At 44.3% G+C, this 144,179-nt stretch overlaps 1 protein-coding gene across 1 annotated transcript; it reads right to left on the bottom strand.

Annotated features, from left to right (window-relative positions):
• Positions 1–26,204: 26,204 nt before the first annotated feature.
• LOC134909154 (G-protein coupled receptor 35-like) lies at positions 26,205–107,597 on the bottom strand. Its single transcript, XM_063915661.1, has 4 exons — positions 107,362–107,597; positions 31,768–31,908; positions 31,610–31,671; positions 26,205–28,223 (listed from the first exon to the last, which is right to left on the bottom strand). Exons 2-4 carry the CDS (start codon positions 31,776–31,778, stop codon positions 27,274–27,276), a joined length of 1,023 nt encoding a protein of 340 aa, XP_063771731.1. The 5' UTR covers positions 31,779–31,908; positions 107,362–107,597; the 3' UTR covers positions 26,205–27,273.
• Positions 107,598–144,179: the final 36,582 nt, after the last annotated feature.

The raw sequence follows: 144,179 nt of genomic DNA on the forward strand, positions 1-144,179 counted from the left end.
CAGCGGGGACCGGCAGCAGGCAGCCGACGCTACAGCGAGCGCAGTGCAAAGACCACAGTGCACGGTTGGGCCGTAGGGTAAAACGAGTGTCCCTCAATGTACGGCACACATCACAAGCGGCAGCGGGCCGGCATAGATGAGAGCGGCAGGAGCGGCAGAGGACCTTCGGGAACAGTATCACAGACAGCGGCTGAATAAATTCAAATAGACAATACACCGGCAGGTGATGACGTCAACGCGTTTCGTCCCGTTAATGCTTGGGACTTCCTCAAGACTTGTCTATTTGAATTTATTCAGCCGCTGTCTGTGATACTGTTCCCGAAGGTCCTCTGCCACTCCTGCTGCTCTCATCTATGCCGGGCCGCTGCCGCTTGTGATGTGTGCCGTACATTGAGGACACTCATACTTACGGCCCAACCGCGCACTGTGGTCTTTGGACTGCGCTCGCTGTAGCGTCGGCTGCCTGCTGCGGTCCCCGCTGCCTCCATTTGTGTGTTTTCAAAACGCTGCCCACCAGCTGGAATCCTTTGAGGTACCCTCCCGGTTAACCAGATCTCTGCACTGGTGCTATAGTGCTACAGTGGAGGACACTTCCAGAAGGGGGTAACTATTAATCCCGCTTGATCGGGTAAAACATTTAAGGAGGACTAACCCTGCACTGGGACGCCAGTGACAGGGAAAATTGGAGACATTTACTCACATTTGCGATTCAATAATAAGAATTAAGTATGTGGCACTAGCGACACCCACAAACAGCCTCTTCCTGTCAACCTTCTTGCGATCGCTGGTGTGATCACTTTCTTTGGCAATCCCTTCGCTGTCCTGCACTCTCCATCGCTGGGGGGACCTTGCGCAGTTCATACCCGATTGCTGCTGAGCAAAAACGCACAGCAGCGATTGGGTCTGAATGACCCCCAAAGTCTGCAGGAATGCTAATACTGGTTATTAAATAAGCCCACTCTGTAAACACAAATTATGTAAATACATTAACATTGGTCTCTCTCCTGTAATTCGCTTTTTCTATGACCAGGCATTGTACAAGTGAGCAGTTTATGACTATTTTAGCTACAAGTGTGTGGATAGGGGTGGGATAGCTATCAATCCCTATCCTGTGCTCCCCGCCATCATACACGGCGCACACTCCTTGCATTGTGGTGTGTTTTCCTGCTCAATGCAGAGAAGGAGGAGACGAGAGAGTGGGAGTAGTGTCTGTGGGAATCCCTGGCTGCCCCTGAGCTAGAAGATTCCAACGCAGGTCGGAACAGATGTTCCGCCGACGGCTAAGGACAGAGGGCTGTGCCCTCCATACTATGGAGCTCTAGGCTTGGGAGGGGGCAGGCCAATACCATAGGGAGAGAAGAAAATGTTGCTATCAATGGCTCTACATTGTATTATTAATATACAGTATGTCACATTCACCTTACTGTTATTACTTAGATCACAGAATAAAGTTATTTTAGTGTCTCACTGTATAAAATCACCACTGAACTGCATTTTCTGGCCAAGAAAAATTATTATCATTATTACCAGTTATTTATATAGCACACACATATTCCGCTGCGCATTACAGAGAACATTTGGCCTTTCACATCAGTTCTGGCCCCAGTGGAGCTTACAATCTATGTTCGCTACCTCATGTACTGTACACACGCACACTTACACACTAAGGTTCATTTATGTCGGGAAACAACCTTTGGGAGGAAACCCACACAAGGGGAGAATATACAAACTCCACACAGACCCATAGTGGGAATCAAACCCACAACCTCAGTGCTGTGAATAAATGTAGTCAACTACAATTGTATGACACATAAATGACCTTTAATAGGAGAGAACTCCGCCCCTCTATAATACACTTTCAGATTATTGACACGAGATCCACTCTATGACATGAGAACCAGTGCCGTAACTAGACATTTTAGCGTTGTGTGCAAGAGACAGCATCGGTGCCCCCCACACCAAATACAAAACAGGGATGATGCGCGTTGTAGGCGTGCGCCAAAAATATAGGGGAAAAGCTTCATGGGGAAGGGGCGTGGCCACATAGCTCCCTTTTACACAGTACGGCAGGTAGAGTCCCCTTTTACACATTAGGCAGGTAGAGTCCCCCTTTTTACACAGTACGGCACGTAGAGTCCCCTTTCTCTAACGTCCTAGTGGATGCTGGGGACTCCGTCAGGACCATGGGGAACAGCGGCTCCGCAGGAGACAGGGCACAAAAAGTAAGCTTTTAGGATCACATGGTGTGTACTGGCTCCTCCCCCTATGACCCTCCTCCAAGCCCCAGTTAGGTTTTTGTGCCCGTCCGAGCAGGGTGCAATCTAGGTGGCTCTCATAAAGAGCTGCTTAGAAAAAGTTTTTTAGGTTTCTTATTTTCAGTGAGTCCTGCTGGCAACAGGCTCACTGCTACGAGGGACTTAGGGGAGAGAAGTGAACTCACCTGCGTGCAGGATGGATTTGCTTCTTAGGCTACTGGACACCATTAGCTCCAGAGGGATCGAACACAGGCCCAGCCATGGAGTTCGGTCCCGGAGCCGTGCCGCCGACCCCCCTTGCAGATGCCGAAGTTGAAGAGGTCCAGAGGTCCGGAAACAGGCGGCAGAAGACTTTCAGTCTTCATAAGGTAGCGCACAGCACTGCAGCTGTGCGCCATTGTTGTCGGCACACTTCACACCAGCGGTCACTGAGGGTGCAGGGCGCTGGGGGGGGCGCCTTGGGCAGCAATGTATAATACCTTTTTCTATGGCTAAAATACATCACATATAGCCCTTGAGGCTATATGGATGTATTTAACCCCTGCCATATATCGCAAACTCCGGGAGAAGAGCCCGCCGTTTTAGGGGGCGGGGCCTATTCTCCTCAGCACACAGCGCCATTTTCCTGCTCAGCTCCGCTGTGAGGAAGGCTCCCAGGACTCTCCCCTGCACTGCACTACAGAAACAGGGTAAAACAGAGAAGGGGGGCATATTTTGGCGATATTTTTATATATTAAGCGCATATAACAGAAACAACACCTTTTAGGGTTGTTTATATACATTTTTATAGCGCTTTGGTGTGTGCTGGCAAACTCTCCCTCTGTCTCCCCAAAGGGCTAGTGGGGTCCTGTCTTCGATAAGAGCATTCCCTGTGTGTCTGCTGTGTGTCGGTACGTGTGTGTCGACATGTATGAGGACGATGTTGGTGTGGAGGCGGAGCAATTGCCGGTAATGGTGATGTCACCCCCTAGGGAGTCGACACCGGAATGGATGGCTTTAATTATGGAATTACGTGATAATGTTAGCACGCTGCAAAAGTCAGTTGACGACATGAGACGGCCGGGAAACCAGTTAGTACCTGTCTAGGCGTCTCAGGCACCGTCAGGGGCTGTAAAACGTCCCTTACCTCAGTCAGTCGACACAGGTACCGACACAGATGAATCTAGTGTCGACGGTGAAGAAATAAACGTATTTTCCAATAGGGCCACACGTTATATGATCACGGCAATGAAGGAGGCTTTGCATATCTCTGATACTGCAGGTACCTCAAAGGGGGGTATTATGTGGGGTGTGAAAAAACTACCTGTAGCTTTTCCAGAATCAGAGGAATTGAATGACGTGTGTGATGAAGCGTGGGTTAACCCCGATAGAAAACTGCTAATTTCAAAGAAGTTATTGGCATTATACCCTTTCCCACCAGAGGTTAGGGCGCGCTGGGAAACACCCCCTAGGGTGGATAAGGCGCTCACACGCTTATCAAAACAAGTGGCGTTACCGTCTCCTGATACGGCCGCCCTCAAGGAACCAGGTGACAGAAAACTGGAGAATATCCTTAAAAGTATATACACACATACTGGTGTTATACTGCGACCAGCCATCGCCTCAGCCTGGATGTGCAGTGCTGGGGTCGTCTGGTTGGATTCCCTGACTGAAAATATTGATACCCTGGATAGGGACAGTATTTTATTGACTATAGAGCAATTAAAGGATGCTTTTCTTTATATGCGAGATGCTCAGAGGGATATTTGCACTCTGGCATCGAGAGTAAGTGCGATGTCCATATCTGCCAGAAGAAGTTTATGGACGCGACAGTGGTCAGGTGATGCGGATTCCAAACGGCATATGGAAGTATTGCAGTATAAAGGAGAGGAATTATTTGGGGTCGGTCTATCGGATCTGGTGGCCACGGCAACAGCCGGAAAATCCACTTTTTTACCTCAGGTCACCTCCCAACAGAAAAAGACACCGTCTTTTCAGCCGCAGTCCTTTCGTTCCTATAAGAACAAGCGGGCAAAAGGACACTCATATTTGCCCAGAGGCAAAGGAAAGGGTAAGAGGTTGCAGCAAGCAACTACTTCCCACGAACAGAAGCCCTCCCCGGCTTCTACAAAGCCCTCAGCATGACGCTGGGGCTGTGCAAGCGGACTCAGGGGCGGTGGGGGGTCGACTAAAGATTTTCAGCACACAGTGGGCGCGCTCACAGGTGGACCCTTGGATCCTGCAGGTAGTATCTCAGGGTTACAAGTTGGAATTCGAAAAGTCTCCCCCTCGCCGGTTCCTAAAGTGTGCTTTACCAACGTCTCCCTCAGAAAGGGCGACGGTATTGGAAGCCATTCACAAGCTGTATTCTCAGCAGGTGATAGTCAAGGTACCCCTCCTACAACAGGGAAAGGGGTATTATTCCACACTATTTGTGGTACCGAAGCCGGACGGTTCGGTAAGACCTATTCTAAATCTGAAATCCTTGAACCTGTACATACAGAAATTCAAGTTCAAGATGGAGTCACTCAGAGCAGTGATAGCGAATCTGGAAGAAGGGGACTTCATGGTGTCCCTGGACATAAAAGATGCTTATCTGCATGTCCCAATTTACCCTTCACACCAAGGGTATCTCAGGTTCGTGATACAAAACTGTCATTATCAGTTTCAAACGCTGCCGTTTGGTTTGTCCACGGCACCTCGGGTCTTTACCAAGGTAATGGCCGAAATGATGGTTCTTCTACGAAGAAAAGGCGTATTAATTATCCCTTACTTGGACGATCTCCTGATAAGGGCAAGGTCCAGAGAACAGCTGGAAGTCGGAGTAGCACTAACCCAAGTAGTGCTTCAACAACACGGGTGGATTCTGAATCTTCCAAAATCTCAATTGACCCCGACGACACGTCTGCTGTTCCTGGGAATGATGCTGGACACTGTTCAGAAAAAGGTGTTTCTCCCGGAGGAGAAAGCAAGGGAGTTATCCGAACTTGTCAGGAACCTCCTAAAACCAGGAAATGTGTCAGTACATCAATGCACAAGAGTCCTGGGAAAGATGGTGGCTTCTTACGAAGCAATTCCATTCGGCAGATTCCACGCACGAATATTTCAGTGGGATCTGCTGGACAAATGGTCCGGATCGCATCTGCACATGCATCAGCGGATAACACTGTCACCAAGAACAAGGGTATCTCTTCTGTGGTGGTTGCAGAGTGCCCATCTGTTAGAGGGCCGCAGATTCGGCATACAGGACTGGGTCCTGGTGACTACGGATGCCAGCCTACGAGGCTGGGGAGCAGTCACACAGGGAAGAAACTTCCAGGGCGTGTGGTCAAACCTGGAGACGTCTCTTCACATAAATATACTGGAGCTAAGAGCGATCTACAATGCTCTAAGCCTGGCAAAACCGCTGCTTCAGGGTCAGCCGGTGTTGATCCAGTCGGACAACATCACGGCAGTCGCCCACGTAAACAGACAGGGCGGCACGAGAAGCAGAAGAGCAATGACAGAAGCTGCAAGGATTCTTCGCTGGGCGGAAAATCATGTCATAGCACTGTCAGCAGTGTTCATTCCGGGAGTGGACAACTGGGAAGCAGACTTCCTCAGCAGACACGACCTCCACCCGGGAGAGTGGGGACTTCATCCAGAAGTCTTCCACATGATTGTGAACCGTTGGGAAAAACCAAAGGTGGACATGATGGCGTCCCGCCTCAACAAGAAACTGGACAGATATTGCGCCAGGTCAAGAGACCCTCAGGCAATAGCTGTGGACGCTCTGGTAACACCGTGGGTGTACCAGTCCGTGTATGTGTTTCCTCCTCTGCCTCTCATACCAAAGGTACTGAGAATTATACGGCTACGGGGAGTAAGAACAATACTCGTGGCTCCGGATTGGCCGAGAAGGACTTGGTACCCGGAACTTCAAGAGATGCTCACGGAAGAGCCGTGGCCTCTACCGTTAAGAAGGGATCTGCTTCAGCAGGGACCTTGTATGTTCCAAGACTTACCGCGACTGCGTTTGACGGCATGGCGGTTGAACGCCGGATTCTAAAAGAAAAGGGCATTCCAGAGGAAGTTATTCCTACCTTGATTAAAGCCAGGAAGGAAGTGACCGCACAACATTATCACCGCATTTGGAGAAAATATGTTGCGTGGTGTGAGGCCAAGAAGGCCCCAACGGAGGAATTTCAATTGGGTCGATTCCTACATTTCCTGCAGGCAGGATTGTCTATGGGCCTCAAATTGGGGTCTATTAAGGTTCAAATTTCGGCCTTATCGATTTTCTTCCAGAAAGAATTGGCTTCAGTGCCTGAAGTACAAACCTTTGTCAAAGGTGTACTACATATACAGCCCCCGATTGTGCCTCCAGTGGCACCGTGGGATCTCAACGTTGTTTTGGATTTTCTCAAATCCCATTGGTTTGAGCCGCTCAAATCGGTAGATTTGAAGTATCTTACATGGAAAGTAACCATGCTACTGGCCCTGGCTTCAGCCAGGAGAGTATCAGAGTTGGCGGCTTTATCGTACAAAAGCCCATATCTGATTTTCCATTCGGACAGGGCAGAACTGCGGACGCGTCCTCAGTTTCTGCCTAAGGTGGTTTCGGCTTTTCACTTGAACCAGCCTATTGTGGTGCCTGCAGCTACTAGCGACTTGGAGGACTCCAAGTTGCTGGACGTTGTCAGAGCATTGAAAATATATATTTCAAGGACGGCTGGAGTCAGAAAATCTGACTCGCTGTTTATCCTGTATGCACCCAACAAGATGGGTGCTCCTGCGTCTAAGCAGACGATTGCTCGTTGGATCTGTAGCACAATCCAACTTGCACATTCTGTGGCAGGCCTGCCACAGCCTAAATCTGTAAATGCCCACTCCACAAGGAAGGTGGGCTCATCTTGGGCGGCTGCCCGAGGGGTCTCGGCATTACAACTTTGCCGAGCAGCTACGTGGTCAGGGGAGAACACGTTTGTAAAATTTTACAAATTTGATACTCTGGCTAAGGAGGACCTGGAGTTCTCTCATTCGGTGCTGCAGAGTCATCCGCACTCTCCCGCCCGTTTGGGAGCTTTGGTATAATCCCCATGGTCCTGACGGAGTCCCCAGCATCCACTAGGACGTTAGAGAAAATAAGAATTTACTTACCGATAATTCTATTTCTCATAGTCCGTAGTGGATGCTGGGCGCCCATCCCAAGTGCGGATTGTCTGCAATACTTGTACATAGTTATTGTTACAAAAATCGGGTTATTATTGTTGTGAGCCATCTTTTCAGAGGCTTCTTCGTTGTTATCATACTGTTAACTGGGTTCAAATCACAAGTTGTACGGTGTGATTGGTGTGGCTGGTATGAGTCTTACCCGGGATTCAAGATCCTTCCTTATTGTGTACGCTCGTCCGGGCACAGTACCTAACTGAGGCTTGGAGGAGGGTCATAGGGGGAGGAGCCAGTACACACCATGTGATCCTAAAAGCTTACTTTTTGTGCCCTGTCTCCTGCGGAGCCGCTGTTCCCCATGGTCCTGACGGAGTCCCCAGCATCCACTACGGACTATGAGAAATAGAATTATCGGTAAGTAAATTCTTATTTTTACACATTAGGCAGGTAGAGACCCCCTTTTACACAGTACGGCAGGTAGAGTCCCCTTTTATACATTAGGCAGGTATAGTCCCCCCTTTTACACATTACAGCAGAAGAGTCCGCCTTTTTTACACATAAGGCAGCAGAGGTCCCCTATGTTATATATTACAGCAACAGAGCCCCGTTTTTTCTATACATTAGGCAGGGAGAGTGTGTGTGTCACATTAGGCAGGGGGAGTGTGTGTACGTGTCACATTAGGAAGGGAGAGTGTGTGTCACATTAGGCAGGGAGAGTGAGTGTGTTTTGTCACCTGTGGGGGCAATCCAGCATCCAGACCTGCCAGGCGCAAACACTGTTCTACAGACACTCCCACTCGTTCTCCATTCCTGATGCGGCGGTGGGTCTAACAGGCGAAATCAGCAGAGGCGGGTCATATACGGCAGCAGGCGGTTTCAGTAGTGCTCCCTCTCCTTTGCAGCGGTGGCGAGTCTCACTGGCGGAATTACCGCACGGGGGACTGTGCTGTGTACCACCAAATGATGCCTGTGCCACCGCTCCCCATCCCTTACCGAGGTAGCAGCGGGACACAGGCACCGGAGGACAGCGTGACTTTCACTACGCCCTCACTCACTAAATGCTCATACGTTGGGGTGTGCTGCCTGATGGTGCGCCTTCAGGGCAGTTGCGCTGTGGGCAAGGCACCATCGGCACACACCTAGTTACAGCCCTGATGAGAACAATACCAGGCACACCCTACATTAACCAACAACAATCACCATAAAACTTGTGGAGGAAACTCAGGGGAGTGATTCAGAGCTGACATGGGGGAGCGCCCAGCACATGGCTAGTCCGTCCCGCATGTCAGGCCCTACCTACCCCCCCTCACCCTCCGCCAAATAACTCCCTACCTGCACAACCTAGATGAGCTGGCAGGCGGCTACCTGCCACGTTCCAGGTGGCAGTTGGCTGCGTGTGACATCAAGCAGCTGCCACAGCCCACTCCCACAACGGACCGGACATGCCTGCATTGTCCATACCGGGCCCCACCAACGGCGTTCTAACACTGTTGGAATGCCCCCTCCTGCCCCGCCTCAGCCTGTCAATCAGGCAAAGGCAATCGTACCAGTGAGATGCATCTCACTGGGACTTACTGGCTGCGTGGCGCACTCCTCAAAAGCCTTCGGAGTGCGGCAATCGCCCCTGAATCATCCCCACAGTCCATGAGGCTTACACATGATGTAAGCCCCACAGACTGCCCCCCCCCCTCCCGATAATATTGTTCAGCTACCTGCACCCCCATTTATATTTAAGTTGAGCATCCTGTCCCCCTTTATATATTAACTTGTGCCTTCCCCCGTATATATTAATTTAACTTGTACCTGCCCCCCTTATGTATTTATTTACTTTGTGCCCCCCTCCCCTATATATTAATTTAACTTGTATCTACCCCCCTTATATATTAATTTACATTATGCCTGCCCCCCCCCCCCCCCCCCCCCTATATATTTATTTAACTTATGCTGCTATCGCATGTTAAATAATATATCATGTGCTGCGCCACCAGACAGGGTAAAAGCAAAGGTGAATTAAGCTTACTGTTCACAGCCAGCGCCACATCAGATGAGGAGGTGGAGCTACCGATCGGGTGGGGGCGGAGCCACGGACGGGTCCGGGGGGCGTGGCCTCGGGCAGATTCAGGCACTGGCTGTTTTGTGGTCGGAACTCTGATCTGTGCCCAGCTGGTATGGTGTGGAGGTAACTAAGTAGTCGGGAGGTGAGGGAGCAGAGCTGCTGGTGATGACAGGAATATTTTTTCCTGTCATCACTGGCTGCGTTGCATTGGAGCCTGTGGGCCTATGTTCAATGGGGGGGCTTGGAGCTGCAGCTCCATCCGCCCCATTGTTAATCCGGACCAGCTGGAGGGTAAGGTCCATTGTGACTCTTTGCACAATAGCAATTTATGTATTGGAATACCATTTCTTGAAGATGGCCCCATTTACCTTTATATACTCTGAATTTGCGTATATGTATTATTGTACGGATGTATTTTATTTTTACGTTGAATCACATTGTAATTGATAATTGTTTATTTATTAATTAATTATTAGTACCACTATTTTCTTTTTATTAATAACTATATAATTTAGAACTTGGAATAGGCATTTTATTTATTTATTATACTAGCAGACGATGAATTTATAATTTTGCTAGTACCATTTATTGGTATGAAATTGATTATATATTGAAATCATGTTGGAAAATCACATGATTTATATGTTTATATTTATATTCATCTTCAGGGAGTTTACCAGTAACATCAGACTACTCCATAACAAGGAGTATGGTTTATTTATTGGGTGAGAGTTTTTTGTACCCGCTGGTATTCTTATTAACGAATATGAATTGTGTAATTGACATCAAATTAATTAATCTACCAGGTTCCTTATGTGTTTGAACTGGTCAGGTTCTATACCTATATGAATTCCTGCCATACTCGAGTATCTGAATGTCAGGTTCAAGTTGTTGACTCACGAGGTATGTGTTGTACCACTTGGACATTTTTAATCATTCCTTAAAAAGAGTGTAACACTACCTAGATAATGTTGTATATAACACATTTAAATTTTATGAAATTAAGTATTTCCTAATTAGGCCTGGTTCACGCCACATCATTAAGTTCCAGTGAAGTATTGGATCTTTGTTCAAACGTCCATGAACGATTGTTTTATTTTTGCGCTGACAATATTTACCAAGTAGATGAGGTATGTTCCTTGTTGATATCATGATTTTTGAAATATGTGCATTTTCTTTTTCCACTTCTCCATTTTTTGTTCTTCTTCCGCCTTACACTGTTATGCCATGTCCTGTTCTATTAGAGCTAAAGATATTTAGATGCTGTACAATGTCTTAATATATTGTTCTACAATTGTAGATTTACCCCTGATGAAGTCTTGGAACAAGACGAAACGCGTTGGGTTATCTATTTCTTGATGTTGCCTCCGAATCTACAATTTGGAGAAGGAGGAGATTGTAGTGATATATCTACATCTTTCCTCATCACTACAAGTGTACTGTTTGAATTGTTGGACAAATTTAAACATATCAATTCTGTATAATCATGGACACTGGTTCTGAGTTTATGCTTTTATAACTACATTTTTATGAAGGAACATGTTACTATATGTTTATGATCAAATTCATCTGTGAAACTCTGTAAGGGTTTGTTTTAAAGTTGGGTGTTGATACAACCCCATTGGCGCCACTACTTCTATTGTTACACATTTCCGCATACTTAGTTCCTGATAACAGGGAACTTACAAGTTACAGGCAGCCTATTCTTAATTTGTGTATATTCAAGTAGAAATAGCGCTGTGGGAGAGTAATTGTGTGAGATATATCTATATATATATATATATATATATATATATACACACACACACACACACACACACACACACACACACACACACACACACACACACCATATAATTAGAGATGAGCAGGTACGGATCCCTGAGATCCGAATCCTAACAAACCTCCCTACCCGAGTCCGGATCCGAGTCTGACTCGGGTTTTCCCGCCTGACTCGGAAACCAGAACGTGGAAAAACGTCATCATCTCGCTGTCGGATTCTCGCAGGATTTGGATTCCAAATAAGGAGCCGCGCGTCCCCGCCATTTTCACTTCGGCATTGGAGAGTGTTGAGAGAGAACGTGTCTCCATTCTCTCAGTGTATGTGTCTTGTGCTGCATCTGTCCAGTCACAGTGGTTGTGTCCTCTTGCTGCCATATGTCCAGTGCTGCTATATAGGGTGCTGTGTTCTGCTGCATCAGTTTAGTGGTGGTGTATTGTGCTGCATCAGTCCAGTCACAGTGGTATCCTCTGCTGCCATATGTCCAGTGCTGCTGTATAGGGTGCTGTGTTGTGCTGCATCAGTTCAGTGGTGGTGTATTGTGCTGCATCAGACCAGTGGTAGTGTCCTGTGCATCAGCCATCAGTCATTCCAGTGACCAGTCACAGTGGTATCCTTTGCTGCCATATGCCCAGTGCTGCTGTATAATAATAACAAGTCCCTTAGAGTGTTGCTGTGTTGTCCTGCATCAGACCAGTGGTAGTGTCCTGTGCATCAGCAATCAGTCATTCCAGTGACCAGTCACAGTGGTATCCTCTGCTGCCATATGTCCAGTGCTGCTGTATAGGGTGCTGTGTTTTTGCTGCATCATTTCAGTGGTGGTGTATTGTCCTGCATCAGTCCAGTGGTGGTGTCCCTGTGCTGCCGTATATGTCCAGTGGTTCTGTCGTATATGTCCAGTGATCCTGCCGTATAATTCCAGTAATCCTGCCGTATAATTCCAGTAATCCTGCCGTATAACTCCAGTGGTACTGTCGTATAATTCCAGTAATCCTGTTGTATAATTCCAGTAATACTGCTGTATAATTCCAGTAATCCTGCCGTATAACTCCAGTAATCCTGCCGTATAATTCCAGTGGTACTGGCGTATAATTCCAGTAATCCTGCCTTATAATTATAGTGGCACTGACGTATAATTCCAGTAATCCTGCCGTATAATTACAGTGGTACTGGTGTATAATTCCAGTAATCCTGCAGTATAATTCCAGTGATCATGTCGTATAATTCCATATAAATCCATATAATTCCGTATAAATCCAGTCCAGTGGTGCTGCCATATAAATTCAGTGGTGCTGTCCTGTGCTGTATATTATTTGCTACAAATAAAGGGGTTATTAATATTTAATCCAAATAATTTTTACAGGGTTTGCCCTGTGAGGTGTAGGGGTACGCTCGCCTGTGCTGCATATTATTATAATAGCTCCAAATAAAAGGGTTATTATTATCCAAATTAATTTTACAGGCTTTGCCGTGTGTGTGTGTGGTTTAGGGGTATGCTCTCCTGTGCCACCAATATTGTGCGTGTATTACATCTGGGCAAATCCCAGCACGTCCCATGTTGTTTGTGCTGCACACATGTGATGCTTAGCTTAGTCATACAGCTACCTAATTACACCTCTTTTTCTTCTTTGCATGATGTGCTGTTTGGGGCCTAGTTTTTGAATAGTGCCATCCTGTCTGCAACTGTAGTGCCACACCTAGATGGGCCAGGTGTTTGTGCCGCACACTTGTGTCGCTTACCTTAGTTATACAGCTACCTCATTGCACCTCTTTTTTATCTTTGCATGATGTGCTGTTTGTGGCCTTTTTTTTATATCTACCCTCCTGTCTGACACTGCAGAGAAACTCCTAAATGGGCCAATTGTTTGTGTCGCTTAGCTAAGTCATACAGCTACCTCATTTCACCTCTTTTACACCTCTGCATGATGTGCTGTTTGGGGCCTTTTTTATATCTGCCCTCCTGTCTGACACTGCAGTGCCACTCCTAGATGGGCCAATTGTTTGTCACTTAGCTTAGTCATACAGCTACCTCATTGCACCTCTTTTTCATCTTTGCATGATGTGCTGTTTGGGGCCTAGTTTTTTTAAGTGCCATCCTGTCAACAACTGCAGTGCCACTCCTAGAGGGGCCAGGTGTTTGTGCCGCACACATGTGTTGCTTATCTTAGTCATCGAGCTACCTCATTGCACCTCTTTTTCTTCTTTGCATGATGTGCTGTTTGGGGCCTATTTTTTCAATCTGCCATCCTGTCTGCCACTGCAGTGCTACTCCTAGATGGGCCAGGTATTTGTGCCGCACACTTGTGTCTCTTAGCTTAGTCATACAGCCACTTCGGTGCAACTTTTAGGCCTAAAAACAATAGTGTGAGGTGTTCAGAATAGACTGGAAATGAGAGGAAATGAATGTTATTGAGGTTAATAATACCGTAGGAGTAAAATTACCCCCAAATTCTGTGATTTTATCTGTTTTTATGGGTTTTTTTAAAAATCATCCAGATCCAAAACCAAAACCCGAAATGGTGGTTTTGGCAAAACCAAGCCAAAACCAAAGCACAAAAGTGGAATTAGAACCAAAACCAAAACACAAAACACGAAAAGTGCCAGACGCACATCTCTACATATAATATACTGTATTTGATTTATTATTTTGTGCCTAAGGGAGATTTCACATTGTTCTACAATACTATGTAGTATGCCAACAACTTTTGAAGCTTTCAACCAATTACTTAGAAAGCAATCAATATAGGAATTTTTAATTTTTTATTTATTTTTTTACAATGTTATTTAACGTAACATTACCTCCATTAGAAGGTCTATGCCTTCTTATTTTTCTCAATCAGTTATTTTTATTTTGGTGAAAAAACACAACTTGGCTTACACATTGTTAAGAGAAAAAATAGCATCTCAGCTTCTACTGCCATTGCTGAGGATCTCATGTACAAATCACTCTTCATGCTTTGGTTTCAGCAGGTAAATTAATAGCAGTGAGATTTTGTGCGCTATGCTGGCCCCGCCCCGAACATGCAACATCATTATGTCACACCATGGGGGAGGAGCCACTGACACCAGGAAGTAGAGCTCCAGGTGGCTGTACTGGCTGCAGTGTATGTACCCAGAGCTTCCAAAGGATGCTCTGGGCAGCAGTGCTACAGGCATTTCCAGGATCTGATGGGCAACAACCTGGGCAATGGCACCACATGCTCAACTTTTTATTGCACCATCCCAAATATCCATATAAAATAATGGAAACAATTAAAATCGGATGACTAGACCTAGAAGCTGCGTTTGTGGAGTGTAAATGACCATGCACCACTATGTACAGCAATGAGCTCTGTCATGGATAATTTCTATTAAATGTGAGTTGCGTCCTGCCAGCTATTCTCATGAATAATAATAAAAATGTCAGGACGCAGTACCTATGGGACACCCCTATCAATAAATAATCATTATCATATCCGTTTTCAGGTGATTTGCTCTAAAAAGCTCAATAATAGGTTAAATGATGTGCAACATGTAAGTAGTGGTGTTGTGTTCATGGAAGAGGGGTTTTGGATTTGTAGATATGATCTAATAAGTCTTTATTTTAACTTTTTACTAGAGATAAGCGGGTTCGGTTCGCTGAGAACCGAACCCCCCCGAACGCCACGTGGTTTACACAGGTCCAAGGCAGACTCGGTTCTTCCCGCCTGACTCGGAAAACCCGAACGAGGCAAAACGTCATCATCCCGCTGTCGGATTCTCGTGAGATTCGGATTCCAAATAAAGAGCCGCGCGTCGCCGGCATTTTCACTCGTGCATTGTAGAGAGAGCAGAGAGGACGTGGCTATGTTCTCTCAGTGGCAAATCTCAATATCAGTGCTCAGTATCAGTGCTTACTTATTGCTGCTCAGTAATATTAGTAGTGTGTCTCTCTTGTGCTGCATCTTGCTGCTCAGTGTCAGTTCTCAGTATTATCCTCACCAGTGCTCAGTATGACTGCTCATTGTCTTGTGCTGCATTGTGGTGCTCAGTAATACTACAGTACATTACTAATATATACTAGTCCAGTGTCTTGTGCTGCATCTTGCTGCTCAGTGTCAGTTCTCAGAATTATCATCATCAGTGCTCAGTATCACTGCTCATTGTATTGTGCTGCATTGTGGTGCTCAGTAATACTACAGTACATTACTAATATACTAGTCCAGTGTTTTGTGCTGCATCTTGCTGCTCAGTGTCAGTTCTCAGTATTATCACCATCAGTGCTCAATATCACTGCTCATTGTCTTGTGGTGCTCAGTAATACTACAGTACATTACTAATATACTAGTCCAGTGTCTTGTGCTGCATCTTGCTGCTCAGTGTCAGTTCTCAGAATTATCTTCATCAGTGCTCAGTATCACTGCTCATTGTCTTGTGCTGCATTGTGGTGCTCAGTAATACTACAGTACATTACCAATATACTAGAGATGAGCGCCTGAAATTTTTCGGGTTTTGTGTTTTGGTTTTGGGTTCGGTTCCGCGGCCGTGTTTTGGGTTCGAACGCGTTTTGGCAAAACCTCACCGAATTATTTTTGTCGGATTCGGGTGTGTTTTGGATTCGGGTGTTTTTTTCCAAAAACACTAAAAAACAGCTTAAATCATAGAATTTGGGGGTCATTTTGATCCCAAAGTATTATTAACCTCAAAAACCATAATTTACACTCATTTTCAGTCTATTCTGAATACCTCACACCTCACAATATTATTTTTAGTCCTAAAATTTGCACCGAGGTCGCTGTGTGAGTAAGATAAGCGACCCTAGTGGCCGACACAAACACCGGGCCCATCTAGGAGTGGCACTGCAGTGTCACGCAGGATGTCCCTTCCAAAAAACCCTCCCCAAACAGCACATGACGCAAAGAAAAAAAGAGGCGCAATGAGGTAGCTGTGTGAGTAAGATTAGCGACCCTAGTGGCCGACACAAACACCGGGCCCATCTAGGAGTGGCACTGCAGTGTCACGCAGGATGGCCCTTCCAAAAAACCCTCCCCAAACAGCACATGACGCAAAGAAAAAAAGAGGCGCAATGAGGTAGCTGACTGTGTGAGTAAGATTAGCGACCCTAGTGGCCGACACAAACACCGGGCCCATCTAGGAGTGGCACTGCAGTGTCACGCAGGATGTCCCTTCCAAAAAACCCTCCCCAATCAGCACATGATGCAAAGAAAAAGAAAAGAAAAAAGAGGTGCAAGATGGAATTGTCCTTGGGCCCTCCCACCCACCCTTATGTTGTATAAACAAAACAGGACATGCACACTTTAACCAACCCATCATTTCAGTGACAGGGTCTGCCACACGACTGTGACTGATATGACGGGTTGGTTTGGACCCCCCCCAAAAAAGAAGCAATTAATCTCTCCTTGCACAAACTGGCTCTACAGAGGCAAGATGTCCACCTCATCTTCACCCTCCGATATATCACCGTGTACATCCCCCTCCTCACAGATTATCAATTCGTCCCCACTGGAATCCACCATCTCAGCTCCCTGTGTACTTTGTGGAGGCAATTGCTGCTGGTCAATGTCTCCGCGGAGGAATTGATTATAATTCATTTTAATGAACATCATCTTCTCCACATTTTCTGGATGTAACCTCGTACGCCGATTGCTGACAAGGTGAGCGGCGGCACTAAACACTCTTTCGGAGTACACACTTGTGGGAGGGCAATTTAGGTAGAATAAAGCCAGTTTGTGCAAGGGCCTCCAAATTGCCTCTTTTTCCTGCCAGTATAAGTACGGACTGTGTGACGTGCCTACTTGGATGCGGTCACTCATATAATCCTCCACCATTCTATCAATGTTGAGAGAATCATATGCAGTGACAGTAGACGACATGTCCGTAATCGTTGTCAGGTCCTTCAGTCCGGACCAGATGTCAGCATCAGCAGTCGCTCCAGACTGCCCTGCATCACCGCCAGCGGGTGGGCTCGGAATTCTGAGCCTTTTCCTCGCACCCCCAGTTGCGGGAGAATGTGAAGGAGGAGATGTTGACAGGTCGCGTTCCGCTTGACTTGACAATTTTGTCACCAGCAGGTCTTTCAACCCCAGCAGACCTGTGTCTGCCGGAAAGAGAGATCCAAGGTAGGCTTTAAATCTAGGATCGAGCACGGTGGCCAAAATGTAGTGCTCTGATTTCAACAGATTGACCACCCGTGAATCCTTGTTAAGCGAATTAAGGACTGCATCCACAAGTCCCACATGCCTAGCGGAATCGCTCCGTGTTAGCTCCTCCTTCAATGCCTCCAGCTTCTTCTGCAAAAGCCTGATGAGGGGAATGACCTGACTCAGGCTGGCAGTGTCTGAACTGACTTCACGTGTGGCAAGTTCAAAGGGCATCAGAACCTTGCACAACGTTGAAATCATTCTCCACTGCACTTGAGACAGGTGCATTCCACCTACTATATCGTGCTCAATTGTATAGGCTTGAATGGCCTTTTGCTGCTCCTCCAACCTCTGAAGCATATAGAGGGTTGAATTCCACCTCGTTACCACTTCTTGCTTCAGATGATGGCAGGGCAGGTTCAGTAGTTTTTGGTGGTGCTCCAGTTTTCTGTACGTGGTGCCTGTACGCCGAAAGTGTCCCGCAATTCTTCTGGCCACCGACAGCATCTCTTGCACGCCCCTGTCGTTTTTAAAAAAATTCTGCACCACCAAATTCAAGGTATGTGCAAAACATGGGACGTGCTGGAATTGGCCCAGATTTAATGCACACACAATATTGCTGGCGTTGTCCGATGCCACAAATCCACAGGAGAGTCCAATTGGGGTAAGCCATTCCGCGATGATCTTCCTCAGTTGCCGTAAGAGGTTTTCAGCTGTGTGCGTATTCTGGAAAGCGGTGATACAAAGCGTAGCCTGCCTAGGAAAGAGTTGGCGTTTGCGAGATGCTGCTACTGGTGCCGCCGCTGCTGTTCTTGCGGCGGGAGGCAATACATCTACCCAGTGGGCTGTCACAGTCATGTAGTCCTGAGTCTGCCCTGCTCCACTTGTCCACATGTCCGTGGTTAAGTGGACATTGGGTACAACTGCATTTTTTAGGACACTGGTGACTCTTTTTCTGAGGTCTGTGTACATTTTCCTAGAGAAATGGAACCTAGATGGTATTTGGTACCGGGGACACAGTACCTCAATCAAGTCTCTAGTTGGCTCTGAATTAACGATGGATACCGGAACCACGTTTCTCACCGCCCAGGCTGCCAAGGCCTCAGTTATCCGCTTTGCAGCAGGATGACTGCTGTGATATTTCATCTTCCTCGCAAAGGACTGTTGGACAGTCAATTGCTTACTGGAAGTAGTACAAGTGGTCTTCCGACTTCCCCTCTGGGATGACGATCGACTCCCAGCAGCAACAACAGCAGCGCCAGCAGCAGTAGGCGTTATACTCAAGGATGCATCGGAGGAATCCCAGGCAGGAGAGGACTCGTCAGACTTGCCAGTGACATGGCCTGCAGGACTATTGGCTTTCCTGGGTAAGGAGGAAATTGACACTGAGGGAGTTGGTGGTGTGGTTTGCAGGAGCTTGGTTACAAGAGGAAGGGATTTAGTGGTCAGTGGACTGCTTCCGCTGTCACCCAAAGTTTTTGAACTTGTCACTGACTTATGATGAATGCGCTGCAGGTGACGTATAAGGGAGGATGTTCCGAGGTGGTTAACGTCCTTACCCCTACTTATTACAGCTTGACAAAGGCAACACACGGCTTGCACCTGTTGTCCGCATTTCTGTTGAAATAATTCCACACCGAAGAGCTGATTTTTTTTGTATTTTGACCAGGCATGTCAATGGCCATATTCATCCCACGGACAACAGGTGTCTCCCCGGGTGCCTGACTTAAACAAACCACCTCACCAACAGAATCCTCCTTGTCAATTTCCTCCCCAGCGCCAGCAACACCCATATCCTCATCCTGGTGTACTTCAACAGTGACATCTTCAATTTGACTATCAGGAACTGGACTGCGGGTGCTCCTTCCAGCACTTGCAGGGGGCGTGCAAATGGTGGAAGGTGCAAGCTCTTCCCGTCCAGTGTTGGGAAGGTCAGGCATCGCAACCGACACAATTGGACTCTCCTTGGGGATTTGTGATTTCGAAGAACGCACAGTTCTTTGCTGTGCTTTTGCCAGCTTAAGTCTTTTCTTTTTTCTAGCGAGAGGATGAGTGCTTCCATCCTCATGTGAAGCTGAACCACTAGCCATGAACATAGGCCAGGGCCTCAGCCGTTCCTTGCCACTCCGTGTCGTAAATGGCATATTGGCAAGTTTACGCTTCTCCTCAGACGCTTTTAATTTGGATTTTTGGGTCATTTTTTTACTGATCTTTTGTGTTTTGGATTTTACATGCTCTGTACTATGACATTGGGCATCAGCCTTGGCAGACGACGTTGATGGCATTTCATCGTGTCGGCCATGACTAGTGGCAGCAGCTTCAGCACGAGGTGGAAGTGGATCTTGATCTTTCCCTATTTTTTTAACCTCCACATTTTTGTTCTCCAGATTTTAATGCGCACAACTAAAAGGCACCATAGGTATACAATGTAGATGGATGGATAGTTTACTTTATGTATGACGACGAGTGACTGAAGACACAGAGGTAGGTACAGCAGTGGCCTACCGTACTGCTATATACAGTATAATGGACCTGGTGGACACTGTCAGCAGACTGCGTTTATAGTATAAAGAAAAAAAGACACCACAGGTATACAATGTAGATGGATGGATAGTATACTTTATGTATGACGACGAGTGACTGAAGACACAGAGGTAGGTACAGCAGTGGCCTACCGTACTGCTATATACAGTATAATGGACCTGGTGGACACTGTCAGCAGACTGCGTTTATAGTATAAAGAAAAAGAGACACCACAGGTATACAATGTAGATGGATAGATAGTATACTTTATGTATGACGACGAGTGACTGAAGACACAGAGGTAGGTACAGCAGTGGCCTACCGTACTGCTATATACAGTATAATGGACCTGGTGGACATTGTCAGCAGACTGCGTTTATAGTATAAAGAAAAAAAGACACCACAGGAGTGTTTTTCAGGCAGACAAACGTATACTGGTGGTCACTGTCAGCAAAACTGTGCACTGTACTCCTGCTATAGCTGCTCCCCAGTCTCCCCCACAATTAAGCAGTGTGAGCACTCAGCACAGTCAGATATATCATGCAGCACACTGAGGCTGAGCACAGATATGGTATGGAGCGTTTTTTTCAGGCTGAGAACGGATTAAAAAAAACTAGCAAAACTCTGCACTGTACTCCTCCTAACAGCTGCTCCCCAATCCTCCCCACAATAAGCTAAGCAGTAGCAATCAGATCAACAAACTATAACTATATAAACGGAGAGGACGCCAGCCACGTCCTCTCCCTATCAATCTCAATGCACGTGTGAAAATGGCGGCGACGCGCGGCTGCTTATATAGAATCCGAATCTCGCAAGAATCCGACAGCGGGATGATGACGTTTGGGCGCGCTCGGGTTAGCCGAGCCATACGGGAGAATCCGAATATGGCTCGGACCCGTGTAAAAAGGGTAAAGTCGGGGGGTTCGGTTTCTCGGAAACCGAACCCGCTCATCACTAATATATATATATAGATAGATATATAGATAGATATATCTATATATAGATCGATCTATCTATCTATCTATCTATCTATCTATCTATCTATCTATCTATCTAATACACATACACAGACCCACACGCACACATATTTTATATATGCTGATGCTTATTGAAATAAGACCACTGAGTGCCTTAATTGGATTTGATTCTTACCCCAGCGTCCAGGTCCAATGCAGTATGACCGCTAATTTAGAGAAAACAATGGAGGGGACGGCACTCAGAGGATTTTTAGAAAAGTAGTATAAATTGTTACATCAATGTTTCGGTGCATAGTGCACCGTCTTCAGGATGTATAGTACATATGCATAAATCTGTGTCACTGATTTATGCATATGTACTATACATGTGTGTGTGTGTGTGTATATGTATATATATATATATTATGTCTATGTAGCAATGTATATACAGTATAACTGTGCCTCAGCCTACCCTACACATACTGAATTGGTTATTTCTATCAGGCGCAGTAGCTAGGCAGGACTGATACCTCATCTCATTCACGATGATCAGTTCCACTGTTGCCGCCTTCACAGAGCTGCCGTGACTGCTGGTGCGGTGGGCCAAGTGCGTGGAGTGGAACATGATACAGATGTCCGGGATGATTTATTGATAAAAAAAATTCTTAGAACGTGGTTATGGTAAGGATTTGTTAGAAGCCTGTAAAAGTAAAGTTCTATCTCTTAATAGAATTTCTTTATTAAATAACACTGATACACCGGTCAGTACGGATAGCAATAAACGGAAAAAGTTTGGGTGGGTTAATAAATTCAACCTTGCTTCCCCAACTATTAACAAAACAATTAAAAAGTTATGGCCCATTATACAAAGTGATGCCAAATTAAAACTTGATAATTATGATGTAAGATCTTGTTACTCCCGTGGACGTAACTTAAAAGATATTTTGGTAAAAACTGATGTCACTTCTTTAAGTAGCACTAACCGCACTTTGTTTGGCAGGGCCCATATGGGTTGTTTTAAATGTACATGCACCACTTGCCAGTTTTTGTTATCTGGCGACACGTTTCAACATCCCCATACAGGTAAAACTTATAAAATCCTCCATCATTTTACTTGCAATTCATCTTTCATTATTTATCAGATTATTTGTCCCTGCGGTTTGAGTTATATCGGGAAAACCGAGAGTAAATTTAAAGAGAGGATGGGTAACCATCGGAGTGCCATTCGAGCAGCTATTAGTTCTGGCTCAAGCGACCAGCCGGTCGCTCGGCATTTTGCAGAGTGTCATCACACTCTGTCAAGTTTAAGATATCGGATGATCGACACCATTGTGCCAAATGCCCGGGGCGGAGATCGTTCTCTGCGCCTATTGAAGTGTGAGGCACGATGGATTTATAGATTAAATGTCATTGCTCCTAATGGTTTAAACGAAAATATTTCTTTCGCAAGTTTACGTTGAAACAGATCTTGCAGCTAGGTTATATTATGAGGCTTTGTATATGATGTTGGTTTTATATGTAGTTAGGATCTCCTTACAGCCTGTACTTTATGTATATGTCAGCATTGATTTTATTCTATTACTGTGATAGTGATTAACTTGGTATCCTCTGTATATGCCAGTATTGTTTATTCCACTATAGTGACAACGATGTACTTTGTATGTTTAGCTTGTTTCCCGTTTCCATGGTAATGGTGTACGTAGTAGAATGCGCCTTACGGGTGACGTCAATGGATGTGTGGCGACGGGGCGGGTGTGCAGTCCCAGCCCGGGAACCGCTATCTTCTTGTTTGGTGAGCACTATAAAGGTATGTGTTGCACTTATTATTGTAATCCTGACGACAATATTCTCTTATATTGAAACGTTGATTGAATTACAGTCTCCGCCTGTTATTTTTTTTGCTGCTTACCGTGGCCTGAGTGCCGCACCTGTGTTTGCTATACATTCTCTGATTGTGAGGGCACCGGCTCAAGTTGTCTATGCTGCGGGGAGTGCCGGACTCTGGAACTTCTTTAGATAGATATATAGATAGATAGATCTATCTATCTATCTATCTATCTATCTATCTATCTATCTATCTATCTATCTATCTATCTATATAATACACATACACAGACCCACACGCACACATATTTTATATATGCTGATGCTTATTGAAATAAGACCACTGAGTGCCTTAATTGGATTTGATTCTTACCCCAGCGTCCAGGTCCAATGCAGTATGACCGCTAATTTAGAGAAAACAATAGAGGGGACGGCACTCAGAGGATTTTTAGAAAAGTAGTATAAATTGTTACATCAATGTTTCGGTGCATAGTGCACCGTCTTCAGGATGTATAGTACATATGCATAAATCTGTGTCACTGATTTATGCATATGTACTATACATGTGTGTGTGTGTGTGTGTGTGTGTGTGTGTATATGTATATATATATTATGTCTATGTAGCAATGTATATACAGTATAACTGTGCCTCAGCCTACCCTACACATACTGAATTGGTTATTTCTATCAGGCGCAGTAGCTAGGCAGGACTGATACCGCATCTCATTCACGAGGATCAGTTCCCCTGTTGCCGCCTTCACAGAGCTGCCGTGACTGCTGGTGCGGTGGGCCAAGTGCGTGGAGTGGAACATGATACAGATGTCCGGGATGCTTCTCGGCGCGGAGGTTACGTCATTGTTCGGCGCAGGGAGGGCTATGGAAGCCTTCCACTGTGCCCCAATCAAAGGCAAGCAGTACGCTTTCTATGCTGGTGAGGGTGACGTTTCATCTACCAATGCCGCGGCTGGGGGGACGGGACCTTGGCTGGTTACTGGCCAGCTGCTGTCACAGGAATATTTTTTCCTTTCTACAGCAATCTGCAGATGCCGTGGGCCTATTTTAATGATGGGCTTGGAGCTGCAGCTCCATCAGCCCCATTGTTAATCCGGCCCTGGCAAGGAGAGATTGATTGCTACTTTTTTGGTGGCGGCCCAAACCAACCAGTCATTTCAGTCACAGTCGTGTGGCAGACCCTGTCGCTGAAATGATTGGTTTGTTAAAGTGTGCATGTCCTGTTTATACAACATAAGGGTGGGTGGGAGGGCCCAAGGACAATTCCATCTTGCACCTCTTTTTTTTTTAATTTATCTTTGCATCATGTGCTATTTGGGGACTATTTTTTTAAGTGCCATCCTGTCTGACACTGCAGTGCCACTCCTAGATGGGCCAGGTGTTTGTGTCGGCCACTTGGGTCGCTTAGCTTAGTCATCCAGCGACCTCGGTGCAAATTTTAGGACTAAAAATAATATTGTGAGGTGTGAGGTGTTCAGAATAGACTGTAAATGAGTGGAAATTATGGTTATTGAGGTTAATAACACTAGGATCAAAATTACCCCTAAATTCTATGATTTAAGCTGTTTTTAGTTTTTTTTTTATAAAAACCCACCCGAATCCAAACGCATCCGAATCCGACAAAGATTCGAAAGGGAGGTTTTGCCAAAATGCGTACGAATCCAAAACACGACCGCGGAACCGAAACCAAAACACAAAACCCAAAAAGTGTCCAGTGCACATCTCTACTTTTTACAAATGTATACAAAAACACTGGAAAGTTACTTTTCAGATATTTGTATATCCCCAAAATGCTGGAAAGACTTTCATTTGCTGAAAAACGCTTGCTATCAGTTTATCCAACTCAAAAGTGCAAAAATGAACCATTTAATTTTTAGAACCTCCAATACATTCCTTATGGCCAATAACATCCTTCTATATGGTCCTGCTGCCTCACTTAGAACCTTTTTGGGGCCCAGGATGGTTACATGCACTTCTCACAGGTAGCTTTTTATAGAAAAGTTATATAACCTTGCTGTGACTCCCTATAATAGTTACTTCTTATTGAATCTCACATTTCTCCGGTGCACGCATTCACACCAGGCGCCGGATGTAATGACAACCGAGATTGCCGGAGGTGCGAGATGCTGGCCGATCTGGGAAATTTTTTTAAAGGGGCAATCACTTACAAGGCATGGTTTTGCCTTGTAAGTGATTGACGCTTTAAAAAAAGTCCAAGATCAGCAGGCATCTTCGGCGTCATTACAGCAAATCAGAGAAGCCAGCAGGAGGTGTATGTTTACACAACACACCTCCTGCTGTATTAGCATATTATCGCACAGCCATAGAAAAATACAGACAAATCTATTGTCTCAGGGCCTGATTCAGAGATGGACAGAAATGCAAATAAAAAAACCCCAGAGATACCAAGTATCACCAGGCGCCAATTAATTGCTCAGCCTTGAATACTAAACTGTCTGCAGCTTTTCTATATCAAAGGGGCTACTCCCCCCCTTCAAAGAACAAACACTACCAAAAGATTTAAAAAAAAGCGCTGACAGAGTATAATTTAAAATATATTTATGTTTTTATTTTGCTGTTTTAACTTGCTGTAGTAAATTATATACTTTTAAATAGCTCACTGTGAACCAATTACACTAACAATAATTAAAAACAATAAAAAGACAATATTTAATTGTTCTCTAGCTCAATGCATCCTTTACCTTTACAAATCATCACAAAGAAAACTGTTATTTGTAAAATACCAGCATGATGTTAATATACTGTTAATATAACAACCAATTCCTAACCAGAGTGACTTGCGGCATGCAGATACTTATATCCTACTTGCAAACAGTCATTTGATACAGATAGTCCGTACTTTCAGGATCTTTATCCAAATTGCTATAGATCCTTTCTTGCCAGGTTAAATTATTTTGCAATTTACCAAGCAAAAAAGAAGATTGTTGATTAGTTTGCCAAGCATAGAAGGATTAGTATGCAATTCAACTTGGAACGGTTCCTGTATGTGTTTAGCAGATGTTGTTTTAGGCGTGCAGATAAAGGTAATTAGTATGCAGTATTTTTAAAAGGTGCAATTGCAAATACGCATGGCCATGCTCCTTTAGTAACAAAAGATTTACCGCATCCTCACTGTGGGTAGTATGCTTCCATTCTCTTCCGGCTCTGGTGCTTTAAACCTGTAGTGTGAGCCTTATCCGGAGTTGTAGCCAGTCCCAATGATGTAAGGTGTTACAGCGAATTCTGTCAGTGAGGTCCCGCCGAGCGGTTAGATTGAGACGCGTTTCCCCACCTTACAGCAGCTCTGTAGTTCAGTGGCTTCCTCAGTCTGACCAATGCCGCAAGCTAGGATACAACATCGTGACCATCTGAGGTCAGCTGAGTTATCCTCCATTTATGCAGCTGACTAACGGAAGGGGGGTCTGCAAAGCCAGGAAGTCTGCAAGGTGACACGCAGACCCTGGTTTTTCCCCTCCTAGAAGATGGGGGTAACACACACCCCATTTCAAGGAATACAGGCCTCCCCCTGCCCCTTCCCCACCCCCTCAATTCCGCTGCCTGTTAATCAGGGGAACTCCAGATGACATTGTAAGTCCTGTTCTGCACATGCACAGAATGGACCTTGTGCAGCTGCAGATTCCTGATAATCTGGAATCTACGTGCTGCAGCACTCCTGTGTCCATCTCTGAATTAGGCTCTCAGCCAACAATATGGAGGCCCCACTGACAGATACTTTTAAAAGTCTTAAATATTCACAGCTGAAGATTTTCTGATAGACACTCTATTAACAGCACACAACAAATTTGATCTCCCACACTCCTGTTGAGATAAGTGTCAAAAATATTGGTTAGAAAAACATAGAAAACAATTCTGTAATAAATTAGAGATTTTATTTACTGCAGCTACTTAAAACAAAGGAGGTCATTCCGAGTCGTTCGCTCGGAAAATTTCTTCGCATCGCAGCGTTTTTCCGCTTAGTGCGCATGCGCAATGTCCGCACTGCGACTGCGCCAAGTAAATTTGCTATGAAGTTTGGATTTTTACTCACGGCTTTTTCTTCGCTCAGGCGATCGTAGTGTGATTGACAGGAAATGGGTGTTACTGGGCGGAAACAGGCCGTTTTATGGGCGTGTGGGAAAAAACGCTACCGTTTCCGGAAAAAACGCAGGAGTGGCCGGAGAAACGGAGGAGTGTCTGGGCGAACGCTGGGTGTGTTTGTGACGTCAAACCAGGAACGACAAGCACTGAACTGATCGCAGATGCCGAGTAAGTCTGAAGCTACTCAGAAACTGCTACGAGGTGTGTAATCGCAATATTGCGAATACGTCATTCGCAATTTTAAGATGCTAAGATTCACTCCCAGTAGGCGGCGGCTTAGCGTGAGCAACTCTGCTAAAATCGCCTTGCGAGCGAACAACTCGGAATGACCTCCAAAGCTGCATGTTGTTATAGTAGTCCTCCTCACTGTGCACAAACGTTCTCTGTTGGTACACAAGCAGTTATGCACAACCTTTACAGAAGTATCATGTCACCTACAATCCTACAAAAAATGAAACCTGTAAACTACTGTCAGTTTTCTGGTCCCCTTGGACGGTAACCTGGAATAGTACCGTATGTTCTATATACTGGACTCCTGTGTCTGGTCCTGGATTAGTTGCTTTTTAAAATTTGGAAACAGTGAGGCACTTTCCCAGAATTCCTTGGCCACAAAATAATAGCAGAGACTATCGAGGCAGCAGTTAATATCACTGATGCCTTGCGCGCAAAGAGAAAAATCATTGATAGCTTTTAACACAGAGCATTCCAACATCAAGGATTCCAGAACAAACCTTACAATATTTCCAATCCCGAAAGGCAGGAAACACAACAAGAAAATGATTAAATTAGTGGACACTATATTGATGGTTTTCTGGATATCCTTCTCTTCAGTAACACTCAGTTTGTTCTTTTTGTTTAGGGTCCTGATAATTTCTATAGAGCAGAAGGTCAATATGAGCATTGGAACGCAAAACCCAAGAATGGAAAAGTACAAAGCTCTCTTTAATGGTCTTTCAGAATGTTTTCGGAAGCAGGTTGATGGGTCAGTGGATATTCTATCAGCTGTAAACTTAATGAAGATCCGTGTAGCTATAAGGAGAAGCCAAATCACCCCACATGCTGTGGCCGCCTTCTTTGGGGAACGAAAAGCTCTTGCTCTCAGTGGAAACTTTATGGCCACATATCTGTCCACAGATATTAAGGTGATGATGGCAATGCCCATGTATGTGTTCATAAAATACATAGATAAGAGAGCATTACAAAATGTGCTGCCCAATTCCCACGTTTCTTGGGTAGCGTAGATGCGGAACGGGATGGTGAACAGTAGGCAGCAATCACTAAGAAGAAGGTTCATCATGAATACTCTGGCCTCTGTCCACTTCTTCATTTTAAAGCAGAAAACCCATATGGCAAGTGTGTTGAATAGTACTCCAAGGACCATGACAAAAGTAAGTAGGATCATCAGGAAAAGATCCACTGCCTGGTTTCTTATGCTGAAAATGTGGGTGCAGTTTTGACTGCTGAGATTTCCTTAGATAAAGCAAAAAATATATATTACAGATCATGCCAATTAAAGAAGCAATACTGAATGTGTATCTTGCTATTACAATTGTATTAAACCAGTGGTTCTCAAACTCTGTCCTCAGGACCCCAAACAGATCACATTTTCCAGATAACCTAACAGGTGTACCCAGGGCCGTAAACAACTTTCCCGGGCACTGCTAATGTAGGGGGTGTAAGCTGTTAACAGGGGTGTGACCACTCTCCCTTTAAACAACAATAGGTCTAGAAATTACTTTTTCTGTATCGCTGACCTGCACAGGGAGTTGCTGTGTGCCCCTCACCCATGGTCAGGTCCAGGGAGGGGGCGAAATCAGTGGACTCGCTCCCCCCTCCCTGCAGGCAAAGGAGACTGCTACGCTCAGCGGCACCAGTCTCCCTGGATCTACGGCAGCCCAGCACAAAGTAGTATGTGCCGGGCTGAGGAAAGAGGCTGCTGATGGTGATAGGCTAGCCTGGGCCTGGGTAATTAGTATGCGCTAACCGCCCCCCCTTCTCTGCACCACTGGGTGCACAGGTGTATTCATAACTCACTGACTGATATATTTTTAAAGTTAAAAAGGTGGACCTTATTATGTCACTTGTGATTGTGTGAGACCTGGAAAACATGAGCTGTTTGGGTTAATGAGGACCGAGTTTGAGAACTTATATATTAAACATAATATATTTGATACTGTTGTAGAGGTGGGTGAACAGTAGTGTTTTTGCGGTTGGTGATTTTACAGTATATTAATGAGAAAATCGTTAAAAAGGTGCTCACTAATCTCTGTTAATTTATTTTAAGCTCTGTCTCACAAGCACAGTCACTGGGGTTTAATTATTAATAAAGTGCAATCCCATAATTATCAATCACATATTTATTGATTATGCAAATTGTTAAAGATAAATGAAATATAATTTCTAGTTGGTTGCTATTTATATTATTACACATTTGCTGTTGCTTAGAGTTAGCCTCTTCATGCTATATTACACAGAGGTACTGTATGCATTGTTATAGGGTATAGTGGTCTCCAAGAACAGTCAGTTAACCATTTAAATCCAGCCAGGTTACCAGTGAGATTATAATGTTAAGAACAAACTGCTTATAAGCATCGGCTGCAGCTCACACCACATCGTGCAGGGTGGAGCGGGTTAGCACCTATGAACATACATACAGGGATGTATGTAACCTATGTGCTGGCTGCAGGTCCCCGGGGATCGGCAGCGCTGCGTGTCTTACAGCCGCCACAGAACCCAGGATGCTGAATTCGGCTCCACTCTCCTTCAAAGCCCAACCTCCAGACTCTTGTGAAAACTAGCCAATTGGAAGCTGGGGGCGGGCTTAGCAGGAGAGTGGAGGTGTTATGCTGACTGCTGAGTCCTGGGTTTAGCGGCGGCTGTAAGGCGACACGCATCGCTGCTGATTCTCGGAGACGTGCAGCCAGCACATATGTTACACAGTGGCGTAAGTTTATACCCAGCGCCAGGAGGCAAGATAATAGTTGGTGATCCCCTACCAACAAGCCAGCCCCCGTAGCACACAAAGACATCCCAACTTCAGCAGCAGCAAGAGACAAACTTCCCCTCTAAAATGTTTTAATGGTATTTTGGACCAGTTTTCGTGAAAAACTGCTCCAAACCCTTTTATTCCTAAAAAATTTAGGAAAAAAAATTGTAAAAGAACACTGCATGGTTCCCTGTGATAATATCACTATTTTCAGATAATGTAATTCAGGGGCTGGCTGGCAACTTTCAGCCTGGGGGACAGACTCAAGCAAGTGACCTAGCTTTTCACAGGGAATGCAATGCAAAAATAGCCATGGAACACTTAAATTGCACTGGTCTGGGGGTCAGATGGCACCCTGCCCCCCTGCCCAGCCAGCCCCTGAAGTAATTACAGGGCTCACTGCAATACCCTGCCCCCTGCAGAGCTTTCTCTGCCCACTCACAGAAAAGCTGTGCTGAGATCCGGCCGGTGTGACACACCAGCTGATCACTGTAGAAAAAAAGAAAATGTAAATAAAAATAAAAAAAGATACTTACCTACACCCAGGGACCGCTGATCAGTGACCCGGGAGGAATGCTGGTCATCGGATCTTCGTGCTGCTGCTGCTGCTGTGACACCCGGTGCAGTAAACTGATGCTGCGGAGTGCAGGTCACTTTCCGGCATGGGGGTCACAGAAGGAACACAGGATCTGATGACCATCAGCACTCCTGGGTCACTAGTCTCTGGGTCCAGTAAGTATAATCGGCGTGTGGGTGGGTACACGGCAGCGGCGGTGGTAGCGCATGCGTGGACCTACTCTGGATTTTTTTTCCACAAAGTTTAGCAGTAACCGGATTCACAGGGACAGAGCTTTCTCATAAACGATGTCCCTGCATGCGATAATTGATACATACTGTACCTGCGATATATTCAATTAACACATTGCAGGTTGGGCGGTTTTATCACATGAGATCCGCATCCTCAAATGTGGATTGTAATAAAACTGCCCCTTATACCCCTTTCACATCGCACAAATAACCCGGTATCGACACGGCATATTGCCGTGTCGACACGGGTCAGTGTGCGATGTGAAAGCACTCTGCCGGAATTAGCGGGTCGCCTGACCCGGTAATTCAACCCGGTATAAAAGAAGGATTATACCCGGGTTGAATACCGGGTCAGGTGCAGTGTGAATGGGAGCCGCATCGATGCGACACGGCTCCCATTCACAGCATAGGGAGAGGCGGCGCAGGAGATGAGCTCATCTCCCAGCGCCGCCTCCAACCCCGCTTTGCTGCTGCTGCGCCCCACTGCTGCTATGGCAACCGACCCGGTATATTGCCGGGTCGGAAAGCCACCATAGCAGAGCAAATGCCGGATCCCACCCGGTAAGTACACGTTTCTCTTACCGAGTGGGATCCGGCATTTGTGATCTGAATGCGGTATAAGTGAACTGCAGTACAGAATCAGAGATAGTGGCTATCTCTGACCAGGAGGGTTTTATAGCATAAATAAGCTGCAACAAAACTATGTTGTCTATGGGTGTAGTGGACACCCACAAATGGGAATAGTCCCTTTTAATCGGCATGCTGACTGTCAGGTTTGTGATGCTACCGGATGTAGGGGGAGGTATTGTGACCGGAGGTCTCCTGACCCCCGGTCACATAACTACGTCAAATTCTAGGCAAGATATGCGCAATGAAACAGAAAATGCAGGCAGTTTGTTTTGCTTTGGGAGATAGCTGTATAAACTTTGATGTACATATGTCATTTGAAAGCACACTCACATGTAATGTAATTTATTCTATCAGCCACAAATGCAGATGATAGATCTCTTACTGATCACTAACATTGTTTACAACCAACAGCGAAAATAAGAGTTAAGCTTACCAGTGTTTGATGAGAACAATGTTGATGAAGACACTGTTGATGAGGCCACAGTTATATATATTCTATAATACAATCAGACATGAAAAAAGTTATCTATGCCAGTATGAAATGCATGTCATGGCAAGAGTGTTTCATGGTTCAAAAGTTAAACAACTTACTTTGGATCCATGATCTTTGTGTACACCCAGAAGAAGCAGGAGGAATTCAGTACCGTACTAATCTTTCTAGGAGAATCATTCAGAGCAGCTGTTTCAGCAAGGGAAGTGCAGAACTACAGGAGATTATTCTCTGAATTCTTTCTAAAAAAGATTTCAAAACCGCAAATAGTCCGGTTAGTGTAACATAAGTTATGACATATATTGAAATCAATTTAGGTCTTACTAAAATGTCACATCTTTGTCTGATGCAACTGACTGAGGACAATTTCATGATTCATAAGATATCAGTAGTTGTAGACATAATAATCATGCATGGGAAAAAAAGGATAATTTGCATGGGACAAAAAATGATTCAGATTCCCAGAAAAAAAGTGATAATTAGCATCTCAGTTTTTTTTTTTTTAACAATGAAGGACACCCATAGTTCATTGCTATATAGGTGCTAAAGGCTATCCAAACTATCATTTCAAAATAGATAGTCCCATTTTTTAGAAAATGATAGACAGCATCTGATTAGTTGCTAAGGGCAACATCACCAATTCTCTGTTTTTATGCTGGGTACACACAGTGCGACTTGTGCTGTGTTTTAAGTCATCTAGGTTTGCACAGATCGCTCAGCACACATCGCTTTCCACCGCTATACACACAGCGATATGTGCTGAGCAATCTGTGCTGACCAGTGTTCTTTATGCACATGCTAGGCGATCTAGCTAGATATTACCTGCATGCTTGAATGATCTGATCCGGCGATAATGACGCGTGGGGCCATGGATCGCTATCGCTACGGGGCATACACACGGAGCGATTTGTGCTTAATTTGTAAGTGATCTAGTCAGATCACTTAGAAAAGAGGCAAAAATCGCTCTGTGTACCCCCCCAGAGCCGGCCCTAACCAATATGATGTCCTAGGCAAGATTTTGGCTGGTGCCCCCTAGCACCACCGCTGGTTCCGCCTCTGACCTTGCACCTCTTTCCCAGCACCATCACCCCTCACCCATAACAGTCCTTATTTTAGTGTTTGTACCACTATATTTTAAAAAGGAACAGTTCGCACATTTGGTGCACAGCACAAAAAGGGGTGTGTTTTTGCTGGCAAGGGGCATGGCCACACAATAGTACCCCCAATTCAAACTGCGCCACACAGTACTGCAACTTTATTCACATTTGATCATGCGATAGTGTCCAGAATTCACATTACATCCCACAGTAGTATCACTTTACCTTATAAACGTTACTCCTCACAGTATAGCCCCTTATTCACATCACATCACACTGAATTGCTCCTTATTTACATTACACCACATCCTATTGCTCTTTATTCACATTAGACAACACAGTAATGCCCTTTCTATATGCAACACCACATAGTAGAGCACCTTATGCACATAATGCCACACATTAGTAAGGCATTTATACTAGAGATGAGCGGGTTCGGTTTCTTTGAATCCGAACCCGCACGAACTTCACTTTTTTTTTCACGGGTCCGAGCGACTCGGATCTTCCCGCCTTGCTCGGTTAACCCGAGCGCGCCCGAACGTCATCATGACGCTGTCGGATTCTCGCGAGACTCGGATTCTATATAAGGAGCCGCGCGTCGCCGCCATTTTCACACGTGCATTGAGATTGATAGGGAGAGGACGTGGCTGGCGTCCTCTCCATTTAGATTAGATTTAGAAGAGAGAGAGAGAGAGAGATTGCTGTGATACTGTAGATTAGAAGAGAGTGCAGACAGAGTTTAGTGACTGACGACCACAGTGACCAGTGACCACCAGAGACAGTGCAGTTGTTTGTTTTATTTAATATATCCGTTCTCTGCCTGAAAAAAACGATACACAGTCACACAGTGACTCAGTCTGTGTGCACTGCTCAGCCCAGTGTGCTGCACATCAATGTATTGTATATAAAGCTTATAATTGTGGGGGAGACTGGGGAGCACTGCAGGTTGTTATAGCAGGAGCCAGGAGTACATGATAAATAATATTATATTAAAATTAAACAGTGCACACTTTTGCTGCAGGAGTGCCACTGCCAGTGTGACTAGTGGTGACCAGTGCCTGACCACCAGTATATTAGTAGTATTGTATACTATCTCTTTATCAACCAGTCTATATTAGCAGCAGACACAGTACAGTGCGGTAGTTCACGGCTGTGGCTACCTCTGTGTCGGCACTCGGCAGGCAGTCCGTCCATCCATAATTGTATTATAATATATACCACCTAACCGTGGTTTTTTTTTCATTCTTTATACCGTCGTCATACTAGTTGTTACAAGTATACTACTATCTCTTTATCAACCAGTGTACAGTGCGGTAGTTCACGGCTGTGGCTACCTCTGTGTCGGCACTCGGCAGGCAGTCCGTCCAACCATAATTGTATTATATACCACCTAACCGTGGTTTTTTTTCCATTCTTTATACCGTCGTCATACTAGTTGTTACGAGTATACTACTATCTCTTTATCAACCAGTGTACAGTGCGGTAGTTCACGGCTGTGGCTACCTCTGTGTCGGCACTCGGCAGGCAGTCCGTCCATCCATAATTGTATTATAATATATACCACCTAACCGTGGTTTTTTTTTCATTCTTTATACCGTCGTCATACTAGTTGTTACGAGTATACTACTATCTCTTTATCAACCAGTGTACAGTGCGGTAGTTCACGGCTGTGGCTACCTCTGTGTCGGCACTCGGCAGGCAGTCCGTCCAACCATAATTGTATTATAATATATACCACCTAACCGTGGTTTTTTTTTCATTCTTTATACCGTCGTCATACTAGTTGTTACGAGTATACTACTATCTCTTTATCAACCAGTGTACAGTGCGGTAGTTCACGGCTGTGGCTACCTCTGTGTCGGCACTCGGCAGGCAGTCCGTCCATCCATAATTGTATTATAATATATACCACCTAACCGTGGTTTTTTTTTCATTCTTTATACCGTCGTCATACTAGTTGTTACGAGTATACTACTATCTCTTTATCAACCAGTGTACAGTGCGGTAGTTCACGGCTGTGGCTACCTCTGTGTCGGCACTCGGCAGGCAGTCCGTCCAACCATAATTGTATTATAATATATACCACCTAACCGTGGTTTTTTTTTCATTCTTTATACCGTCGTCATACTAGTTGTTACGAGTATACTACTATCTCTTTATCAACCAGTGTACAGTGCGGTAGTTCACGGCTGTGGCTACCTCTGTGTCGGCACTCGGCAGGCAGTCCGTCCAACCATAATTGTATTATATACCACCTAACCGTGGTTTTTTTTTCATTCTCTATACCGTCGTCATACTAGTTGTTACGAGTATACTACTATCTCTTTATCAACCAGTGTACAGTGCGGTAGTTCACGGCTGTGGCTACCTCTGTGTCGGCACTCGGCAGGCAGTCCGTCCAACCATAATTGTATTATAATATATACCACCTAACCGTGGTTTTTTTTTCATTCTTTATACCGTCGTCATACTAGTTGTTACGAGTATACCACTATCTCTTTATCAACCAGTGTACAGTGCGGTAGTTCACGGCTGTGGCTACCTCTGTGTCGGCACTCGGCAGGCAGTCCGTCCATCCATAATTGTATTATATACCACCTAACCGTGGTTTTTTTATACCACCTAACCGTGGCAGTCCGTCCATAATTGTATACTAGTATCCAATCCATCCATCTCCATTGTTTACCTGAGGTGCCTTTTAGTTCTGCCTATAAAATATGGAGAACAAAAAAGTTGAGGTTCCAAAATTAGGGAAAGATCAAGATCCACTTCCACCTCGTGCTGAAGCTGCTGCCACTAGTCATGGCCGAGACGATGAAATGCCAGCAACGTCGTCTGCCAAGGCCGATGCCCAATGTCATAGTACAGAGCATGTCAAATCCAAAACACCAAATATCAGAAAAAAAAGGACTCCAAAACCTAAAATAAAATTGTCGGAGGAGAAGCGTAAACTTGCCAATATGCCATTTACCACACGGAGTGGCAAGGAACGGCTGAGGCCCTGGCCTATGTTCATGGCTAGTGGTTCAGCTTCACATGAGGATGGAAGCACTCAGCCTCTCGCTAGAAAACTGAAAAGACTCAAGCTGGCAAAAGCACCGCAAAGAACTGTGCGTTCTTTGAAATCCCAAATCCACAAGGAGAGTCCAATTGTGTCGGTTGCGATGCCTGACCTTCCCAACACTGGACGTGAAGAGCATGCGCCTTCCACCATTTGCACGCCCCCTGCAAGTGCTGGAAGGAGCACCCGCAGTCCAGTTCCTGATAGTCAGATTGAAGATGTCAGTGTTGAAGTACACCAGGATGAGGAGGATATGGGTGTTGCTGGCGCTGGGGAGGAAATTGACCAGGAGGATTCTGATGGTGAGGTGGTTTGTTTAAGTCAGGCACCCGGGGAGACACCTGTTGTCCGTGGGAGGAATATGGCCGTTGACATGCCAGGTGAAAATACCAAAAAAATCAGCTCTTCGGTGTGGAGGTATTTCACCAGAAATGCGGACAACAGGTGTCAAGCCGTGTGTTCCCTTTGTCAAGCTGTAATAAGTAGGGGTAAGGACGTTAACCACCTCGGAACATCCTCCCTTATACGTCACCTGCAGCGCATTCATAATAAGTCAGTGACAAGTTCAAAAACTTTGGGTGACAGCGGAAGCAGTCCACTGACCAGTAAATCCCTTCCTCTTGTAACCAAGCTCACGCAAACCACCCCACCAACTCCCTCAGTGTCAATTTCCTCCTTCCCCAGGAATGCCAATAGTCCTGCAGGCCATGTCACTGGCAAGTCTGACGAGTCCTCTCCTGCCTGGGATTCCTCCGATGCATCCTTGCGTGTAACGCCTACTGCTGCTGGCGCTGCTGTTGTTGCCGCTGGGAGTCGATGGTCATCCCAGAGGGGAAGTCGTAAGCCCACTTGTACTACTTCCAGTAAGCAATTGACTGTTCAACAGTCCTTTGCGAGGAAGATGAAATATCACAGCAGTCATCCTACTGCAAAGCGGATAACTGAGTCCTTGACAACTATGTTGGTGTTAGACGTGCGTCCGGTATCCGCCGTTAGTTCACAGGGAACTAGACAATTTATTGAGGCAGTGTGCCCCCGTTACCAAATACCATCTAGGTTCCACTTCTCTAGGCAGGCGATACCGAGAATGTACACGGACGTCAGAAAAAGACTCACCAGTGTCCTAAAAAATGCAGTTGTACCCAATGTCCACTTAACCACGGACATGTGGACAAGTGGAGCAGGGCAGGGTCAGGACTATATGACTGTGACAGCCCACTGGGTAGATGTATGGACTCCCGCCGCAAGAACAGCAGCGGCGGCACCAGTAGCAGCATCTTGCAAACGCCAACTCTTTCCTAGGCAGGCTACGCTTTGTATCACCGCTTTCCAGAATACGCACACAGCTGAAAACCTCTTACGGCAACTGAGGAAGATCATCGCGGAATGGCTTACCCCAATTGGACTCTCCTGTGGATTTGTGGCATCGGACAACGCCAGCAATATTGTGTGTGCATTAAATATGGGCAAATTCCAGCACGTCCCATGTTTTGCACATACCTTGAATTTGGTGGTGCAGAATTTTTTAAAAAACGACAGGGGCGTGCAAGAGATGCTGTCGGTGGCCAGAAAAATTGCGGGACACTTTCGGCGTACAGGCACCACGTACAGAAGACTGGAGCACCACCAAAAACTACTGAACCTGCCCTGCCATCATCTGAAGCAAGAAGTGGTAACGAGGTGGAATTCAACCCTCTATATGCTTCAGAGGTTGGAGGAGCAGCAAAAGGCCATTCAAGCCTATACAATTGAGCACGATATAGGAGATGGAATGCACCTGTCTCAAGTGCAGTGGAGAATGATTTCAACGTTGTGCAAGGTTCTGATGCCCTTTGAACTTGCCACACGTGAAGTCAGTTCAGACACTGCCAGCCTGAGTCAGGTCATTCCCCTCATCAGGCTTTTGCAGAAGAAGCTGGAGGCATTGAAGAAGGAGCTAAAAGGGAGCGATTCCGCTAGGCATGTGGGACTTGTGGATGCAGCCCTTAATTCGCTTAACAAGGATTCACGGGTGGTCAATCTGTTGAAATCAGAGCACTACATTTTGGCCACCGTGCTCGATCCTAGATTTAAAGCCTACCTTGGATCTCTCTTTCCGGCAGACACAGGTCTGCTGGGGTTGAAAGACCTGCTGGTGACAAAATTGTCAAGTCAAGCGGAACGCGACCTGTCAACATCTCCTCCTTCACATTCTCCCGCAACTGGGGGTGCGAGGAAAAGGCTCAGAATTCCGAGCCCACCCGCTGGCGGTGATGCAGGGCAGTCTGGAGCGACTGCTGATGCTGACATCTGGTCCGGACTGAAGGACCTGACAACGATTACGGACATGTCGTCTACTGTCACTGCATATGATTCTCTCAACATTGATAGAATGGTGGAGGATTATATGAGTGACCGCATCCAAGTAGGCACGTCACACAGTCCGTACTTATACTGGCAGGAAAAAGAGGCAATTTGGAGGCCCTTGCACAAACTGGCTTTATTCTACCTAAGTTGCCCTCCCACAAGTGTGTACTCCGAAAGAGTGTTTAGTGCCGCCGCTCACCTTGTCAGCAATCGGCGTACGAGGTTACATCCAGAAAATGTGGAGAAGATGATGTTCATTAAAATGAATTATAATCAATTCCTCCGCGGAGACATTGACCAGCAGCAATTGCCTCCACAAAGTACACAGGGAGCTGAGATGGTGGATTCCAGTGGGGACGAATTGATAATCTGTGAGGAGGGGGATGTACACGGTGATATATCGGAGGGTGAAGATGAGGTGGACATCTTGCCTCTGTAGAGCCAGTTTGTGCAAGGAGAGATTAATTGCTTCTTTTTTGGGGGGGGTCCAAACCAACCCGTCATATCAGTCACAGTCGTGTGGCAGACCCTGTCACTGAAATGATGGGTTGGTTAAAGTGTGCATGTCCTGTTTTGTTTATACAACATAAGGGTGGGTGGGAGGGCCCAAGGATAATTCCATCTTGCACCTCTTTTTTCTTTTCTTTTTCTTTGCATCATGTGCTGATTGGGGAGGGTTTTTTGGAAGGGACATCCTGCGTGACACTGCAGTGCCACTCCTAGATGGGCCCGGTGTTTGTGTCGGCCACTAGGGTCGCTAATCTTACTCACACAGCTACCTCATTGCGCCTCTTTTTTTCTTTGCGTCATGTGCTGTTTGGGGAGGGTTTTTTGGAAGGGACATCCTGCGTGACACTGCAGTGCCACTCCTAGATGTGCCCGGTGTTTGTGTCGGCCACTAGGGTCGCTAATCTTACTCACACAGCTACCTCATTGCGCCTCTTTTTTTCTTTGCGTCATGTGCTGTTTGGGGAGGGTTTTTTGGAAGGGACATCCTGCGTGACACTGCAGTGCCACTCCTAGATGTGCCCGGTGTTTGTGTCGGCCACTAGGGTCGCTAATCTTACTCACACAGTCAGCTACCTCATTGCGCCTCTTTTTTTCTTTGCGTCATGTGCTGTTTGGGGAGGGTTTTTTGGAAGGGCCATCCTGCGTGACACTGCAGTGCCACTCCTAGATGGGCCCGGTGTTTGTGTCGGCCACTAGGGTCGCTAATCTTACTCACACAGCTACCTCATTGCGCCTCTTTTTTTCTTTGCGTCATGTGCTGTTTGGGGAGGGTTTTTTGGAAGGGACATCCTGCGTGACACTGCAGTGCCACTCCTAGATGGGCCCGGTGTTTGTGTCGGCCACTAGGGTCGCTTATCTTACTCACACAGCGACCTCGGTGCAAATTTTAGGACTAAAAATAATATTGTGAGGTGTGAGGTATTCAGAATAGACTGAAAATGAGTGTAAATTATGGTTTTTGAGGTTAATAATACTTTGGGATCAAAATGACCCCCAAATTCTATGATTTAAGCTGTTTTTTAGTGTTTTTGGAAAAAAACACCCGAATCCAAAACACACCCGAATCCGACAAAAATAATTCGGTGAGGTTTTGCCAAAACGCGTTCGAACCCAAAACACGGCCGCGGAACCGAACCCAAAACCAAAACACAAAACCCGAAAAATTTCAGGCGCTCATCTCTAATTTATACACATAATTCCACACAGTAATGCCACTTACACATATGAGACACATCATTAATGTCCTTATAAACATAATGCGTCGTATACATTATGACAACCTTTATTAATGCCCTTTTACACATAATGTCCCTTACACATATGCCGCACATTATTATTGCCCTTATACACATAATGACACACATAGTGCCCCCTACACATTTGCTGCACATTATTAGTGCCCCTATACACATAATGACACACATACAGTAGTACCCTGTTACACATATGCAGCACATTATTAATGCCCTTATACACATAATGACACATATAGTGCCCCTTACACATATGTTGCACATTTTTAATGCATTTTTAAACATATTCCGAACAGTACTGCACAACCAACCCACTCACATGCACACAGCACTCACACTGCCACTAACACTGTGACCTCTGCCTCTGCTTGGATACAGATGTGTCCTCATATATCTTGCCTCAATGCTAACGTCAGGCACATTTTTTTTAAATTAAATGCATCTTATTTGCATTGTAATGTAGCTAGGATGCACAAGCAGCTTCTGCTGATTAAAGTGATATGCAGCATGCCTATATACTGTGAGACTGTGGCTGTATCTGCATATGAAATGCTACACACAGAATATAGGCATGCCGCATATCATTTTAATCAGCAGAAGCTGCTGATGCCCCTAGGCATATCAAATGCCCTAGGCAATTGCTTAGTTTGCCTATGCCTATGGCCGGCTCTGTACCCCCCATTAGAAGCTTTAATAAATTTACCCCTAGGTCTTTGGACACAGCGGCAATACGAAAATATGCTAATGCCCCAGGAAGCGTCTGAAGAAAAATTAACACCTTCTACCAACATCGCAGATACAAGTGGGCGTCAAAGGGTACAACACTGGATCACTATTGTGACAATTGGTCACAATGGTTGCAGTCATTGCCCATCTGAGTAAGTCAAAGCTTACTCAGAATAGGTGACAGAACTCCTCTGCCAGGGCCAAGAACTCTGCATTTTGTAAAATGGTCCCCATTGCCACCCCTGCCCCACCCCCAAATGGCTGCAGGATGTTAATCATTCTGTGGCTTAGGAGGCACAGTGAGCAATCTCACAGGACCTATTCTGAACATGCGCAGAATGGCTCATGGTCATGTGCTGTCTCCCCTCCTTAGGAGTTGTACGCAAACCATTGGGTTTGCATTCAACTGTGAATCAGGCCCAATACAGACTAAGGACACAAAGTATGAATCTCACACCGAGCACACTACAAAATACCTTGTCTTTGCAGTGGACAAAGTCAAACCTTCTACCCATTCAGTACCGCCATTTTTCCCCCCTTACATACTGATTGTATTAGCCTTATTTAAAGCTTAAACACATTATGAGAATGAGAATGCATATTTATTACACGTGCACCTTTTGTGTATGAAGTTGTTCATTACAGTATATTGGGCATAATTCAGATCTGATCGCTGCTGTGCGTTTTTGCACAGCAGCCGATCAGGTCTGATCTGTGCATGCACCGATGCCGTAGTGCGCCGGTGCATGCCAGACAGCCAACAGCCATCTCAGCCCTGCCAGGCAATCAGGCAGAGGTGGTCGCTAGGCAGGAGGGGGCGGGCCGACAGCGCTTAGCCGCCGTTTTAGGGGCGTGGTCAGGGCAACGCAGACATGATCAGACCGTGCAGGGGTGGGCCGCGGCGGCTGCGTGACATCACACTCAGCCGCTGCAACCCCCACAGCGAGGAGTAGCTCCCTGCCAGCGCGCAGGAGCTGCCCTGGGAGGGAGCTACTCAACAAGTACAAAAGCATCACCGCTGTGCGATGCTTTTGTACTTGTGCGGCGGGGCAGAGCCTGACACGCGGGGCGGACTAGCCCTGTGCTGGGTGTCCCCCTACATGTCTGAGTAACTGATCGTAGCCTTGCAAAATTTTGTACGGCTACGATAAACTCTGTATTAGGCCCATAGTTCTGAGTGCACCAAGAACTGTACTTAACCGTGTGACTGCATTTCCAATGGCCTGCTTTGACATCTTCACTGCAGGATAATAAAAACCTGCAGTGTTCCATAACTTCATGTCAACCTGGCCTGCTATTGGACTCTGACTCTCTTGAATTTTGTTGCCTGGTATGTTTTTCTAATACCTAGTACACCTGTGCCTCGTGGCTCAATATTGGCAGTCATGCCATCATCTGGTGCACCTGTACCTCTATGCAAGTATCCCAGGTGAATACCTGCACCACATTAGACTTCATGCCTCTGAAGTGAGTTCAGTCAAACCATTGACAACAACAGCTCCATTAGATCCCTATGGATTTCTGATAGATAATATGAGATCCTTTGTCAGGCCCCACTTTTGTAAGTCTTGCATGTGTCCTGGGTGGCTGTGTCTCATATCTCAATACAGTTATATGTATGTGCAGGGGCGGATTGGGAAATAAAAGTGGCCCTTGAAAAATTTGGCCTTGTGGGCGGCACCAAATCAACAGTAGGCGGAACCAATACCAATGTATGTGGGATTACTACTTAAAAATTTAATGTAGGCGGAGTTACACCAACAAAAAGCAGAGCATGTCATATTAGCTGGATCTTATGCATTAAAAAGTTTAGAAAGTATTGTGTTGTAGCAAAAGTAGTGATGTGCACCGGAAATTTTTCGGGTTTTGTGTTTTGGTTTTGGATTTGGTTCCGCGGCCGTGTTTTGCATTCGGACGCGTTTTGGCAAAATCGGCCTGAAATTTTTTTGTCGGATTCGGGTGTGTTTTGGATTCGGGTGTTTTTTTTTTACAAAAAACCCTCAAAAACAGCTTAAATCATAGAATTTGGGGGTCATTTTGATCCCATAGTATTATTAACCTCAATAACCATAATTTACACTCATTTCCAGTCTATTCTGAACACCTCACACCTCACAATATTATTTTTAGTCCTAAAATTTGCACCGAGGTCGCTGGATGACTAAGCTAAGTGACACAAGTGGCCGACACAAACACCTGGCCCATCTAGGAGTGGCACTGCAGTGTCAGACAGGATGGCACTTCAAAAAATAGTCCCCAAACAGCACATGATACAAAGAAAAAAAGAGGTGCAATGAGGTAGCTGTGTGACTAAGCTAAGTGACCCAAGTGGCCGACACAAACACCTGGCCCATCTAGGAGTGGCACTGCAGTGTCAGGCAGGATGGCACTTCAAAAAAATAGTCTCCAAACAGCACATGATGCAAAGAAAAAAAGAGGTGCAATGAGGTAGCTGTGTGACTAAGCTAAGCGACCCAAGTGGCCGACACAAACACCTGGCCCATCTAGGAGTGGCACTGCAGTGTCAGGCAGGATGGCACTTCAAAAAAATAGTCCCCAAACAGCACATGATGCAAAGAAAAAAAGAGGCGCAATGAGGTAGCTGTGTGACTAAGCTAAGCGACCCAAGTGTCCGACACAAACACCTGGCCCATCTAGGAGTGGAATTGCAGTGTCAAACAGGATGGCACTTCAAAAAATAGTCCCCAAACAGCACATGATGCAAAGAAAAAAAAGAGGTGCACCAAGGTCGCTGGATGGATAAGCTAAGCGACCCAAGTGGCCGACACAAACACCTGGCCCTTCTAGGAGTGGCACTGCAGTGTCAGGCAGGATGGCACTTCAAAAAAATAGTCCCCAAATAGCACATGATGCAAAGAAAAAAAGAGGCGCAATGAGGTAGCTGTGTGACTAAGCTAAGCGACCCAAGTGGCCGACACAAACACCTGGCCCATCTAGGAGTGGCACAGCAGTGTCAGACAGGATGGCAGATTTAAAAAATAGTCCCCAAACAGCACATGATGCAAAGAAAAAAAGAGGTGCCTGACTTAAACTAACCACCTCACCATGAGAATCCTCCTTGTCAATTTCCTCCCCAGCGCCAGCAACACCCATATCCTCATCCTGGTGTACTTCAACAGTGACATATTCAATTTGACTATCAGGAACTGGACTGCGGGTGCTCCTTCTAGCACTTGCAGGGGGCGTGCAAATGGTGGAAGGCGCAACCTCTTCCCGTCCAGTGCTGGGAAGGTCAGGCATCGCAACCGACACAATTGGACTCTCCTTGGGGATTTGTGATTTAGAAGAACGCACAGTTCTTTGCTGTGCTTTTGCCATCTTGACTCTTTTAAGTTTTCTAGCTGGAGGATGAGTGCTTCCATCCTCATGTGAAGCTGAACCACTACCCATGAACATAGGCCAGGCTCTCAGCTGTTCCTTGCCACTCCGTGTCGTAAATGGCACATTGGCAAGTTTACGCTTCTCCTCAGACAATTTTGATTTAGATTTTTGGGTCATTTTACTGAGCTTTATTTTTTGGGATTTTACATGCTCTCTACTATAACATTGGGCATCGGCCTTGGCAGACGACGTTGATGGCATTTCATCGTCTCGGCCATGACTAGTGGCAGCAGCTTCAGCACGAGGTGGAAGTGGATCTTGATCTTTCCCTATTTTACCCTCCACATTTTTGTTCTCCATTTTTTAATGTGTGGAATTATATGCCAGTAATATATCAATAGCAATGGCCTACTACCATATATACTGCGCACAACTGAAAAGCACCACAGGTATGGATGGATAGTATACTTGACGACACAGAGATAGGTAGAGCAGTGGCCTTCTGTACCGTACTGTTATATAGTATATACTGGTGGTCAGCAAACTGTGCAAAACTGAAATGTACCACAGGTATGGATGGATAGTATACTGGACGACACAGAGGTAGGTAGAGCAGTGGACTACTGTACCGTACTGCTATATATATATATATAGTTATACTGGTGGTCAGCAAACTGTGCACAACTGAAATGCACCACAGGTATGGATGGATAGTATACTTGACGACACAGAGGTAGGTAGAGCAGTGGCCTTCTGTACCGTACTGCTATATAGTATATACTGGTGGCCAGCAAACTGTGCAAAACTGAAATGCACCACAGGTATGGATGGATAGTATACTTGACGACACAGAGGTAGGTAAAGCAGTGGACTACTGTACCGTACTGCTATATATATAGTTATACTGGTGGTCAGCAAACTGTGCAAAACTAAAATGCACCACAGGTATGGATGGATAGTATACTTGACGACACAGAGGTAGGTAGAGCAGTGGCCTTCTGTACCGTACTGCTATATAGTATATACTGGTGGTCAGCAAACTGTGCAAAACTGAAATGCACCACAGGTATGGATGGATAGTATACTTGACGACACAGAGGTAGGTAGAGCAGTGGACTACTGTACCGTACTGCTATATATATAGTTATACTGGTGGTCAGCAGAATTCTGCACTGTCCTCCTACTAGTATATATATACTACAATGCAGCACAGATATGGAGCGTTTTTCAGGCAGAGAACGTATAATACTGGTGGTCACTGGTCAGCAAAACTCTGCACTGTCCTCCTACTATATAATACTGCTGGTCCCCAGTCCCCACAATAAAGCAATTAGTACACTGAGCACAGATATTTGCAGCTCACTGAGCACAGTCAGATATGGAGCGTTTTTCAGGCAGAGAACGTAGATATTTGCACTTGCAGCACACTGAGCACAGATATTTGCAGCACACTGAGCACAGATATTTGCAGCACAATTTGCAGCCCACTGAACATAGAAATTGAGAGGACACCAGCCACGTCCTCTCACGATCATCTCCAATGCACAAGTGAAAAATGGCGGTGACGCGCGGCTCCTTATATAGAATACGAATCTAGCAAGAATCCGACCGCGGGATGATGACGTTCAGGCGTGCTCGGGTTAACCGAGCAAGGCGGGAGGATCCGAGTTGCTCGGACCCGTGCAAAAAAAGGTGAAGTCCCGAGGATCCGAACCCGCTCATCACTAAGCAAAAGTAGTTGAGAAATTAAACTTGGGGTGACATTTTATCCTCTGCACACTCACTAATACATTTTAAAGCAATTATAGCTACGTCACGTTATATTACATTGGTTCTCAAGCTCGGTCCTCAGGACCCCAAACAGCTCATGTTATGCAGTTCACCTAGCAGGTGTACAGCTGTATTCATTACTCAACAACACATTTCAAAAGGTGGAGCTAATTATTTCACTTGTGATTATGCGAGGAAACCTGGAAAACATGCACTGTTTGGAGTCCTGAGGACTGAGTTTGAGAACCTGTGCTCTATTAAAAACAAGGAATGCCATCGCCACTAACATTTCCCCCTGATCTACTGCCACTACCACCACCACTACTGGACCTGCCGCTAAGGCATCATCATCATCATTATCATCAACATCATCATATTTTGAACCATAGATTGGGCAAGAGACAAATATGCTTCTGTTTTTCTGTCTTGGTTACATTTTCATGAACACATACTTACTGTATTCACCAAAAACATATTGGCCTCTACCTACCCTTATACTACCTCTGTAAGCATAAGTAGCCATAAGTGCAAGATGACATGGAATCAGCCTATGGACACAAGTCCTTTTTATAGGGATGTAGTTAAGTGACCAGTGGTCAGGAGACCGACGGCCACATAACCTCCCCCTACATCCCACCCCCTCACAATCCTGATGGTCAGCAATCGCGACCAACAGGGACTATTCCCACAACACCCATAGAGTGAGAATAGAACCTGTGGTGACCGCAGGTTGCCACCAAGCCCACAGCGTGGCAAATGCAGCGAGCCTGCAAGGGGCTTGTTGCACTCGCCCCCTTCCTGGCATTTCACTGCCGGGATACTGCCGGAGGTATGCTGACCGGTGGTCTCCTGATCGCCGGTCACGCATGCCAGACCCTTTCTTATGTCCAGAAATGAATATTTTACACAGCCCCAGTTATGTAGATTGTAAGCTTGCGAGCAGTGCCTCTGTACTAGGGATGAGCAGGTTCAATTCCCGAGGATCCGAACCCCCGAACTTTGCAATCCAAGCTGGGATCTGAGTCAGGTTCAGGACCTCCTGCCTTCCTCGGATCCTAAAACAAGGCAAAACGTCATCATCCCGCTGTCGCAATGGAATTTGCTGTGCTACATAGGAAACTGTGCTACCATCAAAGCCAGGAACTGCCGCCGTCAGATCAAACCCCCCCACGCACACACAGACTCACTCCAAAACATCCCCCAACTTCTATTCTTGTATATATTAGTGTACTCTCCTATGGAATATCCTTACCATCTTGTCTCCTCTCCCTGTGCATACACAGGACAACACAGTAGCAGCGCACTGTGCAGTAGAGGAGATAGAGTGGAATCAGCTCAGATAATAACTACCATTATACATTATATCACTGTCGACGACCCAGTGTGACATGCCATGCCCTAAGTGGACACTTGTGTTGCTTTGTGGTAAATCATCGATCATCGTCTCCCTTAAAATAGAAGACCCCTCAGACAGATCATCTCCCTCAAGCATAGACTACCTCCTCCCTCATACTGTAGGTCATCTCCCTTTAGAACTAAATAACTCCCCTCCCCCTCAGACAGATTATCTCTCCCTGGTACAGATTCTTCCTTCACCTGAGACAAATCATCATCTCCCCATAGCATAGAATAGCCCCTGCCCATCAGAGAGATCATTTCTCCTAGCACAGAATCTCCCCATAGCGAAGAATAACCCCCTGTCCCTCAGAATACATATGATATCCCGGCAGACAGGATGACGGTTGTCAATATACTGACAACGGCATCCCATCTGCCAGAATCCCAGCAGCGTGTCCCCTCACAGGTCTGCCACACATTTCCATTTGGTTGGTGGCATGGACCCACCAACCAAGTGGGAACACCGGTCGTTTGTCGGAATTATGGGTGTCCGTAATTCACAGACTGTCGGAATTCCGATGTTGTTCTATGCAGTGAGGAGAGGACACACAGTGGGGGAAATCATTGGCACCTGCTGCAGTCTTTGAAAAAAAAAGTTTTAAAGACTGACAGGCTGCCTGCAGAGCTGCACTGGCTGATAGGGGGACACAGAGATCTGTCTGGGTGGTGTGGGTGGGGAAAAAAATTCTGTAGTAGGTGGAGGAAGGTTATTTGGTGCTAAGGGCATATGATCTATATCTGGAGGGTTTAATTTTTATTTTAAGGTGAGATGATGATCTACCTGGGGTGGGGCAGGGCTATTCTGTGCTAGGAAAGATAATCTCTCTGAGGGGGATGCAGTCAATATATAGGCTGTTGGGATCCCGGCATTTAGGAGACTGATACCGGAATTCTGACAGTCTTTGAAATACCGACACCCATAATCCCAACAAACGTCAGGTATTCCCACTTGGTTGGCGGGTCCATGCCACCAACCAAATGTAAATGCATGGCGAGCCTGCGAGGAGACATGCTTCTAGGATTCTGGCAGACGGGATGCCAATGTCAGTATAGTGACAGCCGGCATCCCGTCTGCCGGGATATCATATGTATTCTGAGGGGGGCAGGGGGTTATTTTATGCTATGGGGAGATGATAATCTATCGGGGGGGGGTATTCTGTGCTAGTAGAGATGATCTCTCTGAGGGGCAGGGCTATGGGGAGATGATGATTTGTCTAAGGTGGAGCAGGAATCTGTACCAGGGAGAGATAATCTGTCTGAGGGGGAGGGGAGTAATTTAGTTCTAAAGGGAGATGACCTATGGGGAGGAGGTAGTCTATGCTTAAGGGAGATTAACTTTTGGTGCATTTACTATCCATGTCACAAACTATTACCTTTACTAACCTTGTTATGAGCGAAGTGGAGCGAGTCACCGCACCCAAAGTGTGGCAAGTGAAGCGAGCCCATGAGGGGACGCATTTCAAAAAATTGGGGTAAAAAAAATGTAAAACCACAAAACAACACCCACATTTTTTTTGAGTGTCGACCTTTCAACTATTCCGACCTTTTGACCATGTCGACCTTTTGATTTTCGACCCTGTCAACCTTTTGACTTTCGACCCTGTCGATCTTTTACTGTCGACCTAATGAATGTCTATCTTTTTAATGTCTATCTCCTGTATCACAACCGTCACCCACTGGCTGCCTGTCATTCACAAAAGCCGTTATCAAGTAATGTGTTAAGGGGGGGCGGGGCCACAAATAACAGGTTGCCCGCACACCTAGTGTCCCACCGGGAATCTCCCAGGAAAAAGTAAAGGTGGCCAATCTGGGCCTGTGTATGTGATTAGTCTCACCTGTTCATTTGTGGTGTTGAGATAATACAGGTGTTCATCTGCTTTCATTTGGCTATTAGCTTTCTTCTCAAGATAATACACTTGTCATTTTAATATGAGGCTTACAAATAAAGTCTGCCATCCTATCTAGAAGCATATATACCTCTTTTACTGGTACTGCCAGACTGTTTGTATTGAAGCATATGAGTAAATGCCTTCGGGGGTGATACGACTTCCATCTGCAAGATAATCTCTTTATGATGAAGGTCAAGTACTAGAAAGAAGTTTCTATCACTTGTCATATGACTTATTGCTCATTTATCAATGCACCAGCAACTATCAATGACTGTGGTTTTAACTTTCTGCTTGGATCATTTTGAAATTTTCTCTGTAATTCTGCTTTCTATTTTGAGCAATCTTTCATCTAATGTCCCTATGTCTTGAAACGAAAACATGCCATTGTGTCCTCATTGTGAGACTATATAGTTGTGGTTTTAAACTGATGTCCCTTTCTTTAGACTATAAGATCTCATGAGTAGGGCCCTCTTTCCTCATGTGCTTATCCTTTTCTTACTTTATTAATTTTCGACTGCACAAATCCTACGGTTTTCTGACACCCTGTAACTATGTTTACTTACCCTGTACTTGTCCTATATTGTCTTCAACTGTAAGTTGATGCTTTCCTGTTTTGATTATTTGTTTATGTTCTCTGTAATTGGGCACGGTAAATCCCTTGTGGTGCCATATAAATAATGTATAATAATAATAATAAAATAAGTTGTTCTTTCATACCCTAGTGTTCATTGTTATCCCTTATTTTCTTAGTCTCTAGTGTCCATTGCATTTCTTGTTTCCAGGGTGTTATTCAGTGCACTGTAGTGGTCATAGTGGTCAGGAAGTCTGCACAAAAATTTGTCCATGCTTTATTTCATCAGCTATTGACTGGAGCTGTGCATCTGTCTGTAGCATTTGCTTAGCATGCTCCTCCATGTCCTTTCCTTTGAGGAAGATAGATGTATTTAGCTTAAGCAGTGTCAGCCATTTTGTTAAGTAGCAGCCATGATTTAGAGAAGTAGCACTATGCTTTGCTGGTTAGATCATAATAATGCTGACATTTCATAGTTGAGTACGTTCTGTGTGAAGCAAGGTCATATCTATAAGTCTTGAAAAGCATGTTATTAGACAGTCTCTGTGTTTAGACTTCTGGTGTGAAGGACACGTAGGAGGGTGTCAGCCTGAGAGGAGTTATGAGAAGAGATGCATTATTGTTTTTAAATGTGACGTGTATCAAGTATTCATGCAAGTACCTCTTTCTATATAACGCGCTACTGAATAAAGTAGAGGCAGTCTCATTTTGATGGACACAACTGGCGTGTGGTGTCTGTTTTCTGGGATTCCCAATCGATTGGTAAACAAAGGGTAACGGACAGACAATTGAAGGAGATTGATAGTAGGGGCTTATCTCCAACAGTTACATGGGGGCTATTGTCTGGGATCGATGAGCTTATCAATATCAGATAACGAGGCAACTACTGGATGTGTGTGCAACTGCTGACATACCCAGGTAAGTAGTCTGAAGCTTGATCATTGTATATATCAACCGGATTACTTTGTCAGTACTTGTATATACAGTCATCTGGTCTGTTCATCTGATTAGGTAAGCAATACTCGATTATTTGGACCCAATTGTCTGTCTGTTTGATAAACATTTGTTATTTGTCTGTGTGCACTCATAAAGATTATACGTTTTAACTTCACTGTTACAAGGGAAAAATGTGGTTTTATTTTAAAGTTCTAAGTTTCAGTTTCACTTTTGCAAGGGAAAAAAATGTGGTTTTATTTTTAGATAACGTGTCATAACTGCAAATGTTCAGAATTTTTGTGGTGTAATCCTGCCATTGAGTCAGAATATTGTGATTTTAATGGTATACAGGTTGAGTATCCCTTATCCAAAATGCTTGGGACCAGAAGTATTTTGGATATCGGATTTTTCCGTATTTTGGAATAATTGCATACCATAATGAGATATCATGGTAATGGGACATAAGTCTAAGCACAGAATGCATTTATGTTACATATACACCTTATACACACAGCCTGAAGGTCATTTTAGTCAATATTTTTTATAACTTTGTGCATTAAACAAAGTGTGTCTACAGTCACACAATTCATTTATGTTTCATATACACCTTATACACACAGCCTGAAGGTCATTTAATACAATATTTTTAATTACTTTGTGTATTAAACAAAGTTTGTGTACATTGAACCATCAAAAAACAAAGGTTTCACTATCTCACTCTCACTCAAAAAAGTCCGTATTTCGGAATATTCCGTATTTCGGAATATTTGGATATGGGATACTCAACCTGTATTTGCAAAATAGTGATTTCAGTTTTTTAATGAACCTAAGACAGGTTTTGCAACAGTTGTGGGATGTCATGTTGATAAGGTAGTGATAGAAAAAATTATTGGTGATAGATTTCTGTATTGTCTTGATAAATTACCTGTTAATTATATACTCCTAGGTCCCAGAGCTATAGTTGGTGAAGGAAATCCTTCTGACTATAAACAACATTTAACCAGATGGCATAGACTTAGGTTAACGCATTTAAAAACATACTCAGTCTTTGCAATCCAGTACAGCCAGGTGTGTGTGTGTGTGTGTGTGTGTGTGTGTGTGTGTCTCTGTTAATACAAGAAAACTGCAGTTGATTTGACATATAAGATTTAATATTAGTAGTATCAGTTTTTCATAGAAAAGTGCACTAGCTGATATATTGCAGTATATTGTCTACGCTTGTCCATCTATTAATCACTTGTCACCAGAATTTGTCTATTCAAAGAGTTTAACATTATTAGAAGTAGACGTTAAAGCCATTATTGACAAAGGTAACTTATGCATATGACTCAGTGATTTAAGAAGTCTTTGTAAACTAGATAAAGTCAAGTCAGTAATGACAGAATTTTGGGTTTGTTGTGTCAGAGGATTAAAGATCCAAGTGGTTTGCTTCATTTTGGTCCCGCATTGCTGATGAATATAGAAAACACTTAAATAAGAAGTGTGACGTTTATGAGAGGCAAGTCTCTTAAACTGAGGTGTTTTCCTAAGAAAACACTTAATTCAAGTAAGTGTGATGTTTAGAATTTAGCAGTTGGGCAAAACCATGTGCACTGCAGGGGAGGCAGATATAACATTTGCAGAGATAGATAGATTTGGGTGTGGTGTGTTCAATCTGCAATCTAAATTGCAGTGTAAAAAAAGCAGCCAGTATTTACCCTGCACAGAAACAAAATAACCCACCCAAATCTAACTCTCTCTGCAAATGTTATATCTGCCCCCCCTGCAGTGCACATGGTTTTGCCCAACTGCTAAAAAATATCCTGCTGCGATCAACTTGGAATTACCCCCAAGTTTTCTAAACTGAGTGTTCCCTAGAAAACACTTATTACTGTAAGTGTAATGCTTGAAGGAGTTAATTCTTTTAAGCTGAGGTATATACTGACATTTGTTGTTTTTGATACTGCACAGTACAATTAAAAGGTGCAGTCTGAAGGATTTTGCAAAGTGAATTGATCAATCACGTGAAGGGACCACACAGTGAGCCCCTGTCAGTATTAGGGAAGGAAAAATAGGCACAATTTGTGCAAGGGGCAAAACTTCCTAAAGGAAGTGAAGTGTTTACTAATGAGGGAGATTTAAAGCGAACAACAAACACTGGATCGATAAACAAGGTTTTACTGACACTGTTAAGAATTTGACAAACTGTTTCAGGGCATAAGGTTTAATACATCACCTGTATGAATAAGTAGTTAAAAGCGTATACACATGTCGACAGAAGACGTATGGTCAGAATATTTGTGTGTGGCATTTATAGAAAAGAAAGGGCAGGGTCCTTTTATATACTCAGTAGAAAGTGTTTTTATATTAATGGGATGTCACTTTATTCCAAATCCAAGTGATATCGCTATGTCAGGAAATCGAGCACATAGCTTCATGTCCTACCATCCTTTAGATCCTGGATATTGATACTTGGAAAAGTACCTAAGTGTTAAATGTTAAAATACTTAATGGTTTGGTTGTATCCAACCTCCAGAATAGTTTTATTGTGTCATCCACAAGAACAGTGGATCCAAATTGTTCCCTGGTTTTATACAAAAGTATCAGGATGGAAATGTACAAATAGAGGTTATTAAAATTGTAATGTCCCTAGATCTGAAAAATGCGGACCTGATAAGTCTGGCATACTGCCCACAGCACGTACTGCTAGAAGCGGTAATGAGGGAGAGTTAAGGGTTACTCCCTATAAGCAAGGCTCCTGGAAATGTGAATGTTCTCAGACCAAGTTATGCATAGCAATACATCGTCTAGATTGCAATAGCAAAGAGAAAGTAACCGTTACAGCCCGTCTATGTTGTAAATCCCTCAGGGAAACCACAAATGCTGATTCTATATGACCAAAGTACTAGTGTGTAAATCCAAAATATTACAAAATCTGAACAATAGATAATTGATATATCAAAGTTTATCGTAGTAACATTATCAATTTAATCTGTTGTTCTATGTGCTCTGTAAATATACAGGCTGAGGATGGGATGTGAGGTAATAATTCACCTGTTAGTTCTATGTGACTAATGACATGCGGATGTACAAATGTTTATGACTATGGAATATGGATAACATAATATAATATATATATAACATAACAGTAAAGAAAAATTGCATTAGGAAAATAATTGTCATTTTATTCCTTAAGGCCTTAAAATGTTTTAAAGATAATTAGAAAGCAGTAAGTTTTATAGAACATGCTACTGCAAAGTATATTAATGGGTGACTACGCATAATTATGCAGATTTATATATATATTTCCATAAAGTCATTTTTTCACATATGCAATGTGTATTTTAGTTTGTGGAAAGAGAATTATTCTCAGCTGTCAGGTAGCTGAAGGATAGTAAGCATAGTACTCATTATTACAGTGCTTTATTATTATTATTATTTAAAATACTAAAACTTTTGTGATGCAGTTTTTGATACAGGAAAAAAAATGAGTTAGACATGGCAGCTCCAAACATATTGATTGGGAACATTACATACCATGGTGTCAGTAAAGTGTGTTGGGAATTGTAAACAAGTTGCCAGATATAAGGGAATAGAATCCTGCTGCATTTTTTGAGTAACTACGTGTATGATATATATATATATATATGTGTGTGTGTGTATATATATATATATATATATATATATATATATACCCTGTTAAGTAAATTTAGAAAAGGTTTTAAAAGCACGGCAGCAGGTTTCTTATTAGCCATACGTTAGGCAGCACACACGAGATAATAGAATGTGAGGGTGTACAGCCCCTGTGTCAGCAGCAAGTGACTTTACCCACAGGAGACACAAGGGTTTCAAGAGCTGTTTTTATGCACAACCAGATTCCTCTATGTTTACTTACAGATCAGGCCATTGCAACAACTGGATTCGGAGGTTAAGCCCTACCCCTGCAAGAAAGCAAAGATGTAACCTGAAATACAAGCTGCTATACAAGTCTACCTCTCACAGGAAAAGTAAGACAAAGAGGAACAACAACTCCCAGCATGGACATCATTATGTTGAACACCAGCATGGGTGGACTTGGATTAAGAAGATGACATGCCAGCGGCAATGGGAAAGAATATGCAAGTGAAGAAAGGACAAAGGATGTAGGATAATGGATGAATCATAAGGAGAGGTGATTGGAAAAATAAAAGTTGAGAAGCAATATGAAGGTTGCATGAGAGTTTGGAGACTAAAGGAAGTCTGCTTTAAAAAAAGACAAAGAAAGACATCTGACAAGTGGTCAGTACTACACGACAAGATTACAGAGATGATGCCATGATTAGAAGATTTAAAGCATCAGCAGCTACTGTGTTAAAGCAAATAATAAGGAACAAGACAGAAAAAGTCCCAGAAGACAAATGAATTATGCTTCTTCTGCCAATATGAAGTACAAGCTTCTTCAGGTACTCTCCAGTGAACATAAGGTCTCCAGAGGAAACAGCAGAAGGTATGATTACAGTCACCTTGCCCACTGGAGAAGGATGTTTGTGTCTAATGAATACTGGAGCCAGCACATGCAGAAGTAAGCAGAGGGAGATACCACAAGAACTGATGATATCAGAAATACTTCAAAAGGACAGGAGATGCAAGAACTACAGCCACCAATACCAGCCCAGTTCTTGACCTCGGAGTACATGTCCAGTAACTTTGCTGGAGCACAATGTACTGAAGCTTATCCAAGGAGAATACAGTACACCCCAGCTGAAATTGAACTTTCCAGCAACTCATCAAAGGAAAGAACAGAAGCATTAAGAAGCAAGTTAGATCAGAAGTTCAGTATCGGCTCATTCCCGCAGTACCAGTTGTTGAAGAAAGTAAGCAATACTGCTGGACCAGGATTCCCCAAGGAGGGGCTACATCACCAAGTGATTTATCCAGAAGACACAGCTAAATACAGGATGTGAATGAACTGCTGATTGCCACCACTACTAAAAGAAGTACCAAGAAGAGACAGTGTCCTTATAGAAGTTTCTGGAAGGACAAGACTGCAGAGCCTCAGAAGGAGAAATTGCAGCTATCCAAGCAAGAGGTAATCTTCCTAGGACACTCAAGGTACCGGACATCTAACAAAAGTGAGAAGGGAGAAATTCATACTGCAAGCTAAGATGCCAACTAGTGTCAAGCAAGTCAGATGATCATTCCTGGGCCTAGTAGGACACTACAGAACACGGATACCTCTAGCACCAGTCTACATGCAAGCATTGTATGACAACACTGAAAGGGAGGAGGGTCCGCATCCTACACACAGCAACAGATGAATGAAGCAATTGAACAATTGGAAGTAGCAGTTGCCTCATCTCAAGCCCCAGAACTACCTGGCTATTGCAGAAGGAGGCCATACATAGAAGTCCTTACGCAAAATTATGGACTGAGGCGGAGACCAGTGGCCTACCACTCAAGCTTGACAGAAGTACTCAAGGAGCACCTACCGGCATCAGAGCAGTGACAGCAACAACAGTCCTAGAAGAGTACAAGAGCACAGACACAGTGCTGAATCAGCAGTCGAAGAAGAGGACAAGAGCACAGGCATAGTGCTGAATCATTAGCTTATCATCCAGGTACCACATGCAGGTACAGAGAAGCTTCAACAAGCAAGAACCAACCACCTGTCAGCAGCAATGCTGACCATGTATGAAGTAGCACTGCTAAAGTGCGACAAGTAACCATCAGAAGATGTACTACCCTCAACCCAGCAACCCTTTTCCAGCATTAATCAATAAAGGCGTTGAATCTCAAGATTCAAAAGGAGATAAAAGCAGATTATCTACTGATGAATCGGAAAGCAAGAAGTTGATGATAAGGATAAGGAAGGTGGTCCAAAATAGCACGATAGAAACGGATCATCATGGATGCAGGACTAGAGGGATAGTCCAGAAGAGGAAGAGAATAATTCTAGTAATCAAAAATTTTCCTTTTCCTTGTTTCGCGTTAATGAAACAAGAACCTCAACTTGCCATATGTTACATACACAGCCCTACCTAATGCTCAGCATGAGCTATATGTGGATGGATCAAGGTACAATGAGGATGGAATTCCTTATACAGGAGTAAGTGACCACTGAACATGGAGTTGTGGATTAAGGATCCTTACCATCCCAGTACAAGAGTGTGGGCCAGACATGGAAAAGCAGAGGCTTCAAGAAGGCAAGTGGCGAAGACATACAACATGCTTCACTGATCAGACACCAGTTCAGAGCTCTGCAAGGGCCACAGAAATGGTTGCAGTAATGAAGATCCAGGCACATGCAAGAAATGATACTCCTGAAACAAGAGGCAACAATCTGGAAGATGCTGAAGCCAAGAGGGCAGCAAGATGCCCCCAGCAGGAAAGGCAAGTCTATCCAGTAACCATTCCAGTGCCAGACCAGATGCCTGATTATGATATGCTGATTGAACTTCAGAACCAAGCAGGAGAGAGTGAGAAAGTAGCCTGTGGATAAAGAAAGCAACCAAACAACCAGTAAAGGTAGCCATCTACACCACACATACAGAAGTAACAGAAAGAAGCAAGGCCTCAAATGCCTGATTTACAGGATTTGAAGAAATTTCAGGATCAAGCAGGTCCTGGCAGAGAAGAGGGGCCAGACAAGAAGAAACAGGCTTATGGAAATTAGCAGAGAGGTTATACTTACCCAGAAGCTTATATCCATATAGGTGTTAAGTCAGCCATGGACTCACACATCTGGGAGAGGATCAAATGTAAAATTTAGTTAATGGAAGATGGATAGCTCCAGGATGTTATCCAGCTGCAACCAAGTTTGTACAAGCCTACTAGATATGTAGGCCTACTGGATATGTCCAGTCCAGGACAGAAGGTCAAGTCAATCCTTGGCGCAATCCCAAAAAAGTTATTTTCCATTTCAAAGACTGCAAATTGACTATATCTAAATGCCAAAGATGTATTGGTAGCTACAGACATTTTCAGTTATTTGCCAATGGCAAAAAGCCACAGCAAAATCAATAACTAGAAAGTTAGTTTCAGAAGTTATGTGCAGATATGGATTACCAAGAGTTATAGTAGCAGATAGCGGTATTTATTTCATTAAAGAAATAATGTAGTACACAAGGTATGATTTGGGAATACAACAGGCATTCCATGTATCCCCCACAGGTTAGTGGGTATGTCACAGAAACCAGAAAGGGATGCTAAAGTGTTTATATTTAGTACTGGTTAATAGTCGAACCATATTCAGTAAACCCATAGGTTATTCACCTTATGAAATATTGTTTGATAGCATAAGAAGCAATTTAGGCTGCGCTAGATTGTTTATATGAAATAACAATAATATCTGATAATTCAATATTTAATTAAAACGGAGTATATTTAATATAGGAATATAAACCATCAATGGTAGTTCCAAATAATAACATTTAAAAAGTACACATAATAGAATCAATAAAACCAGGGTTACCCATAGGCCAGGAGTTTGGATGGTATTGAATTAGGAAAGTCCGTTCCAAATTTGTTCCCCTAATAGTTAGTATGTCCAGCAACTACAGATTTTAGGAGGTGTATATATCCAAATTTATGGCTTTTACCGCTAGAGGATGCGTTGCTCCAAGATGGTAAATGATGAGCTCCTCATGCAGTGCGGTAGGCAAAGTTCGACAGTTTAGCCAAATAGCAGGCACCTTCCGGTATGGATCTTTGTGCTGGAATGTGGTAGGGGATGGTCCGGACGTATCAAGCAAAGTTCCTGGCATGGGTCCCTGTAGCCTGACGCGTTTCACTGCACTAGGATGGCAGCTTTTTCAAAGGTGTTCATAGATAAGACATGTGGGGTTTATATACCCATTTCAATATGGTGGCTAATTAGCACCTGGAACTATTATGGCAACATTTATCAGATAATGGACAAATAATAAAACATATTTATAAGGAAGACAGACCTACTTCTCTCATAGTGGGAAAACACAGGTTAGGTTGTAGTTTTTATCACATTTTATAAGATTTTGAAAATTACATCTGTTTATAATCACTGAAAGAGACCAGGAAGTACAAAGATTAGTAACCAATCAGGGACTTTGTTGAGGCTTAGATTACTATGGAAACCTTTCTTTAGGCACTCTGATTGGGTGGGTACAGTATAGGAAACGCACATGATTTTCCCTATCAAGGATATGTGTGTCAAAGCCCGGTCATGTGACTAACATCATGTCACATGATCGAAGCTGTAGCCAATGTAATGTCCCGTAATAGGGACCATTATCATATGTGGTAAATGAATGGTGAGGAGTCCGGTCACGTGACCTCGATCATACCACGTGATCGGCTGTGTCTATCATGGAGAACGGGGCGGGTGCCGGGGCGGGTCACTTCCGCCCTTTAGCGTACGTCACTTCCGCCCTTAGTGAATATACGAGAACTTAAGGAAATCAGACCAGACCGATCACGTGGCATGCATCTCGTCACGTGAGGGGCGTTTTTCGTCATCAGATTATGGGTAAACATAGAGGGAATCACTTCCGCCCTCAGTACAGCTGTGTTTCTGCCCTCAGCACATATCTAAGAAAAGGAGGAATATTAGAGTATTATTTTAATAATACTTTTTCCCTCATTGTTAGAGATATTAAATATTTGACCTTATATATATATTAGATCAAGAATTTGTAATGATAAAGACAACAAAATATATTGAGTAATAACAAGTCACTTGACTGCATCTTCCAACATTAATACAGAAAAATAATCTAACAGTGAAAAATAAAATCATATATCTTTCAGAGAAACATTTTTTTATGTAGAATAATATATGTTCTAGTTGGTCCAGAGAAAGGGAGAGATATAATTTTACCTATATGAACAATATTATAAAGCAAGAAATATATATATGTATAAAATATATGTAGGGGTACAGTGTAGTGAATATACTGCATTTCCGCAGTATTACCACTTTTGTATAGGGGAAAAATAAAAATTGATGATAAGAAAAATTGAAAAATATATAAAAATAAAATATATGGATTACACAAAATTGTAAGAATGATAGAGCAACGGGGCAAGAGGTATATATATGACGTCAGGGAATTGATGTATTAGATTATGGCATTTAATTCAACCGCCTAATTTAAGCCTCCCGGGTAGATTGTACCCATCTTAAACATCCAATAGGCTTCTTGTTGACAAAGCCTCTTGTATCTATCACCCCCTCTACTTGTCACTGGAATATGTTCCACTCCAATGATCCTCAGATTTTGGGATTACCATTGTGGAAAACATGAAAATGTTGGGAGACACTATGTGACTCAAGTCTCTTAATAATGTTCCTGCGGTGTTCAAGGAACCTGATTTTTAATTTCCTTGTTGTGCGGCCTACGTATTTGAGGCCACATTCACAAATAAGGACATAGATAACGTAAGTAGAATTGCAATTAATAAAGTGTTTTATTTCATATGGCTCTTCATTGCTTTCTATTTTAACATGTTTGATTTTATTGTCAATATAGTTGCAAGTAATACACCTGTTTGCTCCACATTTGAAGAATCCTCTAGTTTCTGATTGTAACCATGTGTGGTTATGAGGTAATGTCTTTGGGTCTGGTTTAAGAAAACTAGGTACTAATCTATTTTTAAGAGATTTATTCTTTCGAAAGACAAATATTGGTTCTGCTGGTAGTAAAGGTGCTAATAGGTAGTCTTGTTTAAGAATACCATGATTTTTCTTTACTACCAGCAGAACCAATATTTGTATTTCGAAAGAATAAATCTCTTAAAAATAGATTAGTACCTAGTTTTCTTAAACCAGACCCAAAGACATTACCTCATAACCACACATGGTTACAATCAGAAACTAGAGGATTCTTCAAATGTGGAGCAAACAGGTGTATTACTTGCAACTATATTGACAATAAAATCAAACATGTTAAAATAGAAAGCAATGAAGAGCCATATGAAATAAAACACTTTATTAATTGCAATTCTACTTACGTTATCTATGTCCTTATTTGTGAATGTGGCCTCAAATACGTAGGCCGCACAACAAGGAAATTAAAAATCAGGTTCCTTGAACACCGCAGGAACATTATTAAGAGACTTGAGTCACATAGTGTCTCCCAACATTTTCATGTTTTCCACAATGGTAATCCCCAAAATCTGAGGATCATTGGAGTGGAACATATTCCAGTGACAAGTAGAGGGGGTGATAGATACAAGAGGCTTTGTCAACAAGAAGCCTATTGGATGTTTAAGATGGGTACAATCTACCCGGGAGGCTTAAATGAGGCGGTTGAATTAAATGCCATAATATAATACATCAATTCCCTGACGTCATATATATACCTCTTGCCCCGTTGCTCTATCATTCTTACAATTTTGTGTAATCCATATATTTTATTTTTATATATTTTTCAATTTTTCTTATCATCAATTTTTATTTGTCCCCTATACAAAAGTGGTAATACTGCGGAAATGCAGTATATTCACTACACTGTACCCCTACATATATTTTATACATATATATATTTCTTGCTTTATAATATTGTTCATATAGGTAAAATTATATCTCTCCCTTTCTCTGGACCAACTAGAACATATATTATTCTACATAAAAAAATGTTTCTCTGAAAGATATATGATTTTATTTTTCACTGTTAGATTATTTTTCTGTATTAATGTTGGAAGATGCAGTCAAGTGACTTGTTATTACTCAATATATTTTGTTGTCTTTATCATTACAAATTCTTGATCTAATATATATATAAGGTCAAATATTTAATATCTCTAACAATGAGGGAAAAAGTATTATTAAAATAATACTCTAATATTCCTCCTTTTCTTAGATATGTGCTGAGGGCAGAAACACCGCTGTACTGAGGGCGGAAGTGATTCCCTCTATGTTTACCCATAATCTGATGACGAAAAACGCCGCTCACGTGACGAGATGCATGCCACGTGATCGGTCTGGTCTGATTTCCTTAAGTTCTCGTATATTCACTAAGGGAGGAAGTGACGTACGCTAAAGGGCGGAAGTGACCCGCCCAGGCACCCGCCCCGTTCTCCATGATAGACACAGCCGATCACGTGGTATGATCGAGGTCACGTGACCGGACTCCTCACCATTCATATACCACATATGATAATGGTCCCTATTACGGGACATTACATTGGCTACAGCTTCGATCATGTGACATGATGTTAGTCACATGACCGGGCTTTGACACACATATCCTTGATAGGGAAAATCATGTGCGTTTCCTATACTGTCCCCACCCAATCAGAGTGCCTAAAGAAAGGTTTCCATAGTAATCTAAGCCTCAACAAAGTCCATGATTGGTTACTAATCTTTGTACTTCCTGGTCTCTTTCAGTGATTATAAACAGATGTAATTTTTAAAATGTTATAAAATGTGATAAAAACTACAACCTAACCTGTGTTTTCCCACTATGAGAGAAGTAGGTCTGTCTTCCTTATAAATATGTTTTATTATTTGTCCATTATCTGATAAATGTTGCCATAATAGTTCCAGGTGCTAATTAGCCACCATATTGAAATGGGTATATAAACCCCACATGTCTTATCTATGAACACCTTTGAAAAAGCTGCCATCCTAGTGCAGCGAAACGCGTCAGGCTACAGGGACCCATGCCAGGAACTTTGCTTGATACGTCCGGACCATCCCCTACCACATTCCAGCACAAAGATCCATACCGGAAGGTGCCTGCTATTTGGCTGAACTGTCGAACTTTGCCTACCGCACTGCATGAGGAGCTCATCATTTACCATCTTGGAGCAACGCATCCTCTAGCGGTAAAAGCCATAAATTTGGATATATACACCTCCTAAAATCTGTAGTTGCTGGACATACTAACTATTAGGGGAACAAATTTGGAACGGACTTTCCTAATTCAATACCATCCAAACTCCTGGCCTATGGGTAACCCTGGTTTTATTGATTCTATTATGTGTACTTTTTAAATGTTATTATTTGGAACTACCATTGATGGTTTATATTCCTATATTAAATATACTCCTTTTTAATTAAATATTGAATTATCAGATATTATTGTTATTTCATATAAACAATCTAGCGCAGCCTAATTTGCTTCTTTTGTATATCTCTTGTGGGAGTGACTTCCCGTTTTTTATGGTTGCTGCTTGACAGAGCACCCCATATCCAAGCGCCCGAGAACTTTGGATTATTCCTTGTTTGATAGCATACCTAAGATAGGATGTTATTATCCATGAGAGTTACAACATAAATATGGTAATTTGACTGCATATGTTAAAAAGTCTTACTGAAAAAACTGACACCTCTGTATTTTCTAGTTTGCCTTTCTCCCAGATTCAGGAGCAAATCTGAATCCCGACAAGCTTTAACCAGGAGATTGGGCGTATCTGGAAAGACACGTGAAAGAGTCATTTGAGCCCAGATTTGATGGTCCATATCGAGTGTTGCTGACCACGCCCATTTGTGTGTCAATTAAGGAAAGAGAAACTTGGGTTCCACTGCAATTTTGCTCAAGTTAAGTTTGAACAATGGAATACACAAACATACAAAGGCTAATTGTGCCTAAACTAGACAGACCACTATGGGTCATTATATTGGGAACTTTAGTACTCATTGTTGTCATAATATACTCTATATCTCTCATAGGAAAGGGCGGGACTGGCATGTCCACCAATCCAAAGTTACGTACCAGTGTTTAGTATATAAGTATATACTTTTTATATATGTAGTATATGTAGTATGTGCTTCTTATATATATATAGTATATAAGAAGTGTGTTATCACACTAGAGCTTGTGTTAGTCAAGTTAAAGTAAAGATCATGAAATCTCTAGAAGTTCAAAGATACCAGTTAATTAAGAAATGCTGGGCTCACATGGGCCCACATCTGGAAAAGGAGGGGAATGGACATCTGTCCCCACTACATATAAGCGTATAAGGGTTTTAATTGCTTTAAAGCAAATACATACTACTAAATAGAGTGTAATATTTTTTAGAATATGTATGAAGAGAACTCCAAGAATGTGTTGTATATTTATTACTAATGAAACAAATAGTGCGCAAGAAGTGGTTTAGAGAAATGTTCTGCTCAAATCCAGCTAATTGGTTTAGCGGGATCAAAGAGTAGATTGTTGAAATAGTGATTTTTTTTTTAATTAAAAATGGTTGGCTTAGCAATTTGCATATATCTGTATTTTAAGATGCTATTTTGTTTCCTTTCCTTTCAGCTTGAAAGAAATCTGTAAACTCAAAGATATGAATCCTCCGAGTTTAAGAAACTACAGAAGAGCTTGTCTCACGCAGCGGCCAGTGGCAGTGACAGTTAACTCCCGGCCAGCCATAGGAGCTGCGCTGGCCGGGAGTTACTCCTCAAATACAAAGGCATCGCCGCTGTGCGATGCTTTTGTATTTGTGCGGGGGAAACCGGCACCCACATGTGGGGCGGACTTGCCCTGTGCTGGGCATCCCCCCGCAAGTCAGGTAAGAAGATCGTAGCTGTGCTAAATTTAGCACAGCTACGATCAACTCGGAATGACCCCATAATACTTATACTTACTAATAAATAAACTACACCAACATACATCTCTTCACTTATGTCAAAATATATCCCATCTCGACCTCTCCACCTTGCACAAAATATGTGTCTCTTATCCACACGTATTACTTGCTCCCATACTTGATTGCAGGACTTCCTTTGGGCTACACCTACTCTGTGGAATGTCCTCCCATGCACGATTAGACTTTTCTCTAGTTTCAAACCTTCAAGTGTACCCTAAAAACTCACCTCTTCAGGCAAGCTTATCAAATTCCAGAACCGCCTACATAACCTTGAAAAATATTCATATCTAATTACATCCCCTCTGTACAGTCCACACATCCTAACATGCAGTATATTCTTTTTCTTCAATTTAACATCCTTCTGACCTTCTGACGTCTTTTCATATGGACTCAATGGCTGCTGCCAAATGGCCCAGGACTGATAGCTGGGGGTTCCCTTTTTCCAGCGGTACCATATTTTTGAATATCAGTCCTGGAGATATCTGACTTCAAAGCAATGGTCCCCATCTGAGCCTGTCAATTGCTTTTCCCAGCCAGATAGCTTGGGTTCTGTGTGTCTTAGAGTTTTTCTGAGGGTATACTCCAAAAGCTGGGGCTCTTCTCTTTTGGTGGGCACTGGCAGTTTGTCTCTACTATGCCAAGAACCAGAGATATCAGCCTTCCAGCAGCTGGTCCCTGCTCCAGATCCACACTCCTGGTATGCGGTTTTATATTTTCGGCAGTGGGTTGCTCTGGCTCCTGATGTCTGATCCCCAAGTCCTCAGTACCTCCTGAAAGGTGGGATTATCTAGTTTTTTATCCCATTGAAAGCTAAGAAATCTATTTCAAGTCAAGCAAGCTACCCTACCTCCGTAAAATATGAAAATTAAACCCACGCCACTAACCACCCCTCCCCTGCATATTAACCACCCCCTACCAGTCATGTACTGGGAGTCATGTACTGGGGCCCTTTATTTTAGGCCACTGACCCTCTAGAGTTTTGCGATCTTCCTACTGCCCCATCTCCCATTATCTGTGCAGTAAATGAGTAATTAGCAGAAATTATTGATCCATGTCCTACATGCTGAGCGAAGGATAAAACACCCCCTATAGTCCGCAGGACATCAAAGCTGCAGCTTATAGCACCCCACCCCTACCATTGAAGGATGGGTAGAGGCCTCAGTGCATTGTTTTACCCAGGAGCCTACAATGCTGTTAAGATAGTCCTGGTCAACATTGCTGTGTGACTACAGATAGAGCCTCCCTCATCATTGGAGTTTCTCCACCTAAAAATGAATATTTGTTGCTCCTTAGCTATAGCTCGGGTTGTGGAGGTGTTTCCCGGAAAGACGCGTTAAGGTGCGACAACATACACAGCATGCAATACACATCTTCACCACGGGTGGCTAATGCTCCACTAATCCAGTACTTTAGAGTGAATAGTGGCAGATGGATATACAGTACAGTACAGTAATTTTACTGTAATAGTGTAATCTTAACAAACCCTGGCAAATGGCCAGGGACAACTGTAATGTTATACTGTACACACAGACCAACAGTCAGATGAAGAGAGTCAATCAGGAACTTGAAGTATACAGCCTACTGTAAATAAAGGAGGCATATTTTTGCGCAGTGGGCTCACAATGCCTGGACTGTCATTTCGGCAGTTATGTGTGGGCATCACACATGCATTGATACCATGATTTACTAATGAACGCTGGTCTTAAGGGATGCTGTAGAAAATATTAATTCTCTGTCAGGACCAAAAAATTAATAAATAAATCAATAAATAAAAATAGTGTGTACAGATACAAACTTACGTGTTAAAGCAATGGTCCATCAACGTTGGGGTTATGTGAGTGTCCAAGTCCCATAGACAGTACAGCATAAGTAAAATCAATTGAAAGGGATTACTGCTTATAGTTACACATGACTTTGCATCTATATCACCAGGCGTCGTGGGTGAGGTGCTCATGGTCCCGGGTTTGATTCCCAGAAAGAGCAATTGCCTTTTTACATTTTTTTACACTTTTATTTTTTTACATTCATACACTTAAGAACTTTACATTCAATAGAATTATTAACACAGGAAAAGATCAATTTTAATTATGAACTGGCTGAGCATCTGCAAAATCTGTAGTAAGGTACTTCATATAAGCACATACTTACTATTTAATGTACATATCCTGTATATAGTACGCGGGGCTGGGTCTAGCAAGCAAAGTTACAAATAAAAAAAAATACCTTGCTCGGGACCTCTGTAGTCCCTTCCCCCAACCAAAGCTACTGTAGTATGAGCCCTTCATTTACATACTGTACTGTTTTGTCAATTTATTGACTGTAAGCTGGGCTCCCTATCTGTGAAATGAGCAGTCTCCCAGGAGAGGAAGAAGGGGGAGATGGGTGTTAACCAGCGGAGTGGGTATCCTGCCCACAGTATAAGTTGAACAGAGACGTTGCATTAAAATTCATATAAATTTACTGGATTGTCATATCGGCAGTGATGTGTGGGCGTCACACAAGCATTGATACCATGATTTACTAATGAACGCTGGTCTTCAGGGATGCTGTAGAAAATATTAATTCTCTATCGAGACCAAAAAGTAAATAAATAAATAAAAATAGTGTATACAGACGCAAACTTACTTGTTAAAGCAATGGTCCACTGGCATTAGGGTTATGTGAGCATCCAAGTCCCTTAGAGAAAACAGCATAAGCAAAACTAATTGAAATGGATCACTGCTTATATTTACACATGAGTTTGCATCTGTAACACCAGCTAGGTGTTGTGGCATAGTGTTAGGGTCTCCTGCTCTGTGCTGCCACGTCGTCATGGCAACCGGGAGACAAGTGCTTGCGGAGTAACCTGAGCGTAGCTGATACTCCGGTTCGGGTCTTTTGCTGTGCAGTGGTTACAGGCTCTGTGCACGGCAGGGGATCCAGTGCTGGTTTTTGTGCTCACAGTCTGTGAGGTCTGAGTGGGGCGGGGACAGCACCTGCTATATAAACCCTCTTCTCAGGTTAGGCGGATGCTGCTGAATCTTTGTTGGTTAGTCAGTTCCTGAAAGCTAGCTAGTACTGTGTAAACTTTGTATTTGTTTGTTGCTTACTGCAAATAGGCCTTGGGATTTGGTATTACACTACTAAGGATAAGGGCGCACAAGCCAAAGTACATATAAATGTGTTAATGTCAAGACCCCCAGGAAAATAATTGATTTAGTTGTATTCCAAAATTATTGAGAAGTGGGGGGTGCTACCACGGACACAAAGAATACAATCACAGGGTTCAAAAGAAGAAGGAAAGTGTCCTCAATGTGGTGCACAAAAATTTTTACAGTAGCTAAAATATAACTTTTATTGGTATACTGAATAAAAAGTATTCATAAAAAGCGAAAATTGAATTTAAAAATGTTAGACATGTGAACACAAAGAATGAGAATGTGTATTAAAATAAATAGCTATATGTGAAATGACTAATTCCTCTGAATGTTTCAAAAAATAGAAGGAGAAAAAGGCCTATATATTAAGATACCATATTTGATCTCAGGCACAATATAATCTCCTAAAGATGTGGAACAGTAATTGGATCAGTGGGATCTTATGGGCTCCTCTTGTTCACGTATAATTATGTATCTTGTTATGTACCCAAATGGGCGGAGTCCTCAGAATCCTTATAAAGTGTCATATACCCTGGTCTTTTGACCTCACAGTTAGAATAATTAGCCACAAGGGGCAATTCTGTATCTATGACAGTTTGATATATGCTAGAGCCCACTTATTAGGTCTTATGTGGGTGGACACTCAGGTAACAATTTAATTTAAATATATATCTATTTGTTTGAGTTTTGGTCCTCCTATAAAGCTGAGATCCCTCCTACCATATAAATTTAATGGTATAGATTGGTGTCTGTTATGTCTATTTTTGTACCATAGAGATAGAGAATGATGGGTAGTTCCCAGGTCTCAGATTAGGCTGGTACACTGAGGGAGAGAAGTGTTGAAAAAAAGATAGTAATAGGTACACTCCTTATAAATGGAGTTAATTGGTATAAAGAAATGGAATATATCTAGTGTACGAATTCTCTATTCAATGACCTAATTCGGTAGTCTAGGAGAATACTGTCACCTATGTTTCCATTATGACCAAACTGTATTGGTACCAGGAATTATGGGAAATGCATGTATAATTCTTGTATGCTAAACACTTTCACTTCCTACCACTGTGGGGCAGATATGTACCAGATATGTCTAGGCTGTGGGTCTCGGTATATTTACACATGATCCATAATGATATATGCAGTGCAATTACAACATAGAACAAGTCATTTTTACATATGCTAAGAGAACCTAACGCGGCGTTTCGTTAGTTAGCTTCGTCAGAGGCAAGCCGATTGCCTTCCGGATCTGCCTTTTAAACCCCCTGTCATTACTTGGCAGCCAATTACATTCATCTCTATGAGGTGCCTGCCAAACCGTCGCTGCCATGTCCCATTGCTCCCGCCTCACTCCCTTGATCGACGGGAGCTTCAACGGGCCGGGGACCCGGCGGCGCGTGCGCACTGGAGGCTACACGCGTCACTGAGCCTATCATTCCCAGACCCTGGTAATCGAGCGGCGATGTCCGAGAGATCCCGGCGGCTATTTAAGGAACGTATAGTGCTGTTAGAAGGTTTATGTTAAACCAGTTTCTCTCCTAGTGTCCCCTCTCTCAGCGGGGGCATCTGGTTTACCGTTTAAATATAGAAAGATGTGGATTCCGGATCCAAGTTCTGGGTCACGTGACCTCGGTTCCCATACATCGTGTGCATGGATGCCAGGCATTGTAAACGATTGTGGATCCACCTGATGAGATGTATCAACCGTCATAGATATGAACAGAATGAATTCTTTATGGGGATGGATAAACAGTAATAATAAAATAGATTCCAAAAGTATGCATTTTTATTCCTATGGGATAGATGTTGTTCTTTATATATACTCTACTTGGTGCTTAAATGATTACTATTTGATCATTACAATCCCATTTGTGTTCATAATGAATTCTTTTGGATAAGTATGGTACAATATTTACTGATGTAAGAGGGGGGACAAAAAAGAAGCAAGTTCATTGTTAGTCATAAAATAATAAATTAAGTGTTACAATGATGGTAAGTGATTCTGAATAAATGTGTACTGAGTCCTGATGCTAGTGAATAATATATAATTATAAATATTACATGTTCATAGGTCCAAATTATGTTTAATTGAGTGAAACATGTCATTGTTCTCACACATATTTTACTTAGTGCTATACAATAGCCACTAATAATTGCAATCCTATTTGTGTACATAGTAATTTTCATGAATATGAATAATGTTTATTTTATTATGATGAGACAAGAAAAAAAAATATATATAAGATAAATAAATACATTTTCATTATTAGACGTAAAATGATGGATTAATTGTTCATGAGAATAAAAATAAGTAGTTCTTAATAAATTTAAAATAAAATAAAACCTGATGCTGATGAGATATATATGTGATCATGAATGTTATATACTCATGGGCGTGAATTGTGATTGACAGTGATGTGTAAAAAGTGCTCTAATATTTCAAACAAAATCTGTGAAACCCCATAAAGTGTCAAAAACCCAAACCAAAAGCCAAAAACAAGACAAGAACTGTGTGATTTGTTGAATAATACGCTAAAGAATGTAAAGGGGTGTATGAATTCCCTAAAATTATTGGTGAGACCTGTGCTACGTGATTTAAACAACGTGAACTGGACGTACAGGATGGTGATGAGGGTATCAAAAGATTCCTCACGAGGTAAAAAGTGAAAAGGTGAAATGTGGATGAATAATATCCATAAAGGTGAATACAAAGTGAGATCCATAGGTCTAACTGACTCTAAGTTTTTGTTATTTATCTTATATATGAAGATCAAACAATAAGATCTATCTATTGATATAATTGGGGTGTATTATGTATGAGAAAAATGATACCATTAATTGTGAATAATTATATAAGAGCATCGTACCACCTCTTAATTGAAAGGGGGGACAAGGGGAAGGATTTCATGTAAAGATGAAAAATTCAAATTAGCCTGCCATTGTTTGGACTATCAAAATATGTTCCAATTGATCCTGAGGGTCCTGGTCTTATTGCATATGTGGACCCAGAGCATAATGTTGGGACAACGAACTGACAGTCCAAGGGAAAGAAAAAATGTGTATACTTGGTCTTATCTGAGGAAAGGTAAGTAACTGTTTTCCTCATTTAGACCATGAGGTGTTAGCGTGTTCATGAGAAAGATCAGTTTTGTTTCTTGTTTGAGTAATTCTCCATCTATGTCTCCACCTCTAATATTCAGAATAACTTTTTTCATTCCATATGCTGTAAGAAGATTAGGGTCACTTTGATGGTATCTGAGAAAGTGCCTCGCTATAGGGGTGAGAGGTTTAAGATTGCGTCGGTCCTTTTCTGCATTTCTAATGCTGCCTAGATGTTCTAATATCCTCTGTTTCAGGGGCCTTTTTGTTTTCCCTATATAGCTTAGATTGCAGGAGCATTGAAGATTATAGATGATTGCTGTTGTATTACAATCAATATGTTCGTGAATATTCCATGTCTTTCCGAATTTGTCTACAAATGAGTTGACATTCTTCATGGTTGGACATGCTTTACATTTTCCACAATTTGTTGATCCTTTCTTTATGATGGACATTTTTTGGGGGATATGTAGATGACTTTGCACCAGAATGTCATTGAGGTTCTTAGATCTCCTCCAAGATATCTGGATTTTGTCACCCAAAGTTTTCTCTAGATCCGGATCCGTATGCAGAATATCTAGATGTTTGTGGAGAATTGTTTGGATATCCCTCCATTCGTTACAATATGTGCCTATAAACCTAACACCATCTTGTTCTTCCCTTCCTGTTTCTTTTTTGGGGTTAGCTGTTAATAGTTGATCCCTAGTATACCTCTTTGTGTCTCTGTACGCTTTTTTGATCATTCTGTTACTGTAGCCACGGGCCCTCAGTCTCTGGTTGAGTTGTTTAGATCTTAATTTGTATGTTGCCTCTTCCGAGCAGTTTCTTTTCATACGGAGAAATTCTCCCTTTGGTAGACCCTTCAATACCGATGGATGATGGGAACTCTCGTTGTGTAAAATACTGTTGGTGGAAGTCTTTTTCCTGAACAGATCCGTAGAAATGCGGCCATCTTCCTCTACACAGAGAGTGATGTCTAGATAGTTTACCTGGGTTTGGCTGGCTTCATATGTTAGACGTAAATTCAGATTATTATTATTCAGTTTTTCCAAAAATTCTCTGAATAGCTGAATATCGCCATCCCAGATTATCAGCAGGTCGTCGATGTAGCGTAACCACATAATCACATGATCAGTGTATCGGTCGTTCTCCTCTTGGAATACACATTCACGTTCCCACCACCCTAAATACAGGTTTGCGTACGTAGGGGCACACGTAGTCCCCATTGCGGTGCCCCTTACCTGTAAATAGAAGTTGTTATTACAGACAAAGAAGTTTCTCGTGAGTACAAAGCGAAGTAATGTGATGAGGAAGTTGTTAAGGTCGTCCTCCCTATTTCTGTTTAGGAAATACCGGACTGCCTCTATTCCGAAATCATGATGTATGCTTGTATAGAGGCTTTCGACGTCGCAGGTGATAAGCCATGTGGTCTTGTTGAGAAAGATATCTTGTAACTTGCTGAGAACATCTGGCGTGTCTCTCACATATGAAGGTAATTCCATCACATAGTCCCTCAGGTGGGAGTCAATGAATTTACTTGCATTTTCTGTAAGACTCCCAATCCCAGAGACTATAGGTCTACCGGGTGGGTCTTTTTCATTTTTGTGTATTTTGGGGAGCAAATATAGCGTGGGCACTTTTGGATGTTCTCTTTTTAGGAATTCAAAGTCATTTTTGGAAATGATTCCTGCAGTCCTTGCTTCTTCTATAATTTTATTGTAAATATTTAGATAATCCCTCATGGGGTTGAAGGTAAGTTGTCTATAGCAAGTCTTATCATTGAGTTGTCTCAGAAGTTCTTTGACGTATTGTTCGCGAGGCCACAGCACTATATTGCCCCCCTTGTCTGAGGGCTTAATGATGGTGTCCTCCCACTTTTTCATATCTGTGATAGCTCTTCTTTCTTCTTCACTGAGATTATGATGAAGTTTATGATTCTTTTTCCTGTCCTGTAGTTCGTCTAGTTCTCTACTTACTAAGTCCAAAAATACACAAAAATGAAAAAGACCCACCCGGTAGACCTATAGTCTCCGGGATTGGGAGTTTTACAGAAAATGCAAGTAAATTCATTGACTCCCACCTGAGGGACTATGTGATGGAATTACCTTCATATGTGAGAGACATGCCAGATGTTCTCAGCAAGTTACAAGATATCTTTCTCAACAAGACCACATGGCTTATCACCTGCGACGTCGAAAGCCTCTATACAAGCATACATCATGATTTCGGAATAGAGGCAGTCCGGTATTTCCTAAACAGAAATAGGGAGGACGACTTTAACAACTTCCTCATCACATTACTTCGCTTTGTACTCACGAGAAACTTCTTTGTCTGTAATAACAACTTCTATTTACAGGTAAGGGGCACCGCAATGGGGACTACGTGTGCCCCTACGTACGCAAACCTGTATTTATGGTGGTGGGAACGTGAATGTGTATTCCAAGAGGAGAACGACCGATACACTGATCATGTGATTATGTGGTTACGCTACATCGACGACCTGCTGATAATCTGGGATGGCGATATTCAGCTATTCAGAGAATTTTTGGAAAAACTGAATAATAATAATCTGAATTTACGTCTAACATACGAAGCCAGCCAAACCCAGGTAAACTATCTAGACATCACTCTCTGTGTAGAGGAAGATGGCCGCATTTCTACTGATCTGTTCAGGAAAAAGACTTCCCCCAACAGTATTTTGCACAACGAGAGTTCCCATCATCCATCGGTATTGAAGGGTCTACCAAAGGGAGAATTTCTCCGTATGAAAAGAAATTGCTCGGAAGAGGCAACATACAAATTAAGATCTAAACAACTCAACCAGAGACTGAGGGCCCGTGGCTACAGTAACAGAATGATCAAAAAAGCGTACAGAGACACAAAGAGGTATACTAGGGATCAACTATTAACAGCTAACCCCAAAAAAGAAACAGGAAGGGAAGAACAAGATGGTGTTAGGTTTATAGGCACATATTGTAACGAATGGAGGGATATCCAAACAATTCTCCACAAACATCTAGATATTCTGCATACGGATCCGGATCTAGAGAAAACTTTGGGTGACAAAATCCAGATATCTTGGAGGAGATCTAAGAACCTCAATGACATTCTGGTGCAAAGTCATCTACATATCCCCAAAAAAATGTCCATCATAAAGAAAGGATCAACAAATTGTGGAAAATGTAAAGCATGTCCAACCATGAAGAATGTCAACTCATTTGTAGACAAATTCGGAAAGACATGGAATATTCACGAACATATTGATTGTAATACAACAGCAATCATCTATAATCTTCAATGCCCCTGCAATCTAAGCTATATAGGGAAAACAAAAAGGCCCCTGAAACAGAGGATATTAGAACATCTAGGCAGCATTAGAAATGCAGATAAGGACCGACGCAATCTTAAACCTCTCACCCCTATAGTGAGGCACTTTCTCAGATACCATCAAAGTGACCCTAATCTTCTTACAGCATATGGAATGAAAAAAGTTATTCTGAATATTAGAGGTGGAGACATAGATGGAGAATTACTCAAACAAGAAACAAAACTGATCTTTCTCATGAACACGCTAACACCTCATGGTCTAAATGAGGAAAACAGTTACTTACCTTTCCTCAGATAAGACCAAGTATACACATTTTTTCTTTCCCTTGGACTGTCAGTTCGTTGTCCCAACATTATGCTCTGGGTCCACATATGCAATAAGACCAGGACCCTCAGGATCAATTGGAACATATTTTGATAGTCCAAACAATGGCAGGCTAATTTGAATTTTTCATCTTTACACGAAATCCTTCCCCTTGTCCCCCCTTTCAATTAAGAGGTGGTAAGATGCTCTTATATAATTATTCACAATTACTGGTATCACTTTTCTCATACATAATACACCCCAATTATATCAATAGATAGATCTTATTGTTTGATCTTCATATATAAGATAAATAACAAAAACTTAGAGTCAGTTAGACCTATGGATCTCACTTTGTATTCACCTTTATGGATATTATTCATCCACATTTCACCTTTTCACTTTTTACCTCGTGAGGAATCTTTTGATACCCTCATCATCATCCTGTACGTCCAGTTCACGTTATTTAAATCACGTAGCACAGGTCTCACCAATAATTTTAGGGAATTCATACACCCCTTTACATTCTTTAGCGTATTATTCAACAAATCACACAGTTCTTGTCTTGTTTTTGGCTTTTGGTTTGGGTTTTTGACACTTTTTATGGGGTTTCACAGATTTTGTTTGAAATATTAGAGCACTTTTTACACATCACTGTCAATCACAATTCACGCCCATGAGTATATAACATTCATTATCACATATATATCTCATCAGCATCAGGTTTTATTTTATTTTATATTTATTAAGAACTACTTATTTTTATTCTCATGAACAATTAATCCATCATTTTACGTCTAATAATGAAAATGTATTTATTTATCTTATATATATTTTTTTTTCTTGTCTCATCATAATAAAATAAACATTATTCATATTCATGAAAATTACTATGTACACAAATAGGATTGCAATTATTAGTGGCTATTGTATAGCACTAAGTAAAATATGTGTGAGAACAATGACATGTTTCACTCAATTAAACATAATTTGGACCTATGAACATGTAATATTTATAATTATATATTATTCACTAGCATCAGGACTCAGTTCACATTTATTCAGAATCACTTACCATCATTGTAACACTTAATTTATTATTTTATGACTAACAATGAACTTGCTTCTTTTTTGTCCCCCCTCTTACATCAGTAAATATTGTACCATACTTATCCAAAAGAATTCATTATGAACACAAATGGGATTGTAATGATCAAATAGTAATAATTTAAGCACCAAGTAGAGTATATATAAAGAACAACATCTATCCCATAGGAATAAAAATGCATACTTTTGGAATCTATTTTATTATTACTGTTTATCCATCCCCATAAAGAATTCATTCTGTTCATATCTATGACGGTTGATACATCTCATCAGGTGGATCCACAATCGTTTACAATGCCTGGCATCCATGCACACGATGTATGGGAACCGAGGTCACGTGACCCAGAACTTGGATCCGGAATCCACATCTTTCTATATTTAAACGGTAAACCAGATGCCCCCGCTGAGAGAGGGGACACTAGGAGAGAAACTGGTTTAACATAAACCTTCTAACAGCACTATACGTTCCTTAAATAGCCGCCCGGATCTCTCGGACATCGCCGCTCGATTACCAGGGTCTGGGAATGATAGGCTCAGTGACGCGTGTAGCCTCCAGTGCGCACGCGCCGCCGGGTCCCCGGCCCGTTGAAGCTCCCGTCGATCAAGGGAGTGAGGCGGGAGCAATGGGACATGGCAGCGACGGATTGGCAGGCACCTCATAGAGATGAATGTAATTGGCTGCCAAGTAATGACAGGGGGTTTAAAAGGCAGATCCGGAAGGCAATCGGCTTGCCTCTGACGAAGCTAACTAGCGAAACGCCGCGTTAGGTTCTCTTAGCATATGTGAAAATGACTTGTTCTATATTGTAATTGCACTGCATATATCATTATGGATCATGTGTAAATATACCTAAACCCACAGCCTAGACATATCTGGTACATATCTGCCCCACAGTGGTAGGAAGTGAAAGTGTTTAGCATACAAGAATTATACACGCATTTCCCATTATTCCTGGTACCAATACAGTTTGGTCATAATGGAAACATAGGTGACAGTATTCTCCTAGACTACCGAATTAGGTCATTGAATAGAGAATTCGTACACTAGATATATTCCATTTCTTTATACCAATTAACTCCATTTATAAGGAGTGTACCTATTACTATCTTTTTTTCAACACTTCTCTCCCTCAGTGTACCAGCCTAATCTGAGACCTGGGAACTACCCATCATTCTCTATCTCTATGGTACAAAAATAGACATAACAGACACCAATCTATACCATTAAATTTATATGGTAGGAGGGATCTCAGCTTTATAGGAGGACCAAAACTCAAACAAATAGATATATATTTAAATTAAATTATTACCTGAGTGTCCACCCACATAAGACCTAATAAGTGGGCTCTAGCATATATCAAACTGTCATAGATACAGAATTTCCCCTTGTGGCTAATTATTCTAACTGTGAGGTCAAAAGACCAGGGTATATGACACTTTATGAGGATTCTGAGGACTCCGCCCATTTGGGTACATAACAAGATACATAATTATACGTGAACAAGAGGAGCCCATAAGATCCCACTGATCCAATTACTGTTCCACATCTTTAGGAGATTATATTGTGCCTGAGATCAAATATTGTATCTTAATATATAGGCCTTTTTCTCCTTCTATTTTTTGAAACATTCAGAGGAATTAGTCATTTCACATATAGCTATTTATTTTAATACACATTCTCATTCTTTGTGTTCACATGTCTAACATTTTTAAATTCAATTTTCGCTTTTTATGAATACTTTTTATTCAGTATACCAATAAAAGTTATATTTTAGCTACTGTAAAAAGTTTTGTGCACCACATTGAGGACACTTTCCTTCTTCTTTTGAACCCTGTGATTTGGTATTACACTCTGCCAATCCAGACCTAGCAGTAAGACTGGAGTCAGTCGTTTAACCTGCTGGGGTTCTTTTGCTACTCTGTGAACCTAGCAAGTTTGCGGCTGTATTCTCAGACTTGCCTGCCAAAATCCTTTCTCACTGTGCAAGGTGTTCAGGTGTCAGTTTAGTGGCAGTAAACTGAACCAGTGCACTGCAAGTGAGGACTAGGATTGTGGAGACTCTCCTTGTGTCTGTTATTCCATCTCTGACCAAGGAGTTTACTGCCACACCCGTTGGTAACCCTTTAGGGTTTTGCTGTTGCCCTTAGCAACATCATTTCGGGTTCTCTACGTATTAAATCACTACATCTCGCTTCTTTCCATCTGAGCATTCCTAATACTAGGGAGACACCCAGTTTCTTAGCCTTTGGGCTTCTCTGTTCACTTTGTGTTTATTTTGTTACCCTATCACCTTCTGTGTATGTAATGTCATATTCCCCAGTCTGTCTGTGAGTTCATTTGTTTTGCATCCCTCACCGTTCAGACACCAGTACATTCCTGCTGGTACTGGTGTGCATAACATATTCAGCAGCCCAATACTCCTGTTGAAATTTTGTGGGAATATGGAGCATACCCCTCAAAATACTTTGCAACAGGTGGTCGATCAGGTGCAGGTCCTGACTCGACAATTTAATGATTTGTCCATTAAAATGCACACCTCACAGGCCGCTGGCGGAGCTCCCGCAGCAGCAGTACCTTCAGGGGTTAAAGAGCTGAAAGTAAATCTCCCGGATCGTTTTTCTGGAGATCGCTCGCAGTTCTTTTGTTTCAAGGAGAGCTGCAAGCTATATTTCCAGCTTAGGCCTCAGTCTTCTGGGTCAGAGATTCAGCGGGTGAGCATAGTGATTTCCTTGCTACAAGGAGACCCACAGGTCTGGGCATATGGGTTGCAGCCTGACTGTCCGTCGCTTAAAAGTGTTGATGCTTTTTTTACGGCACTGGGCATGTTGTATGATGACCCTGACAAGACGGCCTCAGCCGAGGCTCAGATTTCGATCCTTAAGCAAGGGCGAAGGCCAGTTGAGGTTTATTGTACGGAGTTTCGGAGGTTGGCCTATGATACCCAGTGGAATGACCCAGCCCTGAGACACCAGTACCGAAGAGGTCTTTCTAACCAGTTAAAAGACCAACTGGTACAATATCCCTTGCCTGATAGCTTGGATCAGCTCATGCAGTTATCCATTCGGGTGGATAGATGGCTGAGAGAGCGCAGGCTTGAAAGGGAGACCGAGGTTTCCTTCTTTCCCAAGGGAACCTCAGACTCTGAGGAATTTTCCGAGGAGCCTATGGAGATTGGGGCTACCCGCCTCTCCTCGCTTGAGAAGACGCGGAGGAGACAGCAGGGGTTATGTTTGTACTGTGGGAATAAAGGTCATGTGGTAGTATCATGCCCAGAAAAGCCGGAAAACTTCAGGGCATGAGGGTGATGGGAAATATCCTGTCAGGCCAGAAGTCAGAATTTCCCAAGAAGACTTTTATCATTCCGGTGACCTTGAAGATCCTCGGTCAAACTGTCAAGACTGAGGCCTTTGTGGACAGTGGGGCCGACGGGGTTTTTATGGACCGCCAATTCGCCCTGAAACACTCTGTTCCCTTAGTACCCTTGGCATCGGAAATTGAGATTTGTTGGTTAAACAGGGAACCATTATCCCAGGGTAAAATTACCTCTTGCACTAGCCAGATTTCTTTGTTTATTGGAGCCACACACTCTGAAAAATTGTCCTTTTATGTGACTGTCTGTACTTTTGCCCCATTGGTGTTGGGGTTACCCTGGTTAAGGGCCCACAATCCTCAATTTGACTGGGTCTCTGGGGAGATTCTTAGTTGGGGTACTGATTGTTTCAGGAGTTGCTTGAGCCTTCCAGTCAGGCTTTCGCAGCTAAGTTTGCCAGGATTGCCAGGATGTTATGCAGATTTTGCGGACGTGTTCTCCAAAAGAGTTGCAGAGGTACTACCTCCCCATCGCCCCTATGACTGTGCCATTGATTTGTTGCCGAATGCTAAGCTTCCCAAGAGCAGGTTGTACTCCCTGTCACGTCCTGAGACTCAGGCTATGGCAGAGAACATTCAGGAGAACTTGGCTAAGGGATTTATCAGACCTTCACAGTCTCCAGTTGGGTCGGGGTTCTTCTTCGTGGGTAAAAAGGACGGTTCGTTGCGACCCTGCATCGACTTCAGGGAATTGAACCGTATCACGATTAAAAACTCATACCCACTGCCTCTCATTTCGGTCTTGTTTGACCAGCTTCGTACTGCCACCATTTTTTCTAAGATTGACCTACGCGGTGCGTACAATCTAATCCGAATAAGAGAGGGGGATGAATGGAATACTGCCTTTAATACCCACTCAGGGCATTATGAATATTTGGTGATGCCTTTTGGGCTCTGTAATGCCCCGGCAGTCTTCCAGGACTTCATGAACGATGTGCTCAGGGAATATTTGGATAGATTCTTAGTTGTATACTTAGATGACATCCTAATCTTCTCCCATTCCCTGGAGGAACATCGGAAGCATGTACGCTTAGTCCTCCAGAAACTCAGAGACCACCGGCTTGGGGCGAAGCTGGAGAAGTGCGAATTTGAAGTTCAGCAAATCGCATTTCTAGGATATATTATCTCCCCAGAAGGTTTCCAAATGGAGGGTTCCAAGGTACAGGCAGTCCTGGATTGGGTGCAGCCCACTAGTTTGAAGGCGCTTCAGCGTTTTCTGGGCTTTGCGAATTTTTATAGACGATTTATCGCTGGATTTTCGTCTATAGTGGCACCCTTGGTGGCACTCACTAAGAAAGGGGCAGATGTTGCTCACTGGTCTTGTGAGGCCAAAGCGGCTTTTGCCCGTCTCAAAAGGGCATTTGTCTCGGCCAAGGTGCTGCGACACCCAGATCCAGAGCGTCCTTTTGTGGTGGAGGTGGATGCCTCTGAGATGGGTATTGGGGCAGTGCTCTCTCAGATGGGGGTGTCTGATAATCGCCTTCATCCCTGTGCTTAATTTTCCCGTAAATTTTCGCCTGCCGAGATGAATTATGACGTGGGTAACCGGGAATTGTTGGCTATTAAGGATGCACTCGAGGAGTGGAGACACTGGCTTGAGGGGGCTAAGTTTGTGGTCTCAATTCTCACCGACCATAAGAATTTGGCATATTTAGAGTCAGCGAAGCGCCTCAATGCCAGGCAGGCACGATGGGCTTTGTTTTTTGCTCGCTTTCATTTTTTGATAACATATCGCCCTGGGTCAAAAAACATCAAGGCTGGTGCGCTCTCGCTGAGTTTTGCTCCAATCCAGGAGACCACCGAGGAGCCATTGCCCATTGTGTCCCCATCATGTATTAAAGTGGGCATTACCCAGGACCTCTTGTCATTAGTCCTTAGAGCACAGGAGCAGGCTCCTCCAGACCTTCCGGTAGGTCTTTTGTTTGTGCCTCCTAGGTTAAGACAGCGAGTGTTCCTGGAATTCCATGCCAAGAAGTCGGCAGGTCACCCGGGTATTGCCAGAACTCGGGAGTTGCTATCTAGGGCGGTGTGGTGGCCCTCGGTGGCTAGGGATGTGGATCAGTGGGTTCGGGCATGTGACATCTGTGCCCGAAATAAGACTCCTAGAGGGGTTCTTGTTGGTCCATTACATCCACTCTCTATTCCATCTAAGCCATGGACCCACATTTCAATGGATTTTGTGGTGGACTTGCCCAAATCCTCGGGGATGACAGCCATCTGGGTTGTCGTTGACAGGTTTTCGAAGATAGCGCACTTCGTTCCATTGGTTGGGCTGCCATCGGCCAGACGGCTGTCTGAATTATTTATGCTGCATGTTGTGCGCCTCCACGGGTTGCCACTTGATGTGGTCTCTGACCGCGGATCCCAGTTTGTGGCCAAATTCTGGAGGGCATTTTGTTCCGATCTCCAGATTTCTGTCAGCTTGTCGTCAGGCTACCATCCGCAGTCTAATGGGCAGACTGAAAGGGTGAACCAGTCCTTGGAGCAGTTCCTCAGGTGTTATGTCTCCAAGTGTCAGACTGACTGGGTTGCTCATCTGTCCATGGCGGAGTTTGCCTATAACAACGCGGCTCACTCTGCTACAGGGATCTCTCCCTTCCTTTGTGTGTATGGGCATCATCCTAAGGCCAATTCTTTTGACCCCCTGGACTCCACGCCTGGTGGTTCCTCTGTGGTTTCGGTCCTTAGAGGTATTTGGAGGAAAGTGAAGAAAGCCCTTGTGTCTGTGTCATTAGTGACCAAAAGGGTTTTTGATAAGCTGAAAAGACCCTGCAGCTTCAAATTAGGAGACTTCGTCTGGTTGTCTACCAAGAATTTGAAGTTGAGACAGCCATCTCATAAGTTAGGCCCCCGGTTCATCGGTCCTTATAAGATCACTAGGGTCATCAATCCGGTGGCAATTCAGTTAGATCTACCCCGTTCTTTGGGTATCAAGAAAACATTTCATTGTTCCCTTTTAAAACGGGCGATTAGTAATCCTTCTTCCAGTGGAAGACCTTCCCCTCTTCTGATACGTGGCCAGAGGGAGTTTGTTGTTGAAAGGATTCTTGACTCCAAGATGGTTCGGGGTCGGCTGTCATTTTTGGTGCACTGGAAGGGGTATGGTCCGGAGGAGCGGTCGTGGGTGCGCAGTTGTGATCTTCATGCCCCCAGACTGTTACGCTCTTTCTTCTCGCAGTTCCCCGATAAACCCGGTGGTAGGGGTTCTTTGACCCCTCGTCAGAGGGGGGGGTACTGTTAGGGTCTCCTGCTCTGTGCTGCCACGTCATCATGGCAACCGGGTGACAAGTGCTAGCGGAGTAACCTGAGCGTAGCTGATACTCCGGTTCGGGTCTTTTGCTGTGCAGTGGTTACAGGCTCTGTGCACGGCAGGGGATCCGGTGCTGGTTTTTGTGCTCACAGTCTGTGAGGTCTGAGTGGGGCGTGGACAGCACCTGCTATATAAACCCTCTTCTCAGGTTAGGCAGATGCTGCTGAATCTTTGTTGGTTAGTCAGTTCCTGAAAGCTAGCTAGTACTGTGTAAACTTTGTATTTGTTTGTTGCTTACTGCAAATAGGCCTTGGGATTTGGTATTACACTCTGCCAATCCAGACCTAGCAGTAAGACTGGAGTCAGTAGTTTAACCTGCTGGGGTTCTTTTGCTACTCTGTGAACCTAGCAAGTTTGCGGCTGTATTCTCAGACTTGCCTGCCAAAATCCTTTCTCACTGTGCAAGGTGTTCAGGTGTCAGTTTAGTGGTAGTAAGCTGAACCAGTGAACTGCAAGTGAGGACTAGGATTGTGGAGACTCTCCTTGTGTCTATTATTCCATCTCTGACCAAGGAGTTTACTGCCACACCCGTTGGTAACCCTTTAGGGTTTTGCTGCTGCCCTTAGCAACAGTATTTCGGGTTCTCTACGTATTAAATCACTACATCTCGCTTCTTTCCATCTGAGCATTCCTAATACTAGGGAGACACCCAGTTTCTTAGCCTTTGGGCTTCTCTGTTCACTTTGTGTTTATTTTGTTACCCTATCACCTTCTGTGTATGTAATGTCATATTCCCCAGTCTGTCTGTGAGTTCATTTGTTTTGCATCCCTCACCGTTCAGACACCAGTACATTCCTGCTGGCACTGGTGTGCATAACACCTAGCAGTAAGGTGTACCAGGCCCCATGCTCATGGTCCCGGGTTCGATGGCTGGAAAGCGCAAATGGCAATTTTTTTTCCTTTACACTTAATTCATTTTTTTTTTAACATTCGCACATTTAGGAACCTTACACTCTATAGAATTATGAACACAGGAAAAGATCAGTTTTCTTTATAAACTGGCCGAGCGTCTGCAACATAAACTCCGTAGTGTACAATACTGTATAAACCACAGGGGCTTTGGGGCTAAGCGAGCTCAGGGCAATGTAGCAGGCCAGACTTGAGCACCAAGTGGGTTAACAAAATGTATACCAACCATGAACCAGAGCCTTGTGGAAGCCCACAGCTATGAAGCGAGCAACGGCATAAGTTATGCATTTATAAGGGTACTGCTGTTTGTGCGTCCAATTACGCACTTTAAAACACACAGGGACTATGAGGCTAAGTGAGCTCTGGGCAATGTAGCAGGCCAGACTCGAGCACCGAGCAGGTTAACAAAATGGCTGCTGACCACGAACCAGGGCCTCGTGGAAGCTCACATCTATGGAGCGAACGATAGCATAGGTATTGCATATATAAGGGCAATGCTGCTCATGCATCCAATTATGCATGGCTCTGGGCAATCTAGCAGGCCAAACCCAAGCACCGATTAACAAAATGGCCGCCAACCGGGCCTTGTGGAAGCCCATATCTATGGAGCAAGCGACGGTGTAGGTTTTGTACAGTATAAGGGCAATACTGCTCGTGCATCCAATTACACACGTTAAAATTATTTGAAAAAGTGTACACAATTTGTATCCCTTGTGGGAACCGAACCCAGGGTGAAGTGCATGGTAAATATCGACGATACCACTAGGCCAACATGGCCACAGACAAATGTGTAATGTGTGCTGACCAAATGATGTAGAACTGTAGAATACTGTAGAACAGTATACAGTATACAAAAAAAATTAATTCTCAAGGCAGAACTGCTGCAGTTTTTACCAATGGTTATGCACCGTGCATCTTTGACGCAGAGATAGCTTACTAGAATCAGTTCTTTTTTTGGGTTGGTATCCTTAGTTGCGGTACTGATGACTTTATAAAATGAATGTGGGGACCGGCATTCATCTTTAACCACTTGCCTGGCATGGTCGCATCAAATGGAGGGACCGTAAAAAAATTAAAGCAGCGATGGTCACGATGTTTCCGATGGTCACGATGTTCCCGATCGATGTTTGAAAAAAAATACAAATTTAAGAAAAACTAAAATTACATTTTTTTTTTTAACTGAAATCATTTTGGATAGGGTTAAATTCTTGTTCTGCACCTAATTCTCTCATTTAAAGAAACAACAATTTCAGAGCATTTTTTTTGCGGGGGAAACGTCAGTTAAGTGGTTAGGGCATGTTAAGCATTGAGTGAGATCACTGCATATGGGGGGTAATTCCAAGTTGATCGCAGCAGGAATTCTGTAGCAATTGGGCAAAACCATGTGCACTGCAGGGGAGGCAGATATAACATTTGCAGAGAGAGTTAGATTTGGGTGGGTTATTTTATTTCTGTGCAGGGTAAATACTGGCTGCTTTATTTTTACACTGCAAATTAGATTGCAGATTGAACACACCACACTCTAATCTAACTCTCTATGCACATGTTATATCTGCCTCCCATGCAGTGCACATGGTTTTGCCCAATTGCTAACAGAATTCCTGCTGCGATCAACTTGGAATTACCCCCCTTATGACACACAAGTCACAGTGTGTTATAAAATGAGACTGCCAATTGACAGCATAATATACTGCAAGATCTTTATATCCAGCATAAAATTTATAACAAAACTTTGCACATATCGTACAGTGTAATACATTATCATGACTTTATATCACTTCTGACATTCTGAGAAACATGTCTATTTAACGTACAGGTCTGTACTGCACAGTAAGGTAGATCTTGCGCTATACATATATTACATTTTTTTTTTATACAGATTGCCCACCAAGAACATTTTACTTTTGCAATCTAGCTAGGCCAATGTGCAATACATAGCACTAATGCACTAATCCTCAAGTATTAAATTCATATTTCTCCTGCATTAACCTCTAAACATTGAAGTTACTTTCCATTCTTCTCCTCAGTTAAAGGACCAACTGTCTTCAGCATGGGTGTATCCGGATCTCAAGACACCCACACAGACACGTTTCCTTTTTATCTGGTTTCCGTGGCAGACCGGATGCATGGCCTGCTCCAGGCATGTTCTAATAGAGCGGTCGCACAGGGCGCCACCCTTATTGGGCGCCGCACGCTGGCGCCGCCATATTGGAGCCTGGAGACAGCCTGCTAAACTGCTCTGTGTGGAACTGTGCGGTGCTGGCGTCTGACGTCAGATGCCGGCGCCGCACTGAGTAGTTCATCTTTAGTCCGCCTGTGGCCCACAGCACTTCCCCTCCCTCGTCGCCGGCACAGGTACTGTGGAGGCATATCTGGCACTCTAGAGACATGTGTACCTGGCACTGTGGGGGCATTTATGTATCTGGCACTGTAGGGGCATTTATGTATCTGGCACTGTGGGTGCATTTATGTATCTGGCACTGTGGGGACATGTGTATCTGATACTGCTGGGAGCATATCATGTGTATCTGGCACTGCTGGGGGGCATATCATGTGTATCTGGCACTACTGGGGGGCATATCATGTGCAGCTGGCACTGCTGGGGGGCATATCATGTGTATCTGGCATTGCTGGGGAGCATATCATGTGTATCTGGCACTGCTGGGGGCATATCATGTCTATCTGTCACTGCTGAGGGGCATATCATGTGTAGCTGGCACTGCTGGGGGGCATATCATGTCTATCTGTCACTGCTGAGGGGCATATCATGTGTATCTGGCATTGCTGGGGGGCATATCATGTCTATCTGGCACTGCTGAGGGGCATATCATGTCTATCTGGCACTGCTGGGGGGCATATCATGTGTAGCTGGCACTGCTGGGGGGCATATCATGTCTATCTGGCACTGCTGGGGGGCATATCGTGTGTAGCTGGCACTGCTGGGGGACATATCATGTGTAGCTGGCACTACTGGGGGGCATATCATGTCTGTCTGGCACTGCTGGGGGGCATATTATGTGTAGCTGGCACTGCTGGGGGGCATATCATGTGTATCTGGCATTGCTGGGGGGCATATCACGTGTATCTGGCACTGCTGGGGGCATATCATGTCTATCTGGCACTGCTGAGGGGCATATCATCATGTCTATCTGGCACTGATGGGGGCATATCATGTGTGTAATACCCAGCTAAACCCACTGCGTATTGTATAAGTATAATTATAATTAGTTTTTCTTGTATTGTGGATAAATATAAATAATTAAAATAAAATACTCAGTTTATATATATTAATACTCTCACAAAGGAATGTTAAAATAAGACTATAATTAATCCTATAAGGTGAAGTGTGGCTCAGGAATGGCCCCATAAAGGGGAGTTGGACTATTCCACAAAGCAAGGTTGAAGTGGTTATGACCAAATGATAGATGAGTCCAACCCTAAAACAGGGGTTTGATTGATGGGTGCTGAGGGAGAAGATAAGCCAGCTTGTGCAAATAACGGCTGGCGGGACCCATCCGGGACATTAAGGAGAGAGGATAAAAGGGGGGCGAGTGGAGACCGTTAAAGAGACGCCGGGACTTACTGCTGGAGTAAAGACGTATGAACGACCTCTGGAAAGGTGAAGGAGCTGCGTCACACTACAATGGGAGACTCACCCTGCATCAAAGTGTGACCCGGGAGCGGTACGCAGGGCGGCTGAGAGAGTATCCAGTGATCCGGCTACAGAAGGCGTCCCCTCGGCATTGATCCTCTCCCTTGCTGGGCGGAGCGGAGAAGGCGGGACGCCCATCGTAAACACCTCCGGAGCGGTGAGTGACAGTGAGCCGCGGTCCCACAGCATACAGCTCTCCCTTGCTGGGCGGAGCGGAGAAGGCGGGACGCCCATCGAAAAACACCTCCGGAGCGGTGAGTGACAGTGAGCCGCGGTCCCACAGCATTCAGCTCTCCCTTGCTGGGCGGAGCGGAGGAGGCGGTGTCATCATCAAGGAAGCGGTGAGTGACAGCGGGAGGCGGGCTGACCGGAGGCCTCATTATACACAACGGGCGGCACTTTACTGATTAAGCCAGCCTAGAGGAGTGTAGTCAGTCTACTGGATTACTTTGAGGCGGGACTGAAGCTCTGTAATGACAGTTAACATAATGCAGCTGCAGATTAGAGCTCCCTGTGCTAACACCACAATACTACAGTGAATACCTCCTTATTATTGCTGGCAGGAGTTAATGATAGAATATACTCCCAACCTTGAATTCTTACCTCATCCTACATATATAATTTATTTGTAAGTCTGTCAAATTGCAAATAAGCCACAAAGTAGTGCAACATTGTGTCAACCTGACACCCGCATAGTTACTTATTTCAAGACTTCTGACAATTAAAGTAGTGGAGTTTCATCTCTAAGTAACTATTATTGAATTCTTTGTGTGCTGCCGTTGGGAATAAGCATTTCTGTTACACCGCTGTCAGGTAAAATTCTACTAAATACACCGCTATCCGTCCAAACTCTACTAATTGTCCCACTAACAGCTAACCTTCTACTAATTGTAACAATATTAGCCGAACCTCTACTAATTGCACTTGCTGTCGGCTGCAACTCTACTAACTGTATGATTGTCGGCTAGAGAATTATTAATTACATACTGTCATCTTGGGTGCTATCCGAAGACTAACAAAGCACAAAACTGGATTATAAATTTGCTTTATTAAGACCCCAGTAGGATACTGTTATCAGTCAGAGTGTATCGTAAGCAGCGCAATTGGGATTGAAATTTACATTCCTATAGGTACTATTCAACATAGTATTAAAGGAAGACACAGTAGCTGTAGCAGAAGGATTCTCTTCTGTGTCATCGACCCGTTAACCGCTTTCTTCAATGTGCACCAACGAGCAGAAAAGAGTATTCCGATAAGCCGGAAAAAGGGTTAGATTGAGTGTAGAAAGTACTGATTCATACCATTGACTAATAAGTTTAGTTCTTTCACAAATGTATAAGAGTATTATTGGTTGATAGCAAATGCACTGAATGTTTGCTGTAATGTAGATTGCCATAATTCTTTACGTTAGGTATTGGTTTGAACTCAAGAACAACACAGAGACGGAAGACCGTGTCCGGTAAAATAAAACATTACTTTATTATTGTTATTCAGTATCATAACAACAATTGATAGTATTCATGTTATTATACTATGTAAAACATAAGAGTATAGAAAATATATGTAATAAAAAACTAATAATAAATATACTGTATTATAACTGTTCTCAACGGTTAGTGGAATTCTGACTCACCTCTCTGTGAAGAACAGAATAAAGAAATTACAAAGATACCAAATTAATTTACTGATTTTCCGGGACCGGACTTATACACGTTAGGGTGTCACATAAGTTCATTTTGGCGTCCAACGAACAGGATCACAAAAATGTCAGAGAACGAACAAGCACCAACAACAAGCGCAATAAATACAACGAGTGCCACAAGTACAACAGGCACACCATCGACCACTAATGTAAATCCAATTACCCTTCACTATTATTTTGGGGCCCCGTGGTTGCCCACATATTCGGGAGAAGATGTTAAGGGTAGTTCAAATACATTCGTTGAATTTAAGAGAAAGTTACAAGCCATGTTTAGGCTTTATCCATTGGCCAATCCGCAGCAAGTGGAAATTGTCATAGGACAATTGAAAGAGTCAGCTTTGAGAGAGGTACTGTCTTGGCCTTTGGAAGAACGAAAAACTGTGGACCAAATATTTCAACGCTTAGCAACTACTTTTGGTATAGGTACAATATCAGAATTAAAGTCTCGTTTTTATTCACGTAAACAACAGGCGGGAGAGTCACTGAGGGACTTTGCCTTAAGCTTGCAAGAGGCACTATTCAAGAAGTAGACAATGCAGAGATAAGAGAAGTGGATGAGACCTTAGTAAACCAACTTATTGATGGATTGAACTGTGAAAGTGTTAGAAGTCAACTGAAACTTCTGAGAATGCAGAAAGATACGGCCTCCTTTTTGGACTTTAAAGAAGCCGCCATCAAAGTGATTGGCACCATACCACGTAAAGAAGTGCCTTTCCCTGAATTGCCCGGCTATCAGGAGCGATTGGGTGAAGCTGTCGTTCCTAGTCTACCATCCACAGAAATGATGAGTTCCAAGAAAGTTACCCTGCAGAGTACACAAACACCAAATTCTGATTCGGTTTTCATTTTAAAAGGCCAAATCGAAGAGTTAACAGTAGGGATAGCTGCTATGAATCGGGAGCTACAGAAACTCGCAAAACGTACACCATTAGACCGAAGTGATGCAAGTTGGCGTAGAGATAGACGAGGGGCAAGAAATGATTGGTGGGAACCATCACAGGGAGGAGGTCGTAGACCTACTGATAAATTTGATTCTCAGGGACGGCCTATATGTCGACGATGTAACCGGAGTGGACATGTGGAGAGAGTATGTCAGCAAGAGGAGCCTTTAAACGCCAAAGCCCCGAGGCCGGAGACCAACCCTCGGGGAGAGCAGATGGAATAGGTCCTACACCAGAAGAGTGGTGTCCAAAGTATATAGGGCAGTGTCCCGTCATTAACCTCTGGATTGATGGGATACAAGTACCGGCCACTCTAGATACTGGTTCACAGGTTACTACTATTCAACAGAATGCGTTCCATTAATATTTAGGAAAGCTTGGAATGTTACCACCACCGCCAGCTTGGCTCCGACTCGTCGCCAGCAACGGATTAAGCATCTCTTGTCTGGGATACTGTGAGCTGGATTTTCAGATTGGTCAAGCCCAACTAGAACGACAGGGTTGTATTATCACTAATATAGAGGATCCCACAGTACCTCCCATCATCGTGGGAATGAACATATTGCAGCAATGTCCTGATGAGCTGATTACAGCTCTCCGCACGGAGCTGATCCATGCACCATCCGCCTGTCAACAGGTCATATCTAAAACTATTCGGACCATACAAGGGCGACAACGATTTATTAGTGCGACTGGAGAAGTAGGAAAAATCAAGATTGCGGATCGAAAACCTATCATACTACAACCCAACACTGAAACCATCGTATGGGGAAAAGCGCGTTGTGGACCTCAAGGAGAGAGCTATAACGCTGTGGTAGAACCCTGTGCTATAACTCATAAGAAGGATATAGTAGTAGCCAGAGCCTTTGTCACGGTGGACGGTGGAAGAGTTCCTGTAAGAATACTAAATCCTCATGATCATTGTGTGCGTCTATTGAGGAATCACACTCTGGCAACTCTAGTATGGGCTACATTCCAAGATGTGATAGACGCCAGCTCATTCCCGATACAGGGTATAAATCTTGGTGAGTCTGGAAAAGTGAGAAAAGAGGACCCATGGTGGGAGGACATTCAAATTGGAAATAGTGATAGCCCAGAAGAATATAAATCGGGTGTACTGAATGTAGTTAGAGAAAACAGTGATACGTTTAGCAAAAATGCGTCTGACTTCGGAAAAGTCGTTCTGGGAACGCACCACCTATTAAAGAACGATATCGACCATTAGCACCTGCTTTGTACCAGCCTGTTCGGAACATGTTAGAAGAAATGGAGGCTTCAGGAGTGATTCGAGAAAGCCATAGTCCTTGGACAGCCCCTATAGTACTAGTAAGGAAGAAGGATGGGAGTCTTCGCTTTTGTGTTGATTATAGGAAATTAAACCAAGTAACGCATAAGGATGCTTATCCCCTACCACGAATCGAAGAATCGTTGACGGCCCTGAAATCATCTATGTACTTTTCTACCCTTGATCTGACTAGCGGCTATTGGCAGATTCAGATGGCTCCAAGAGATAGAGAAAAAACAGCCTTCACTACTCCCATGGGCTTATATGAATTTGAGAGAATGCCCTTTGGCCTTTGTAATGCCCCGGGAACTTTCCAGCGTGTAATGGAACACTGTTTAGGACACAAAAACTTTGATATGGTACTATTATATCTAGATGATATTATTGTATATTCTAAATCCTATCAAGACCATCTGCAACACCTTCACGAAGTCTTCCAGCGGCTTGCACAATATGGACTTAAAGTGAAACCTTCTAAATGTCGATTGTTACAAACCAGCCTACAGTATCTGGGGCATATTGTAAGTGCTGAGGGGATCACACCTGACCCAGAAAAGATCGCAGCGGTACGAGATTGGCCCATTCCGACTACAATAAAGGAAGTGAGGCAATTCCTCGGATTTGTAGGCTATTATCGGAGATTTGTGGAGAAATTTGCACATGTGGCGGCCCCCTTACAAGCGTTACTCCGAGGTGTACCCAGAATCCATCATAATGGTAATACTAAGGTGGTGTGGACAGAGAACCAACAAACAGCATTCGACCAACTAAAGGTTATGTTAACCAAAACGCCAATATTAGCTTATCCAGATTACAGTCAGCCTTTTCATCTGTATACCGATGCTAGTTATCAAGGGTTAGGAGCAGTTTTGTCCCAACAACAGCAAGGAAAAGAGCGAGTGATTGCATATGCAAGCAGAAGCTTGAAGAAAAGCGAATGGAACGATGCCAACTATAGTGCCTTTAAATTGGAGTTTCTGGCTTTAGTATGGGCAGTTACGGAGAAATTCAAGCATTACTTAGCTGCTACTCCTTTTGTTGCCTTCACCGACAACAACCCACTTTCACATTTACCAACAGCCCATCTAGGGGCACTTGAGCAACGTTGGTCCTCTCGCTTGGCCAATTACCAGTTTACAATAAAATATAGAAGCGGTCGAAGTAATCTTAATGCAGATGCATTGTCCCGACTCCCATTGGGAATTCAAACCGGAACTGAGAAAGATGAATGGGAAGAGGTGGAAATGCCTGCATTTCATGCTCTAATAATTCAACAGCAAGGGATATCTAATGTAGAATCCTCAACCTGCTATTATGAATCTCAGAATTGGACAGAAACTGAGCCTACAGATCGATGGAAGCGAGTACAAGAAGAGAGTTCTTTGATGGTTCAGTTAAAAAATCTGCTGATGTCGAACAAGATCCTAACTCGGGAAGAAAGGCAGGCAGTTGATCCCGAACTTCTTAAGTTGTGGAGGCAGAGGAACCGTTTAAGAATACGAAAAGGACTTCTCATTCGCTGTGGAATAAACCCCAAAACACATTGTCCCGTTACTCAGATAGTTGTGCCCCAACAACAGAGTGAGCATCTTTTCCAGGCATATCATAATCAATCAGGTCATTTTGGCGTTCAAAAACTAGAAGCACAGTTGCGTAGTCGATTCTTCTGGATCAACATGCGGCAAGACATTGAAGTCTGGTGCGCCAATTGCCAAAATTGCATTGTCGGAAAAAAACCATCTACCAATCAGAGGGCACCTCTACATCCTATTGTCAGTCAGAGGCCACTGGAACTAGTGACAATTGATCATTTGAAATTAGAAATGAGCCGTACTGGGTATCAGTATGTTATAACGATAATTGATCATTATACTAAGTTTGCTGTGGCTCTTCCTGTTCGAGACGTATCAGCAAGGACAACGGCTGAAATATTCTGGAGAGCATTTGTTCGGCCTTATGGCTATCCAGATAACATATTGACTGATCAGGGACCCGCTTTTGAGTCCAAACTGTTCAAAGAGCTTTGTGACTTATATGGATGTAAAAAATTAAGAACTACTGCTTACCACCCCCAATGCAATGGGGTATGCGAAAGAATGAATCGCTCCTTAATTAAAATGCTAAGAACAATTCCTCTACCGGAGCGTTTAGAATGGCCTACCCTACTCCCAGAGATTACTTTTGTGTACAACAATTCAGAGCATAGTTCCACAGGATATACCCCATTCTATTTACTGTTCGGACGGGAAGGAAAATTACCTATGGATCTGAAATTAGATATATCTCCAGAAAAGTTTCAAGAGGAAATTCCGCATACTGATTGGGTAAAGGAACATCATCGGAGATTGAAGACGGCCCAGGCCATAGTTGACCAAAGGATGGATGAAGGTCGATGCCGTCAAGCTGATTACTATAATGAGACTGCTCTGGCTGAAATGTTGGGAGTGGGAGATGTGGTCTGGAAGAGGAATAATCAGCGTCGAAGTAAACTGGATAGTTACTGGGAATTAACCCCTTATACCATAATTGAAATTCCCCGTCCCGATGTTGCGGTTTATAGAATTTCCAAGGATCAGAGTGAATCATCTCTAGTAGTCCATCGCAACCAATTAAAAAAATGTCAAAATCCCCCCGCATTGGATAACATCGACAGAGAAGAAAAGGCAGAGAGGTTGAGTTCAACTACAATGTTCGACGCAAATGATCCTATGGATATGATGGGACTGTTCTGGCCAATAGTGATGGGTGCTGGAAGTCCTATTAGTGAAAACAACCCTAACGGGTTCACCATGCACCAACCTGGTGCAATAGAGTATCAACGTTGTGAGGTTCCCGAACCTACAACAATGTTGAATGATACAGGAGGGATGGCAGGTAATAATATAACCAATTCACCCCCGATACTGAGAAGATCGGGGAGAAGTACAAAAGGCGTGATACCTCTTAGATATCGATATTAAAGTATTATTGTAACAATTAAATAAGAATTAGAATTCAGTAGGGGAGAGAGAAGGAATGCGTGAGGACACGCATATTTCCAGCAGGGAGGTATGTAATACCCAGCTAAACCCACTGCGTATTGTATAAGTATAATTATAATTAGTTTTTCTTGTATTGTGGATAAATATAAATAATTAAAATAAAATACTCAGTTTATATATATTAATACTCTCACAAAGGAATGTTAAAATAAGACTATAATTAATCCTATAAGGTGAAGTGTGGCTCAGGAATGGCCCCATAAAGGGGAGTTGGACTATTCCACAAAGAAAGGTTGAAGTGGTTATGACCAAATGATAGATGAGTCCAACCCTAAAACAGGGGTTTGATTGATGGGTGCTGAGGGAGAAGATAAGCCAGCTCGTGCAAATAACGGCTGGCGGGACCCATCCGGGACATTAAGGAGAGAGGATAAAAGGGGGGCGAGTGGAGACCGTTAAAGAGACGCCGGGACTTACTGCTGGAGTAAAGACGTATGAACGACCTCCGGAAAGGTGAAGGAGCTGCGTCACACTACAATGGGAGACTCACCCTGCATCAAAGTGTGACCCGGGAGCGGTACGCAGGGCGGCTGAGAGAGTATCCAGTGATCCGGCTACAGAAGGCGTCCCCTCGGCATTGATCCTCTCCCTTGCTGGGCGGAGCGGAGAAGGCGGGACGCCCATCGTAAACACCTCCGGAGCGGTGAGTGACAGTGAGCCGCGGTCCCACAGCATACAGCTCTCCCTTACTGGGCGGAGCGGAGAAGGCGGGACGCCCATCGAAAAACACCTCCGGAGCGGTGAGTGACAGTGAGCCGCGGTCCCACAGCATTCAGCTCTCCCTTGCTGGGCGGAGCGGAGGAGGCGGTGTCATCGTCAAGGAAGCGGTGAGTGACAGCGGGAGGCGGGCTGACCGGAGGCCTCATTATACACAACGGGCGGCACTTTACTGATTAAGCCAGCCTAGAGGAGTGTAGTCAGTCTACTGGATTACTTTGAGGCGGGACTGAAGCTCTGTAATGACAGTTAACATAATGCAGCTGCAGATTAGAGCTCCCTGTGCTAACACCACAATACTACAGTGAATACCTCCTTATTATTGCTGGCAGGAGTTAATGATAGAATATACTCCCAACCTTGAATTCTTACCTCATCCTACATATATAATTTATTTGTAAGTCTGTCAAATTACAAATAAGCCACAAAGTAGTGTAACATTGTGTCAACCTGACACCCGCATAGTAACTTATTTCAAGACTTCTGACAATTAAAGTAGTGGAGTTTCATCTCTAAGTAACTATTATTGAATTCTTTGTGTGCTGCCGTTGGGAATAAGCATTTCTGTTACACCGCTGTCAGGTAAAATTCTACTAAATACTAGTGATGAGCGGATTCGGTTTTACTCGGTTTTACTCGGTTTTACTCGGTTCTCAAAACGGCATCTTATTGGCTCACGGATGTCACGTGTTTTGGATAGCCAATAAGATGCCGTTTTGAGAACCGAGTAAAACCGAGTAAAACCGAGTAAAACCGAACCTCGCTCATCACTACTAAATACACTGCTATCCGTCCAAACTCTACTAATTGTCCCACTAACAGCTAACCTTCTACTAATTGTAACAATATTAGCCGAACCTCTACTAATTGCACTTGCTGTCGGCTGCAACTCTACTAACTGTATGATTGTCGGCTAGAGAATTATTAATTACATACTGTCATCTTTGTGCTATCCGAAGACTAACAAAGCACAAAACTGGATTATAAATTTGCTTTATTAAGACCCCAGTAGGATACTGTTATCAGTCAGAGTGTATCGTAAGCAGCGCAATTGGGATTGAAGTTTACATTCCTATAGGTACTATTCAACATAGTATTAAAGGAAGACACAGTAGCTGTAGCAGAAGGATTCTCTTCTGTGTCATCGACCCGTTAACCGCTTTCTTCAATGTGCACCAACGAGCAGAAAAGAGTATTCCGATAAGCCGGAAAAAGGGTTAGATTGAGTGTAGAAAGTACTGATTCATACCATTGACTAATAAGTTTAGTTCTTTCACAAATGTATAAGAGTACTATTGGTTGATAGCAAATGCACTGAATGTTTGCTGTAATGTAGATTGCCATAATTCTTTACGTTAGGTATTGGTTTGAACTCAAGAACAACACAGAGACGGAAGACAGTGTCCGGTAAAATAAAACATTACTTTATTATTGTTATTCAGTATCATAACAACAATTGATAGTATTCATGTTATTATACTATGTAAAACATGAGAGTATAGAAAATATATGTAATAAAAAACTAATAATAAATATACTGTATTATAACTGTTCTCAACGGTTAGTGGAATTCTGACTCACCTCTCTGTGAAGAACGGAATAAAGAAATTACAAAGATACCAAATTAATTTACTGATTTTCCGGGACCGGACTTATACACGTTAGGGTGTCACATGTGTAGCTGGCACTGCTGGGGGGCATATCATATGTAGCTGGCACTGCTGGGGGGCATATCATGTGTAGCTGGCACTGCTGAGCTTGGGAGCATGGCTTTTTATCTGTCTGTTGTTACACATTCTAGTTTTATTACTATTTTGTTCTTAATTATAAAGTGCAATGGAATATACATGCGCTATACTGTATAAATGTTAATTGATTAATAAACTGGATGTAGTAGAGGTTGGTGACATGGAGTTCTGCAGCAATGGGTGGTGGCAAGGGTTGGGAAGCAAAAATCTAAGTTTTCTCAAAAAATACTCAGGGCCCTTTCATCTGCTGCTTATCTTGAAGAACATCCTGTGTGCGTCTAGTTTTCTTCTGGATGCTCTGACTGGGTTGTTATTGGTATCCTGGCGCTTGGAATGCTAGCGGTCAGAATACCGACAGTTGCATCCCCACGTGCAGGATCCCGACACCTGTTCAGTAAGTATACTAACACCAACCCCCTTCCCCCCTAACCCTCCCCCGCAGCCTGACTCTAACCATCCCGAAATATGCAGCCCCTTCCCCGTGTCTGCAGCCTAACCCTAATTCTGGTGTCGGCATGGTGACTGGACCCCCCCTGACTTCCTTCCACAGTTCAAAAACACTAGTTTTAAGGGGGGTACACACGGAGAGATGTGCTTAAATTCTAAGCAATCTGACTAGATTAGAAGTTAAGCACGGATCTCTCCGTGTGTATGCCCCATAGCGATAGTGCTGCGCGGCCCCGTGCATCGCTATCGCCGGTGCTAGATTGGCCTGCATGCAGGCACAATATAGCACTTCACTCATTTCACTGCTGGGTGAAATAAGCTCCACCCCCCCCCTTGCTCAGCACACATCGAGCTGTGCGGAGCATGGCAGAGATGTGTGCTGAGCGGTCTGTGACAAATCGCTCAGCACACATCTCTGGCTCACATCTCCCAGTGTGTACTGGACTTTAGGAGTTTGATGAAATTGACCCTTGGGTACATTAGATAATTTGGTGTCTGATTAAGAGATTCACTGCATTCACAGCTGCGATCACAACACAGGAGCTGTTGCAACTCCATGTTACCTCCCTGTCTGAGAGCAACATTGCTAAGGTATCTTGGCACCTGCACGGTGTGACTGTGTTGCATGCGACAATTGCTCAACTACATAAATATCAGCATTTTGTACATCTCTGAATCGGGGGGAAGGGGGGGGGGAAGGGGGGTTTCCCAATAAGGGGCAAAAAAACATTGGGGGCGATTCCGAGTTTTTCGCTCGTTAGCTGCTTTTAGCAGCATTGCACACGCTAAGCCTACGCCTACTGGGAGTGTATCTTAGCATAGCAGATTTGCTAACGAAGGGTTCGCTAATTTTCTCGTAACGATTACCCCACAGTTTCTGAGTAGCTCCAGACTTACTCTGCCAGTGCGACGAGCTCAGTCCTTTTCGTTCCTGGATTGACGTCACAAACAAACCCAGCGTTCGCCCAGCCACTAACCCGTTTCTGCAGACACTCCTGCGTTTTCAACTAGCACGCCTGCGTTTTTCCGCACACTCCCATAAAACGGCCAGTTTACGCCCAGAAACACCCACTTCCTGTCAATCACACTACGATCAGCAGAGCGATGAAAAAACTTCGTTACGCCGTGAGTAAAATACCAAACTTTTGTGCTAATTTACTTGGCGCAGGCGCGCTGCGTACAATGCGCATGCGCAGTTTGCGACTAATCGCTCCGTAGCGAAGAAAAATAACGAGCGAACAACTCAGAATGACCCCCATTGGGCACAATGTTTTGCTGATAAGTTTTACAGGCTATCTGATTAGGTTGCGGGTAAAAAAATACTTTTTCTCGTGAGAAAACATGCGGGTTCAGTGAAACCTGTGAATTTTCGCATTCGGATCCCTGAAAAGCTGGTGCTTATCAGGGATTTTGCTTTGCCTGCCTGAGGAATGTGAGACGTAATCCCCTATAATTCGCTGCTCGCTTCAGCTCCAGCTGCTGGGGACAATAGCCCCCAGCTATACAATTACCCACAGTAAATGACTGCGAGTAATTGGATACCCCCTGTCTGTAAGCTTCTCTGGGGCATGGACTGCTGGGAATGATTAAACATCCTATGTAAAGCACGCAGGGTCGTATCTAGAGAGGAGGGGGCCCGTGTGCAGTCTCCGGGTGTGGGCCCCCTCCTCTCCCGTCCCGTAGCTGACAGCAGCGCTGTTATTGCTCTGTCTAAGCGCTAAAGACTCTGGCACAGTGCCAGAGTCTACAGCGCATGCGCAAGTCTCTGAAAAAAAGGCATACTAACAGCGCTGCTGCGGCAGCCGGCCACGGGACTCGGAAGAGGAGGGGACCCACACCAGAAAGGTAAGTATATAGAAGAAATGGGTGCAGTGTCTGCGGTGTGGGCCACCTCTGGACTAAGGGACCCTCGTGCACCACACACACACTGCACCCATAATAGCAGTAGTCAGGTAATGGGTAAATTACCCCAAATGGGCTAAAAATGAAATTCCTGGGGGTAATGGACGGTCGCGTTGCCGTGACACAGCCCCATCCAGCACTGCCCGTCTCGCGATGTGACATGCTGATGTCACACCGCGCTCCCTCCTGACCGCCCTGCGCTGTGCTCTTGGCCGCCCTGTGCTGTATTCCTGGCTGTGGTGAGACGTGCTGACGTCACACCGCGCTCCCTCACGCCCGCCCATCCTGCGCTGTCCTGTCCTCCCACCCGCGGCCCACCAACCCACACACAGACCTTGAAGTGTTCTGTGGCTGACCGCTGACGGAGTTCCACAGGAACAGACAGTGGCCCACATAACAGTGGGAAATTCCCACTGACATTACTGAGGTGAGGATGTGAACATCTGTCTCCTAAAAATCATGCCCCCTTCCCCTCTCATCCATATTTCTTACATTCATTCTGGTGTTTTGAGGAGAAAGTATTAATTAACCCAATCATTGCCAAAAAATAATTGGCGAAAATAATAAAAAAATAATTATATATATATATATATATATATATATATACATATATATATACACACACACACACACACAGTATCTCAGAAATGCCATATATACAGTGATAACCAGTATATATGCACAATAATATAGGATTTCCTTCCTTTCAAATCAAGGGGGTAATGTTGGCGTATCTAAATATATTTTGGGGTAAAAGATAAAAAAGTTCCCTGACCCCTGCATGTAAATACGCCAGTAAAAGCACTGTATAATGCTTTGCAAATAAAGGATACTTATATTTAATTCATATATTTATTTCAGTGATTCATATTTTTGTGATATATTTAATATTTAATAATGGTGCTCCTGTTTGCTTTTATTTATTAACAGGTTGCAGAAGAATATGTAGAAGTATAATAAAGTCAAGTAATTTAGTTTTAAACAGTGGCATTAAACATATTCATTTTAAACAATATATTCCAGCTATGGGCTAACTGTAATAACCTGCGAGAAGCCAGAGGTGCAGGACTTGGGGTGAAAATGCACGTATTTAAAAAAAACAAACAGGCATTCTCGCACAAAATCCCCCACCTCAGGCTTCTCACAGGTGATTACTGTACATTTAGCTGTACATATGTATTCTAGATTGTTTAGTATTTAAAGTAACACTTATAAAGTTACTGCATTGAATTTCTCTTCATCAGAGATGTGATGAAGTCCGAGGTCGGCGGCCGTGCGGGATGCTGGCCAAACGGATGTTTTTTTTAAAGGGGCAGTCATTTACAAGGCTAAACCATTCCTTGTAAATGATTGCCCCTTTAAAAAAATGTCCCAGTTTGGCTGGCATCCCACATGGCTGCCGAACTTGGACTTTATTACATCCCGCCCGTAGATTGCTCATGGGATCTATCGGTACGGCTTACATGGAGGTAAATTCACTTTAGGTTCTAAAAATTAAAAGTGGTGATGATGCCCATAGCAACCAATCAAATTCTATCATTTCTCTAGTGCATCCTAAAATGACAGACAGAATCTGATTGGTTGCTATGGGCAACATCACCACTTTGAATTATTGGAACCTTTAGTAAATTTACCCCATGGAAGCAGCAGCGATAGCACTAACATGTTAATGCAGCAAGAGGTATATTACATCTCCTGCACAGTGGCATAACTTCATCCCAGTTGTCCCAGAGGCAAGATAGATCTTGGGTCTCCCCAGCCCTCCCATGCCAACCTGTTATCGCTCATGTCCACGTATAACCATGGATGCAAATCCATGAGAATTTGGACTGCTAATTTGATGCATGCACAGAATGAAATCTCAGCCAATGATGAATGTGCAGTAGTGGATAAATTGTTGATTCCATCTGCAATCTTTATGATAGCCAGACAATACTGAGAGCAATTAAATGACCACCAAACAACACAGAGAGTATTTCAGTGATTGCTATACATAATTCATTTTTATGACTGCCAGATAATATCAAGAGCATTTTTGTGACTGCCAAATAATACAGAGACCATCAGTGCCCACCATATAATGCAGTGTCGCAGTGAATGCCATAAAATGCAGATAGTGTTGCAGTGCCTGCCATATAATGCAGAGTGTCACAGTGTAGGTCATATAATGCAGAGAGCATCTCAGTGATCTCCATATTGGGGGTCATTCCGAGATGTTCGCTCGTTGCCGATTTTCGCAACGGAGCGATTAAGGCAAAAATGCGCATGCACATGGTTCGCAGTGCGCATGCGGTTAGTATTTTAACACAAAACTTAGTAGATTTACTCACGCCCGAACGAAGAATTTTCATTGTTGAAGTGATCGGAGTGTGATTGACAGGAAGTGGGTGTTTCTGGGCGGAAACTGGACGTTTTATAGGAGTGTGCGGAAAAACGCAGGCGTGTCAGGGAAAAACGCGGGAGTGTCTGGTAAACCGGGGGAGTGGCTGGCCGAACGCTGGGCGTGTGTGTGACGTCAAACCAGGAACTAAACTGACTGAACTGATCGCTATTTGTGAGTAAGTCTCGAGCTACTCAGAAACTGCTAAGAAATTTCTTTTCGCAATTCTGCTAATCTTTCGTTCGCAATTCTGCTAAGCTAAGATACACTCCCAGAGGGCGGCGGCTTAGCGTGTGCAATGCTGCTAAAAGCAGCTAGCGAGCGAACAACTCGGAATCACCCACATTATGCAGTACTGTTGCAGTGCCTGGCCGAACCTCCTGCCCAAACGCTCAACCACTCTACATGCAGGAGCCCCACATGTAGTTACGGACACATATATACAGAGTTACAGACAGATATACATAGACACATATGTACAGTTACACAAACACATATACAGAGTTACAGGCAGAGGATTGACCATAGGGCTCACCAGGAAGATTCCTGGTAGGCTGACATGTCTGTGGGGCCTGTTTTGTGTTTTGTTATCTGGCTCCATCCCCCACCAGTGGCGTAAGTTCATGCCAGACGCCCGGAGGCAAGATAAATGTTTGTGCCCTCTCCGCCCTGATAGATTATATAAATTGTAACATTGACAGGCAGTCCATGATTCCGATCTTTGTATATATATAGATACAGACAGACAGACAGACAGACACACACACACACACACACACACACACACACACACACACACACACACAGTATAAAGCAACACTCACCTCGTCCCTCACAGATAAAGTGTACGACCAGCACTGACAGTTTCTGTGCGTATAACTTTAATTTTTAAGGACTTCCTGGTAAACTAATTAGACTTACAACCGGACATGCTCTACCCACCGCTGACAATCTTTGTTAGTACATTGCTGTGAGCAGGGCCGGTGCTAGGGTGTTCGGCGCCCTCCTGCAAACTATAAATTTGCGCCTTCCCATATTTAATTAATGGATAGCACGCGCCGAAGACATGCACTGCAAAAATGGGTGTAATATCACAAGGAAGGGGAGTATCCACACAATAGTAACCCCAATTCAAATATGTCACACAGTAGTACCTTTATTCACATTACACTACACAGTAGTACCCCTATACATGTTACGCTACACAGTAGTACCCCTTATACACATTATGCTACACAATAGTACCCTTTATACACGTTATGACACACAGTAGTGTCCCTTATACCCAATGCCCACAGTAGTGCCCCTTATACACAATGCCTACAGTAGTGCTCCTTATACACCATGCCCACAGTAGTGCTCCTTATACACAATGCCCACAGTAGTAGTGCCCCTTATACACAATGCCTACAGTAGTGATGCCAATGTACACATAATGCCCACAGTAGAAGTGCCCCTTACACATAATGGCCACAGTAGTAATGGCGCATATACATATAATGCCCACAGTAGTAATGCCACTTATACACATAATGCTCACAGAAGTAGCGCCGCTTATACACATAATGTCCACAGGAGGGGAGGGAAGAGAAGGGGGTGCAGTGCTGAAGTACCTGCTGCTGACTGTCGGTTATACAGGTGCAGTGGGGAGGAGAAGGAGGAAGAGACCTGACTCTGGAGACCAGCACCAGGTAGACTGAAGAGCCGTGATTTACGCTGCCAACTCTAAAGTCAGGCGCAGTGGCAGCTGGCAAAAACTGCGGGCAGCAGCAGCAGAGCCAGATTATCAATTTGTGCCACTGTGTTAATTTCTATCCCTGTGTTCTCTCCCAGTCACTGTGTCACCCCCTACCCCATGTTCTCTCCCAGCCATTGTGTCACCTACCCATATTATCTCCCAGACACTGTGTCACTCCCTACCCCCGTGTTCTCTCCCAGCCACTGTGTCACCCCCTACCCCCGTATTCTCTCCCAGCCACTGTGTCACCCCCTGCCCCTGTGTTCTCTCCCAGCCATTGTGTCACCCCTTACCCCTGTGTTCTCTCCCAGCCATTGTGTCACCCCTTACCCCTGTGTTCTCTCCCAGCCATTGTGTCACCCCTTACCCATGTGTTCTCTCCCAGCCATTGTGTCACCCCTTACCCCTGTGTTCTATCCCAGCCACTGTGTCACCCCCTACCCCGTGTTCTCTCCCAGCCATTGTGTCACCCCCTACCCATATTAACTCCCAACCATTGTTTCCTCTCCACTCCAGTGTTCTCTTCCAGCCAGTGTCACCTCCTCACCCCAGTGTTCTTTCGCAGCCAGTGTCACCTCCCCCCTCAGTGTTCTCTCCCAGCCAGTGTCACCTCCCCCCTCAGTGTTCTCTGCCACCCAGTGTCACGTCCCCCCCTCAGTGTTCTCTCCAAGCTAGTGTCACCTCCCCCCTCAGTGTTCTCTGACAGCCAGTGTCACCTCCCCCCTCAGTGTTCTCTCCCAGCCAGTGTCACCTCCCCCCTCAGTGTTCTCTGCCACCCAGTGTCACCTCCCCCCCTCAGTGTTCTCTCCAAGCTAGTGTCACCTCCCCCCTCAGTGTTCTCTGACAGCCAGTGCCACCTCCCCCCCTCAGTGTTCTCTGCCAGCCAGTGTCACATCCTCCCCTCAGTGTTCTTTCCCAGCCAGTGTCACCTCCCCTCTCAGTGTTCTCTGCCAGCCGTTGTCACCTCCCCCCTCAGTGTTCTCTCCTAGCCAGTGTCACCTCTCCACCTCTCTCCCAGCCAGTGTCACCTCCCCCCTCAGTGTTCTCTGACAGCTGGTGTCACCTCCCACCACCCCAGTGTTCTCTCCCAGCCAGTGTCACCTCTCCCCTGCAGTATTCTCTCCCAGCCAGTGTCACCTCCCCCTCAGTGTTCTCTGCCAGCCAGTGTCACCTCCCACCACCCCAGTGTTCTCTCCCAGCCAGTGTCACCTCTCCCCCTCAGTGTTCTTCCCAGCCAGTGTCACGTCCCCACCTCAGTGTTCTCTGCCAGTCAGTGTCACCTCCCCTCTCAGTGTTCTCTGACAGCCAGTGTCACCTCCCCCCCCAGTGTTCTCTCCCAGTCAGTGTCACCTCCCCACCTCTCTCCCAGCCAGTGTCACCTCCCCCCTCAGTGTTCTCTGACAGCTAGTGTCACCTCCCCCCGCAGTATTCTCTCCCAGCCAGTGTCATCTCCCCCCTCAGTGTTCTCTGCCAGCCAGTATCACCTCCCCCCGCCCCAGTGTTCTCTCCCAGCCAGTGTCACCTCTCCCCCTCAGTGTTCTTTCCCAGCCAGTGTCACCTCTCCCCTGCAGTATTCTCTCCCAGCCAGTGTCACCTCCCCCTCAGTGTTCTCTGCCAGCCAGTGTCACCTCCCACCACCCCAGTGTTCTCTCCCAGCCAGTGTCACCTCTCCCCCTCAGTGTTCTTCCCAGCCAGTGTCACGTCCCCACCTCAGTGTTCTCTGCCAGCCAGTGTCACCTCCCCTCTCAGTGTTCTCTGCCAGCCAGTGTCACCTCCCCCCCCAGTGTTCTCTCCCAGCCAGTGTCACCTCCCCTCCTCTCTCCCAGCCAGTGTCACCTCCCCCCTCAGTGTTCTCTGACAGCTAGTGTCACCTCCCCCCGCAGTATTCTCTCCCAGCCAGTGTCATCTCCCCCCTCAGTGTTCTTTCCCAGCCAGTGTCACCTCCCCACCTCAGTGTTCTCTGCCAGCCAGTGTCACCTCCCCCCTCAGTTTTCTCTCTCTCTCTCTCTCCCCCTCCCCACTCTCCCCCCCTCCCCACCGATTCAGTGCTGCCTATTGAACTGACCAGGTATAGCTGTGCTGTTTGGTGTCGGTGGTGGGCTGCCCATTGTAGTGCTTTCCACGTCTCCCACACTCACTGGGCAGCGCAGGTACTGTACAGGCACTAGCCTCCAATTCTTTCCCGGTCAGCCTGCCTCTGAAAGTACATCTCTGTACTTCAAATGGCAGCGGCTTCCCTCCCATTCCCACCTCTGCCCTGACGTTATTGGTTCCCGATCTTCCGCCCCGCCCACTCACTGCCCCTCCTCCCAGCAGCAACACAAAGCTCACTGTGTGATTGCGGCTGCAGCTGCCTTGCTTCCTCCGGCACGGCACCGCTCCATCAGAAGTCAGAGTACAGCGCTACTGCTCAACAGAGATGCAGAGCAGGAAGAGCGCCTCTCCAGGTCTGCGCCTACCTGCAATGCATCCCTTTGCTGAGCGGCTTGCGCCGGCTCTGATGTCAGCATTGTATCGGACTGCCCCGTCGGCCTTGCACCACTGGTGGCAGCACCAGCCGCACACCCCTCATTATTGTCCTGATGATTGTAGTCACCATCATGAATTTGCAGTAACCTTCCGTAATCGTGAAGGCTTAGTCCTCATGAAAGGAGTATCTGCATGTGCACCCACAGCCAATAAATTGGAATTATGTGAATACATTCTTACTGTGCTCATCTTACACTTGCTAGTAATATTTCCTCTCCATATGCACCTTTAAATTAACCCCAATGTGTTTAAGAGGAAGTATCAACTTTGAAAGCCTCTGTGGTTTCTAATCAGCAAGTTCCGGATCTGCAAGTACATGCGACATTGTAGTTGTTTACAGATTTTGACAGCACAGGTAAAAGTGGTAAAAAAAAATAAAAAGTTATTAGGTACTAGTTTTATATGTTCTGCTTATAGGAACAGACAGCTTGATGAGATGTTTCCAGTCTGTAACAAAGAGCGCACTCCTATTTATAATACTGTAACAATGTTTCAGACTTTAGTGCTAAAAGTATTATATAATGCAAACAGTATATATCTTATAGGTACTGTACACATTCCAGAAAGTATTCCGACAATAAAATAGGTGAGTTTTACTGCTTAGGTTATTGACATTTTACATCGTATTGTATAGTAACTGTTTCACTATTTAAAACATGAACTTAATCATTTGTGGGGTCATTGTGACTAAAGAGTCTTCACTTAATAACTGCACCATCTCACGCACTTATATTTAATTTGTTATGGCTTGTAGAATGCGTACTTTAGAAGGGATGTAGTTATGTAACCGACGGTCAGGAGACCGACGGTCACATAACCTCCCCCTACATCACGAACACTGAAACTACCCACAGTCGGCATGCTGACTAGAAGGGACTATTCCCACACGTAGGTGTCCACGACACTCTTAGAGTGGGAATAGAACCTGTGGCGAGCGTAGCTTTCCACCGAGCCTGCAGCGTGATGAGCCTGCAGCATGACGAGCGCAGCATGCCCGCAAGGGGTTTCCTTGCACTCGCCCCCTACCACCGGCATTCTGCTGCCAGTATCCCAGCCGCCGGTCAACCGGACCCAACCCCTTTGAATTATACTGAGTTCTAGGTGGGAGTAATAAGTCAGAGGGAACTAATTATCAAATAATATTTGTGGGATATTCCCTGAAAACAGTTTTCAGGGATACCCACAAATATTAAGTATCCCCCTAATGGAGGGACCGCAGCAGATTTCTCCAATACAAATATGTCCAATATCTGCTATGGTCCCCCCATTTCTAACAACAGGTTTCTATGGGGGCTGCAAAGCTGTCAGATTCGCCAAGGATCGGAATGTGAAGGGTTTAACTCCTCTCAGCCGGGGAGCAGCAGCAGCTTCATACGGGGATCTCTCCCTCCCTAGTGACAGCCGCAACTGACATACCCCCTGGACATGGACACACAGATAGGGAGATTTAAATAAAGAAGATTGTGGCTATGTGATTACAGAAAGGTGAAGGTGACTTGAGTAAGGTTTCTGTTTAAGCTGTTGAACATTACAACACTCATTTGACAAGAAAACAATATACACTTGTAGATCTGATAAAATGCAACACCCATAAGAAATGTAACAGTATATAATGCAGTGACCATTTAATTAGATTGTAACCTTACTTGAAAAGCATATAGGCCTCTGATAATCAATCTATCTATCTATCTATCTATCTATCTATCTATCTATCTATCTATCTATCATCCCATGGACTTCCATATTCGACCATACAGAACAAATGCATATGGAAATATACTCAGAAATTACATAATACAAAAAAATATACAGGAAACAATACACAAGCATTTCAGCATTTACTGAACATCTCGACAAATAGATCTCGCCTTTAAAGATGCAAACTTCGCCAAATCTGTGCCTTTCGCCTACTCACTTTCAGTTGATAATATCGCAAGATTGCCCCATGGTAAATCTCAAATAGTGCTTTAAAAGTTTCAGCTTTGAAAAGCTCCTCTCACATGTATTATGCAACATTAATATAGAATGTACCATCTCTCTCTCTTCTCTGCAGCAACAGGGGAGAGGGAAATCCTTGTTGTAGCAGTGCCAGCTCCTGCTCAGTGACCAGGAACCGGGATCTGCACTGTGACGCTATCATGCAATGCCCTCTCCCAGCTTCTGTCATTTTGATGTCAAAAACCCCTTGGATTGTGTCACCGATGCGGTCCGTTCCCCTCACACCTCTCTAGTGGAACCTCTGCATTAATATACAGCTCTCCCTCTTTATACCATCCCTTTATAAAGCAATACTGGCCGATAAGCAGGCATATTCTATAAATGTTTTTTAATACTGAATTAATTCTATTATATGTAATCCAATTTATAACACCATGCTCATTATAATGGTACTTTAGCCTGTGTAATAAAGAAACAATATTATAAAATACTCTGTGGACTTGTACATCCCATGAGAAATAGTTACTAACAGTACCTTTATTAAATTTATACTTGAATGCATTTTAGTGACTGTGCAAAGTAAATGTTTAGCTTTACACCCCTATTAAAGGGGTTGCACACTCAATTACACCCTCTTTGTCTAATTGCCCATAGTGTGCCTGTCAGTAAAACAATAATTTCAGAATGTCTCTTACCTCCAGCTGATTCTATTGCAGTTAGGACTCGGAGTATGCATCTGCTACTGATGGTTCACAGTCTTTCTCTTCTGACATTATAAAAAAGGAAGTTATTTTTTACAGCGATGACTTGTTAAAAAAAATAAATATCTGTGGTTGTTCTGTATTAGTGGAAAATCCAGAAGCGACATGAAGCTGGTTGAGAAACGTATGAAAATGAGTGTCAGTTGTTCCGCGTGTAGATGATTGAGTCATTTTCTCCAACTGCACAGAATGATAAGCAAAACTGAAAGTAATGTTGTTCTCTTTAGCTAAGCAAATACAATTCTTAATTTGTGGACTGTGCCTTTTCCAAGGATCTAAATAAGGTCGTAAAAAATGTATTTACAACAGTTGAAGTAGAAATTGCTAGTAAAGAATGTAAGCCAAACAGGGGAGTGGTTTCTATGCCAGCATGCTAGTAAGGGAGTGCCATGGCCTTATATTCATTTATGGTGCCAAGTAGAACTAACCTGGAGCAACAGTAATTGCAGTACTTTATGAGAATGGTTATAGAAATTACTATAAAAAAAATTAGGGAAAGAGTAGTGGAAATCTAGCCAATATAATGATACTGACCAGGTCAGACCGGGCTGGAGTCCCCTAAAAAAAAAAAAAAAAAAGAAGAGGTCCCCACTCCCCAGGGACACACAGTCCAGGCCGGAGTTGGATTAATGTTAAAGTGTTAAATAAAATTGTGTTTTACAGGTGACCTACAAGTCATACTTGCCTACCTGACCCTCTCCATGAGGGAGAAAATGCTCTGTTCCTGGACTTTCCTGCTAATATATGATTGCCATCACCTGTGGTGAAACACCTTTCTTATCAATTAACTAGCTCACCAGAGGTGATGGCAATCATACATGACCAGGAAAGTCCAGGAACAGAGCATTTCCTCCCTCATGGAGAGGGTCAGGTAGGCAAGTATGCTACAAGTTTCTGCAAACCTGCCCCAACGCAATTGTACTGTTTCAGGTGGGGCCGAGGATGGTTGCATGCTCACAGAGCTCCCATCCTCGGCTCTGCAGCTCTCATCACCTGCTTTCTGCTGTTACCGCTGCTTCGACAATACAGAGCACTACAATACTTCGTCCCAGATTTATCAAGCCTTGGAGAGTGATAAATTGCACAGTGATAAAGTGCCAATCAATCAGCTCCTGACTGTCATGTTTCAAACACAGCCTGTAACATGGCAGTTAGGAGCTGATTAACTGGTCACCATGCTATTTATCACTCTCCAAGGTTTGATAAATGGGGGCCTTCGTCTGTGACTCCATCGCTGGTGCTGCTGCTGCACCAGAGGTGGCTCCTGTCCGTAGCACTGTGCTCCCCACCCAAATTCGATCTCTGCCGCAGCTGCCTCCTGATGTGTCACCTGCCACCGGTTCCTATTGTGTGCGCCCCAATACCGCCTCCCTCTCCCGAGACGTTCACCTGGACAGCACCAAGGTGCGCTGCCTGCGGAGACCCCCGACCACTGGGTTCACCTTCTGCTGCAAGAGAACCACAGACAAGCTGAAATTCTCCCCGATGGCTGCTTCCAGGTCGTTGTCTGATAGGGCTGGACACAGAGACCATGTTGCACCACCTGTGAACAGCAGACTTTTCCATCCAGGTGAGGTGGGAGCTGAGGCGGGAGCCATGGACGTAATCTTGCCACTCACACATTGCATGCTGCGGAGGTGCCCCCCATCTGACAGCTCATTCCCCTGCGCCGCCAATTCCCTGCTCCAGAGCCACCTCACCTGCTTGGTCATTAGCAGACTTGGTCATTAGTGGGCCCTCTCACCATCTGTGGCCAGATGCCTTTCATCCCCACAGTGCTGGGACAAGAATAATGCTGGCCATGCTGGATGGCAATAATCTGTGGCCGGATCCATGCTATCGCTGTACCTGCAGAGTCTTGTGGCTGCAGCAGGCCTTTTATTCTTGTTTACTTTTAACATGTTTTATTCCCCTTTTTAGCCCCATATAATATTTATTCTTCTTTTCCCCCCATATCTGCTCCCACTGTTGTGTTTTGGATTTTTATTTTTTTTGCTTCCCACAGTTTTTGTACATATGGTAATATAGCATATTGTAAGCCGTTGTCCGGTCTGCCATTTGCAACATGTTGCCGTATTGCTGATTCTACATTCTCCTGCTGTATGTTACTGCTTTGGAGTGCAGGATGTGCTTCATGTGGATCTATCCATACTGGGTATAACATACCGCCTCACACATGTCAACATTACCATGTATGCCATGGGTCCATGTATGTCTTATCTCCCACAGTGTATTGTGCCCAACATGGCTGCCTCACCTGGTACACTTATGGATGGGTTGAAAAAATAGGATTTTGGTACCTACCGGTAAATCCTTTTCTCGTAGTCCGTAGAGGATGCTGGGGTCTACATTAGTACCATGGGGTATAGACGGGTCCACCAGGAGCAATTGGCACTTTAAGAGATTGAGAGTGTGGGCTGGCTCCTCCCTCTATGCCCCTCCTACCAGACTCAGTCTAGAAACTGTGCCCGAGGAGATGGACATCTTCGAGAGAAGGATTATACACAGATAGTGGTGAGATTCGTACCAGTTCACACATACAAGGCACGTCAAGCCAACAAAGCTTGAACACTCAGCAACTGCTGAAACATTACTTACCAAGTAACTATGCAGTACTCAACTAAACAAAGTGGTACTGAACCAAATAACATTTGCAGGAAAACGAAGCGCTGGGTGGGTGCCCAGCATCCTCTACGGACTACGAGAAAAGGATTTACCGGTAGGTATCAAAATCCCATTTTCTCTTATGTCCTAGAGGATGCTGGGGTCCACATTAGTACCATGTGGATGTACCAAAGCTCCCAGAATGGGAGGGAGAGCGCGGAAGCTCCTGCAGAACTGATTGACTGAACTTCAGATCATCAGAGGCCAAAGTATGGAACTTGTAAAACTTTGCAAACGTGTTCGACCCAGACCAAGTTGTAGCTCGACAAAGTCGTACTGCCGAGACACCCTGGGCAGCCGCCCAGGAAGACCCCACCTTACAAGTAAAGTGGGCCTTAATAGATTTTGGACACTGCAGTCCTGCCGTAGAATAAGCATGCTGGATAGTGAACCTAATCCAGCGAGAAATAGTCTGCTTAGAAGCAGGACACCCAATTTTCTTGGGATCATATAAGACAAACAGAGAGTTCGACTTTCTGTGACGAGAAGTTTTCTTCACATATATCTTCAGAGCCCTTACAACATCCAAGGACTTTGATGTAATTGAGGAGTCAGTAGCCACTGGCACCACAATAGGTTAGTTGATATGAAATGCCGACACAACCTTCGGAAGAAACTGCTGACAGTGGCAAACGCAGGATTTGCATGGGGGGGTTTCCAGAACTGGGTGGAGCCAATCACGGGGGTGGGGACTGAGGTGACCCAGTATATGCTGGGTCCGTAAAACTAGTGTGTCTGTGTGTGTGTGTGTGTGTGTATATATATATATATATATATATATATATATATACATACATATCTACACATATATATACACCGTGTATATATATATATATATATATATATACATACACACACACACACACACACACATATACATAGCATATTAAACATGCATATATATATATATATATATATATATATATACACATACAGTACACGTATATATACACATATATATATATATATATATATATATATCTATCTATCATATGAGTGTGTTTATATGTATGTATATACATGTGTATATATGTATGCACATGGATATATATGTACTATAATTAAAATAAAGTAAACTTTTATTGCACTTACAAGTGCCACCAGGAAGATAGCAGGCTGCAGAGGACGCTAGACAGCCATTAATAATACTCATGCAGCTAAAAAAAATAAAAAAAATTTTTTTTTATTTTTTTTTAGTGGAGGGGGGTTTCTGGGTGCTCGGAAACCCCCACAGGGTGCGCCACTGGCTGACGCGTCCTGAGCGCAGCTCTATCTTCGTGGAAGATCAAATAAAGGCTTTTACAGGATAAAACCCCCAATTCAGACACACGTCTAGCAGAAGCTAAGGCCAAAAACGTGACCGCCTTCCATGTAAGAAACTTGACCTCAACCTCCTGTAGAGGCTCAAACCAATCCGATTGGAGGAACTGCAACACCACGTTAAGGTCCCAAAGCGCAGTAGGCGGTACAAAGGGAGGTTGGATGTGCAGAACTCCCTTCAAAAAAGTCTGAACTTCAGGGAGGGCAGCCAATTGTTTCTGAAAGAAAAAAGATAGGGCCGAAATCTGGACCTTCACAGATCCTAACCTCAGGCCCATATCCACTCCTGCTTGCAGGAAGAGGAGAAAACATCAGAGTTGAAACTCCACTGTAGGAAAATTCTTGGACTCACACCAAGAGACACATTTTTTTCAAATACGATGGAAATGTGTAGACGTTACGCCTTCCCTAGCCTGTATCAGGGTAGGAATGACCTTCTTTGGAATGCCCTTTCGAGCAAGTATCAGGTGCTCAACTTCCACGCCGTCAAACGTAGGTGCGGTAAGTCTTGATAGGCGAACAGCCCCTGCTGCAGCAGGTCCTCCCGAAGAGGAAGAGGCCTCGCTCCTTCTTGCAGTAGATTCAGAAGGTCCACGTACCAAGCCCTTCTTGGCCAGTCTGGGGCAATGAGTATCGCTTGAACCCTTGTTCTCCTTATGAGCTTTAGGATTCTTGGGATGAGTGGGAGTGGTGGAAACACGTACACTGACTGGAACACCCACGGAGACACCAGGGCATCCACTGCCACTGCCTGTGGGTCCCTCTACCTGGAACAATAACGCTGAAGCTTCTTGTTGAGATGAGAGGCCATAATGTCTATTTGAGGTAAACCCCAAATGTTTGTTATTTCTATGAACACCTCCGGATGGAGACCCCACTTCCCTGGATGGAGTTCATGTCTGCTGAGGAAGTCTGCTTCCCAGTTGTCTACTCCCGGAATGAAGATGGCTGACAGCGCCAACTCGTGCCTTTCTGTCCAGAGGAGTATTCTTGTGACCTCTGACATTGCCGCTCTCCTCTTCATTCCACCATGTCGGTTTATGTAAGCCACTGCTGTTACATTGTCCGACTGCACTTGAATGGCCCGATTTCTTAGAAGAGAGGCCGTCTGAAGAAGACTGTTGTAGGCGGCTCTCAGTTCCAGGCTTGACCACCTTCCTTGGAAGGTTACACCTTGAGTGACTGCTACCCAGCCCCGAAGGCTCGCATCCATGGTTAGAAGGACCCAGTCCTGAATCCCAAACCTGCGGCCCTCCAGAAGGTGAGGCAATTGGAGCCACCAGAGGAGTGAGATCCTGGCCTTTGGCGACAGACGAATTCTCTGGTGCATGTGGAGATGAGATCCCAACCACATTTCCAGGAGATCCAGTTGGAAGGTCTGAGCATGGAACCTCCCATACTGGAGAGCCTCGTAAGAGGCCACCATCTTCCCCATTAGGCGAATGCATTGATGAACCAACACCCGGGCTGGCTTCAGGACATGCCGGACCATAGCTTGTATCACCAACGCCTTTTCCTGCGGAAGAAACACCTTTTGCACTTCCGTATCCAGGATCATTCCCAGAAAGGACAACCTCTGGGTTGGTTCCAAATGTGACATTGGAAGGTTCAGAATCCAACCTTGACTCCTGAGGAGGCGTGTTGTGAGAACAATGGAATGCAGCAGCTTCTCCTTGGACGATACTTTTATCAGCAGATCGTCCAGATATGGAATGATGTTCACACCCTGTTTGCGGAGGAAAACCATAATTTCTGCCATCACCTTGGTAAACACCCTCAGTGCTGTGGAGAGGCCGAATGGCAGGGCCTGGAACTGGAAATGACAGTCCAGCAATGCGAAGCGGAGATAAGCCTGATGTGGCAGCCAGATCGGGATGTGGAGGTACGCATCCTTGATATCCAGTGATAACAGGAATTCTCCCTCTTTCAGACCTGATATCACCGCCCTGAGAGACTCCATCTTGAACTTTAACTCCTTTAGAAAGGGGTTCAATGATTTCAGGTTTAGAATGGGCCTAACCGAACCATCCGGTTTCGGTACCACAAAAAGGTTCGAATAGTAACCTTTGTTCTGCATGTAAGGTGGTACTGGCACAATGACCTGTGCCTCCATCAGGTTTTGGACAGCGTCCTGTAGTACAGTGCTGTATACCAACAGAGTTGGTAAGCCTGATTTGAAAAAATGATGAGGAGGGAGATTTTGAAATTCCAGCCTGTATCCCTGGGATACAATATCTATTACCCAGAGATCCAGGCCAGACGATACCCAGATGTGACTGAATTGTCTGAGTCTGGATCCCACTGGCCCCATTTCCAGGCCGCGCGGTCCACCGTCATGCGGAGGACTTTGGCGTACCTGAAGCAGGCTTTTGTTCCTGGAAACCTGCAGCGGCAGATTTCTTGGACTTAACTCAACCTCCCCTAAAGAAGGTATTGGATGCTCCGGCCTTTCTAGGCCTGTTAGGCCAAAAGGACTGCGTTGCAGATGAAGAGAAGGTGCAACTGACGGAAGAAACGGAGACTTACATAGACGTGGATATCCACGCATCTAGAGCTTCCACAAAGAGAGCCTGACCTGTATAGGGTAGGGTCTCCACACTTTTCCTGAATTCCGCGTTGGCCTACCACTGGCGCAGCCATAGTCCCAGAAGAGCTGAAACAGACATGGGGGGTAATTCCAAGTTGATCGCAGCAGGAATTTTTTTTAGCAGTTGGGCAAAACCATGTGCATTGGCAGGGGAGGCAGATATAACATGTGCAGAGAGAGTTAGATTTGGGTGGGTTATTTTGTTTCTGTGCAGGGTAAATACTGGCTGCTTTATTTTTACACTGCAATTTAGATTGCAGATTGAACTCACCACACCCAAATCTAACTCTCTCTGCACATGTTATATCTGCCTCCCCTTCAGTGCACATGGTTTTGCCCAATTGCTAACAAAGTTCCTGCTGCGATCAACTCAGAATTACCCCCATTATTCTCTTTACAATGCGGTGAGTGTCCCTTTTATTTTTCTATATGAATCCGACCAATGTGGAATTCTGGCTGGGTCGCACCCCACTGATGCCTACTAGAAGATGTGTGTGGACTTATACAGTATATCTTTTAGTGGTTAGGAATTTCATGTCTGGAAATAGGCTTTACCACCTTTATTGCTTGATTGCACATTTGGTGATATAAATATCAGTTAAGGGAGGTATCCTTCATATACCTTGAAAAAGATAACACTCCATGTATCGAAATGCGTTGGGAGGAGGAAATGTGGGGAATACTTGGACCAAATCCAGTTAATGAACTCAGGATTTTATAATAACAACTGCTCTGTTTGCATACTTTTGTTTGGCAGATACATTCGAGAGTCTAAACCTCTTATGCTTTATATGTTATATGTCTTTTTTTCAAATGTCTATTTGTACTTAATGTTTTAGTGTGGGGTGCTGTTCATATTTGGTGGCTTTAGAAGCACATTTAATTATTTCTACTGTTTTTATACTATTATGTGGCACAACGTGAATAAGGGACACTACTGTGTGATGTAATGTGAATAAGGTTGCACTGCTGTTTGGCGTAATTTGAATTGGGGCTACTAATGCATGTTCACACCCCTTCCCAGCAAGATCACGCACATTTTCTTGGGGTGGCGCACGTTGTCCCTATTTCAAATATAGGCGGTGGGGGCATCAATGCTCCTGCTGGCACAGGGCACCAAAATGTCTAATTATGTGGGCAAATCTGACAAAAAATACACGCTATATGCCCCCTTATTATTGACACTGCTATCTGCAAGCTGATGTGCAACTAAATGTGTTGTGGCATTGACGGTTCCGACAACTACAGCTATAAATTTTGACAGCTGCAACTGTCATCATCATACCACTGTCACACTCCGATCTTTCAGACCTGTTCACTTACCACTTCACTGTCTCACTCTGCCATCCCAGGGGGCCCACAGGCTCTGTCACTTCCAGGGGTTCTCACACCGTTCTGCCAGTGCATTTCCATGCCAGAGTTTACTCCAGAATCAGTGCATGTGCGCAGCCACGTTGGATCCAGTCACTTAACTCCTCTCAGACAATCGGAGCGCTGCTCCTCGCCAGATGACATTAGCATCCAATGGGAGACCATCAGTCCCAATAAGAAGACTTACTGTGCACTAGCAAGTTGCCAGTGCAATGTCAATGTTTCATCAGACGCCTACCTGGTCTCCAGCAGACTGAAACCTACTCTGTGTTCCAGCTCAGACAGTCCAGCCTGCATTCTTGCTCCATATTCCAGTTCCAGTCCAGTCATCACCTGGTTCCAGTCCAGCCAAGTTTTCCAATTCAAGTCCAGTCATCACCCTGTTCCAGTACAGCTCAAATATTCTGGTTCCAGTCCGGATATCTTTCATCCTCAGTACAACCAGCATACCTGTACCAGTCCAATCATCTCCCGACTCCAGTCTGGTCATCTTCCATTTCTCTCCAGCATTATTATGTTTCATAAAGTGTATCCTCTGGTGCCAGTCCAGTCCCTACTACTGTCACCAGTCCCCAGGGGCTGATCCAGAGCAAAATGATAGGGGGGCACCATGACAGGGGAATGGGGGGGTTATTTTCATTTGCCACAGGTGTGAGCTCTCCTGTAAAAGTGGGTGTGACCTCACAACAAGGGGTGTGGCCTCAAAGGGAATGCCACATCTGTATGAAAGGTAGAGGGTTATACCTTGGAGAGGCAGAGGGTGACAGGTGAGAGAGGGTGATGTGGAGATGGTGACACAAGGTAGAGGCAGACGATGACACCAGGGAATGGATGACAATGGGAGGAAGTGGGTGATGCCACAGGGAAGCAAAGGGTGACGTAGAGGATGACAGGGAGAGGCAGGGGTGACGGGTGTGGTATCGAAGATAGATAGGAACTAGGTCGACAGTGTCTAGTTCGACCACTATTGGTCGACATGGTCTTTAGGTCGACATGGTCTTTAGGTCGACAGGTCAAAAGGTTGACAGGTTTTTTTATGTTTTTTGATGTCGTTTTCTTCATAGAGTGACCGGGAACCCCAATTAGTGCACAGTGTCCCCTCACATGGCTCACTTCGCTCGCCATGCTTTGGTTACCGTTCCCAATTGTAGTCCATGTGGATCGTTAAGTATGAAAAGGTTCAAAAATATAAAAAAATTGTGAAAAACTCATGTTGACTTTTTGACCTTTCGACATAGCACATGTCGACCTAGAGACCCTGTTGACCTAGAAACCCTGTCGACCTAGTTACTGTTGACCAATAGTGCTCGACCTAGATAGTGTCAACATAGTTAATGTTGACCTAGAGACCGGATCCCGGAGTGACAGGAAAGAGAAGGTGGTGGGGAGACAGTGACGCAGTGGAAAGACAGAGGGTGAGGCAGTGGCAGACATAGAGGCAGTGGGTGACAGGGAGAGGCAGAGAGTGACAGGAGAGGGTGGGTGATGCCAAGGATAGACAGTGAGTGACACCAGGGTGAGGCAGTGGGTGATGCCAGGGGGAGGGTGAGAGTGACAGAGAGAGGCAGTGTGTGATGCCAGATAGAGGGTGAAAGGCAGTGGGTTACAGGGAGAAAGTGACAGGGAGCGCCAGTGCGTGACACCAGGTAGAGGGTGAAAAGCAGTGAATGACAGAGAGAGTGTCAAGGAGAGCCAGAGGGTTATGACAGATAAAGAATGAAAGGCAGTGGGTGACAGTGGGAGGGTGACAGGGAGAGACAGTGGGTGATCAAATAGGGGGGCACTGGGCTGGATTGGAAGTGGGCAGTGAGATAATGATGAGGGGGGGAAACTAGGGTGGAGAAGGGGGTACACTGGGTTGAATGAGAGGGGACAGTGTGACTAGACTGGCTGGGGGGAGTTCTTGCTGAAGGGCAGTGGGCTGGTTGGGGGAGGGAAGATGGGAGACACTAGGCTGTCAGGGTGGTTAACACTGGAATAGGGGAGTCAATGAGATGGTGGGGGACACTGGGCTGAATGGAGATAGCTACTCACCCATAAAAATCAATTTGTGTTTGTATTTGTGGTTTTGTAGATATTCTGGAATGTTACAGGCTGTGTTTGAAAAATTACAGCAAGGATCTGAGTGGCTGGTCCTTTATCTCTGTCCACTTTATCTCCATCCAAGCCATAGTAAATAGACCTCCTAGTCTGGCTGCGGTCAACTGTAATCAGCTTGTGTGTCCATCAGACACACAGAGATGATCACACTGCAGGCTCCCTGCACAGCTTTCTCAGTCTAGGGGCAGAGATAGCGTGCAGAAGTACATGATCCGCAGTTAGCCCTTTGATAATGCAGTGGTTTTTAATAAAAATAAATCAAAAATAAGTTAATTTGGTTAGATCGCATTTCTCATTATAAGTATGGGAAATGCTATCTTGGTTACTAAAAAAAAGTAAATGATTGGGTTGGAGCAGTTTTTCATGACAACTGCTTCAAAAGACCTTTATTACATTCATGACATACTAAAATAAAGTGAAAAGGGCATGAAAACACCCTATTGAACATTATTTTAGTAAACAAGTGGTTAATAAATCTGCCCATCTTAGTGAAATATATTCACTATTTGAAGTGATGCCATTCTGTTATTACAGCTGTCGCTAGTAACTTTGGGGAGATGTACTAAGTCTTGAAAAGTGATAAAATGCACTGTGATAAAGTACCAGCCAATCAGCTCCTAACTGCCATGTTACATGCTGGGTTTTAAAAAATGACAGTTAGGAGCTGATTGGCTGGTACTATCACCGTGCAATTTATAACTTTTCAAGACTTAGGGGTTATTTAGGTTTGTTAGCAAACTAAAAAAGTTAGCAATTGGGCAAAACCATGTGCACTGCAGGTGTGGCAGATATAACATTTGCAGAGAGAGTTAGATTTGGGTGGGTTATATTGTTTCTGTTCAGGGGGGGTAATTCTGAGTTGACCGCAGCAGCAAATTTGTTAGCAGTTGGGAAAAACCGTGGTGGTCATCGGCAACAGAGAATCTGTGTTGCACTTTATGAGAAGGGATCACTGCTACTGTACCATTTACACACCTGCAGTATTAACGTGACTGCAGTTCTCTATGTGATTTTCATATACAGTATACTGTAGTATTGTGTTGCACATTTATTGTAACCTGACCTCTCTGTCTACTGTATGAACTGTGTAGGCTGGTAGGGGGGAAGGGGGATGGGGGTAGGGGGAGGCAGTGGAAAATACTGTGTTTTGCGATATGAGCATCCGAGTCCCCTAACAGCATAAACGAACACCAATGTGAAGGTATCGCTGCTTGCATTAATTTTACACATGAACTTGTGCATATTCAATGCATCGAAATGGGCAAGCAATGAAGGCTCTCGCCTCCCATACTGGGAGTCCCGGGTTCGATTCCCAAAGTGCCAATCTATATTTTTTCCCCCTGACATTCACTTTATTCATTTGTTTTCTTTGTAATCCTTTTTTCTTTGTAAAATTGAGCCTCTCCATTCTCGCCTATGATGGAAACTTTGCGGTCTGTGGTTAATCACGGAGTTAATTGGGGTCCCTCTAGTGGGTGACCCCAATTAACTTTGCGGTTAGCCGCAGACCGCAAAACGAAGAGGGCCGATCATCACTGGATAATAGGTGAGTATTTTTTTCACAGGTACCCCTATTGGATTCTACTGGACAAGGGGACGTGATTGGGCGGTGTGGGATGTAGGTAAGTATGTATGAGCGTCTCAGTCACAGCTCCGTAACCATTCAGCAAAGCTGTTTTCTTGTAATCAGACTTGCTGTGTGGTTGCTCTCCGACCTTAGAGAAATCGCCTGCTAATTTGCTCTCTGTGTTCCTGCTGTTGAAATCTGTTGCTGGCCTCACTTGTTCCAGCAGGTTTCTACAGTTTCTCCAAACAGTATTTGATCGGTAATTCTTTCATTTACCTTTTCCATTTATTTATATATTTAAATTAATATCCTTACTGTACTGTATGTGTGTATTTTAGCTAGGAGATTGTGACGTTCCTTTAGCATTGCACTGGAGCTTGCAAAACCTATGCCGTCACTCACTCCGTAGCCGAGTGCTGCCACTAGGTGGGGGTTCATGGGCGGTGGTCATTTTGTCACTTTACTATGTGATCGAATCCGGTGCAGCATAATGTGTATGGAGCTTGTCTAGCCCTATCGCCCTTGTGTATTTTAACTAGGGTATTCAGATGCTCCTTCAGCATTGCACTGTAGCTTGCAAAACCTATGCCATCACTCGCTCCGTAGTTGAGCGCTGCCACGAGGTGGGGGTTTATGGGCGGCGCCCATTTTGTCAGTTTGTTATGCGGTCAAATCCGGTGTACCGTAATGTGCATGGAGCTCACCTGTTTTATTTTCTCTTTTTAACTTCAATAATTAACAAACATGTTTTTCTGCACTGTTTTCTTTTAGATCACTGGACATGAATCCAATTGAATTAGTGTGGGCTCAAATAAAAAGATACATTAGGAGTGTGGCGAAGCCAACAACAAAACAACAGCTGTTGGATGGGATCCAAAAATTTTGGCTAGAAGTACTCACACCTGAACATTCTAATAATTATATAAATCACCTGTATAAAGTATTACCTGTTATAGGTGAAAGAAATGGTCAAGCCACAAATATGTAGTTCTGTACTGTATTTTTTGTATAACATTTGAATCAATGCATTATTAAAAATGTTTATAAAATTGCCTTTGTCTCAATATTGCATAAGTTAATGTACAATATTATACATTATACTATACAGTAGTTCTGTTATTGATGTGTATGAACAGTTGTTTACAGTTGTATAAGTCCTGGGTAATAGAGTACTGTACATTTTTGATCAGTACAGAACATGAAATCTGATTTTGTAATAAAGACTTTTTTTTAACATTTACAGTATATTGATGCTTTTTCAATAAATATTCCATTATACAGTACGGTATGGTACAGGGGGTAAATGTACAGTATGATGTGTCGCTATGGGGGAGAAGTGTTATTAAACATAGAAACATACTGTACAGTACTGTACTGTAGAAACATACACTAGAATTTGATGGCAGATACAGTAAGAACCACTGTGTCCATCTATTATGACCCTTTTTTTACAATATTTTTAGCTCAAACCGTATTTGATCCTAGCCCCCCCTTCCTTTCCATTCTCTGCTCCAAACTACAGAACAGTACTTACAGTATTGTATTCAGATTTGTAGTCTTTCTGGGTACTGTACTGACAATACTGTACTGCAAGCTCAGCGAGACAGTACAGTATTTCTAAAGTACAGTACATTAACTCCTGAGGTTGCTGTGTATAGTAAAGTACTGTAACACACTTTTACAGTAAGACTGTGCAGTATCTTGATAATGACTTATATACGGTAGTTTTACTGTACATTACTGTATTTACTGAGCTGTATACGTTATTTTGGGGAAAAAACACTAACAACAATAATTCAGCCATCCTGACAATGGGTAATTGCCTTATAGGGCCTGATTGTACGCAAATGCAGCTTTCCTTCTTTGCTGCCGGTGTGTCTGAGGGGCAGCTTGGGAAATAAAAGCGGCCCTGTACTATTGTCTAGAAGTGTCCCAACATGGGCAGCACAAGAGGCACAGTATAACATACCGTGAAGCCATGAATCAGGACAATGCAGTGTACTGAGTGTGATGGGTGGGCCTCCTGTCATATGTGGGCTGGGGCCACATGGCAAAACCTAAAACTGGCCACACAGACACATCAGCCTACCAGAATTCTTCCTGGTGAGGCCTATGGCCTATCTCCCCCTAACTCTAACAATGTGTCATGTATGATGTCACAACTCGGTGGACATGTATTGTGATGTCAGTCATTGGTGAACACAGCAGCCGGGTCTGGCAACAGCAGGGACAAAGGAGTATGCTTGTACCAGGCTCCCAAACTCAGAGTGGCTATGCACCCTCAAGAATCTTGGACATTAGTTTCTCCATAAGAAAAAAACTATTTGTGTTCCCTAATGCACACTGAGTGATTATTTTAATCACACTTCACTTATATAGCACTTATGTGCTTCTTATTAACCCTTATTAACTTTCACCTGTGTGCTGACCTGGGGTAGCCGACCTGTGCCGACGTGATGGGGTCCTGCACCCCGGACCCATACCTAGTATTAGGGACCCCCAGTGACGGAGACGCCTTGCCGAACGGCCTAGGGGCTTAACCCTATATCTGCAGATATACGCAACTAAGATCTCTGTATTATCTGATTATTATGTAGTATTATTTCTCACTCAGTGTGCGTTAGGGAACACAAATTGTTTTTTCTTACACAGAATTACCCCTCCCTTTTAGCACCTGAGTGACATCACAACCTGATTGAGCAGCTTTCCATTGTGTGCATTACATTAGTTTCTCCTACAGCACTGCTACTGTATACAGTACCTTCACTGTTTTAGAGTAACATGAATTCTAATAAGCACCAATATGAAGAAATGTGACTTGTCTAAGCTGCATACTGTACTGTACAGTATTTTTTTTAGGTACTGTACATTACTGTATTAATATTCAAGTCACAATTGTGCTTAAATTTTTCAGTATAACACTGTATGTTACACAGTTATAAATGATGTGTGTATTTGTTTTTAATTATTTTATGCAATAAAAAAGTATTTGAGAACTTTGCACAATTGTACTGAGTGCTTCCTTTATGCAGTAGACCCTCTCCACACATATGCTGATGGTTCTGTACAATTCTGGGCACCGTACTACAAAAAGGATATCCTGGAGCTAGAAAAGGTTCAGAGGCGGGCAACCAAACTGATTAAGGGCATGGAGACGATGGAATACAAGGAAAGGCTTGAAAGACTAGGCATGTTTACACTGGAAAAGAGGAGACTAAGAAGGGATATGATCAACATCTACAAATATATAAGGGGACAATACACAGAGCTAGCGCGGAACCTGTTTTTGGCCAGACCAACACATAGGACTCGTGGACACTCGCTCAGGTTAGAATGGTGGAGATTCCGCACAATACGGCGTAAAGGCTTTTTCACGGTAAGGACGATACGTGTTTGGAATTCCCTGCCTGAGGGAGTTGTAATGGCGGACTCTGTCAACACCTTTAAGAATGGGTTAGATAAATTCCTCATGGATAAGGATATCCAGGGTTATGGTGCATAGTCACGCATTATAGTTACTATAAAAAGGGATAAAATGCAACGGCTGACATCAGCATCAGTCAAAATTTTAGACAAATCATCGTGCATAGGAGACCACAAACAGGTCAAACTTGATGGACAATTGTCTTTTTTCAACCTCAGATACCATGTTACTATGTTCATACAGTACAGTAGTTGCCTACCCTCACGGATATTGCAGGAGTGTCCAAATTGCAATTCTTATCTCCTAATCACCTGCATCATACAGTACAGTACATTAAAACAAATCTCCCATAATGCAGCCTGGTTTACAACAAGGAATTTGTAAGGACAGTGATTTGCACCAATCAATACAGGTACAGTATGACTGCTACTGTACAGTATTTGTGCAAAGCAGTCCTGACTCTAATACCCCTTTCAGACTGACAAAAGCCAAGTCGCACCCGGAATCTGTACACGGGTGCTTCCCAGGTGCGACCCAGCTTAAGACCCCTTCAGACTTGCGGCTCGACCCGGCATATTGCCGGGTTGGTGACGTCACCGCTGACTCTACCGGAGACTGTGCTTGGAGATAATCATCTCCAAGCACCGCCTCCTCCTATGCAGAGAATGGGTGCCCGGTCGCCTTGACCCGGTATACCCGTTCACACTGCACCGCATCCCGGGACGATCCCGGATTCAACCCTGGTCGAGACCTGGGATAAAATGCCTGGACGCTCGTCCCGGAATATTCTTACAGACCCCTCTCACACTGAGCAAATTCCTAGGTTGATGCGCGTTCATGTGCAGTAATCCGGGAAATTTTTGTCAGTCTGAAAGGGGCATAAGCAACCCCCTCCTATCCCCCCCCCTGTGGTAGAGAACACATCCTGTGTACCAGCAAGCTTCTTACTGTACTGTACAGTATCACAATGTCTGCTAATACTCGGAAGTGTGAGGGACCTCATTCCGAGTTGATTGCTCGCTAGCTACTTTTTGCAGCCGTGCAAACGCACAGTCACTGCACACAGGGGAGTGTATTTTTGCTTTGCAAGTGTGTGATCGCATGTGCAGCTGAGCGGTGCGAAAAAGTTTTTAGCAGTTTCTGAGTAGGTCTGAACTTACTCTGCCCTTGCGATCACTTCAGCCTGTCATGTCCCGGAATTGACATCAGAAACCCGCCCTGCAAACGCCTGGACATGCCTGCATTTTCCCTACCGCTCCCAGAAAACGGTCAGTTGACACCCATAAACGCTTTCTTCCTGGCAATCTCCTTGCGATCGGTTGTGCGAATGGATTAGTCGCTAGAAGCATTGCACAGCAACAATGCTGTTTGTACTTGTACGACGTGCATGCGCATTGCGGTGCATACGCATGCGCAGTAGTAACCTGATCGCTGCATTGTGAAAAACAGCAGCGAGCGATCAACTCGGATTGAGGGTCAAGATCCAAATGTTTTATGAGTAATACAATATTATACATCAGGGATGGGAAACAGTGGTGTAACTAGAAATTTTTCTCCCCCAAGCCAAAAAATTCTCTGGCGCCCCTCCCCCCATAATCGGCACTAGCAAAGTGATGAATCTGTGCGTGCCGCAAAAAGGGACGTGGTCTTCCTGAAATGGGTGTGGCTTTGCCTAAAGGGGCGTGGTATTGCAGGAAAAGACTACCCCAGTTTTGCAACCTGCACGCCCAGACGTTGGCCACCACAGGAAAAAAAATAATCCTTATTCATGCCCTTTACATTATTTGTAATTTTTCCTCCTTATAGTAATGCCTAGGATACATTATGCCACATACTGCAATGGCCCTTCGACATTATGCCACACACCATAATGCTCCCGACACATTATGCCACACACCGTAATGCCTGTGACACATTATGCCACACACCGTAATGCCTGTGACACATTATGACAGGAATCGCAATGCCCGTTATACATTATGCTACACAGTGCAATGCCCCTGATACATTATAGCACATACGATGCCTGTGACACATTATGACACACACCGCAATGTCCGTGATACATTATACCACACACTGCAATGTCCGTGCTACATTATGCCACACACTGCAATGACCCTGAGACATTATACCACATACCACAATGCCCCTAATATAGTATACCACACACTGTAATGCCTGTGACACATACCGCAATGCCTGTTATACCCTATGCCACACACTGCAATGCCTGTTATACCCTATGCCACACACCGCAATGCCCATTATAAATTATGCCACACACTGCAATGCCCCTGAGACATTATACCACAATGCCCGTGATATAGTATACCACACACCACAATGCCTGTGACACACACCCCAATGCCCATTATACATTATGCCACACACTGCAATGCCCCTGAGACATTATACCACATACCACAATGCCCGTGATATAGTATGCCACACACCGTAATGCCTGTGACACATTATGACACACACCGCAATGTCCGTGATACATTATGCCACACACACCGCAATGCCCATTACACATTGAGTCCTACAGTAAGGCTTCTAATTACTTTAAAATAATCTGCTCATTGCCATGGGTTTCATGCTCTTGGTTCCATGCACGGTGCCAGGGGTTTTCATGCTCAGGGTGTCATGCTCATTGCCAGGGTTTTCATGCGGTAGGTGTTATGCTTGTTGCAAGAGGTATCATGTGCTGGGTTTCAAGCTTGTTGCCAGGGGGTAATATTTGTTGGCAGGTGTTTCATGCACTGGGTGTCATGCTCGTTGCTAGGGGGTAATGCTTGTTGCCAGGGATTTCATGAGCTGGGTGTTGTGCTTGTAACCAGGGGGTATTGCTTGTTGCTAGGGCTGTGCTCCCAGTGCCACATATGCCCCCAGTGCCAGGTACACATATGCCCCCAGTGCCAAATATGCCCCCCCAGTGCCAGGTACACATATACCACCAGTGCCAAATATGCCCCCCCCCCAGTGCCAGGTACACATATACCCCCCCAGTGCCAAATAGGCTCCCCCAGTACCAAACATGCTCACCAAGTGGCAAATATCCCCCCCAGTGCCAAATATGCCCTCCCCCAGTGCCAAATATGCCCATCCCCAGTGGCAAATATGCCCCCCCAGTGCTAAATATGCTCCCCCAGTGCCTGGTACACCCCCCCCCCCCCTCCCAGACTCCCCCGCTGCTCCCCCACTGCTGTGCAATTCGAGAAGGAGGGACACGGAGGGCACAGCGCGCGCCTTTCCTGTGTGTCCCTCCTGCGTCTCCGGTGGCAGCAGCGTGTCTGTTAAATTAAGTGCCGGGCACTTCATTTAACAGACACGCCACTGCTGCCGGAGACCCAGGAGGGACACTCAGGAGAGGCACGCGCTGTGCCCTCCGTGTCCCTCCTTCCCAGCAGAAATCAGTGGCGGCGGCTAGGGCACCCCGCAGCCCTGCGCGCCTTCAAGCGCTCACAGGGGCTGCGGGAACCTAGTTACACCACTGATGGGAAACCCTCAGTCCTCCAGCTGTTGTTGAACTAAACATCCCAGCATGCCCTGCAACAGTTTTAGCATGGCCAATTAGCAAAACTAGCATGCTGGTACTGTATGTGTAGTTCGTTCAACAGCAGCTGGAGGACCGAAGGTTCAGTGTACAAGATGAATTAAAAATAATTAAATAAATGGATCAGGGAAGAAAATGCTCCATGTACAGTACTGTACAGGACTGTACAGTATTTTCCACAGGAAATGTGTATTAGAGGTACTGTATACTGTATACACTAAATGTACAGTAAATTTTTTTTTTTTTATTACAAACATACAAATGCATCCCGGACGGAAATCTGCTGTAAACAGCAGACAGCTTATGGTGACAGGACTCACTTACTGTATCCCCACCCATAGGCGTGGTGTATTTTAGATAGTGTAATGAGATGCTCCTACACCATTGCCCTGTAGTCTGCAAAACCTATGCCGTCGCTCACTCCATGGCTGAGGGCTTCCACGATAACGGGGCGGCAGCCATTTTGTCAACTTGCTATGCGATCGAGTCCGGTGTATCGCATACAGTACCCTCCAACTGTACCCTTTAGGCAGGTACAGTACCTTTTTTATGGTCTGTACCTGGCAAAAAGGGCTTTGTACTGATTTTTGACTCTCCAAATTAACATTGAAAGTATAGGAAAGGGAGCGTGGCCACACCACTTTTACCCATGGCCACGCCCCATTCCTAATTTGAACCGGTTGTCATGTGTAAAATATTGGAGGGTATGGTACTATCGTATTGTGAATAGAGCTCGCCTATCCCTATCACCCCTGTGTGTTTTAGCAAGGGTATTCAGATCAGGGCCGGTTTGAGCCCTCACTGCGCCCTGGGCATGGAATGGGTGTGTGGCTTAATACAGGGGGCGTGATCAGTTACGCCCCCTGTACAGTAGTAGCGCCGCTTAAATGCTGAATGGTGCGCGATGACGTCATCGCGCTGCGCACAGCAAAAGGTCCTCTCCACGAAGGGAAACTAGACGCGTAGCATCTAGTTCCCTTCGCGGAGAGGACCTTTGCTGTGTGGTGCGCGATGTCGTCATCACGCACCGCACAGCAAAGGTCCTCTCCACGAAGGGAAACTAGATGCGTAGCGTCTAGTTCCCTTCACAGGGGACCAAGCGGGCAACGGAGGGCACAGCAGTGGTGGATCTTGCCATGGTGCGGCGCCCTCCGGATGGCGCCAGCGCCCTCTGGAAGGCCGCGCCCTGGGCAAAAGTCCTGCTTGCCCGTGGCAAGATCCGCTACTGATTCAGATGCTCCTTCAGCATTGCACTGTAGCCTGCAAAACCTATGCCGTTGCTCGCCCCATAGCTGAGCACTGCCACAAGGTGGGGTGTCATGGGCGCCGGCCGTTTTATCAACTTGGTATGCGATTGAGTCTGGTGTATCGTGATGTGCATAGATCTCGCTTATCCCTATCATCTCTGTGTGTTTTAGCTAGGGTATTCAGACGCTCCTTCAGCATTGCACTGTAGCCTGCAAAACCTATGCCGTCGCTCGCCCCATAGCTGAGCACTGCCACAAGGGGGGGGCGGTCACGGGTGCTGGACGTTTTATAAACTTGGTATGAGATTGAGTCCGGTGTATCGTAATGTGCACAGAACTCGCTTATCCCTGTGTGTTTTACTGTAGCTAGGGTATTCAGACGCTCCTTCAGCATTGCACTGTAGCCTGCAAAACCTATGCCGTCGCTCGCTCCGTAGCGAGTCTGGCCTGCTACTGAAATATATGTGTACCATACGGTGCATAGAACCTTATCCTCGTAGCCGCTGTGTATTTTATAGAATACAGCTCCTGCAGCTTTGCCCTGCTTTATGAAAACTTCTGTGAAAGTATAGTACAGTACAATAGTAACAAAAAAATAATAATAATAATAATAATAATAATAAAGTGTCAGGAAAAAAAAATTAGCATGCATTCGCACTTTGGGAATCGAACCCGGGACTCTAAGCATGGGAAGTGGCACACTTCATCACTCGGACACGTCGCCAAATGACAGATGCATAAGCCCATTGGTTTTGATTATGCCATAATGGGTACGGGATTTGGACGCTAACATATCCCTAACATCCCTAACAATAGACCACACTGTACCTGTAACACGTTCGTTTGCGTCTGTATACACTACTGGTTTTATTTGTTGATTTGTCTTTGGGATTTGGATGCTCACATATTCCTAGTATCAGTGGAGTATACCGTGGCTTTATCACGTTCATTTGTGTCCATCTGTATATACTGTACTACTGTATTTACATGTGTACACTGTAATATACTGTATGACATACTGTAGCATATTGTAGCGTAATGAGATGCACCAGTAAAGTAGTTCTTACTATGTATTTTGGTATTGTATTTTAATGGAGACCACACGCATGCACAATGGTGATTTTAATAAGCAACATCTGGTGGGTGATCGCAGGTATTACACTTAAAGGTAACGCCAAAAGCTATGTGCGCCTCCCTATGACTAGGCACGCCTCACTGCGGCCAGGCACGCTGCGCATGCCCGATCGCGACCAACGCCTCAGCCAGCCAAGATAACAGAGGCTGCATCTGTAGGTCTGCCAAGTCTCCACCATGCGCTTTTGCTAGTGATACCCTGTAGAAACCTATGTGGCTTCTTCTGCAATGTGAAGTGCGCATGGTCTGTGCATGCGCAGATGGACTCCCGGGTCATAGAAAGAAGGGAAAAATAGAAACTTTCAAACATATCAAGTCCAGGAGGGAAACCTTCTTCAAATGAAGAGAAGCAATAAGACACAAGGATATGCACTGAGACTGGAGGGCGGTAGGTTCAGGGGAAATTTTAGGAAAAATTACTTCACAGAAAGGGCAGTGGACAAGTGGAATAGCCTTCCATCAGAGGTGGTAGAGGCTAAAACAGTACAGCAATTCAAACATGCATGGGATAGACATAAGGATATCCTTACAAAGAAATAAGGATCAGATAAGGTTTAAGATAAAAATATGTTAAAAAAAAAGGACAGACTAGATGGGCCAAGTGGTTATTATCTGCCGTCAAATTCTATGTTTCTATGACCCGGAAGTCCAGCAGCCAGAGTACATTGCGAAGGATAGTTCTTAATGTAAGAGCTGTCCTTCGCAACACTAATCGCATATGTTAGTACACACATGATTAGTGTCTGCGCAACGTGTGGCGGGATGCACCCATTGTCTTTTTACAAACACTTTTCACTACATTTCAGGCCTCTCCCAAGCCAGGCAGCCAGCCCCTGGAAATTAAATAAATTACATCAGCAATCAATTTGCAATTTGGCATTTTGCAGATGATTGTGCAAATAAATCTGCAATGTAATGGGGTTTACAGATCATAGATTCCTGTGCCGTTACCAGACATTTTAGCGTTGCGTGCAAAAAACAGCATCGGCGCCCTTCCCTCCATATACAAAACCATGCCAGTGCTAGCCGTAGGCGCACGTCAAAAATTTAGGGGCATGGCTTCATGGGGATGGGGCGTGGCCACAAAAGAATACCAATTCATATTACGCTGTACAGAAGTCTCTTTTATTCAATGCCAATTATGCCATGATAGAGCCTCTTATACACATGATGCCAGGTAGAGCCCATACACCTCATTCCTCCTTATTCCTCTCCTCCCACAGATTTAGTGTCAATGAAGAGATGAGAGAGAGATTACAACGAGAGATGAGAGAGAAGAGAGATGAGAGTGTGAGTATCACCACCTGAGGCAAAATAGACAGTGGTGCCCCCTCCCCGATGGTCCCGGCTTGTGCATGTGCCGACGTCTGCTGGCACTTGCGCAGTAGCACAGCTGAGGGAACAAAAAAGGATTTAATGTGATCGCATTACTTCTCAGTAATTGCTGGGATGGACTCTACCAGCATTTTATTTGCCAGATGTGAACTAATTTTTTTTTAAATGAATTTATAGCTTCAGTCTCTCATGCCCCTATATATTCCACACATGCCGCATTTTTTGCATAAGAGCTCTTCTCACCTTAAATAATCTAGCAAGGGGCAGTGCAGTGTATATAGTATTATTATAATGTATAATAACTAGAGATGAGCGGGTTCGGTTTGTTGAGATCCGAACCTCCCCGAACTTCACCTATTTTACACGGGTCCGAGGCAGCCTCAGATCTTCCCGCCTTGCTCGGTTAACCCGAACGTCATCATCCCGCTGTCGGATTCTTGCGAGATTCGTATTCTATATGAAGAGCCGCGCGTCGACGCCATTTTCACTCGTGCATTGGAGATTGAACGGAGAGGACGTGGCTACGTTCTCTGCCTGAAAAGCTCCATATCTGTGCTCAGTGTGCTGCAAATATCTGTGCTCAGTGTGCTGCAAATATCTACGTTCTCTGCCTGAAAAGCTCCATATCTGTGCTCAGTGTGCTACAAATATCTGTGCTCAGTGTGCAGCATTTTGGTGACCAACAGTATAAACAGTAGTTGTACAGTACAGTAGGCCATTGCTGTATCTTGTAGCTCTGTGTCACTGCAAGTATCCATTCCATATCTGTGCTGCATGTTTGTGAGCTGTATATACAGTAGCACAGTGCAGCATTTTGGTGACCAACAGTATATAGTTGTACAGTACAGTAGGCCATTGCTTTATCTTGCAGCTCCGTGTCACTGCAAGTATCCATTCCATATCTGTGCTGCATTTTTGTGAGCAGTATATATAGTAGTACAGTGCAGCATTTTGGTGACCAACAGTATATAGTTGTACAGTACAGAAGGCCATTGCTGTATCTTGCAGCTCCGTGTCACTGCAAGTATCCATTCCATATCTGTGCTGCATTTTTGTGAGCAGTATATATAGTAGTACAGTGCAGCATTTTGGTGACCAACAGTATATAGTTGTACAGTACAGTAGGCCATTGCTGTATCTTGCAGCTCCGTGTCACTGCAAGTATCCATTCCATATCTGTGCTGCATTTTTGTGGCAGTATATATAGTAGTACAGTGCAGCATTTTGGTGACCAACAGTATATAGTTGTATAGTACAGTAGGCCATTGCTGTATCTTGCAGCTCCGTGTCACTGCAATTATCCATTCCATATCTGTGCTGCATTTTTGTGAGCAGTATATATAGTAGTACAGTGCAGCATTTTGGTGACCAACAGTATACAGTTGTACAGTACAGTAGGCCATTGCTTTATCTGGCAGCTCCATGTCACTGCAATTATCCATTCCATATCTGTGCTGCATTTTTGTGAGCAGTATATATAGTAGTACAGTGCAGCATTTTGGTGACCAACAGTATATAGTTGTACAGTACAGTAGGACATTGCTGTATCTTGCAGCTCTGTGTCACTGCAAGTATCCATTCCATATCTGTGCTGCATCATATAGTAGTACAGTGCAGCATTTTGGTGACCAACAGTATATAGTTGTACAGTACAGTAGGCCATTGCTGTATCTTGCAGCTCCATGTTACTGCAAGTATCCATTCCATATCTGTGCTGCATTTTTTGTGAGCAGTATATATAGTAGTACAGTGCAGCATTTTGGTGACCAACAGTATATAGTTGTACAGTACAGTAGGCCATTGCAGTATCTTGCAGCTCCATGTGACTGCAAGTATCCATTCCATATCTGTGCTGCATTTTTTGTGAGCAGTATATATAGTAGTACAGTGCAGCATTTTGGTGACCAACAGTATATAGTTGTACAGTACAGTAGGCCATTGCTGTATCTTGCAGCTCCGTGTGACTGCAAGTATCCATTCCATATCTGTGCTGCATTTTTGTGAGCAGTATATATAGTAGTACAGTGCAGCATTTTGGTGACCAACAGTATATAGTTGTACAGTACAGTAGGCCATTGCTGTATCCTGCAGCTCTGTGTCACTTCAAGAATCCATTCCATAGCTGTGCTGCATTTTTGTGAACAGTATATATAGTACAGTGCAGCATTTTGGTGACCAACAGTATATAGTTGTACAGTACAGTAGGCCATTGCTGTATCTTGCAGCTCCGTGTCACTGCAAGTATCCATTCCATATCTGTGCTGCATTTTTGTGAGCAGTATATATAGTAGTACAGTGCAGCATTTTGGTAACCAACAGTATATAGTTGTACAGTACAGTAGGCCATTGCTGTATCCTGCAGCTCTGTGTCACTGCAAGTATCCATTCCATATCTGTGCTGCATTTTTGTGAGCAGTATATATAGTAGTACAGTGCAGCATTTTGGTAACCAACAGTATATAGTTGTACAGTACAGTAGGCCATTGCTGTATCCTGCAGCTCTGTGTCACTGCAAGTATCCATTCCATATCTGTGCTGCATTTTTGTGAGCAGTATATATAGTAGTACAGTGCAGCATTTTGGTGACTAACAGTATATAGTTGTACAGTACAGTAGGCCATTGCTGTATCTTGCAGCTCAGTGTCACTGCAAGTATCCATTCCATATCCGTGCTGCATTTTTGTGAGCAGTATATATAGTAGTACAGTGCAGCATTTTGGCGACCAACAGTATAAAGTTGTACAGTACAGTAGGCCATTGCTGTATCTTGCAGCTCAGTGTCACTGCAAGTATCCATTCCATATCTGTGCTGCATTTTTGTGAGCAGTATATATAGTAGTACAGTGCAGCATTTTGGTAACCAACAGTATATAGTTGTACAGTACAGTAGGCCATTGCTGTATCTTGCAGCTCTGTGTCACTGCAAGTATCCATTCCATATCTGTGCTGCATTTTTGTGAGCAGTATATATACTAGTACAGTGCAGCATTTTGGTGACCAACAGTATATAGTTGTACAGTACAGTAGGCTATTGCTGTATCTGGCAGCTCCATGTCACTGCAAGTATCCATTCCATATCTGTGCTGCATTTTTTTGAGCAGTATATATAGTAGTACAGTGCAGCATTTTGGTGACCAACAGTATATAGTTGTACAGTACAGTAGGACATTACTGTATCTTGCAGCTCCGTGTCACTGCAAGTATCCATTCCATATCTGTGCTGCATCATATAGTAGTACAGTGCAGCATTTTGGTGACCAACAGTATATAGTTGTACAGTACAGTAGGCCATTGCTGTATCTTGCAGCTCCGTGTGACTGCAAGTATCCATTCCATATCTGTGCTGCATTTTTGTGAGCAGTATATATAGTAGTACAGTGCAGCATTTTGGTGACCAACAGTATATAGTTGTACAGTACAGTAGGCCATTGCTGTATCCTGCAGCTCTGTGTCACTGCAAGTATCCATTCCATATCTGTGCTGCATTTCTGTGAACAGTATATATAGTACAGTGCAGCATTTTGGTGACCAACAGTATATAGTTGTACAGTACAGTAGGCCATTGCAGTATCTTGCAGCTCCATGTGACTGCAAGTATCCATTCCATATCTGTGCTGCATTTTTTGTGAGCAGTATATATAGTAGTACAGTGCAGCATTTTGGTGACCAACAGTATATAGTTGTACAGTACAGTAGGCCATTGCTGTATCTTGCAGCTCCGTGTGACTGCAAGTATCCATTCCATATCTGTGCTGCATTTTTGTGAGCAGTATATATAGTAGTACAGTGCAGCATTTTGGTGACCAACAGTATATAGTTGTACAGTACAGTAGGCCATTGCTGTATCCTGCAGCTCTGTGTCACTTCAAGAATCCATTCCATAGCTGTGCTGCATTTTTGTGAACAGTATATATAGTACAGTGCAGCATTTTGGTGACCAACAGTATATAGTTGTACAGTACAGTAGGCCATTGCTGTATCTTGCAGCTCCGTGTCACTGCAAGTATCCATTCCATATCTGTGCTGCATTTTTGTGAGCAGTATATATAGTAGTACAGTGCAGCATTTTGGTAACCAACAGTATATAGTTGTACAGTACAGTAGGCCATTGCTGTATCCTGCAGCTCTGTGTCACTGCAAGTATCCATTCCATATCTGTGCTGCATTTTTGTGAGCAGTATATATAGTAGTACAGTGCAGCATTTTGGTAACCAACAGTATATAGTTGTACAGTACAGTAGGCCATTGCTGTATCCTGCAGCTCTGTGTCACTGCAAGTATCCATTCCATATCTGTGCTGCATTTTTGTGAGCAGTATATATAGTAGTACAGTACAGCATTTTGGTGACTAACAGTATATAGTTGTACAGTACAGTAGGCCATTGCTGTATCTTGCAGCTCAGTGTCACTGCAAGTATCCATTCCATATCCGTGCTGCATTTTTGTGAGCAGTATATATAGTAGTACAGTGCAGCATTTTGGCGACCAACAGTATAAAGTTGTACAGTACAGTAGGCCATTGCTGTATCTTGCAGCTCAGTGTCACTGCAAGTATCCATTCCATATCTGTGCTGCATTTTTGTGAGCAGTATATATAGTAGTACAGTGCAGCATTTTGGTAACCAACAGTATATAGTTGTACAGTACAGTAGGCCATTGCTGTATCTTGCAGCTCTGTGTCACTGCAAGTATCCATTCCATATCTGTGCTGCATTTTTGTGAGCAGTATATATACTAGTACAGTGCAGCATTTTGGTGACCAACAGTATATAGTTGTACAGTACAGTAGGCTATTGCTGTATCTGGCAGCTCCATGTCACTGCAAGTATCCATTCCATATCTGTGCTGCATTTTTGTGAGCAGTATATATAGTAGTACAGTGCAGCATTTTGGTGACCAACAGTATATAGTTGTACAGTACAGTAGGACATTACTGTATCTTGCAGCTCCATGTCACTGCAAGTATCCATTCCATATCTGTGCTGCATCATATAGTAGTACAGTGCAGCATTTTGGTGACCAACAGTATATAGTTGTACAGTACAGTAGGCCATTGCTGTATCTTGCAGCTCCGTGTGACTGCAAGTATCCATTCCATATCTGTGCTGCATTTTTGTGAGCAGTATATATAGTAGTACAGTGCAGCATTTTGGTGACCAACAGTATATAGTTGTACAGTACAGTAGGCCATTGCTGTATCCTGCAGCTCTGTGTCACTGCAAGTATCCATTCCATATCTGTGCTGCATTTCTGTGAACAGTATATATAGTACAGTGCAGCATTTTGGTGACCAACAGTATATAGTTGTACAGTACAGTAGGCCATTGCTATTGATATAATAATATTACTGGCATGTAATTCCACACATTAAAAAATGGAGAACAAAAATGTGGAGGGTGAAATAGTGAAAGATCAAGATGCACTTCCACAAAGTGCTGAAGCTGCTGCCACTAGTCATGGCAGAGAAGATTTAATGCCATCAACGTCGTCTGCCAAGGCCGATGACCAATGTCATAGTAGAGAGCATGTAAAATTCAAAAAACGTTCAGCAAAATGACCCGAAAATCTAAATTAAAAGCGTCTGAGGAGAAGCATAAACTTGCCAATATGCCATTTACGACACGGAGTGGCAAGGAACGGCTGAGGCCCCGGCCTATATTCATGGCTAGTGGTTCAGCTTCAAATGAGGATGAAAGCACTCTCCTCCCGCTAGAAAACTGAAAAGAGTTAAGATGGCAAAAGCACAGCAAAGAACTGTGCGTTCTTCTAAATCACAAATCCCCAAGGAGAGTCTAATTGTGTCGGCGGTTGCGATGCCTGACCTTCCCAACACTGGACGGGAAGAGGTGGCTCCTTCCACCATTTGTACGCCCCCTGCAAGTGCTGGAAGGAGCACCCACAGTCCAGTTCCTGATAGTCAAATTGAAGATGTCACTGTTGAAGTACACCAGGATGAGGATATGAGTATTGCTGGCACTGAGGAGGAAATTGACAAGGAGGATTCTGATGGTGAGGTGGTTTGTTTAGGTCAGGCGCCCGGGGAGACACCTGTTGTCCGTGGGATGAATATAGCCATTGACATACCTGGTCAAATTACAAAAAAAAATCACCTCTTCGGTGTGGAATTAATTTAACAGAAATGCGGACAACAGGTGTTGCCTTTGTCAAGCTGTAATAAGTAGGGGTAAGGACGTTAACCACCTAGGAACATCCTCCCTTATACGTCACCTGGAGCGCATTCATCAGAAGTCATTGACAAGTTCAAAAATTTTGGGTGACAGCGGAAGCAGTCCACTGACAACTAAATCCCTTCCTCTTGTACCCAAGCTCCTGCAAACCACACCACCAACTCCCTCATTGTCAATTTCCTCCCTAGACAGGAACGCCAATAGTCCTGCAGGTCATGTCACTGGCAAGTCTGACGAGTCCTCTCCTATCTGGGATTCCTCCAATGGATCCTTGAGTGTAACGCCTACTGCTGCTGGCGCTGCTGTTTTTGCTGCTGGGAGTCGATCGTCATCCCAGAGGGGAAGTCGGAAGACCACTTGTACTACTTCTAGTAAACAATTGACTGTCCAACAGTCCTTTGCGAGGAAGATGAAATATCATAGCAGTCATCCTATTGCAAAGCGGATAACTCAGGCCTTGGCAGCTGTGTTGGTGTTAGACGTGTGTCCGGTATCCACTGTTAATTCACAGGGACTTAGAGAATTTCTTGAGGTAGTGTGTCCCCGGTACCAAATCCCATCTAGGTTCCACTTCTCTAGGCAGGCGATACCGAGAATGTATACAGACATCAAAAAAAAAGTCACCAGTGTCCTAAAAAATGCAGTTGTACCTAGTGATGAGCACCGGAAATTTTTCGGGTTTTGTGTTTTGGTTTTGGGTTCGGTTCCGCGGCCGTGTTTTGGGTTCGAACGCGTTTTGGCAAAACCTCACCGAATTTTTTTTGTCGGATTCGAGTGTGTTTTGGATTCGGGTGTTTTTTTCAAAAAACCCTAAAAAACAGCTTAAATCATAGAATTTGGGGGTCATTTTGATCCCAAAGTATTATTAACCTCAATAACCATAATTTCCACTCATTTTCAGTCTATTCTGAACACCTCACACCTCACAATATTATTTTTAGTCCTAAAATTTGCACCGAGGTCGCTGGATGACTAAGCTCAGCGACCCAAGTGGCCGACACAAACACCTGGCCCATCTAGGAGTGGCACTGCAGTGTCACGCAGGATGGCCCTTCCAAAAAACACCCCCCAAACAGCACATGACGCAAAGAAGAAAAAAAAGAGGCGCAATGAGGTAGCTGTGTGAGTAAGCTAAGCGACCCTAGTGGCCGAAACAAACACCTGGCCCATCTAGGAGTGGCACTGCAGTGTCACGCAGGATGGCCCTTCCAAAAAACACCCCCCAAACAGCACATGACGCAAAGAAAAATAGAGGCGCAATGAGGTAGCTGTGTGACTAAGATAAGCGACCCAAGTGGCCGACACAAACACCTGGCCCATCTAGGAGTGGCACTGCAGTGTCACGCAGGATGGCCCTTCCAAAAACTACTCCCCAAACAGCACATGACGCAAAGAAAAATGAAAGAAAAAAGAGGTGCAAGATGGAATTGTCCTTGGGCCCTCCCACCCACCCTTATGTTGTATAAACAGGACATGCACACTTTAACCAACCCATCATTTCAGTGACAGGGTCTGCCACACGACTGTGACTGAAATGACGGGTTGGTTTGGACCCCCACCAAAAAAGAAGCAATTAATCTCTCCTTGCACAAACTGGCTCTACAGAGGCAAGATGTCCACCTCATCATCATCCTCCGATATATCACCGTGTACATCCCCCTCCTCACAGATTATCAATTCGTCCCCACTGGAATACACCATCTCAGCTCCCTGTGTACTTTGTGGAGGCAATTGCTGCTGGTGAATGTCTCCACGGAGGAATTGATTATAATTCATTTTAATGAACATCATCTTCTCCACATTTTCTGGATGTAACCTCGTACGCCGATTGCTGACAAGGTGAGCGGCGGCACTAAACACTCTTTCTGAGTACACACTTGTGGGAGGGCAACTTAGGTAGAATAAAGCCAGTTTGTGCAAGGGCCTCCAAATTGCCTCTTTTTCCTGCCAGTATAAGTACGGACTGTCTGACGTGCCTACTTGGATGCGGTCACTCATATAATCCTCCACCATTCTTTCAATGGGGAGAGAATCATATGCAGTGACAGTAGACGACATGTCCGTAATCGTTGTCAGGTCCTTCAGTCCGGACCAGATGTCAGCATCAGCAGTCGCTCCAGACTGCCCTGCATCACCGCCAGCGGGTGGGCTCGGAATTCTGAGCCTTTTCCTCGCACCCCCAGTTGCGGGAGAATGTGAAGGAGGAGATGTTGACAGGTCGCGTTCCGCTTGACTTGACAATTTTCTCACCAGCAGGTCTTTGAACCCCAGCAGACTTGTGTCTGCCGGAAAGAGAGATCCAAGGTAGGTTTTAAATCTAGGATCGAGCACGGTGGCCAAAATGTAGTGCTCTGATTTCAACAGATTGACCACCCGTGAATCCTTGTTAAGCGAATTAAGGGCTCCATCCACAAGTCCCACATGCCTAGCGGAATCACTCTGTGTTAGCTCCTCCTTCAATGTCTCCAGCTTCTTCTGCAAAAGCCTGATGAGGGGAATGACCTGACTCAGGCTGGCAGTGTCTGAACTGACTTCACGTGTGGCAAGTTCAAAAGGTTGCAGAACCTTGCACAACGTTGAAATCATTCTCCACTGCGCTTGAGACAGGTGCATTCCACCTCCTATATCGTGCTCAGTTGTATAGGCTTGAATGGCCTTTTGCTGCTCCTCCAACCTCTGAAGCATATAGAGGGTTGAATTCCACCTCGTTACCACTTCTTGCTTCAGATGATGGCAGGGCAGGTTCAGGCGTTTTTGGTGGTGCTCCAGTCTTCTGTACGTGGTGCCTGTACGCCGAAAGTGTGCCGCAATTCTTCTGGCCACCGACAGCATCTCTTGCACGCCCCTCTCGTTTTTTAAATAATTCTGCACCACCAAATTCAAGGTATGTGCAAAACATGGGACGTGCTGGAATTTGCCCAGATTTAATGCACACACAATATTGCTGGCGTTGTCCGATGCCACAAATCCACAGGAGAGTCCAATTGGGGTAAGCCATTCTGCGATGATCTTCCTCAGTTGCCGTAAGAGGTTTTCAGCTGTGTGCATATTCTGGAAAGCGGTGATACAAAGCGTAGCCTGCCTAGGAAAGAGTTGGCGTTTGCGAGATGCTGCTACTGGTGCCGCCGCTGCTGTTCTTGCGGCGGGAGTCAATACATCTACCCAGTGGGCTGTCACAGTCATATAGTCCTGAGTCTGCCCTGCTCCACTTGTCCACATGTCCGTGGTTAAGTGGACATTGGGTACAACTGCATTTTTTAGGACACTGGTGAGTCTTTTTCTGAGGTCTGTGTACATTTTCGGTATCGCCTGCCTAGAGAAATGGAACCTAGATGGTATTTGGTACCGGGGACACAGTACCTCCAACAAGTCTCTAGTTGGCTCTGCAGTAATGATGGATACCGGAACCACGTTTCTCACCGCCCAGGATGCCAAGGCCTCAGTAATCCGCTTTGCAGCAGGATGACTGCTGTGATATTTCATCTTCCTCGCAAAGGACTGTTGGACAGTCAATTGCTTGGTGGAAGTAGTAAAAGTGGTCTTACGACTTCCCCTCTGGGATGACCATCGACTCCCAGCAGCAACAACAGCAGCGCCAGCAGCAGTAGGCGTTACACGCAAGGATGCATCGGAGGAATCCCAGGCAGGAGAGGACTCGTCAGAATTGCCAGTGACATGGCCTGCAGGACTATTGGCATTCCTGGGGAAGGAGGAAATTGACACTGAGGGAGTTGGTAGGGTGGTTTGCGTGAGCTTGGTTACAAGAGGAAGGGATTTACTGGTCAGTGGACTGCTTCCGCTGTCGCCCAAAGTTTTTGAACTTGTCACTGACTTATGATGAATGCGCTGCAGGTGACGTATAAGGGAGGATGTTCCGAGGTGGTTAACGTCCTTACCCCTACTTATTACAGCTTGACAAAGGCAACACACGGCTTGACAAATGTTGTCCGCATTTCTGTTGAAATACTTCCACACTGAAGAGCTGATTTTTTTGGTATTTTCACCAGGCATGTCAATGGCCATATTCCTCCCACGGACAACAGGTGTCTCCCCGGGTGCCTGACTTAAACAAACCACCTCACCATCAGAATCCTCCTGGTCAATTTCCTCCCCAGCGCCAGCAACACCCATATCCTCCTCATCCTGGTGTACTTCAACACTGACATCTTCAATCTGACTATCAGGAACTGGACTGCGGGTGCTCCTTCCAGCACTTGCAGGGGGCGTGCAAATGGTGGAAGGCGCATGCTCTTCACGTCCAGTGTTGGGAAGGTCAGGCATCGCAACCGACACAATTGGACTCTCCTTGTGGATTTGTGATTTCGAAGAACGCACAGTTCTTTGCTGTGCTTTTGCCAGCTTAAGTCTTTTCATTTTTCTAGCGAGAGGCTGAGTGCTTCCATCCTCATGTGAAGCTGAACCACTAGCCATGAACATAGGCCAGGGCCTCAGCCGTTCCTTGCCACTCCGTGTGGTAAATGGCATATTGGCAAGTTTACGCTTCTCCTCCGACGATTTTATTTTAGATTTTTGAGTCCTTTTTTTACTGATATTTGGTGTTTTGGATTTTACATGCTCTGTACTATGACATTGGGCATCGGCCTTGGCAGACGACGTTGATGGCATTTCATCGTCTCGGCCATGACTAGTGGCAGCAGCTTCAGCACGAGGTGGAAGTGGATCTTGATCTTTCCCTATTTTTGGAACCTCAACATTTTTGTTCTCCATATTTTAATAGGCACAACTAAAAGGCACCTCAGGTAAACAATGGAGATGGATGGATACTAGTATACTTATGGATGACGAGCGACTGCCGACACAGAGGTAGCTACAGCCGTGGACTTCCGTACTGCGCCTGCTAGTATAGACTGGATGATAATGATATAAAATATATATATATATATATCACTACTGCAGGACAGGTATATTTTGTATAATGACGGACCTGCTGGACACTGTCAGCACTGCAGACTCCTAAACTACTAGTATGAAGAAGATAGAAAAAAAAAACCCACCACAGGTAGGTATACAATTATGGACGAGCGACTGCCAGTGCCGACACAGAGGTAGCTACAGCCGTGGACTACCGTACTGCGTCTGCTAGTATAGACTGGATGATAATGATATAAAAAATATATATATATCACTACTGCAGGACAGGTATATATTGTATAATGACGGACCTGCTGGACACTGTCAGCACTGCAGACTCCTAAACTACTAGTATGAAGAAGATAGAAAAAAAAAAAACCACCACAGGTAGGTATACAATTATGGACGAGCGACTGCCGACACAGAGGTAGCTACAGCCGTGGACTACCGTACTGCGTCTGCTAGTATAGACTGGATGATAATGATATAAAAAATATATATATATCACTACTGCAGGACAGGTATATATTGTATAATGACGGACCTGCTGGACACTGTCAGCACTGCAGACTCCTAAACTACTAGTATGAAGAAGATAGAAAAAAAAAAAACCACCACAGGTAGGTATGCAATTATGGACGAGCGACTGCAGACACAGAGGTAGCTACAGCCGTGGACTACCGTACTGCGTCTGCTAGTATAGACTGGATGATAATGATATAAAAAATATATATATATCACTACTGCAGGACAGGTATATATTGTATAATGACGGACCTGCTGGACACTGTCAGCACTGCAGACTCCTAAACTACTAGTATGAAGAAGATAGAAAAAAAAAACCCACCACAGGTAGGTATACAATTATGGACGAGCGACTGCCGACACAGAGGTAGCTACAGCCGTGGACTACCGTACTGCGTCTGCTAGTATAGACTGGATGATAATGATATAAAAAATATATATATATCACTACTGCAGGACAGGTATATATTGTATAATGACGGACCTGCTGGACACTGTCAGCACTGCAGACTCCTAAACTACTAGTATGAAGAAGATAGAAATATAATGAATGACGGACCTGCTGGACACTGTCAGCAGAATGCGTTTATAGAATAAAAAAAAAAAACACCACACGAGTGTTTAACTTTTTCAGGCAGACAATATACTGGTGGTCACTGCTGGTCAGTCACACTGGCACTCTGGCAGCAAAAGTGTGCACTGTTAAATATGTACTCCTGCTATAACTGCTCCCCAGTCTCCCCCACAATTAAGCTGTGTGAGCAGTGAGCACTACTCAGCACAGTCAGATATACATAGATGATATTATCATGCAGCACACTGAGGCTGAGCACAGATATGGTATGTGACTGTGTATCGTTTTTTTTTCAGGCAGTGAACGGATTATATTAAATAATAAATAAAACTGGTGGTCACTAGTATAACTATCAGCAAAACTCTGCACTCTCTGAGTACTCCTAATGCTCCAGTAAATCAAGTGTCTCACTCTCTATCTAAACGGAGAGGACGCCAGCCACGTCCTCTCCCTATCAATCTCAATGCACGTGTGAAAATGGCGGCGACGCGCGGCTCCTTATATAGAATCCGAGTCTCGCGATAGAATACGAGCCTCGCGAGAATCCGACAGCGGGATGATGATGTTCGGGCGCGCTCAGGTTAGCCGAGCAAGGCGGGAAGATCCGAGTCTGCCTCGGACCCGTGTAAAAAGCGTGAAGTTCGGGGGGGTTCGGTTTCCGAGAAACCGAACCCGCTCATCACTAGTTGTACCCAATGTCCACTTAACCACGGACATGTGGACAAGTGGAGCAGGGCAGACTCAGGACTGTATCACTGTGACAGCCCACTGGGTAGATGTATTGCCTCCCGCAGCAACAACAGCAGCAGCGGCAGCAGCAGCAGCATCTCGCAAACGCCAACTCGTTCCTAGGCAGGCTACGCTTTGTATCAATGCTTTCCATAAGAGGCACACAGCTCACAACCTCTTACGGAAACTGAGGAACATCATCTCAGATTGGCTTACCCCAATTGGACTCTCCTGGGGATTTGTGACATCGGACAACGCTACCAATATTGTGCGTGCGTTACATGTGGGCAAATTCCAGCACGTCCCATGTTTTGCACATACAATTAATTTGGTGGTGCAGAATTTTTTTTAAAATGACAGGGGCATGCAAGAGATGGTGTTCGTGGCCCGAAGAATTGCGGGCCACTTTCAGCATTCAGCCACCACGTGCTGAAGACTGGAGCACCAGCAAAGACTCCGGAACCTGCCCCACCATCAGCTGAAGCAAGAGGTGGTAACGAGGTGGAATTCAACCCTCTATATGCTTTAGAGGACGGAGGAGCAGTAAAAGGCCATTCAAGCCTATACATCTGCCTACGATATAGGCAAAGGAGGGGGAATGCACCTGACTCAAGCGCAGTGGAGAATGATTTCAACGTTGTGCAAGGTTCTGCAACCCTTTGAACTTGCCACATGTGAAGTCAGTTCAGACACTGCCAGCCTGAGTCAGGTCATTCCCCTCATCAGGCTTTTGCAGAAGCAGATGGAGAGATTGAAGGAGGAGCTAAAATGGAGCGATTCCGCTAGGCATGTGGGACTTGTGGATGGAGCCCTTAATTCGCTTAACCAGGATTCACGGGTGATCAATCTGTTAAAATCAGAGCACTACATTTTGGCCACCGTGCTCGATCCTAGGTTTAAAGTCTACGTTGTATCTCTCTTTCCGGCAGACACAAGTCTGCAGAGGTTCAAAGACCTGCTGGTGAGAAAATTGTCAAGTCAAGTGGAACGTGACCCGTCAACAGCTCCTCCTTCACATTCTCCCGCAACTGGGGCTGCGAGGAAAAGGATAAGAATTCAGAGCCCACCTGCTAGCAGTGATGCAGGGCAGTCAGGAGCGAGTGCTGACATCTGGTCCGGCCTGAGTGACCTGCCAACGATAACTGACATGTCGTCTACTGTCACTGCATATGATTCTGTCACCATTGAAAGAATGGTGGAGAATTATATGAGTGACCGCATCCAAGTAGGCACGTCAGACAGTCCGTACGTATACTGGCAGGAAAAAGAGGCAATTTGGAGGCCCTTGCACAAACTGGCTTTATTTTACCTAAGTTGCCCCCCCTCCAGTGTGTACTCCGAAAGAGTGTTTAGTGCAGCCGGTCACCTTGTCAGCTATCGGCATACAAGGTTACTTCCACAAGATGTGAAGAAGATGATGTTCATCAAAATTAATTATAATCAATTCCTCCGTGGAGACATTCACCAGCAATTGCCTCTAGAAAGTACACAGGGACATGTGATGGTGGATTCCAGTGGGGACGAATTAATATTCTGTGAGGAGGGGGATGTACACA

This window comes from Pseudophryne corroboree, chromosome 4 (assembly GCF_028390025.1).
Source record: "Pseudophryne corroboree isolate aPseCor3 chromosome 4, aPseCor3.hap2, whole genome shotgun sequence".
NCBI lineage: Eukaryota > Metazoa > Chordata > Amphibia > Anura > Myobatrachidae > Pseudophryne > Pseudophryne corroboree.

Bases quoted from the DNA above. Each gene is read 5' to 3' on its own strand.
- LOC134909154 (XM_063915661.1), bottom strand. The intron at 28,224-31,609 runs GTAAGCTTAACT...GCTTTATCTAAG, and splicing joins ATTGTTCTCATCAAACACTG to GAAATCTCAGCAGTCAAAAC.